We start from the raw sequence: 144,179 nt of genomic DNA on the forward strand, positions 1-144,179 counted from the left end.
GAAATATGCTATATTGTTGAAGAATATTTAAGCATTCATACTCCTAATACAATACAACTCACCTAGAGAAACTAACATGTCATTTCTGCCAATCTCTTTTAACAATATGAGAGAAATCCCTGAGAAACGAACCCATGCCTAATGATAAAATAACCTTTCAGAACTATTAAATATTTTATCCCTGGAGGGATTATTGACAGTGAACAAAGGAACTACTCTTTCAAATGTTACAGTAGAATATACATTTCATTTATTCAGCAAATATTTATTCCAGATATTCTATCCTCCATTCAGTGGAGACTCAGCTATAAATGAGACATCCTGGTCCTTCTCTACTATGGCTGTTCAGTTTTAACAGGCAGATATTAAATGAATAAGGCAGATATTAAATGACTAATTATACAATTAATTACTTAATTACAGCTTTATTAGTGCTGTGATGAAAGGCCTAGGGTTCCTGACAGTATATATTGCCAGGTACAGACTGATGTGTGGGGTCAAAATTATCTTCATTAAGAGACAGCCTCTCAGCAACATGGGGGAATAGAGAAGTTTGGATCATTCTCTTGCCTAAACTCACTAAACAGAAAACAATACTTACATAAAATAAAATAAACTCAAAGGAAGATTTATGGGTGCATCACAGAGACATAGGGTTTCTTGGTGTTTATTTATTTATTTATTTATTTGTTTGTTTGTTTGTTTTGTTTATACATGCACTGGGTACAGTCAGAAGTGCGGGAGGGTGAGAGAATTCACCAGAGCCAGAGTGGGGAGCAGAGCAGGCAGAAGGACCGAAGTACACTGCTGAGGGGAGCAGCGGGCGGCAGGAGAGGTCTGTGCGCCATGTGGGACCCTCCTCCGCTGGCCGGGGAGCAGCCGGGGATCGAACCGGCGCCGCAGAGGCTGCGGGCAGCTTCGCAACCCAGCGCTCAACCGCTGCGCCACCGGGGAGGCCCGGGTTTCTTGGTTTTGCATGCAGGTCTGTGACTTGCTATGGGAAGGTGACTAAGAGGTTAAGGAGCTTATGGTCAGGCTGGCCTAATGCTGACTTTTTTGAAATTTTTGAAAAGGGAGCAGTGTAGACAGATTTACACAGGCACAGGGCTGGGGGTGCAGTGATTGGGAGTCCAGTGGCTATGGGTTTGGTTACCACCTGACAAGGAAAAGGCCCTTGCACTGAAGGCTTCAGGAATAAGGGACACTAACTCCTCTTAGTTTAGAAAGACCAGACAAAGAGAAACTTGGTGGTGGTGGCATGTGTGTGTGAAGCTAAGCTTGGTTTGGTCACAGAGAGTTGGGGAGCAGGCAGAGGGGGTGGAAGAGCCCTTTTTCCACTCTATGAGAAAAGATCCAGGTGAACAATTAACAGCATCTGGCAGTCTGTGCCCCATGTTCAGTTGTGGCAACAGCATTGCCATTGCCAGGCAACTAGGACACATAGTCTGTGCCAGTTGCCCCTTGCCAAGCAGAGCAAGGTGGCCAGAATATGGCTACTTGTTCTCTGCACATCACTCCTGGCACCCATTGCCAGGTGACTCAGTGTTGGTAGAACATACCCCCTGACACGAAGAGTAACAGTGAGGAGATGGGACAGAAATTTAGGATCTCTGAAGCACCAGATAGTTCTGGAGAGAGAAAAGAGGAGACAGAGGTTATATATCAACCTGGAGCTATCTTCTCTCCTCACCAGGATGAAGACTGAGTCTCTGAGTTCCAACTTCCCCTCACTCCTCTACCTGTTACCAATGTAAACAATGAAGAGAAGCAAGGAAACAAAATTAAACCTATAGACCCAAAACCTAAAAAACCAAAAGAGACAACACAAATGCTTAGGGAGCAAGGAACATCTGAACACAACATGGAAAAGCAGAAGGAGAAGAATTGAAGTCCGGATACATATATAAAGGACACAGAAATAGAGGACCCAGCAGACAAAGAATTCTGAATAACTCTTAGAAATGCTAAATGAGGTAGTAGAAGGACAGTCAAATGCTGAAAGTCAATTAAAGGATCTTAGAAAGTAGACACAGGAACAAAAAATGTTCTTCCCTGATGATTGAAGCTATTAAAAGAACACAGAAAGAAACACAGGATAAAATGAGGACAAATGAGGAAAGCATTTTAAATAAAAGTAAGTTGATAGAAGAGAGAACCTTAGAAATAGAAGATGCAAATATACAAATCACCAATTAGACGAAGGAGAAAGAAGATATGAAAAATGGGTATTCCAGAAGAAGAAGAAGAGTGAGATGGGAACAGAGATCCAATTCAAAGAAATAAGAGTAGAGATTGCCCCAAAATCTAAGAAAAGAAATAAACATGTTGCAATAGTGTATATAATAATAACAGTTTGGAGAGAAGCTAAATATCCATCAATGGGTCAAGTTAAGTAATTGATGGGATATTCATAATCAGTGTTATAAAGCTAAGAAAGAATGACCCAATACTTCATGAATAAATATCATTTTCAAGATACACTTTTAAATGAAAAAAGAAAGACATGTAACTGTTGTTGTTTTTTTTTTTTTTACTTAAGGAATATTTTCACATTTATTTACTCATGTATGCATTGACTCTCTCTGACAGGACTTGTCCCAAGAAGATTGGTGACTAGCATTAGGAATGAAAACAGACTTTCATCATATTTTTCTTCTGTAACTTTTGACCTTTTAATTATTTGTATATATTGTCTATTCAAAAACAATTAAAACTTGAGAACAAATAGCCTATGAATTTCCAGGAATTATAGAAAGGAATGCAATTCACAAAATATGTAGAGAGATTGACCTTGAATATTAATAGGAAATATTTCCTTGATTTTTGTAGACCAGAAAGAAGAGTGATACAGGGGGCTAGAGAGAAGAATTGAATACATTTTCCAATCGTAGCTTTTTAAAAAACTATGTTTTTGAAAGGAGAATGCAATAGCCCTGAGGGTATAAGGAGTACAAGTAAGAATCTGACAAGAGCAGAAGTTGGAAATAATTTTTACAGAGTGCAGGAGAGTGCGCTGCCCATTAAGAATGTATTAAAATTACCAGGCAGTGTTACTGAGGGCCAAGAAGAGGTTCATAATTAGCACCCCACCTGCTCAGTTGTCTGATTTGTCTCCAGGTGCTAGCTGGATAAATGTGAAAATTTTAACTTTCACTTTTGTTTTCTTGCTACTGGGAAGACTAAGGAAGAGATGGTTTCTGTGAGGTTGAAGGATGCCCTAAGAAGGATGATTAAGCTACTTGAAATATCATCCTGGCAGGGAAAAACACCATTTTTCTTTTTGCCATCATCTGCCACACAGAGACAAGAACACATTCGCATGGATTTTCTAACTCAGAAAGACACAAATTCTATCTGATTTTCTCAATTTCTCATAAAATTTGTGAGATTTTGATTACTCTAAATTCCATCCATAAAAAACTATCAACAAGATGCCAACTTGTATAAACTCTTTTTTCACTTACTTATTACTCAAAGTAATTATCGTGTATTATTAATCTGTCTTGAGAGATTTTAAATTGGAAGTTAAAAGAACATGGTATACTAAACTGAACATTTATTTTACCATTTAAGTCAAATTTAGAACTATATCCTGAATCATGCTAATTTGTAATTATTAAAATATTAAGAGCAGATAGACGTGTGTGTGATTGCTGTTTTTTAAATATTAACCTAAATCTTACAAATTGAAGCACACTAAATAGCACATTTTTTTAAGATTTATTTATTTATGCATACAAGAACTGGGGTACAGGCCAGAGGTGTAGGGGGTGATTCACCAGAGACAGAGTGGGGAACAGAACAGGCAGATTGACTGGAATATACTATTGAGGGTAGCAGCGGACAAGTCAGGAGAGGTCTGCTGTATCATGAGAGTAGCTCCCTGGCTAGGAATTGAACTCGTGATGCAGTGGCTGAAGATAGTTTCATAGGTTGTATCCTAAACCCTTGCACCACCAGGGAGGCCCTAAATAGCACATTATTATTTTTAATCTTTTCAGCCATATATTATACTCAGATTCTACTCACTAGAATTGCTTTTCAAAAATCTTAATTTCCAAGATTGACAATAAATGTATTTTCTCAGCAATGTAATCTTCAAATGTACTAAGGCCCTTTTATCATTTAAAACTCAAAATAATCACATGTGAGAAGGCACAATAGCTTTGTTTTAATAACACGGACTCCTATTGTAAATGAATATAATATTCATTCCCTGAAAGTAAGTCTACTTAGGAAGTGCTATAAAAAATCTTTTAATTCCATTCTTTTGCCCATGGAGATAGTTCCTTGTCAGTGCAAAGCATTATGATTTTAATGATTTTCAACAAGAAAAATAAAAAGATGTTTTCTTCAGAGTTATCTTTGGAAAAATTATTTTCCTTGTGCTAGACTCAGAGTAAGGAATGGATTGACAAAACTTTTGAAATTATGTCTTAGTTCCCTTAAGATAGATACTCTTCAGTGACAGATCAACAATTCTGTAAATATTTGAATGAAAGAATATAAATTGTGCCTTTTAATTTTTCATTAAAATCCAGTGAAATATTCCCATTGTATTAACTAGGACCCACATTTGTGAAGAATTATGAAAACACAAAGTGCTTTGCATTAAAATGATAAAACCATTTAATCAGTAAACAAATAATAGCAAAGTTTAAAATGTGTTGTTTCATATCCCCCTGGCATTAGAATGATCATTTTATTTATGAAGTTGAAAACAAAAGCTTAAAATATGTACAACATTATTTTAAAAAACTCTTTGTTTTTGAATATAGTAGGGTCAGTGTACTTTTTCAATCAGAATTCTTGGGTAGTATTGTGTATATATTAAATACAGGAAACTTAGGTTCAAATCTTTTAAGTAACTAGCTAAAAGCTACACAGTATTATCAGTTGAAAATTCTCAACTGCACATTAAAGTTAATCTCAGGAACAGTAGTTTAAACAAATAAGGATTTGCTTTCTCACATAACAAAAATGCTGGGAGTAGCCAAGTGCTGGTGTGTTAGTTTAAGTGATTAACAATGTCACATAAGGTCCAGGTTTTTTCAGTCTTTCTGTTACGGGGAAAGGATGTCCTTAGCAAACTCCATACAGGCTTTGTGTACTCCATCCCCACTCCATCAGGACACTGGGAACTACAAATCCCATGATCACCAAAGGGAGGGTTTCGAGGACCTGAGGGTGGAGTTAAGGAGCCAAGTGTTTTTGTTTGGGTATATAAACAGCCATATGAGCTGGGTGGCTCATACAATGAGTGGCTTATACAATATAAATTGGCCCCACGGTGCACTTAGCTTTTCCCCAGTTCTCAGCAGCTCATTGGAATTCCAGGTCAGGGGAACATGTAGGACACATTTATGAATTTATCTCCCTCTTTTTCTCACTAAGTTATTCATTCCCTTATTTCCCCTTCCCTTGCAAATAAACCTTTTATTGAGCTTTTGTGTGTGCCTGCAGTTTAGCATTAATAAGTCCCCTTTAAGCATGTGGGTGAGGATCCACGGTCAGGCAACCCGTTTCATATTGGGGTTGCTCTGTAACATTACTGCCATGATCCTCATAGATTTCTGCTCTTCATCCTCACAACCTCAGTGCTCCTGGTCACAAAGGAACTGTGACAATCTTAGGTATCCTGGCCAAGTTAAAGGTAAGAAAAGGGAAACTAGATGTCAGCAATCATCTCTATTGAAACGTCCCCCAGAAAATTTCTGAGCGATATCCCTCCCTTGCAATTACTTTGGCTAGAACAGGGTCATGGAGCTGGTCCTGATGTGGTCATTTTCCAAGTATCACTTTAGGAATGATTGCAGGGACGTGCAAGAAACAATGTCAAACAAAATGTAATATTTTTAATGATTAGAAATTAGCTTTATTTTACACAAATACTCTGACATGAAAAATAACTCAAGAATGTTTAAGTTGCCCAAAGTAGCATTATTTCAAAATAATGAAGATAAAATTAGTAAAAGTGTTCATTCACCACCCACTGCTATTCTTATAATTATCATCTTACTGGAGGGTAGGAACTTGATTTTCTGTAATTGCTAAAATTATTGGGACACACACGCACCTTTTTCCAGTGGGAGTTTAGGTCTCCTTTAAAGAACAAATAGGCTTACGAAGAATCTTCTCCACTAAATATTTTTCTGGGAGTAGATATTCTTAGCACACTTTCAAGTTCTCACCTAATTCATCAACTCCTATCCATTTTCTTTTACATCTTTCTTTATGAAGAAACTCATGGCAGAAATATGTCTATGAGACTATGGGTCTCACCTGAGTTAGATTTGCTTCCACAGGTGCTAGTCACACTCTGTCTCAAAGCCATATTAAAAGTTAAGAAGTCTCTGCCCTTCTGCTTTTGAATGAGGAATCCTATAATGGATCGCTGAAGAAAACTAGGATGAGATAAGGTTATAACCCCTTGCTCTCCATAAAGTGAAATGGCAAAAAGTATGATTGTCTAAATGATATTTTATGGTGTGAATTTTCTGTTACTCCTCTTGGGACAGCTTTAGGGACTCGATAAATTATAATAAGTCATAGCAGTATGATACAGCAGCAAGACCTAAGGCTTTGGTGTCAGAATCTCACTAATTCATTATGAGTATTATCACCTAAACTAAATTCTTCTTTCAAGTGGAATAATTATGATGATGATGATAATAATAATAATAATAATAATAAACAATAATGCTTATTTTAAATATCTGTTTTGGGATTCAGATTAGATGGTAAGCATTTTATAATGAGAAAGCAAGTTATAAATGTATTATCTTGCTAATTTAGTAATTTCATTGGGGATATGTCCAATGTGGAAAGTCCTTCTTCCTGTTTGTATAATCTTTATTCCTTTACATTGCTGAAATAACCACAAAGGTGTAATCAGAACAGGGTCTGTCTGTTTATAAAATAGAGTCCTGCTCTCATTCATTTTGGTATTTTTAAATTCTTTCTTTAGAAATATAAAGAAAAGTATATCTTTTTTATAGCTTTTGTCTTTAGCACTTTATTTAGTAAACCCCACTTATAATAAATAATGAAGTATTTTTATCTGGGGTCTTTTTCATAGTATCAGAAAATGCAACTTTACTGGGTGAAATCATTTTCAATCCTGGAAAAATCAATAGACCTCTATTTACAAATAAGTGTTCACACCTTTCCATTACATTTATTTTGTGGATATATAGATATGCTCAGAGATACTTTTCATATTAGAAGACTTAGGACAAAAATTCCTCTGGATATCTGGAATCATCATCAACTATTTTTCAGATGTTCACATGCATTATTACTACCTCAGAGAAGCCCTCTCTGACTGTCTAGTCTAAATAAGTTACCTCTGTTCATTTCTTCACATAGCATTTATTTGATTTAATGTCTAACTCACAAGGTTATAAGCTTCATTAAGACCTTGTCTATTTTGTTGACTACCCTCTCTATACCCAGCATTTAGCTACTACATAGATGCATTCAAAGAATATTTGTTAAATGAATAAATGATAAAAGCAAAGAACATATAATGCTTTTAATGTATATATTCCATATTTACTCACTTATTTCTCATTTCCGTAAAATGAGTAGCAGAAGAAAGGCTGGGAGAGGAGATTAAAAAGAAAGGATGAGTGAGTGTGAGATCAGTTTAAAAGGCATTTTACTTTGAGATTTATCCTTATTTTCAAGTTTTAGAAGTTAGGGAAGGTAGGGCCACCAGCCAGGAATTGCCTGATGGACACAGGACAGGTCCCAAATATAAAAATCTAGTCTAGAGGAAATAAAGTTGGGCAGTTCTTGAAAATTCAGTTTAATTGTCCATTGTTGTGACAAGGTTAGAGGCACATTTTTGCCTATCTATGGCAACAGTTCAAGTTTAGAAAGAGAAGACAAATAAGGCAAAGACTGAAGACATCTGGGTAGCAGGTGGTACAGTAGTACTGACTAATGTTCTCCTTCCCTGTCTGTCTAAAGAGCACAGGTAGGCTTGCTCTCATTCATTGTATTCAGCTCCCTTTGTTTGCCCTGGTGAGAACAGGGGCACATTCTACCTCAAACAAAGTGCTCCCCAAAGAAAGGCCATGCTGCTAACTATGAAAGTGATTCATGTTTTTGAGGTTCCCAAGTAGCCTGTCCTAATAGTTGTAGTTATTATCTTGAAAAATTAAAAAATAAGTGTACTTGAAGTTATGTTTTCTTGACTTCTTTCCTCTTAAAGTATGTGTGCATGTTTTGTGTATATTAAACAATGTAGACTACATAGAATTAGTAATATTTTTTGCAAATCAGAGTTCTAATTGTATACACCTTAACGCAGAGTTACTCTCCTTGGTTTAAACAATGATCTCAGGTGTGTTAATCATTAACAGGCTCCTGTTTGAAGAACGGCTTCTAGCTATTCAAAGGTTGTACCTCTAATTTTATTTTTTCACTAGGATTCTGGATTTCCTGTTTCATGATGCAAAGATTATAATACATGGTATTTGAGGCATACCTATGTTCTCAAGGATTCCTGTTATACTTAATCTTTGGCTCAGAGAATAAACAGGAAGGTATGTGTACCCAAAGGTCCTCCCACAAGGTAAGATAGCCCACAGGGACCACTAATCTCCACAATTCAAAGAGAAACACAAAGACATTAGAGCCACCAGCCAGGAATTGCCTGTTGGCCATAGGACAGCAATTCAACTCCTGGCAGTTTGTTTTTCTCACAATTGAAGACTATATTGAAAGCAGTCCCTCTTGTATGATGAGGGATATATGTGATAAAGTAGAGGGAATAAAAAAGAAAGATTAACTTACCAGCCTTCCTTAAAGTTCTGTGAGATCTTTCTTCCAGACAGAAATGAGGATGAGATCTTATCATTCTACTCCAATGGTAAGCTAGCTGTAAAAAGAAGGCAATTATGCAATTACCTAAATCTACACTCATAGGAAATAGTAATGGTGGCACAACAGCTACTTACAGTCTGAATGGTCTAGAAACAAGTAGAACTTTAAGACTGAGCATTTATGCCAGTGTGTGTATTTTGTTAACTATAATCCCTACTCCTAGAGGAGTTGTGGTTGGGTGGTAAAAACTGGAAGGTTAATCCACCCACAAAACATAAAACCTCATGAGAGCCTTTGGTGCCCGCAGTGGCATACAGGATGACCCTAGAAGTCAATTTTTGGAACAGTCTAATTTCCATGGACATGCTAGATCAAATATATTCCATTTCCTTGTTTACTTTATAGCTAAGGGAACAAGGAGGAAAAGAATCAAAGGTAAACACTGCCACCTCATTATCTACATACACACAGTTCACTGATAGAATCTGAGAGCTAGATGTGACTAAAGAGCAACCCAATTTAAAAAGTTTGCTTTTTTTGTTGACATAGGTCAAGTGTACACAGAATTGAATCAATTAACCTTAGGTAGCATGATCTTTAAAAAAAAGGGGTGCTGTATCGGAGAGGAGAAATGTATTCAAGTGCAGAAACTAACACCAAATAGTTTGGAAAACTCTTTATCAGCCACATTTTTGGACCTCCGTTTCTTGCTCTTAAAGAATTTGGATTACAGTAATGGATCTTGAGGTTTGGGTGGGTGCAAGCTTCCCAACTGAGACCCTTTGGGATAGAATAATTAAGTCAGTTCCTTGATGCTCTAACACTCTAGGGTCTAAACCTGTAGAACAAAAGTCAGTGTCTAATATAATCTCATTTATTTTCTGGTCATTATTGTAACTTATTTCAAAACCACAATAACAAAGAAGGAGAAAAATAACTGTTAGAATGTCCTTGGAGAGCAAACATGAATGCCAAGTCAATCCTTTTCTGTTTTTATATCATGGAGGTGTGATTATTATTATATAACCAACTCTGGATTGATTTTATTACTCTGAAGCTAATGATCCAATTGGAACACCACATAATCAGTATAGTTTTTGAAATAAATATTTATTTCCTAGGGGATCGAAACATAGGTTGGGGATGATGTGATTCATTTTGACAGTCTTGTTCCAGCCATTTGCCATAAAGTTGGTGATTGATTATCACAATCCACATTATGGTGCAAGACCTCTGTCAGGTACAAAACACCACTCTTCCTGATATGGCCAATAACAAACAGATCAAATTTTAGCAGGAAAAAAATGCTGTAAAATACATGCATAAGTTCAAGCAATTCCCTTTTTTCCTTTTTCTGAAGCCAAAAACTTTTAAGCAGTTCCCTTTTTAAACTACTATTTTCCCATAATTTAAAAAATTGATTTTAAAACTTTTTCATTTTTTTTCAGATGTGAATATATTACTCTAAATCTGAGTTGGTGTTTACTCATTTCTGCCTTTTCTGAAATTATATTTTCCAATGGTGCACATTGGACCATGGTGGAGGACTATGCATGTATTGATGGTGGATGTAGTGTAGTAACTACACCTAAAAAGGTATGATCTTATATTTCTGAATCATTTACAGATGTTGTAAACATTATATGTTGTAATCTGTATATGCTATCTCAATAAAAATATTTTAAAAGTTAGCGAATAAATAAAATGATATTTTCCAGTGAACATCCATTCAAGGAACAAATTGACAATTTTGATTTTGCAGCCTCACAAGAAGTTACTGGTGGCTCTCTCCACCAATATAATTTTTTATAATAGTAAAATTTATTGTTTTGTGCAGCTTTATATTTATAGAACAATTGAACAGAAATTGCAGAGTTCCCATGTGTTCTTTACTCTCACTTCTCCCTATATTAACATATTACATTAGTGTTATATTTGTTAGAATCGATGAATCAATATTGCTCCATTATTATTAACTGAAGTCCTTGGTTTACCTTAGCATTCGCTTTTTGTTTTGTATAATCTTTTTTTTTAATTTATTTTTTAATTTTTAATTTTTTTTTTGAGATTTATTTTTATTTATTTATACAAGCACTGGGTACAGTCAGAAGCGTGGGAGGGTGAGAGAATTCACCAGAGCCAGAGAGGGGAGCAGAACAGGCAGAAGGACCGAAGTACGCTGCTGAGGGGAGCAGCGGGCGGCAGGAGAGGTCTGCGCGCCATGTGGGACCCTCCTCCGCTGGCCGGGGAGCAGCCGGGGATCGAACTGGCTCTGCACAGGCTGCGGGCAGTTTCGCAACCCAGCACTCAACTGCTGCGCCACCGGGGAGGCCCTGTTTTGTATAATCTAAGGGGTCTGACAAATGTATAATGACAATGTTCTTTTTTAACAGATCCAGTAGCCTGAATAAATTGACATTAATTTATAGTAGCAATAAACAAAAATATAAAAACTGCCTACTTGCGAAGATTTTCAACTGCCTACTAAAATCACCATTTCATGCTTCATTTTACCTACCATGCTTAAAAATCAAATTTATTATCTTCTCCCCCAAGAAAAATTCTCTCTCCAAGTCTCTAGTGGCACAAATTTGCAACCATGCAGAATGGCACCTGCTTTATATGCTGGGGGCACCATGGTGCAATTAGTGCTTATGTGGCTGGTTATGAGAGTTATAAAGTTCTTTAACTGGTTTTGTCTTTGCCTCTCTAGTGCCTCAAAATAATAAAATTTAGTAGAATACATAATAATACTTGGAAAGTGAAGCTGGTGATTCTGATATTAACCAGATATAATATTTCAAATACAGTTCTTTACCACTCTAGACTTCAGTTTCCTATGAAATAGGGACATGAGATTAGATGATCTCTCAGATCCTTTCTGGTTCTAATGTAACTCTGCATTCTTTTTCATTTCATATCCTGGTGACTTGTATTCTTTTTTTCACTTTCTTTCCATCCTAGAGTTACCACCCTTCCAGGCCAATATGTCTCCTATCTGTGTTAGCATAATCAAATCTGGAATTAATCTCTTTGGTATCAGGCTCTTCCCCACTCCAAATCATTACATATAATACTGATAGGTTAGTGTATTCAAAATACTACTTTTATCATTGTATTCCTGTGCTCAAAATACTGATGCTTTTTCTGTTACTGCTATACTAAGCATCACATTTTAATGCATTTGCTTCTCCTAGGACAGAAATTACAAACTTAAATGCCTCTGCAAGCCGAGTAGGCAAGGTAAGGTGAAGCCAAGTAGATGAATTTTGCAGCAAATCAAAGAATATATGTCTTACTGTAAAAGATGTTGTTAAAATTTGGCTTCGCCATATGGTTACTAGGTGGGAATATAGACTCAGTGATGCCAACCAGGTCTTTCGATATTTCAAAAGATGGGAATTTGTATTCTTCATAAAATATTCCCTTTTCATGTGTTGACAACCAAATCAGTTTTTCACTTTGTGATTTTCCTTTGTTTAATTATGTCAAAATTATATCCCAAAGTCAAAACAGTTTTACAAGTTCACAGAAATACTGCTTCCACCATCCCACCCTTTTACATTCCTTCTCTTATAGGCAACTACTTTCATTAGTTATTGTTTTATCTTTCATCATTTTTTTAAAAGTATAAACATTAGGAGCCTCCCTGGTGGCCTAGGGGTTAAGTCTCAGTGCTATCATCCTGATGGTCTGAGTTCTATTCCCTACCAGGGAGCTGACCTACATATGGCACAGCAGACCTCTCTTGTCTCACCCAAGGCTCCCCTCAGCAGTGTATTTCAGTAAATCCACCTGTTCTGCTCCCCACTCTGTCTCTGGTGAATCCTCTCACCACCTGTACCACTGGTCTACACCCTAGTCTTCCATGCAAAATAAATAAAATCTAAAAAAAAAAAAATTAACATTATACTCAGATGTATATGTATACTCATACTTCAATTTCTTATAGAAACAATAACATGCAAGACTGTTTGCCCCTTGTTTTTTTTCACTTATTACATTGTGGATCCATATCAGTATATAATATCTTCTTTATTTCTTGATGTAACTATATCAGACTTTATTGTGAGGATATACCATAGTTTATTCTAGGGACTGAAAAGCTACAGTCTGATGGTCAGATCTAGTCTGCCATCTGTATTTGACTTAAAGCTAAGAATAGGCTTTTTTTTTTTTAAAGGGCTGAAAAAAAATCAAAAGAAGACTATTATGTGACTGAAAGTTCTATAAAACTCACATTTTAGTTTCCACAAGTAAAATTTTACTGAAACGCAGCCTGCTCATTTGCCTTTTTGTCCATGGCTGCTTTTGTGCTATGATGGTAGAAATGAGTGTTTGTGGTAGAGACCATATGCCCTCAAAGCATAAAATATTTACTATTTGGGGTTTTCTTGAAGAAGTTTGCCAACCCTGGCTTATTTAACCACTATTAATAGATGTTTTGGTTGTTTTCAATTTACCGTTATGCTAAATGATGCCTTCAAGTATAGCCTTGGATATCATTTTGTAATTTTGCCAGTAAATCTTTACAACAGATGCCTATAATTTGAATTGTTGTGTCAAAAGGTAAATGCATCTGTAATTGCATTAGAATTTGGCAAATTCTCCCATGAGGATTATATGATTTTTTGCTTTTCCTCCAACAATGCAGGGGAGCATTTAGCCACATTCTCATCAACAGACTACAATGATTTATTTTTAATTCTTTGAAAGATTTCAAGAAAATTATTTCTAAACATAAAATGCAGAGCAGGGTCTACCCATTTATGATCTACAATGTAGTATTTTTCAGGTTGGGTATGTGTGAGCATGTTTTAGTCCCAGGGGTGAATATGGGGCAGAAAGTCACCCCTGATCACCTAAATTTGTACCCTAGCAGAGACCTGCAGTACCAGTGGAGATGGTGCCTTTTTCTACTGTGTCCAGCCAGAGTTGTATTTTCTAATCATCTCAGTGAGATGACCTTTCATAGTTTGCTATGAGGAGTTTGTGGCAGGACAGGGATGATGAAAATTGAGAGACTGGAGGAGGGAGATAGCTCCACAATTTGTGACCCCTGATATAGGGCATTTAGATGAAGACCTCATTTCATCCACCTGTATTTTCTTCTCTCCCTAATATATACTCTACAAATCCAGCCATTAAAGTCTGGCTAACTCAGTTCCTATCTTCTTGGTGAAGTCTTTCTTATTTTTAAAAATTAATTCATTCACTCATTAATTCACTCTATGTTTCAAGCTTGATCATTAAACCAGTTCATTTTTATTGATTGTTTTATCTATCACCTCCTTTTGTCCCTCTCTTATTTCCTAAATCAGCTTTCTATCTTCAGGCCTCCTTCTGCTTATGAGTACTAAGTATACAGCAAATATTTAATGTCCATAGGGTATAAGAATAAAAAAAACTCTGAGGAAAGGCAACAAATTTTCCAAAATTGTATTCAAGCACACTCTTGAAGATTCTTTTTTTTTTTTTTTAAAGATTTATTTATGTATACAAGAACTGGGGTATAGGCCAGAGGTGTGGGGCATGAGAGGATTCACCAGAGACAGAGTAGGGAACAGAACAGGCACATTGACTGAAACACACTGTTGAGGGGAGCAGCAGACGAGTCAGGGAGGTCAGCTGTGCCATGTGGGTATCTCCCTGCCCGGGGATTGAACTCATGCTGCAGTGGCTGCAGATAGCTTCATAGGTTGTATCTCAACCCGTTGTGCCACCAGGGAGGCCCTGACACTTGAAGACTCTTACTGAATTAACTACTGGGGAAGGATTTTGGATCTAACAGGGATATGCTGGTCTCACCTCTCTGATTAGCAGGAGCAAATACCATGTCAGAGGTGAGTGTAAATTGTGGTTAAGGCAATAAGCTGAGGTCAGAGCCACAAAAGCATCAGCAGAGATTAGGAGATATCGAGGCATCAGGAGCTGAGGAGTAAGGCTGGTTTGGTGTGTGGAATGCTAGATGTTGCAGGGCGATCTATTTCCAGATAGAGGGGTAACAGTGTGTGGGCACTGGTATGGTGCCATTGTGGCTGTGTAATGAGAAGTCAGGACTGATGGTCTACAGAGGGTCTGGCAAACTTTTAAGATTCACATAATAAATATTTAGACTTAATTTCTGTGTTACAATGACTCAATGACCATTGAACAGCCAAGGACAATATGTAAATGAATACATATGGCTGTGTTAACGGTAAACTGTTTAGGGAAACTGAAATTTAAATTTTATACATTTTTCAGATGTCACAAAATTTTATTTTTCTACATTCTAAAAGCGTAAAAATATTTTCAGCTCATGAGCTATACAAAAAGAGCAGTGGGCTGGAGTTTGTGAATCTCTGGTCTAAATGTTCAGTTTCAATCTAACGCGAAGACAAATATTTATTTCTGTTCATGAAACTATACATTAAATGTGCTTGATTTAGACTGATTTTGAAATAATGTTCTTGTACAAAAATTAGTGCACCTGGTCAATTGAAAAATACAATTAGTATTCTTATTCCTCTCAAAGGATAATAATAGTGATAATCATTTGCTGAGCACCTATTATGTGTCTGAAGTCTCGCACACCTAACTAATTGCCACAACAACCCCATGAGACTTTAAAAGTTTCAGAATTTATTGATGTCATATAGTTGCTTAGAAACTAACTCAGGATTCAAATATTAAAACAGAGCATCTGCACACACCTACTGGTGGATATAACTTGAAACCAGGTAAAGGTCTGTCTCTTTAATAGGATCACCAGATAAAACACAGGTGGAATAATAGTAACCCACGTTCTTAGCTGCCACCTATGTTTCACAACTTAGGAAGGATTTAAGTGATGACTCTAAAGTGCTATTTTTAAGGTGAAGTTAGAAGAACACTTCAATAAAAAGTTCAATTTTTAGAGTTTCCGATTAAGATGTGATGATCAGCATGTTATTGCTACTCTTGTTTGAATTTTTATTATTGGAGTGACTCTAAGACATATTTGAAGCTATGAAGTATCTGCACATTAGCTATCCATCCATAAAAGAAGATACAAGGAAGCAACACCAATCTAACACATTTTCTCTGTGATGCAGAAGAAATGGTCTAGAAATATTTATTCTTCTTTACATTCCTATGACTTACATAGTGCTTGCACATATATTATTTTTACCATGTCATAGATAACTCAATCCTGATGGTTATAAGGACAGATATTGTATGTCTGTCTGTTTTACATATGGGACTATGATGCTCAGTGATGTTGAATGAGGGATTAAAGGAGATGGGCCAGCTTAAAGCAGGGCCAGCTTCATAAGTGTGCTACCCGTGCAGTTTTACAGACTGTTAAACTTAAAAGGCTCTTGTGTTTGGTTTCATGCACTACTGTCATTTTGAAATTTTAAATAATTTATTAACAAAGGTCCCATATTTTCATTTTGCACTGGGCCCTTCAAATTATGTGACCAGTCCTACCTTAAGCAAAAATCTTATTAGCATGCATTCTGTACTCTTTTTTCAGTCTCTAAGAATCCTTAAAATATTTATATATGGAGACACCACACCAGACCATGACATGTTGAATCCATTACCTTTCGTTTATTCTTAGTCAGTTATTTGTTGTGTTTAGAAGACAACAAAGAAATCTCTTCAAAAATTCTGATGGAAATTTTTTTTCTACCTGAAATTCTATACTTATATAAAGTATGAGGTGTGGGCTAGAAAACAGAAGAGCATTTTTAGTCTTCAAAGACTAAGAAAATCTGCCACCAGAAATTCAGGGTGTTGGCTAGGAAGCAGAAAGGCGTAGCACCAGTAAGTAGAGGCTGCAACCCAGGGGCATAGTGAAAGGTCGTTCCAGAAGAGCAAGGCAGCTGGTCTGGGGAGAAGTGGCCCCAAATGAAGCAGAGAATTGAGATGGGAACTTTCTGTGGCAGGGATGGAAGAGAGAGGGGTGATTCATTTGATAAATATCATTACATTAAGACTTCAGGAAAAAAGTATGATTATAGGTGGAAACAAAGAACAAAATAAAATACCTAAGAATGTCAAGAAAAAAACTAAAACACTCTAAGAAAGGAAATGTAGCCACAGTACAACTATTTGATTGATAGTACAACAACTTGAATCTGAAAATATGTACTCAAAATATGCTAAGGGCTTTCAGATTATTTAATTAAAGGTGATATAACTATAGTTAGAATGGGGGAGGGTAGCAGTTGTATTGTAATAGCTAAATCCTCATTAATCATAGTAGGGCATAAATAGTATCTAACATAGGTAAAACTAGAGTAGCATACTATTCTTGACTGTATAAGCAAACTATTTCTATATACAGAAGATAGAAGTAGTTAAAGAGAGGTTGTCCAGGGCATCCCTGTGGCCTAGGTGTTAAGTCTCAGCACTATCACTGCTGCTGCCTGAGTTCTACCTCCAGTGAGGGAGCTAGCCCACATATGATACAGCAGACCTCCCCTGTCTCATTTGCTGCTCCCCTTTGCAGTGTATCTCTGTAGATCTGGCTATTCTGCTCCTACTCTGTCTCTGGTGAATCCTCTCACCCCCTGTACCTCTCACCTACACCCCAGTTCTTGTATGCATAAATCAATCTGTTGTTTTTTTTTTTTTTTGAACAAAAAGAGGTTGTCTATAGGAAATAGGACTTGGGGTTGGGAGCTGTGGTAAAAGGAAATTGTTTTTGTTCATTATAAATCTTTCAGTCCAAGTTGATTTTTGTAAGCATGTGCATGCATTATTTTTTTTTGTAAATATGATTTTTTTTAAAAGCCCTTATTTCAAAGTCATGAAAATGATAGACAAGTCTGACCATGCTACATTTTTTTTTTTTTAGTTTACTCTGATAGATGTAGTCTGAGACCCTATTTTTTAAACTAGGTTTTAGCCCATGTTCTAATTCTTTCTTGATGGAAGTGTTTTAAAACTTATTTAACTGATGCCTAAAAAGGGATTTCAGGCACTTGGATGAAAGGCTTGGTCAGTGGTGAAGCTACTTTTTCTAGTAAGAATTTTAGGGTACTTTTAGCTCTGACTTTTTTTTTGAAAGATTTTTATTTATTTTAGCATAGAAGAACTGGGGTATAGGCCAGAGGTGTGGGGGATGAGAGGATTCACCAGAAACAGAATGGGGAGCAGAACAGGAAAATCCCCTGAAATACACTGCTAAGGGGAGAAGTGGGTGAGAGGAGAGGTCTGCGGCGCCATGTGGGTTAGCTCCCTATTAGGGGATTGAACTCAGGCCACTTCCACCATTGCGGTAGTAGTGTTGAGACTTTAACTATTAGGCCACCAGGGAGGCCCTAGCTCCGACTTTTATTTGGCATCAAATGACAAGAAAATACAGGAAACCCAATATTAAAACTACCACTATGACATTCTATTATCGTTTACTTTACTTATTAAAACTCTAGATATTTTTAAAAATTAAAGAAAAATTAACACTTTATATTCCCTTGAGGTCACCAAAATGAAGGAGAAATAAAATGTAGACAATAAAGTTAAATCAATTTTTAAATGAAACTAAATATATTCTGAAGACATAAACAAGATTAAAAAGAGTAATAATTTGAACATATGTCATTACTTGGTATTATGTGGTACAAAAGAAAGAGTACTGTGATATAAAAATTTAAACAACATGTACTGAGAATCTACTAAATGCCAGACCTTTGCAGATCTTTTGCTAGCTTCTTTCCAAGACAAAATCTCTTCCAATCTATTTTCTGTGCATTGTGCAAATAAGGAGTTAAATTTTAGAAATGGTGAGTGATTTGCTCAAAATAAGACAGATAATATGGTAAATTCATTGTTTAAATCTATGGAATCAAATTCAGTCTATACCCCGTTCAACATGCAATGAGATTTTTCAGATTAAGTTCATGAAACCAAAATGAAGATAATGAGAGCTACTGTACTAACAGGGTACAGTGACAGCTGTCTCAAATTGCTACCCAATTTAAAAAGCTATAAGTTGGCAAATTGACCTTGAAACATTCCCAGCAAAACTGGGTATAGTTAGGCCAAGAAAGGTTGAAGCTGAAAAATAATTTGGGGAGATCTGCACTCAGGCTTTTGTTAGGTTGCAGGAATAGTAACTTGAACCTCTAGGTCAATGGTTCTCAAAGTGTGGTCCCTGAAGTAGCAGCACTAACATTACTTTGGAAACTTATAGAAATGCAAATTATTTGGCCCTAGTCCAGACCAAGACCGGTGTTTCTCAAACTGTAGGTGCATAGGAACAACCTGACCAGCAGATTACTACATAGATTCCTTGGTCCCATAGAGATTCTGATTTAGTTGATCTGTGTTGGGAACCAGAAATTTGCATTCCTAACAAACTTGAATGTTGAATAAATCCCATAGTAACTTACCAATTAATTTTTCAGGAATGAACAATTAAATGAATGAACTTTTCTACAGGACAAGGGTTTGGATAGGGCAATGGATAGGTATAGCAGATGGTTAGAACTGAAGAATCACAGGAGACAGATCAAATATTCTGAGTCAGAAGATTTGGTAGTCAGGTTTGATCTAGAGAGGATAGGGTTTGCATAATGTACTCATGTTGGGAAATGGTGTGGAATTTCCCTTAGCAGTCTCAGTATGGTTTTTATCCATTCTATATCAAGTAGGTGTCAGATATGATAAGGGAGTTGACCATTTAAGATCTGCAATTGCAATTAGTTTTATCACAAGATGAAAGAGGGAGCTGGGAGAAATTAATTTTTAATATTCAAATTCATATAATTTTTTTCACTAAGTCATTCCCAAAATAGGTTTGACCAAAATCCTAAATTCTAAATTCTCTTGCTTTCCTGTCAGCAGAAAATAGCACTGCCAGCACACAAAATCATCATCATGGTTTCATGGTATTAAAAAATAAAATTCCAAAAATAAATATTTAAAACTTAGAAAAAGTTGAATGCAAAATATATTATGGTCTTTAAAAAAAATTCCATGCCCCATGACAACTTTCTACTAGTTTCTATTTTCTTCCCAAATTTAGAAAGAAATGCTGATGTCACATTTTCAAATTCAATTGAACATATTTGTCTCCCAGAACAAAGGATCAGAAATATATTGTGTATGTTCTTTGTAGTTTGAAGGTCATGTTTAACAAAAACAAATACTTCTATTGCAGAATTCAGAAATTCACAGGAAATTATTGTATCTTGTGGTAATAGGTTTAGAGCAACTTTTCATTTTCTTTCAACCAGAGACCAGGAGATTCATAGAATTATAGAGTGAGGAGGGACCCATGGGAAGAAGAAGCCTTTGCATTCAAATTGGGGAAGGAAGAAATAAACAAAGAGAGAAATGATTCAGCACAGACAGTAAAAGGTAAACAAAGCTGCAACCCTCCAAACCTCTAAATTATAGAGAACCTTGGGGAGTATCTCCACTTTACTGGCGTTATTTATTTTTCAATTAGTCAAGGATATTAGAAATGTTGCTTAAATGTTGACTTAAGAATCTCTTCCTTTGGATTTTTCCAGAAACAGATCCAAAATAAGGATTCAGATCTAAGTAGTTTATTTGGAAGGTGATGTCAAGAAACACCAGTGGGGAAGTAAGGAAGACAGAGAATGGAAGGCAATCAATAAAAAGCACTTTATCAAGTGTTGAATCTTGCTAGAGAACACTGCAACCTGTAGAATAGGTTGCCGAAAATTCTCCCACCAACTCTTACAAAAGTCATTGATGAAAGCAGGTGGGGCAGAAATTATTCTCTAGCACTGAATTTTTTTTTTTTTTTTAAATAGTAGCATGGCATTTTTTTTTTTTGTTTTTTAAAGATTTATTTATTTATTTATACATATAAGCACTGGGTACAGTCAGAAGCGTGGGAGGGTGAGAGAATTCACCAGAGCCAGAGCAGGGAGCAGAACAGGCAGAAGGACCAAAGTACACTGCTGAGGGGAGAGGTGGGCGACAGGAGAGGTCTGCGCGCCATGTGGGACCCTCCTCAGGTGGCCGGGGAGCAGCCGGGGATCGAACTGGCGCTGCAGAGGCTGCGGGCAGCTTCGCAACCCAGCGCTCAACCGCTGCGCCACCGGGGAGGCCCCTGTGGCACTGATTTTATCTGCCATGCCTGGTTCAACTCAGAGACAATTATGGAGCTCAGAAAGTGTTTCTCTCTCTCTCTCTCTCTCTCTCTCTGTCTCTCTCCAGATAGACGTGTTATCACCTGTGCCTGCCCCTGACTCTATTCAACTTGTGCCCACATCCCTGTAATGAGCAGAGCATGGCAGAAGTCACTGGGTCAGGGTAGGAGAGAAATCAGGATGAGGGACCGTATATAAATGGAGGTTTCAAGACCCTTATACATGCTCTGTTGCCCCACTGAACTTCACTTAAAGGACAGAAAGTTAAAGATAAACTTACTAAACATTTCAATATAGAAAATGCAAAACTGCACAGAATTAACCCCCAAGCTTGGGGCCCTTTTCTGAGTACAAGGCCCTGAAGAACTGCACTGGCCATACCCCCTCGCAGCCAGCCCTGATTCAAAAAGCCAGATGAGCCCTCTGGCAGAGAAGAGGATGCAGGTAGCTGGAGAATGGGAGAGACTGTGGTGCTAAAAATTCATGGAGTTTTGGGTGGAACACCAGTAATGCATGCTACAGGTTCAAAGATTGGAAATGCAGACCCCTTTTCTAGCAATTAATTTTGCTTTTCAAATGAGAAAACAGGAGATTTTTTAATTGACCCTGAAGAGAGTTACTCCAATTCTTAGAGAGAATCTTTCCTTTCAGCTCACTCCCCTATATTAAGGCCTCACACTACCATGTCTTGTGTTAGCAGCCACACTAAAATATACGGTTTCCCCAAATAGACTCAATCATATATTGAATATATTTGTTAAGCACATTTTATGTCCTGGACACTACGGTAGGTGCTAAAGATAAGTGATAAACAAGAACAACAGGATTCCTACTATAATAGAGATTATATTGCAAGTTTCACTGGAGACATTTTTCTTACATCTCACTGAAATTCTCCTCACATCTTGAAAGCAGTGCTAGTATTTGGAAAAGAGAAGTGATAACCTTATTTCATGTCAATTGCAACCCTTGAGAGTTATTCATGAAAATGCAGCAGCTACATTCGCCTACCTTTTAAATCCATTTAGAATCCTTGCTAAGCTATAAATTCAGTGGAAAGTCCCTTGGGTTAATTATAGATTTTGTAAAAATAGTTCTTTCTATTCCTTTTCACAATGACAAGCTCACCAGCATATCATTCTGGATAAACATATAAGCAGTTGTTTCTTATATAATGTGGTTCTTAATTGTCATAAGGTTGCTCTAAAGAGCAAAGCCTTGAAATAAGTCATTGTATCACCCATCTAACTCATAGTGTTCACTTTCTTTTTAAATCAAAGTGAATTATTATTATTATTATTAATTTTTAAGATTTATTTTATTTATACAAGAACTGGGGTAAAGTGGATTGTTATTTTTTAAAAAAAATCCAATAAGTATTTATTAGTGGTCTTTGAATCTATTTTTTTTGTTATTTATTTATTTTAAACATCATTTTTTATTTTTTCACAATACAGGATTTCTCCCTTCAAGTGTGGTCACCATAGTTTTACCACCACCAAAGTGCCCCTACATGGATAGCTATAAAACACTGTTAAAAGCAACAGAAGAAAACGTTAAGAATTGGAAAGATATTCCCTGCTCATAGATTGAAAGAATCAACATTGTCAAAATGACCATCCTTCCTAAAGTAATATACAGATTCAGTGCAATCCCAACAAAAATCCCATGACATCCTTCAAAGAAACAGAACAAAGATCAACTGAATTTCATATGAAATCACAAAAAACCCCAAATAGCTAAAACTCTCCTGGCTAAAAAGGCAGGAAATGGAGTTCTCACCCTGCGGGACTACAGACTAAATCAAAGTGAATTGAACCCAAAACTCAGTCTTTCATTTGGGACCCCATCAGTTAGGATCTTAAAACTGATCCCCATATTTGGATCTTAATTTCTTTTCAGTGCTCCTGTAAAATATGAAGATAATACCCTAGTAATGGTTTCTTTCTCTTATTCCATTGCTAGTATGAAGATTTTAAGAAAAAACGCCTCCATACCAGCAAGGCTTTCAGAACAGTGAAAGAAACATCACTTCATGAGACATAATAATTCTTACTTTGTTCCTAAAAGAAAATGGTCATTGTTTCTTATCTCTGAGGTAATTCTTGGTATGATGGGTGAAATGGCAAGAATAATTGAGAAAAATGGATGTATCACAAAAGCCAAAATACCTCTTTCCTATTACATAAACAATCATCAGCTCTTACTGACAGTTGATATTATATATTCAGAGAAGAGGTGTTTATATTTCTAGTTATAATATGAAAAGCCTCTTATCTCTACTTTACCATATTTGTAGTGATTTAAAATACCATTTGCATCTTGCATTGTGTTACTGTTCACACAAAGATGTAATACATCTTAGAACATACCTATTTAAAATGAGGCTGTTGATTGACCATATTTGTACATGTAATTTTAGAAAATCACAAATAGATTGCATAAGTGAAATCACACAGAGATCTGATTTCTTACTAATATTGAAAAGTACATTGGTAGTTGTATATTATATTTTATTGATAAAATCATATGGTAAGATTTTTTGTGCCATTTTGGAGCTTTTGTTTTCTATATAATAGCAGAAAAATAATTGCAAAAACATTTCACTAGCAAAAAATGACAGTGATGAAAACAACTCCCACTTCTCATTTCTATCTCATTTATAAAATCTCTGAAACCAGGGAAATATGTAAGAAAACCTGGATTAGCTGTACTCTACTTGAATGAAATAAACAATAAAGTAATGTTCACTTGTGTTTTGATGGCTCTTTTTCACATCTGCTATTGCAGAGGCTCCTCTCCCTGCAAAATTTCTCACCGTTATTTCTGAAGATTCCTTAGGGATGTTCTATGAGATTTGATGAGATTTGATCATATGGCACCTTCCATTTTGTATAGCTCCATTTCCTCTGTCTCCTGCATCTCTGGTCTGTGTCTGAGATCCACATGAAGGTGTCTCTGGCTCCCACAGGAATTCTATTGGTCTCCTGTTGGTGATGGGAATGGACATTGTTATTTCTTGCCAGTTATTTCCTTCTCCTATTATGTTCTCCTTCAATGATGTGACAGAGTCCTCTAAAAAATCATAATTTCCACTAATTTTAAAATACCTTCTCTTTCTCCATCCATAAATATACTCTGCAGAGCTTTCACTCTTCATGTACTGAAGAGTCAAACCCTGAATCATCATTGATTCCTTCCTTTCACACCCCATATCTAATCCATAAGTAAACTCTCTTGACTCTACCTTTAAATATATCCAAAATCTGACTAGTTTTCATATCATCTATCTCTATCATCTGAATCCAATTCTCCATTACCTTTTGTGAGGACTATAATAAGTTTCCTAATTGAAGTCCTTGCTTCCAATTTAGCCACTAATACAATCAGATTTTTTTTTTTTTGAATTCAGATCATGGCTCTGCTCTAAATAGTTCAAAGTTCTGTCTCATTCAGGATGAAACTCAAAGGCTTTACCTCATTTTATACAGCTTTCCATAACCTGGTTCCTGGCTACTTAATACTTCATCCTCTTCAACTCCACCTCACTCATTCCCCTGCCCCAGTCCTGTTCCCTATGTCCACACCCCATATGTGCCTTCCTCACTTAATTTTCCGTTCTCTTGCAACTGTCACCTCCTAAGAGAGACTTTTCTTAACCAAGAGACAAAGGAGACCTTTCCCTGTTGACTTACATCACACTCATTTTCTAGTTTCTTAGTTAACTTCATCTCAGCACTTTTTGTCATCTAGTCTATTAAATATTTATTTGATGTATTTATGACATGTTACTTCAAGTAGAAGGTCAGTTCTATGAAGATAGCAACATAACTTGCTTTGTTCACCAATGAATACCCAGTACCTGGCAAATAGTAGGTGTTCAATAAATATGTATTGACTAAATACTGAACAGATAGGTCACCCTTGCTATAGTGAAGGGAACTACTGGAACAAACTTACAATATTTTTGCTTCTTTGACTAAATATTATAACATTGCACATATTACCTCGAACTATTACATCTAACAATAATACTGCCACCAGTGATTGAAAAATATATATTTGGTATCAAATGGATAATTTCAAATATTTGGCTACCTTTAGGGCAAGTTCTGCTATAAATAGCTATAATGAGATTATCTTATGATCTGTGATATTTAAGTCTTCTTATAAAACTCATAAAGAGGTTTTTAGTTATTAATTTTTAATTCAATGCTATCTAGCATTTTCTTTCAAAACTTTATCTTATATACATTTTCTTTCAAAGGTAAAAAATTATATGGAAGAATAACAGAGATCTAAAAAAATTTTTCATTATATTTGTAAATCTAAAAAGCAAAAATGTTTGTAAATCAACAGGACTTTTCTTTTTTAACACAGATCACATAAATTTATGTAAGTGCAGTGTGTTTTTCACCCTTTGCAGTGAATATGTTCCTCCTTTCCAATCAAAGTAATAGTTTATTTTTTTGTATAAATGAAAATGTATTTTAAACCCTCTTTCAGAATAACATAATTTAAGGGAATCTATTTTGAAATGGATTATTTGTCTGAAGAAAAGTTTGATTAGGTTTAAAATTCTATCCAAACACAGATTTTAAAAAAAGTCTTACAAAAGTTTTGTTAATATCAGTAACTCAAATTGGTTTTCTAACCCATAATTAGTTTCATTAACCCCTGGATAATACTGTTAGCCTCTGAAGTCTCTTGTGGCTCAACAAGGGGGATCTGAGAAGCATAGAGAGAAAAACAACAAAAAAACAACAAAGCGATTAGCCCATAAAATAGGCAGTAATCAATTCCCTATGATAACAGCACTTATAATACCATTTGTAGTCCCCAGAAGTTTCAGGCCTAGGAAAAATATGGTGAGAGAAATGAGATGTGAATAAAGGATTATCTTTTGGAACATGGATTAATAGTATAAAGATCTTTAGGACAGTGGAAAACTTTACTTTGATAATTTCAATTCAAGGTCTTGAATGAGACAACTTCATTAAATAAGCATTCTCAGTCATTACCAGAGTATCATTTCTACACTGCCAAGATTACAGAGAATGCCATAATTAGAATCTTCAATAGCAAAAGAAAAATTATTGTAATACTATTGTAATACTTTTCACCTGAAAAATAGAAACTTGCTTTCTTTTATCTAAAATAATGTAATGCCTAAAAGGCTGCTGAATTGCAATTATTTGGCTTAATCTTTATATTGCTAGCTAAATGATTAATCCATCAAACTTAAAAGTGCTTTTGCAGTACTTTTGATGGGGAATTTATTTCTATCAATGGCCTAGATTTCCTCTATTTTTGTATAGAGGCCATTGGACTAGAACGGTTTACAGCTGTGGTTCTCAGACTTTGGTGTGCATGTCAACCACATGGAAAGTTTATTAAAATTTCTGGGTCCTACCACCAGAGTTTCTGATTCAATAGGTCTAGAGTAAGGCCTAAATTTTTGTATTTTGAAGAAATTTCTTGGTAGTATTTATGCTGTTGGTCTGGAGGTACTTTAACAACAGTGAACCACGGGTTTAAATAAGGCAAGTGGTTAACCCACAAATTATTTTGTTTGAATTTATGTTCTATTTTTTAATTGGAAAGATGTTATTTATTGTCCAAGGGAAAATGTTTAAAATATATTGCTCAGACATAATTTTTAAAAATGCACTGAGCTCTCTGTTGTGTCTTAGGGATTCTCATTCAGGACTAATAGAAATTTCCTTGAGACAGAGACCTTTATAATTTGAAGTCCTAGTCATGGAGGAGCAATCTATATATTTAAAAAATTATTGGCCCATGACCTCCATCTCCTATGCCCAGTCAAATCAATTAATTTAAGAGGACAGATAAAATCAGTTGAACATCTCCTTGCTTGCATTATATTTACTAATAATTGACTTATATGGAACCAATTTCTGGAACTGTTAATGCATTGAACCTTGCTGACTTTGAAAGAATCTTGATCTAGCCTATACTTTTCTTATCTCCTTTGCTTGAAAAAATTTGTGATCAGATTTGTGATGCCAAATTATTAACATATGATTCATAATGGGTATATTCTCATTGTAAACAAACTCTTCATAGCTCAACTACCTTTTGTTCAATGAAATATCCACTATGAAGAAAGGTACTGCTGAAGTAAGAAAAAAAGGAGAAGAAAGTCCATTTCCAGGATTATGGCAATAAAAAAGAGCTTAAGTTCTAAAAAGGGTTTTTCCTTCATTTGACCTAATAGAATTACACAATTTTAAGATAGAAATGGTTTCTATTGCTCATTTCCCACACATTATCTTCATGAATATACCTAATGTTATGACTTTTACTTTTAGCCTTTCTCTCATCGCCTCAGACATTCAGCAAAACACCAGAGACTGTCTGTCTTGTCTAGAGGAGACTGGCAGTCTCTCCATGGACATTCTACTTTTAAGGTTACCTGGAATTGATGACCTGCCATCTTCCTCAATTGTCCCAGGGTGACTTTTGTTATTTTCACTTTTCCTCATGGCACTGATGTTTTTTGTTCATTAGGCTTCTCTCACATTTTGGAGTTTGCAGAGATGCTTCTGATGTAAAATGCAATGCATATTCTGTTATGTGTAGTTTTTTGGAATAACATGGATAAAAATTTCCACAAGTAAAATAGTTTGATGAAAATTCAGATGTAATAATATTAAAAATTACATATAAATATTACAAATATATATGATACTGAACCTAGCAACATCTGGAATGCATAGCATTTCTACATGTGAAGCCTTAGCAGGCCATTACATACAATAATTTAGGAAAGACACCGTTCTTCATACCACGTACCTTCTTAGAGATGCTACCTACTTCCCATTGTCAGAGCTCTTCCTCAATCCTTGTGGATTGGAAAAATGAACATGTAAATCTAATATTGGTATCTAATCATCTCTCCACCCACCACCCATTTTTGGAGACAGGACATTATTAACACATTAGAGGTTGGAAGCACTTTGCAAATGTGTTTCTTTTATTTTCTCCTAGAGGTAATGTCCATCCTTGCTTTTTTTTTTTTGTTTTTTGAGTATTATCATCTAGAATTTTCACCTAAACATTGTTATATTGTTTAGTTTTCCCAAATCTTAAACTTTAAAACAATTGAATCATACTGCATGAATTTGTAATTTGGCAAGGTGATTTCGAGATTCATTCACATTGATGAGTATAGATTGAGTTCATTCACTTCATTGATAATATTTCATTGTATGAAGATGCTATAATTTATTTATCCACTATACTACTGATGAAGTTTTGGGTTGCTTCCAGTTTTTTCCTCTTATTGACAATACTAATGGATGTTCTTAGATATTTGTCTAGAGAAAGATTACTTGATTTCCTCAAAAAAGATCTTTTTAAACATAAAATTACGGTTCTTGCCCACAGCAGACCTTTAAAAAACCTTGACTAGTTAATTTCAATAATTTGATAGTTGATTTCAGGTCTTTTAATATTTCCTAGCAAATATGTACAGGTAACACAAATAAAATATAAGGTAAAGATTTAGTAATTGTTTAATTTACTTGTTCCAGAGGGAATTATACATTGCTCAAGAAAACACAGCACAACTCTGAAGGGATAACTCATTTCCATTATGTGTGTTCTTTGCTAGGCCACCAAGCAAGAACACATTTGTCCAGTTAAGTCCTTTTAAAACCTTCCCGGATGAGAACAGATAGAAACAAGTTCAGTAAGCCAAATATTTGCCCAGCTGACTTTTTCTGTCAAGTTGGTTTCTATAAGGGTGGCAGTCAATTTTCCCTTTAAGTCTCCTTCTGGCCCTTCTGTTACTATTCAAAACAATTCCATTTCCATCAAAAAGCGTTTATTAAATACATAGTTGTTCACTGTATTGTAAATGAAATCATGATTGGAAAATGGATTAGTACAAAGGGCTATAGCTCACTCACTTTGTTTAGACCATATCTTATGTCAGGATTCTCATTATAATACCAATTATTTCCATACAATTTGAATGATTTATATACCAACAAAGGCCTACATATTAGGAAATAAGTGTAACTATGATAATATCCCTGCAAATACCTGCAACCCCAGGGAGGCCTGAGCTGGCTCATCATTATTCCCCTCTGGCAGGATATTTAAGAGGTCAAGCACTTCCTGCCTTGGAATTAGGCTTATCTGTGTTTTCTTGGCAGAGGTGTTGATTATGATGATTTTTTAGATATTCCTGCACTGACCTTTCTGATCTTTTTTGGGGGGGGTCTTTTCTTACTTGAATATCTGACTTCTAAACACTTGGTTCATTTCTTTTGTTTCTTCTTATTTGTTTTATTATTTTTTATTACGTTAACAACACTGTCACATTTACAACACTATATATGACTTAGAAGAATAGGCTCACATCTCCTTAGGTGTATGTCACCACACCACACCCACCACCACAGCACCCAAAGTCCTTTACTACAGACCACTGGGCAAGCCCCCTTGGTTTCCACTCTACCCTTTTGTGTCTTAATAGCCGTTACTCTTTATTATCCAAGTAACAAATGATCATTGCAGATACTGTTGAAGGTGTCCATATTTACAGTTGAGATGTGAGTATTACTCCCAGCAGTGAGCCACATTTTTAGGTATTATGCTTGACTTTACCCACTTAAACAAGCAGGTTAGCAAGGAATCCAATCACTCTTCCCTGACACTCAATTCCTCCCTAACCTCACTTTCCTATGAGAAGCCAGTTCTGCTTGCTCCTGTCTTATTATCAGCTCTATTGCTTTTATATTTATTACAATTAAACAATGACGAAACAATTCCTATGACTAAAATTTCTTTAAATTCAATTTGTAAATACTTCTAACTTGAAAGTTATAGAAACCCTCTTACTACAAGAGTGCCTGAGATTGGCTACCTTCTCTCATCTTTTCTCTATGATATCTTCCTGCTAAGACATTAGAACTGCAGTGAGGTGTAACTCAAGTGTTTCCCATTATAATATTTTATTTACTGTAATTTATGCTTATTGTAGTATAATGGGTATTTGAACTCATCATCTTGATAAAATTTCCATTTAAACATGAATTTCAGATACACAATGACTTATTTTTTAGTATAAATTGCCATGCAGAATTTGGGACAAATTTATACTTAAAAAATTTTGTTGTTTATTTGAAAATCAAATGTAACTGTGCATCACATATTTTTATTTTATATATATTTTACATCATTTTTTATTTTATATATATTTTACATCATTCTTTCTTTTTGTGCAATGTATGCTTTCTCCTCTCAGGCACAGTCCCTATCAAATTCCCACCACCAATTCAACCATGCACCATCACCATAGTCCCTTGTGCTCTTCCCTTCTTTGTTTTCCTGGAGAATGTCTTCCTTCCCTGGAGACTGTCTCTGATTTATAGTCAAATCTTAATTTTGTTTTTTAATTTATTATAATTATTTTTTTCCTGATCCTTTTGTTGTTTCATATTCCTGCTATAAGTGAAACCATCTTTTTCTTTCTGGCTTATTTTTCTTTTTCTTTCTGGCTTATTTCACTGAGCATAATCCCTTCAAGCTCCATCCATGTTGCTGTAAAAGGCATGAATTTCTCTTTTTTTGAATGTTGAGTAATATTCCATTGTGTATATGTACCACATCTCCTTGATCCAGTCATCTATTTGCGCATCTGGGTTGTTTCCTATCTTACCTATTTTAAATAGTGCTGCAATAAACATAGGGTTGCAGGTGTCCTTTTGAATTAATGGTTTTGTGTTCTTTGGGTAGGTACCAAGGAGTGGAATTGCTGGATCATATGGAAGCTCCATTTTTAGCAGATTGAGGAATCTCCAGACAGCTTTCCATAGTGTTTGGACAAGTTTGCACTCCTGCCAGCAGTGCAGGAGAGTTCCTTTTTCTCCACATCCTCACCAACATTTGTTGTTTTCTGTTTTTTTTTAATATGTGCCATTCTCACTGGTGTAAGATGGTTTCTCATTGTAGATTTGATTTGCATTTCCCTGATTACAAGTGACAAACATTTTTTCATATACCTGTTGGCCATCATATATTTTGGTTTGCTAAATCTACCCTTTGAGCTGGCAGACTTCACAGCTGTCAGTAGATGTTGGTTAGTTCTTAAACACTGCCCCATCCATCACCTTGCTGCTGCTTTGTGGCTGGTGTTGCAGTCAAAGCTGGAGGCAAACCCCAAATCCAGGAATCATTCAGGGTGGCTGGTATCTAAGAGGGTATACTTAGGATGAACTTTTTGCTCCAGAAACTTTTGCACCAGCCAGTGCAAATTGTTGTCCAGTTATTCTTCAAGGTTTCAGAGAAGGATCAACTTTCCCCTATTACCTTTGAAGTGCCCATTAGAATAATGATGCTCCATGGCAAATTATCCTGATTCTATCTTTTAAGATCCATACAAATAATTACTTCAGGATAACATAGCCTACCTGATTTGGGATAAGTTTACCTATGAAGAACCTCACTTCTCTCAACTAACCCACTTAATGTTGGTGGGTTTTTTTTTTTCCCTGCCCTCATGGTTACTTTATTCCTGTGGCTTTTTGCTTTCCTTGTCACTGGGTCTCTCTTGGGATTATCCTAATCTATCCTAACAGATTTTATGATCTTGAACCTTAGGGAAAAGTAATTTGAGTTCCTGTACTCTTATATCCCAGGAAGTTAGTAATCTTATGCAAATAAGATTTCCTCAAGCAATTCCAAATGCACTGATGATAGCAAGAGCAGTTTCTTTTGAACAAGGTGGAAGGAAGGAAGGAAGGAAGGAAGGAAGGAAGGAAGGAAGGAAGGAAGGAAGGAAGAAAGGAAGGAAGGAAGGAAAGAGTTAGGGAGGTAGGAAGAATGAAGAAAACAGTTTAAAGTTTTGTCTTTTGAGAATTAAAAAAGGAAGGAAAAATATGTGAAGTGTATTAGATACAGTTAAATCATAAAATGTAATATTCTTTAAAATTAGAGGAAAATAATAACCCATGAATATAACATCTCTGGCCTTCCAAAGAGTTTTCTGTGCATTTGTGTGTGTTTGTGTGTGTGTCTATTTCTGTGGGAGTGTATAAAAATCATGCACACAAATGTGTTCACTGTCTACAGATTTTTTTCACTTAATGCTATATTATGAATATCTTTCCATATCATTAATATACTTCTAACATTATTTTATTTTATTTTATTTTTTAAAATATTTATTTATTTATTAAAGAACTGGGGTACAGGCCAGATGTGTGGGGGGTGAGAGGATTCTTAAATTCTGTTAGGATAGATTAGGATAACCCCAAGAGAGACCCAGTGACAAGGAAGGCAAAAAGCCACAGGAATAACGTAACCATGAGGCCAGGGAAAAAACAACAACAAACCACCAACATTAAGTGGGCTAGTTGAGAGAAATGAGGTTCTCCATAGGACTTCGGTCAGTCATGATCAAAGTACACTGCTGAGGGGAGCAGCAGGCGAGTCGGGGGAGGTCTGCCACACCATGTGGGTATTTCCGTGGCTGGCGGGGATTGAACCTGTGCTGCAGAGGTGGCGGACAGCTTCACAGCGCTGCGCTCAATCTGCTGTGCCACCAGGGAGGCCCTAACATAATTTTAATAGCTATGAAATAGGCCACTGATTATAATACTTAATTTACATATTCATTTTAAAATTTATTTCCAATTAATATCTTGCATATAAATCTTTGTCTATATATTTCTTTAGCATAAATTATCACCAATAGACTTTCTGGAACTTTTTCCCATCCAGTTCTTGAAAAAATTTTATTTTGAGTAACTTCAGACTTTTAGAAGACTTGCAAAGGTAGTTCCTGCATACCTTTCAGCTAGTTGTCTTTTATGTTAACATTTTACATATTCATGGTACACTTACCAGTACTAAAAAAATAATATCAGTAAATATTACAACTGTAATTTCTTTTGTTTTCCTGTTCCAGAATCCAATACATAAAGGATGTTTCATTTAAGCATCGAATCTCCTTAATTTTTTCCAAATTGTTTTTCATGACTTTAACATTTCTAAAAAGGACCAGTTAGCTGTCTTTCCCTCAGCTAGTATTTATCTTATGTTTTCTCAATAAGGCTGGTATTGTGACCATGCGATTTTAAGGTTGTTGACGTAAACATGAAAAGTCACTTGTCCAAAATAAGTGACAGCTAATTAAAAGAAATTGTTTGATATGGATGGAACTGGAAGGGATTATGCTAGTGAAATAAAGCAGGAGAAAGAAATACTGGATGGTGACACTCACATGTGGGAACACAGAGAAACCAAACAAAGAGTCCAATGAGACAAAATCAACACTAAACCCTAGAAATCTGTCTGCAGTTTTGATGTTAGAAAGGGAGGGGGGTGCCTCGCTGGTGGCACAGGCAGTTGAGCGCCGCACTGTGAAGCTGTCCGTAGCCTCTGCAGCGCCGGTTCGATCCCAGCCGGCCGACTAGAATCCTGCATGGCAAAGCAGACCTCTCCTGTCTCGCCCACTGCTCCCCTCAGCAGTGTATTTCATCTGTCTACCTCTTCTGTTCCCCGCTCTGTCTCTGGTGAATCCTCTCACCCTCCCGCACATCTGGCCTGTATCCTGGTTTCTTGTATAAAAATAAATCTTAAAAAACAAAGGGGGGTGGGGAGCAAAGTAGGGGGGAGGCATCATGGACTATTGTCTTGGTGGTGGGTATGGTGTGGTAACATATACCCTTTAGGTGAAGGGTGTGATTCCTATACTTCTAATTCATATACAGTGTTGTAAATCCATGTTACAATAATAGAAAATTTAAAAAGGAGTTGTTTGCAGTAGGAAATCTTAAAATGACACATACCTTACATATTTTTATTTGCCTGTTTTATGTACTTTCACTTGCCAATATTTTAATATTGGGCCAAAGTTTCATTTGTTCGTTTTCTGTTTTTAGTACATTTTACTAATTGTAATTCTGAATCATCGTTCATAAATCATAGTTATAATGAATAAATCATTTATGATTCTAGTCTCACTTTGCTTAAAATGGAGAGAACTTAAAGCACTTGAAAAAGCAGCTTTTCAAGATTTTTACAATTTTCTTTTGCATTTGACTCACTCCCATCTAATTTGACAGCAATTTTCTTTTTGTAAAATTTATATTCCTTGAGTCTTATCAAAGTACTTGGTTTCCATTGGAAAAAGAAATCTCTATTTTATTTCATCATGTCATATAATATTAACTAAATAACAATTATAATAATGAATAGAACTGAAATGAATATGTTTAGAAAATACATAACTGACTCTTGGGTAGATAAATTCCTTTGGTTACTAAACACTGGCTTAGTAACTTTGGTTACTACAGCAGCAGTGTTTAGGTGAGTTTAAGCTTCAACCACTGTGTTTAGAAGGTATCAGTCAGTGTGCTTTGTAGAGAGAATGGTTGAGTACTAATCCAGAAAACTGCCTGAGTTGATGATGTATTGCCAAATTGTGCTCCAATAAAGTTGTAGTCAATTTATATTTTTAGTTATCTGGTAGGGAAATTCCTGTTTCTCACTTTTGACACTACTAGGTAACAGTATGTCAAACTTGTTTATCAAACTAGATTACATAGAAATAATCTATGTGGATAGTAGAAAATTATATCTTGGTGATAACTAATAAGATTAAGATTTTAAAAAATAATTTTTTTATTGATCATTTGTATGTTTATGATCTTGATATATTTTTACACTGTTAGCAACTCAGTTCACTCACCTGCATTTATTTCAAGGTTTCTAGGCTGTGACTTGCTTCAATTATCTAGTAACAATTGTTCTGTTAGGGCCTTTCTTGTGGTGTAAGGGGTTAAGCCTATCAAGCTATTGTGAGTCACTGCACTATCAAGATACTGTCAGTCACTGCAACATGAATTCTATGCCAGGCCAGGGAGCTAATCCACATATGGTGTGGTAGCAGACCTCTCCTGTCTTGCTTGCTGCTCCCCTTAGCAGTGTATTTCAGTAGATCTGCCTGTTCTGCGCCCCACTCTGTCTCTGGTGAATCCTCTCAACCCCTGCATCTCTGGCCTACACCCCAGTTCTTGTATGCATAACTATTAAAAAAACCAATTGTTTAATTAATTGCTGTATTACTAATCTGGGATTGAACTATATTACCTGCCTCTTTTTAATCAATTCCTGTTTGGCAATTCCACAATGAACATTATTTAAGAAACTTCTTTATTTGAAAAGCTAGAAACAAAAAGGGAGGACACAGTCACCAATAGAAGGTGGGTAAAATTTGGGGATTAGAAACAACACACCCAGATAAGCCTTGTTACCTGTATGTATATGAGCTGTCATATATGTCCTTTGTCTACTATCTTACTGCTTTCCTCTTTGCTGGCTTTGTACTGTGTTTGGAACACACTAAGTACATTATCAGTCAGGGTCTTTCTGCTGGCTGTTCCCATTGCTAGGAACATTCTTTCTTTAGTTATCTGCATGGCTAACTCCTTTACCTCCTCCAAGTCTTTGCTCAAATATCACCTTTGCACTGGAGTCTACTTAAACTGTAACTTACCACTCACACCACTTCTGACTCCCCTGACTTTTCTTCTGTAGTACCCACAAATTGCCTTATTCTATAACATTTACCTGCTTATCACATGCATTATAAATTTTGTCTCCAATTATGAGAATGAAAATGTCATACTAGATGCTGGGATATTTGTGTTGTACTCTGATATATTCCCAGCCTAACATGTAGTAAGCACTCATTATTAAATGTATGAATCAATTTTTTAAAAAGGTCTTCAGATATGCAAAGGAGAGACATAGAAAAGAGAAGTCTTTACTTACTGTCTCTCTCTCTCTCTCTCTCTCTCTCTCTACCTACCTATCAATCCATCTATCAATCAACCAATCTATCTAAACATAGTATGTTTTGATGACAACCTTTCAATTGACCATCTCTGTTGACTATCCCATAAGAGTGACTTTCAGTCTTTAAGTCACAAAGCCATTCTTTGCAGTTCTTCAGATGGTCTGCTTCAATCATGCAATTCTATGCTGGGGTTATTACAAAAATCACTTTATAACTAAAAACCTCCTTAAGTTAGAGATTCCCATATTCCATTCCCAAATCATATCAGCTTTTACTGGTCTAAGGAATTGATCTCAAATAACTAATTCTTAACCACTCTATATAGGGTAGCTTAATTAACTCAGGCTATTATAATAAAACACTACAGACTATACAATTTAAACAACAGACATTTACTTCTCACAGTTCTAGAAGCTGACAAAGTCTAAGATGAGGTGCTAGCAAAGGCCCTTGAAATTCTCAGGATACAAGGAACATACCTCAACATCATAAAGGCCATATATGACAAGCCCATAGCCAATATCATTCTCAATGGTGAAAAGCTAAAAGCATTTCCATTAAGATCTGGAACAAGACAAGGATGTCCACTCTCACCACTGCTTTTCAATGTAATACTGCAAGTCCTAGCCAGAGCAATAAGACAAGAGAAAGACATACAAGGAAACCAAATAGGAAAGGAAGAAGTCAACTATCACTATTTGCAGATGATAGGATAATATACATAGAGAACCCCAAAAACTCCACAGAAAAACTAATTAAACTAATCAATCAGTTTAGTAAAGTGGCAGGATACAAAATCAACACACAAAAATCAGTAGCCTTCCTATACACAAACAATAAATCTGAAGAAGAAATCAAGAAAACCATCCCTTTTATTATTGAAAAAAAAGTCAAATACTTGGTAATAAAACTAACAAAAGAGGTGAGAGACCAATACAAAGAAAACTATAAAACACTGTTAAAAGAAATAGAAGAAGACACAAAGAAATGGAAAGACATCCCCCACTCCTGGATAGGAAGAATTAACACTATCAAAATGGCCACCCTACCAAAAGCAATTTACAGATTCAATGCTATTCCAATAAAAATTTCAATGACATTCTTCAAAGAAATAGAACAAATATTGATGAAATTCATATGGAGCCACCAAAACCCCCAAATAGCCAAAGCTCTCCTGAAAAAAAAAGAAGGGAATAGAGGCATCACACTCCCAGATTTCAAATTATACTACAAAGCCATAATAATCAAAACTGCATGGTATGGAATAAGAACAGACACATGGACCTATGGAACCAAATAGAAAATCCAGAAATAAACCCACAGATTTACAGTCAACCAACCTTTGACAAAGAAGCAAAGAATATGCAATGGAGCGAAGAAAGTTTGTTCAATAAATGGTGCTGGGAAACTGGGTCGCTACATGCAAAAGAATGCAGCTTGATTACTACCTCACAACATGCACAAAAACCAACTCAAAATGGATTAAAAAACTAGACATAAGATCTGAGACCATAAAATATATAGAAGGACATACAGGCAAAACACTGCAGGACATGCACCTCAAAGACATCTTTACCGACACATCACCCGATGTAGTGATAGTGAAGGCAAAGATAAACACAAGGACTACATCAAATTAAAGAGTTTCTGCACAGCAAAAGAGACAATAACCAAAACAAAGAGAAACCCCACAGACTGGGAGAAAATTTTTGCACACAACACTCATGATAAAGGACTGATCACAAAAATCTACAAAGAGCTGACTAGATTCAATAAAAACAAAGAAAATAATCCAGTCAAAAAATGGGCAGAAGAGCTAAAAAGAAACTTTTCCAAAGAGGAAATACAAATGGCCAACAGGCATATGAAAAAATGTTCAACATCACTTGCAATCAGGGAACAGCAAATCAAAACTACAATGAGATACCATTTCACATCAGTAAGAATGGCACATATTAAAAAAAAACTAGCAACAACAAATGTTGGTGAGGATGTGGAGAAAAAGGAACTCTCCTGCACTGCTGGTGGGAGTGCAAACTGGTCCAACCACTATGGAAAACTGTATGGAGATTCCTCAACCTACTAAAGATAGAGCTTCCAAATGATCCAGGAATTCCACTCCTAGGTATTTACCCAAAGGACACAGAAACATTAATTCAAAAGGGCACCCGCACCCCTATGTTTATAGCAGCACTATTTATAATAGCTAAGGTATGGAAACAACCCAAATGCCCAAAAATAGATGACTGGATCAAGAAGATGTGGTACATATGTGCAATTGAATATTACTCAGCAATCAAAAAAGACAAACTCATGCAATTTTCAGAAACATGGATGAAGCTGGAAGGGATCATGCTCAGCAAAATAAGCCAGAAAGAAAAAGAAAAATACCGGATGGTCTCACTCATAGCAGGAATTTAGAAAACCTAAATAAGGGACGAGAAAAAAGACTAATTATAATAAAGAAAAAATGAAAATCAACAAGCAACTATAAACCAGAGACACACGGGATGGGGAGAAGGAGGGGAAGAGAGCCAGGATTAGGGTCAAAATAAGCAGGGTGGGAATTGTATGGGGAATATAACCCAAATGAAAATGCATACATTGTGCAAAAATGAAAAATGATGCAAGAATTATATAAAATAAAATAAATTATAAAAACATAAATTTCATTCTGAAGCCACTTCTCTTAGCTGATAGATGGCTACCATCTTGCTGTACGCTGACATTCTTCTTTGTGTGCTTGAGGTGTGTGCGTGACCAAGCTCTCAGGTGTCTCTCTTTTTTTTTTTTAAGATTTATTTATTCATTTTACACAAGAACAGGGGTAGAGGCCAGATGCATGGGAGGGTGAGAGGATTCACCAGAGACAGAGTGGGGAACAGAACAGGCAGACTGACAGAATATACTGCTTAGGGGAGCAGTGGGTGCGACAGGAGAGGTCTGCAGTGTCATGTGGAACCCTAGTTGGCCAGCTGGCTAGGATCAAACTGGCGCTGCAGAGGCTACGGACAGCTTCACAGCATGGCGCTCAACTGCCTGAGCCACCGGGGAGGCCCAGGACACTATATTCTTAATGAGAAGCTTTAGGGATACTTCCCATACTCCTCTTTCATAATTCACCAAGCATATCTGTCTTAAACCAATAATCTTTTTTCTTGACCCTTGGAGTAGAAAACCAGACAATGATGTAAATATGTTACAGGGAACCCCAATGTGAAATGGGTTGGCATGTGTGTGAGTCTTCATCTGTGAGCTTAAAATGGATTTATAATAAGACTCAACTGCAGGTACACACAAAAACGGTTAATAAAGGGTTTATTTACAAAAAGGGGAAATGAAGAAAGGAATAACTCATAGAGAAAGAGAGAGAGATAAATTGGTGAATGTATCCTACCAGTTCCGATGAGCTGGGACCCAAAAGCTTGCTGAGGGCTGGCAAAAAATCCAACAACCCCACAAAGCCCATCTGTCTGGTTATACCAAACCTGGCTGCTTAATTCCACCCTTAGTTCCCAGCAGTCCTCCCTTCGAATATGATGACATTATGGGATTTGTAGTCCTTCGTGTCTTGGATCTCTTTGGTCTAGGGTGGGGGTGGAGTCCATAAAAACCTGTATTTGTGGAGTTCGTTCAGGACATCTTTTCTCCCAACAGGTTAAGATAAAATTGGTCCTGGTTTTTCTTTCATCTCACTGAGATCATTATGATATAAAGAATTAAGGCAGTTTTAGGAATGTTTTGTTTTAGACAATCATGAAAAACTGGAGTTTCCACTTTTGTTTAGGATACAGAAAACCATAATAAATGTTGCCCCCCCCAAACAACAGAGATAATCCAGATAATCTTTAAACATATATCTTTTCTAAAATTCACCAGAGAATTAATGGCAGCTAGTTAGTGGTAAGGCAGCAAAAGGAATTGAATCTCAAAGAGTGACAAGCCTCAAGGAGAGACAGGACACACAAACACTTTCATTTTTAGCAGAACATGGGAGGAAGCAGTGACCTTCATGGAAATAAGTAAGACAAAATCAGCTAAAATGTCAACAAATTCATACAGTGTTGGCTAGCATATCAGTTTATAAAAAGTGGGAACCCTATTCACAAGGAGAGTTCAGAGTCACTGGCAAACTCTGCTCATTAGGCCTAATGAGAGAGGGTGGGATCAAGGCAAGACTAAGGAAAGCACTCTTGGGGCCTCAGAAACAAGGCAGGTTTGGTTGCCAAAGGGATAGAGCAGGAACATGGAAGAGGCTCCATCCCCCATGTCCAAGCACATAGATAGCCTACCATTGGGGCTGGACAAGGAGAATTAAGAGTCATTCCCAGTCTCCAGCAGGAGCCTGGCATCAAATAGTAAGGAACAGCTGTCTACTGCTGAGGCCAAGATCAGGAGCTTGCAGAGAAATGCCCACTGATGCAAGTTATAAGGACTAATGAAAGGTAAGGGCGCAACAGGCACCCTGGGAAAAGCCATTCAGTAACTCCAGGCCTCACAGTAAGCACACACTCACCACTGAGTGTGATGAAGACAGTCATGTGCTGAGATAGCAGCGGCAACAATAAATCTCTATGAGAACTTTTAGATGGATTGTAGAAGGGTTGAGAAAATGTATTCTGATTTTACCTGTCTTACATCTAGATCAGGGCGTTTGATCTTCATAAATGAGTGTTTGAGGTTTTTGGTAATCCTTCTGCTGGTAACCATAAAACAGAGAGGGTCCTCCCACATAGTGGCCCAAGTGGCAAGGTGGTGACTAGGAGAAGAGAGGGTCCAGTAGAGGAACAGCTTAGTAATTATGCTGCTACATTCATCATGTTGATCCTGTTTTTCTAAAAGATGTTAGCAGTCTATGGTTCTTAACCAAATTTTGTGAGTAGTTATTTGTTCTCCCCAGATAAAGGTAAAAAATATTTTTGTGAGTCCTGTGCCTAGTTTGATTTTGTATCCACCCCCTGGTTCTTGCACCAATGTGCAGTTATACCAAATAGCTATGGCCAGGGTGAATTATAGGAAAATTCATTTATCATCATTTCCAGTGGGATGATTTTTTTCAAATATTACATGCTGGAAAACATGTACAGGCAATTTGGCTTTATGAAACTTCTGCTAAGAAAATCAATAGAACATAGACAATGTTAAATGTTAAGGTTATTTTTTAAAAACAATATTTCCCTAGATTCTCTAGCACATTTCTCTAGCAATTCATCTATGAATTCTGTAAACATTCACAAGAGGTTATAGAATAGTTGAAAAGACAATTCATTTGCCAAGGTTAAATTTATATGTCTTCTAGAAGGCTCTCTACTTTAAATTCTGCATGTAAACATGATTGCATAGTTAGGAAACACAAACTCAAATGTGTTGATTACAATATAATTTCCATCACTTCATATATGAATTGCCCAAGATTTCAATTTCAAACTTAAATAGAACACATATTCAAAAAGAGGAAAAAAAATTAACATTTGCTCATACTGCTCCTCAGAATTTCAACAGAAAATATGTAGATTGTTGAATTGAACTTGGAATCTGAGATTATCTTAAGAGTACAGATGCAATTTTTCTTAAAAAAAAAAAAAACACACCTCAAACAACTGCTTTCTACCTAAACAATGAGTTAAAAGCAACTGGCAATTTGGTTTGTTTATAAATTATAATGTAGGATTGTTATGAGAGGTGTAAGAAATACCTCAAATCTCAACTCGATTTCCTTCATGTTTTGGAGGAGCTACAAAAAGAGATCATAAAAATAAGTAAACATTTATTTTATATGTAGGTGGTGACAGTCCTGGAAACAAAGGAAATTGTTACCTAGAGCTTCTGAGCAAGAATCTAATGATTTTTCAGAATTCCAGGGAACATGGATAATGAAAAGTCTACCATACACATTCTCTTTGTACTCCTATTTTCAGATAAAGTTTTTGACAAACAAACAGAAAATAAGAGGAATTATCATCGCTTTCTCATATCCTCTTCAAGGCAAGGATGGTTTCTTTCATGTCAATTCACTTTTTTTTTTTTTTTTGTGGGACCCACGCAGCCAGGGAACAAACTGGTGCTGCAGAGGCTGTGGGCAGCCTTGCAGGTCAGCACTCAACCACTGTGCCACCAGGGGAGGCCTCATGTCAATTTACTTTTCTTCTCAGTTGTGAATCTTTCTTTTTTTAAAAGATTTATTTATTTTTACAAGCACTGGGGTACAGGCCAGAGGTGCAGGAGGATGAGTGGATTCACTGGAGACAGAACAGGCAGACAGCCCTAAACACTACTGAGGGGAGCAGCAGGCGAGACAGGAGAGGTCTGCCACGCCTTGTGGGGATATCTTCCTGGCCGGCTGGGAATTGAACCCATGCTGCAGAGGCTGTGGACAGCTTCACAGCACTGCACTCAACCCGCTGCACCAACAGGGAGGTCAGTTGTGAATCTTCTTACTAAGGCTAAGGCTTTTTATTATGTGAAAAATATAGCAGGCTCTTCGATAGACTTGCTAAGGCAAATAGCAGTTTAGCGGTAGCCCTGTGATGAAGACCACTTGTTTTAGGAATTGGTTGCCACAACTTTCTGAACTAGTAAAACTTCAATTTTTATCTAGTGTAATTTGAACATCTAGCAAGTACTATACAAAAAGTTTCTAGTTACTTTTTCCACTTTTATCATGCTTTTTTCTCATATATAAATGCATATATGTATTTATAAATGTGAATAAAATCATATATTTATATATAAAATCCAAATACTATAGAAATATGCCCCCTATAAGCTTTCCCAAAGACATGAACAGTTGAGAGCATTGAACTTTTCATTATAGAACAGTCTATGTTACAGAGAAACAACACTTTTAAAAAACTAGGATGTAGTTAGGTTTATCAGAAAGTACCAAAAGATAAATTAATCTCTTCTGATCCTTCTTAGGCCTTATTCTGAATCTATTTTCTCCATATAAATTATGATACCCCATTTACAACCCAACATAAATAAAAGCTCTAGGTGCAACTCAAAGATTCAACAACTCTTTTAGCAGTGGCCTGAAAGAAATTCAGTTTGTTTACAGTTAGATATTGGCTCATTAAAAATACTTTTCAAATGATGATCAAATGTATAGTTTGAAATAACTGATACTAAAACTGAAAAAGTTTTAGTTTCACATTTAAAATTTACTAATGGTAATGTAAAAATACTTAAGTAAATAATATTTAATAATCTACACTGCTTATTTATATACAGTAATACTTACCTGGAACATATTTAACCAACAACCTCACCCAACTACACCAGAGCTTGAAAACAAAGTAAAACCAAATAGATCAGTGAACAAAAAATCTTGCTCCTCATTTGTAAAAGGCCTCCCAGTACCTCCCTCAAAGGCTTATAGCCCACTTCAAGGTCTTAGAAACAAGCAGGAGAGGGGATAAGTACTTTCACATTCAAACACATTAGCCAGCTGTGAGGAGAACTGTGACTTGAACACAAAAGGAAATGAGCAAAAACAAACAAACAAACAAACAAACAAACAAACAAACAAAAATACTATAAATAATAGACAGTCCAGGTTAGGAGTGACATATCATTGAGTGACCCATTAGAGAGCCTAAAAATAAACTTTCCTTATACAGCCAAATACTTTATAGAATAATTCATCAATCTGATTAAATGAACTGATACCTTGTTCTTTGAGGGTACAAGCTCTCTTCCAAGCCTCTTCTCCTCAGTGGCAGCTCCCTATTGTACTACTCTTCTCTCCTGGGGGTTCGACTGGACAGTCCGCATTTCTGACCCTTTAATCTCTTCCTGACCACCATCTCTCCTCTTTCACAGTACTCAGTCACAGCCCCTCTTTTATGCTATGAAAGAAAGGACACTTACTTTTGATTCAAGCAGACAGAATTTTGAATCCAATCCTGTCATTCACAAGCTCTTAACCTGAGGTGAATTACTTAACTTCTTAGAACGCCAGTTTACTCATCTGTGAAATGAGGATAAGGTGAAAATATCACAGGATACTGTAAAAATTGAATATGAAAATGCCTAACCATGCGTGGTTTATAATGTGTCCACATGCCATTATAAACTAGTTACCCTCACTCTCCAGGCAGTGTCAATTGCTGAATTTCTGATTATTCCATAGTCATAGAAAGCTTTGGCATCTGGCTCAATGGTTTCTTCTCTTCCTCAGTGCCTGACATCATCCATTCAATATCCCCATGCCATTATTACTTCACTGCTTTATCTCAGTATTTCCCATGTCTGCTCTAATATGAAACCTTAAATTCCAAGTAATGCACTTTCTGATTACTATCTCCTTTTCCTCCACTATCATTCATTGGTTGGGCCTATATTTGTTTTCAGAAAGTGTAATAACTGCTTAATTTTTTCCCAATGTATCCAATGTATATTTCACATATATTGGAGTCTAGTTTTTACATTTAGGCCAGAAATCTGTCTCCAATTAATCATTATGTATTGTGTGATATGGGAAAAGGTCCCTTTTCTCCCCATATAGACACACAAGTACCATTTGCTCAAAAGACTTTTCTACCCCCATTGAATAAATTTGGCACCTTCATGAAAAATCAATTGATCAAATGTGTGCAAGTCTTTACAGATGCTCTATTCTATTACAATGGAATATTTTTCTTTCCTTATGCCAACACCACTGTAGGTAACACATCACTGTAGATTCCTTACATTTCTGCATGCCTTATGGGCAGAAGTACTGATGGCCTTTGTTCTAGTGAATGTCTCTTCCAGGATATTTACATAGCAAACAGTCTTGGGAAACAGAAATAGTGTCTCCCTCCAGAGTAAAAGGTATACTTGTTTATTGCCTAATATAATAAATATAATGAAGATGATTCTCTTTCCTAGACAAAGGTCAGGTAGGCTTACTGCCTTTTATAAAAAGATTTGGGTTGTCTGAACTCTAAGGCTCCTTTCTAGTAGTGCATCCCATGCCGTGTGTAGCTGTCATCTGACCCTCTTGTGGGAGTAGGTGCTCAGTGAACTGGCACATGTTAATATTCTGCTATAACTTGCCTTGAGTAATGAAGTTCTTTATTTCTGAACCTGGAGTGTTATAGCTTTTGTCAGCATCCTTGAAACTATGGCTATAGGTTCATTATACAATTCTTATGTTCTGTGTTGGTGAATATTTCATGGTGTTAGTAAAGAATGTGTATTCTCCCATTGTTGGATATAGTGTCCTATAATATCAATTAGTTTAAGTTAGAAGCTACTATTCAGATCTTCCATATACTCCCTCCCCCATATACTTATTCCATCAATGACTTAAGTTTTAGTATTGAGATTCTAATTTGTATATTTTTACCTTATTCTTTCAGTTTTTGCTTCAGATGTTTTGAAGCAAATTCTAAAATTGTGTCTCCTCTTGTTTTTCATTAGAAATCTTTTTGTGGTATGTGGTTTCTTTAGGGTTTACTATATGAACCCACATCTTATCACAGTCAACTTGAAATTAATATAATATCAGAGAGTACATAATTTAAGAACCTTAGAATGTTACACTTGATTTACCACTCCCAGATAATTGTGCCAATGCTGTTAACCCACTTTACTTGTACATTGATGAGATTCCCCACAATTCATTTTTATTACTTTAAAAATATTATCTTTTAGAAATATTAAGAAACAAAAAAAATTTAATATATTTGCCCAAATACTTATTTTCCTGTGCTCTTTATTCTTTGTGTAAGTATGAGTTTTTACCTGGTCTTATTTTATTTCAATTTAAGAAATTTCCTTTTATTATTTATTATAGTATTGGTTTACCATTTTTTTAAAAGGCATTGAGGTATTGTTTACTCAAAAAATGTATTTATTTTCTTTAATTTTGAAGAACTTTTTGGGAGGAAATACTAGACTGATAGTTTTTCTTTTGGTGCTTTATAGATTCCATCCCATCATTTCTTGGTTTTTATTGGTTCTAGAGAGAGATCAATGATAATTCAACTTATTGCTATTCTTGTGTATGTACCTTTTTTTCCCCTCGACAGTCTCCAACATTTTTCCTGTATCTTTGGTTTTCAGCATTTTTGGCTATCAGTAGTTTGTTGAATTTGGCTTTGTGGGTTGATGTTTAAATTAAAGAAAATTTTGGTCCTTATTTATTCAAAAATATTTCTGCTCAATCTTGTTCTCTTCTTCTGAACTCTGATTATTTCTGTGCTAGATTTCTTGGTAATCAGCTACAAGTCACTCCTTTTTTTCCTTTCAGTCTTTTTTCTCTTTGTGCTTAAGTTCGGTGATTTTTTTTATTGACCTGTTTTCATGTTTAACGGTCTTTTTGCCCCTACAGAATCCAAACTGCTATGAAGATCATCTAGTAATTTCCCCCTACATTACATATTTATTAGTTTTGAGATATAAAATACATACATTTAGAGTTTTCATTTACCTGTTGAGATTTTCCATTGCTTCACTCATTTCATATTTTCCTTATAATCTTTGAACATATTATACTACTTTTTTATAACCCTTGTTTGATCATCTAACATCTTTGTAATCTTTTATTTTGTTCTTACTGCCCTTTTAGTGGCTATAGGGGTGATCTGTTGCATTTTTATGCTGCCTTATATGTATTTTAATTTGGATTGCTTGCTTGATGTCCTGAACATTGTAGAGAAATCTGGATTATGTCTTCTCTTAATGAATGTTGACCCTTTCAGAGGTGAGTTAATTTAGTGGCAACTCTGCTTCTTAAACATTTAGTTTCCATTTTAGGCTTTAATAAGATGAATCTAAAACAATCCTAACTTTAGGACTATAAAACCCTATTCTTAAGCATGATTTTGCTGAGATTTCAAAATGTCTAGTGTCCAGTAAGGTCTCACTATTTCTGTGGCCTTGACTGCATGATGTTCCAGGTTTGTGCAAATATTGACATCTACATTCAGAGACACACCCCCACCTCCACCCTGCTGTATTTATTTTTTGCTAGGTTTAATTTATTCTCTCCCTGTACTCGTAGAGCTCAGAATACACAAAATGCTGAAGGGGTGCACTATGCAAATTTCCGCAGTTATAACTCTGTACAGTCTCTACTCTTTGCTACTTTGACAAAGTCCAGTCACCTCAGGATCCCTGAACCTTAATCTTTCTTTTCCCTTCTCTCTGTGTGGGCTCTACTAATCTGTGTTACAGCTTGGAAAGTGTCCTCAGCCAGAAACCTGACATTTACATCACATATTTCTTTTCTCTCCAGGATCAATCAGCTCTTTTCATCCAAAGTCAGAAAAAAAAAATTTGTTTCATATCTTTTTCTTGTCTAATAGGTAATTACAGTGGAAGAATACATCTAATACCCCATACTGTGCAATTGCTGGAATCAGAAGTCAATGATGTTCTTAACTCCTGATTTCTTAACCCTTCTCTTTATGCACACATCCAGAATCATCAGACACTGCATCACCGAGAATCCCGAGGTAGCTTCCTAATTTGTCTTTTTAACACTAGTCTCATTTTCCTGCTATCTATTATTTACATTTCTGAGGCATAATCTTTCCAAAATACGAGTCTAATCACCCAAGTCTCCTCCTTAAAATCTCCAATGATTTCTAATAGCTTTCATGATAAATGTCAACCACTTAATCTTGGCATTCAATATTCCTCATTATCTGGCCTGTGCTTTCCTCTCCATCATTTCCTCTTGCAATTTTGCCACCTGCACCACATTATAATGCTAAACCAAACTCTGAGTTCCTAGAATTCTTTATGCCTTTTTTTTCCTTTAGCTGGCTAACTTTTCTTTATTCTTTGGAAATATCCTCTCTTTGGGAAACTTCTCCCATTCTTTATCGCAAAACATGCATCCATACTTTGAAATAGGTGTTCCATTTTTGAGTTCCTATAGTACCTGTAGTTATCAGTAGCATAATTATTAAAGTTGCTCTGTAATTTTTAATTGCATTCTCTATCTCTCATACTATTATATAAACTCATCAAGAAAAGGAATTTTCCTTTTATTTAGGTGTGCAATAATTGTTCATTGAAAGAATGAATAGAGCATGATCTAACAGCTGTTCACAATGAAAATCAAGGATCACTGAATATGCCTTAAATTATATTTCATATATTCTACTAAAGAACGCATAAAAGAATGTAATATGGCTTAAAAATGCTTCTGTCCAAAATATTTAACATTTGAAACATGATTCAGATCCTCAAAAATGCAGAAAACTGTATCCCAAATAATACAAGTAACAAAGGTTTGCTTTGGTTTTTGTTAGTTGTGTACTTTTAGCAACACTGAATATAACTTTATATATATATTTATAAAGAATATATAAAGAATATATACAAAGAATGTATACATAAAGAATATATATAAAGAATATATATTTAAATATATATAAGAATATATATATATATTACATATATATAAAGAACAAAAGAAAAACAGGTTTTAAGCGAAATTACAAACTACTAAAATATAGTATAGAAGGAAATAGAGCAGCTTTCTTTCAGAGAAGTCTATCAAAATTTGTATTCACCTAAAATTATCACCTTCAAGACAGGCCGGTTTCTACCTTTTTGACCAGGGACCAACAAACCTTGGCCCATTAACTGCTACCTGTATTGTACAAGTTAATAATAGCTTCCATTTGTTACTTGCCATGATCTGGTGCCTTATATCAACAAACTAAGAAGTGAAGCAATTTGTTTCTGGTTAAACAGCTTAGAGGTAGTAGACCAGTATTTAACCTCAGTCCTGTGTGAGTGAAGCCTGCAAGTATCCTACCCAACACCCTGGAGAACCAGAGGCCTTTTGATTTTCATGCTGTAGACTGTTAACCTATATAGTATGCCACTTTTGGTGATAACTGTGGATCAGAATTATAGAAACTACAGTAAATATTGTTGCTACCTGTTTTAGAACAAAGCTCTATTACTGGTTAATAAAACCTCCATCATTATTCCAGTTTCACTTTATCTTATTTTGAAATTGCATTATTTATTATTGAGGTAAGATTAGTTTACAACACTATATATGATTTAGCAATGTAAATTCATTCCTCTTTTGATGGTTTTTTTTTTTTTTTGATAATCATTTCTTCTGGGAAGAATGAAAGTTATTTATCATAAAAGTAAATGCCTGGTATTTGTAAGTTATTATAAGACATTTATAGTCAAAACAAATGTCTTCCAAACTTGTTCGAGCTGCTTGAAGAGATATGCATATCAAGGCAAGTTATTAGTGGTTGAAATGTGTTTTTCACAAATCCCACCAGTTGTATTAAATGCAATATCACGGTAACAGTTTGTTCAGCCAAGATTAACATAAGCCAATATACACATTTGTAGAAAATGCAACCCAATTACTTCAAGAAACACTGACATATTTTAGATCAAAATGCCAAAAACTCTAATTTTCTTAATAATTAGTTTCAAAAATGACATCTTTTAGGGAAAAACTGTCCTTAAAAACACCTCTGTGCCCTTATGTTACATCTATTATATCAGATATTGAGTTACATACATGGGAAAAAATAAGAATAGCAACTAATCTCAATAGTTATAGCTCATGTTTTCTTCTAGTTGACATATGAAACAAGTTGCTTTAAAGGTCATTAGCCACGTGTTTTGCAGATAAATCTCTCAACTATTGTGGTTTAACTTGGCTCTGAAATCCTGAAAGTTTCTATAAAGTCCTAAAACTTGAAAACTTGAAGCTATGATAGGATTTTTTTCATGCTTTAATTTTGAAAAGTGAATTAAGAGTATCTCCTGACTCTCTTACCTTCTCAAATACAGATACAAGAATCCCTTTTTTGATCTAAGAAACACATCTATTCATGTAGATCTGGTAAAAAACTGTCTATTTGATTTTTAATGAGACTTTGTGAGTATGAGGAGAGAGGCATCAGAAATAAACCCATTATCTTACTTTATTTTCAGTTACAAGATTAATGAAAAAAGTAAGGGACTATAATGCTGGGTGACTAAGTTTTAATGAAACATTTTAGAGATTAATATGAGGCAGGACTTACTAAAAATTATTATAATTTCAGATGATGTCTGCATGAAAATTTAAAGTACAATATTACAAAAAAATTATTATTATAATTTAGGAGTTATGGATGCCAACAGAGAGAAAGAACTTTAGGAATAGATCAATAGATCAAATAGATTTCAAGCATCATTGTAAAATACATACTGTACTTAGAGTTCTTTATTCCATCACAAATTGGTGCAATCTTTCAGACACAGTTCTTTAGTTCCCTGGACCTGAGACAGTTTCCTTTCTTTCTAAATACCCTAGTGAGTGTTAAATGAGATAAATCAAGGACAAATCCAGTAGTTTGAATGTTCATATAATAGATGATCCAGACAGATAATGTAGAGAAAAATAGGAAGAAAAATTCTTAACTAAATAATACAAGGAAATTTCCATTAATGAGGAACGTGAAAGCACCTTCTGAGGACAAGGCCAGTTATTTAAAAAAAAAAGAAGGTAAGATAGATCCACAACTAGTTACTTTCTTGTGAATTTCAGAATTCCAGGATAATGAGAAAAGTGCTAAAATTCTCCACAGAAGAAAATGAAGCAGGTTACATTCAAAAGATTAGGACTAAGAATAATAGATTATTTTTGTAATCTGAAGGAGGAATGCCTTAAAATCTATGATAGAAATAATTTTTTTTTAATAGAGGCATGTTTTATTTATTTGTTTGTTTGTTTTGTTTATACATGCACTGGGTACCGTCAGAAGCGCGGGAGGGTGAGAGAATTCACCAGAGCCAGAGCGGGGAGCAGAGCAGGCAGAAGGACTGAAGTACACTGCTGAGGGGAGCAGCGGGCGGCAGGAGAGGTCTGCGCGCCATGTGGGACCCTCCTCCAGTGGCCGGGGAGCAGCCGGGGATCAAACCGGCACCGCAAAGGCCGCGGGCAGCTTCGCAACCCAGCGCTCAACCGCTGCGCCACCGAGAGGTCCAGATAGAAATAATTTTTTACCCTCACACATTATCCACAAATTGTAAAGATAGTGGGAGAATCATATAAACTCACTTTCAAGCATATACGTTCTAAATTCTTACATCTTTCATTCCCTACTTTTCATATAGTTACTCTAAAATGAATTACTCTAAAAGAAAAAGAAAACATGGAATCTCGAAATAGGAGAGCTAACACTAAAGGGATGTGATAGCAGTTCCCAAGAAATGGCAAGGGCAAGTGCCAGGATGAGAGTTGCAGCAAATCTATTAAGGAACAAATTAAGAGGGGTCAGGTCAGGAAAAGCTGAGAAATTGACCTATAATTAAAAAAAATAGATTTTTAAGTAGAAAGTGAAATGAGCGCCTGTTTGGAAGCTTCAAGAAAAATTAGCAATGGATAACCAAATAATTTAAAATTGTAAAGAAAAAAGTGAAGAAATTGTCCATTCTAGGGAGAAATGTAATTTGATTAAGAAAATGTAACCTTTTCGTGGTGATTTATCAGAAACATTAATGTAGATGCCAACCAGATAAGGTACCATATTTTTAATTTCATGGGATGGGGATGGAAGGAGAAGTTTAAGAGCTAAAGTCTTCATATATAAAGAAGTTAAGAACTTAAGTTTAAGTTGATAACATCAAGACATAATAGATTAGGTATATTTTTCAAAATGAGGAAATGCCAGAAAAAAGTCACAACATCGCAAATGACTATTTGTGGTTACACGATAGGTTGGGGGGACTGTTGTTTCCTTGACAGGACTTTAAACCCTATACACATTGCTTTGACAAATAAAAACATTTCATCAATAATTTTCTGAATATTGAGATAAATGAGAAAGCCAATTGTTTTTACCTTGGTGTCTAAAGATGTCTGCACTCTAAAAGAGGGGCACTCCTTTGTCATCTCATCCTGAAATACTGTGTGGAGTGGAAACGCCCATAGTACCTGCATCCCATGATCTCAAAGATCAGCCCAGACTGCCCTGTCTCCAGATAGTCTTTGTGAAGGGAACATTGATGACATTGCAGGCAACACCGGTGATCCCTTTACAGAAACCCTTACTTCCTGCTTCTCTAGTTCCCGGAAGGCAGGTTTTTCTCTTAACGCTTCAGTTACTCTCTAACCCCCTCAACGGGTACTCTCTAACCGGCCTCAGCAAGGAGGAAACACTCTACTGGTGGTTTTGAGGAAGAGGAGGAGCTGGGCATGACTATTTCTGATCCTTCTGCTCATCGTGGCAAGAGGTCACCGCTTAGGGTGTGCCAATCAGAGTTGGCTCTTCAGTGTTGTACCAGGTAGAATCTTCCTCTTACCCGGAGGGCACCTGAATGGGAAGTCTGGCCGTTTGTCCAGAGTTGCCAGTAACTATGGAGTTAGTCCGCGCAACTCTGCAGTTTAAAATTAGGACGTCCACTGTTACCCCTTAATGCTACACAAGATTTCAGTAAGTAGTAAAGGTGATTTGAATGTATTAGTCATCTCTCCTCTTGTCCTTAGTTGTAGTTGTTGACTAGACTGAATCTAATCCATCGTTCATGCTGTCAGATATCTGGCGGTGGTGCCTTCAGCTTTCTCATTTATCCTGTGGGATCTTCTGTGGTCAAATTGGTGGCGGTGTACAAATACCATTTCTGTAAAACCTAATTTGATGGCCTTCTATAAAATTCTTCTTTGCAGTATTGAAGTAAAAAGTTCAACTACTTAATGAGAAGAAAGGAAGAGATAGTTAAATTTCTTTTATTTGCAAGTTACCTACATTGAAAATGTAAATAAAACTTGTCAATTGAGATAGAACAATTTAGATGTCCTCTCCTAAGGAAACCTGGAAATTAGGAATGTAGAAAAGTTGTTGAAAATGACATGTACTTTCTCATTGTATCCCAAGAAAATTAGGTTAATTCACATTAGGAAGTTGAGTACTAAAATAAGTGTGTTATTGAATATTTTCCACTTTATTGCAGGGATAAAATAGTGAACAAAACAGACAAAACCCGCTACCCTGTAGATTGCTTATTTACTTTTTTCAGCTTTCTTGAAGTGTAATTAACAAATGAGATTACTTTCTAATTAGTAAGATGAATAACAAACCATGAATTAGTAAAATATATTGTATTACAAGGCAGTGAATATGAGGAGAAAAATAAAATTGGAAAGGTGAATGAGGGGTGTTGAAACATGAGAACTGTAATTTTAAAGTGGTGCATCATTTGACTAAGGACCTTAAGGAAGTAGAGACAAGTAACATTTTCATCACCAGCCAACGTGCTATTTATGTCATTCACTAAGGGAGTGAGTAAGATAGAGAAAAGAATGAATAACTGAACCTCGAGATTCCCCAACAATCAGTATTGCAGGTGACGTGAAGGGAGATGAAGAAGAAACGGCAAAGCAGTATGTTGGAATTCACAGCAGTGTGTTGGAAAGCAGTATGTTGAGGAATCAATCACAAGAGGTCCATTATCATCTGGGTATTGGATAATAGAGGGAGGTTGGAGAAGACTTATAGAGGTGTTAACTGAACTTGGCATGAAGAATAAGCAGCACATTGATGGGGAGAGTGGATAATGTGGATAAAAGTGATCACAAAGGCAATGACAAAGACGTGAAAAATATCAGATTTGGAGGATGACGAGCATTTGAGTATTGCTGGAAGGAAGATTGTTTGGTGTGGAGGTTAGGAGAAAGGGTAGCTGGGGTGAGTTGGGAGAAGAAAGATGAAAAGTGAAAGTTGAAAAGATGACCATATTTCAAAGAGCCAAGTATGCCATGATTTCTAGTCAGTATGAACATTTTAATGGAAGCAACAAAGAACCACCAAAGCCAGTGTACTGATATTTTAGTACAATTACTGTGGTGTCCTCATAGTTTTGAACTGAGGTAGTGTAACAGGGTGGTCCCCAGGAAAGGGGGAAGTTCCAGGTTCCCTGCCCCACCCAAGGGAGGGTGGAGCTGAGCAGGAAGAGAAGAAGCTGCAGGAAGAGACGGAGGAAGGAAGCAGGATGGAGCAAGGAGACCTGGAGGAGGCGCATGGAGCCTAGAGACACGTGAAGAAACTGCGCTTGTCTTTGGGTTGTGGACTGGGTGACACAGACGTGGGTGAGACCCATGGGGAGGTGACAATGGCAGCTTTTATCTTGATGTTGATTTTGCTCTTTTCCTTCCGGGCTTGTCTGGTTGTTTGTGACCCTTTTCTGTGGGTCCCCACAGGAAGATGCTTTAGACTTGTGGCAGGCTTTGGGGCCTTGCTCTGGGCCAATCCCATATGGATGGACTTTTACCCACAAGGGGACAGGTCACTTTGGGTGCTTCATTTAGAAACTAGACTCTTTGCCTTACCTGTATTGTTTCCTAGTTTTATTAAAGTTCCTTCCCATTAAAGTCTCATATGTTTTGTGTTGATGCGGCGGATGGCAGAACCCATTTAGAATAGGCAGGTTTGCGGGGCTTGGGCTACCCCTCTCCCTGTCCTATAACAGTAGGATTAATGGTTTAGAACATAAGAGACAGTTCCCAGACTCATAGGCAGAGATGGTGAAAAAATGAAGCACATCATGGATTCCAAGAAATTGATTTTATGTATGATTATCCAGACCTGTCATGTCATGACAAAGGTAAACTTAACTTTGTAATTCCTTGACCTTTTAAAATTTCTTTTCCTCAGTTTATCTAAATGCTACTTATGCTGTAAGGCCTAGTTTGAATTCCATGTTTCCTGTGTGGCTATTTATTTATTTATTGTAATTCCTACTGATTTCTCCTCTTTATGCTTTATAACAAAAAGCTCTATTTTTTTTTTCCAGTTTTCACTATGGTCGCAAACTTCTTTGTTTTTATGAAGATTTTAAGTCAGAGAATATGTTATTTATTTCTTTATGTTTCTGTCCATCATACTATAGAGTGCTTAGCATTCAGTTTTATTATTGATTGATTTATCCTTGTGAACATTGATTATGTTTATTAGGTTACCTGCTAACTAGGATGCTTTCATGGACAGTGCCCTTAGCCAACATTTATAGTTTAATCTCCTATCATTTCCCACCATTTCCATGGCTCAAATAGTTAGGGTCTGAAAATATGGAAATACATTTAGCTAGATGTGGTAAGGACTTAGTTTTAGGCAGGAACTCTGTCCTGAGTCATGGAAATGGGGACCTTTTATGCTGTTGTCCTTCACTCCCTAGGAAAGGACCTTTAAAGAGCAAACCTTTAAAGATCTGGTTCCAGCACTTATTTCTGCCCCTCCTTTCATCTATACCAGTCCCTTGGCTACAGTGGGTTTTGGCAATGCCCTAAGGGAAACAGAATGTATTATCAGTTACTCAGCAGGATTTTGTTGCATTCCAGCAGGCTGTTCCCTTTTCAGGACTGCATCTCAATGGAGACTTCCTTAATACTTTCATCAGTGTTTTTGTGAATATTTCTCAATGGACATACAGTGTGGGCCTGCAAATGTGTGCAAGTTTCCTTTATGTTTGCAGGGGTTCTATATTCTCTGGCCAGCCCACACTGCTCTTTAGCAATTCTTAAAGTGCTTTAGATAAATTCTTTTTATGTGTGTCCAGCAGTATCTACTAAATGTCAAACAAGTTCCTGCTTCCCATCTATCTTTGGAGGGACTTCCGCTTAGTTAACTGCTCTGCAACCAAACTAAATGATGGGTTCAAGTATTGCAGATTTTCCAGCATGTCATTGTTATCTATTCAGTTTGAAGTTACATAGGACTTAAATACTGTACCAGTCTACAGAATTTGTTGACTTCAAAAAGGCAATCAGATATTAAAGCCATAGGTACATCTGGCTTCTTGGCTTAGACCCCTCACCTATATGATTTGACTGTACCTCAGGTGCCAGGTAAAGAAAATAGGAGGAGATTGCAAAGTATTGTGTGTTCTGTAGTTTTCTGATCCGCTTGTGAGTGGAACTCTCTAGCCTTCCAACCTCATTTAAATAAGGTTCTGGATATTAATGTTGACAAATTGAAGCCATAAGGATTCAGGAATGATAGCCAGTCTATCCAGCTGTTCCATTCATAGTATTTGGCTATTGGGGGTGCTCTGAAACTGAAGTCTTAAGCCTTTTCTAGTAGGAAGACATCTCTTTAAGGCCCTACAAGTGAAAAGTAGGAAGAGCAATTCCTGACCCCTTTAGAGTAGAGGCAATGCTGTAAAGAGTTGGATATTACAATAATCCTTGTTTTCAAATATCTTTGATAGGCCATTTTTTAAGAAAAAAAGAAGAAAGGAAAATGAATAAAAAGACAATAGAGCTTAGAATAGCGCTGACCTGTACTGAAAAATCTGCTGGCCATTCCAACTGTCTCATATCACTGCAACCATTTACTTGTAATTTGAAAAGATATTTAATCAATTCAACATTGTAACTGCTGACTTCTTGGCATGTTCATTTTTACCTCCTGGTCACACAAGCACAGAGCCTGTTGATCAGAGAATGCGATGACTAACTACTTATTGTGAAATTTAGTCATAGCATTATAGGTGAGTGAAACTCAAATTGTCACTGTATCAAGTACAATAAACACTTTATCTGCTTTCCTGTCCTTCCTGACAAACACACATTTCACTTTTCAGAAAGACTTTAAAGTACTCTGAAGTGAAAATTATTCAAAGGTCTCTAGTTTCTGCAGTAAGAACACACAACAGCAAGGCAATTGCAGATCAAACTGATCTCCTAGGTAATAGGATACTCTTTAAATCCCTTGAACTGTGTCTCTTTTGTATACAACTACAGAATTGTTGGAGATGAGAAAGGATAACACCACAGTATCTTTGAACCTTACATTGTAAAAATCTAATTCATTTCATTTTCAGTCATTAAAAAGTCTGAAATCCTGATTTGTGATGTTTTCTTGATAGGATTGAATTGCTACTGAAATCTGACAGTGAACTACTTAAATAGTAGTCTTTTTTGTCCTACCTACCCTCTCCCCCTTTTCTCACACCAGGGCCTGCCCTTTGTTCCTAAAAATTTCCTACAAACTCATCATTTTTATGCTGCTTTCACAGATAGATGGTCCAGGGCTGGGTTTCTCAGCAATGGTATTGTTCTCATGTCTGATTCTTTGGATAAGTGAAACTACCGATGTATTTTAGTATGTGTATTTATATACTTATATGTTTATCCTCTTTGACAGTTAAGTAATATACTTTTTAAATACAGAAAACATACCTACTCCCTTCACATCACTTTGTATATATTATTCTAAAGTACTTCTTTGATCTGAAATAAGGATTTGGAACCACCTAAGAAACATAAAAAATACCAATGTTTTGGTTAGGAGCCAGGCTTCAGTAGCTTTCAGACCTCCTCAAGTGATTTCAGCGTACAGCCAGTTTGGACACCGCTGATCTTCACTTTTACGAAATGTGTGACCCTGGGTACTTCTTAGAAAGGCAGAATCTTGGTTCCACCTCAGGTCTACTGAATCAGAATCTGCATTTTCACAAGGTCCCCAGATGGTTTCTATGTTCATTAAAGGTCAAGAAGCACTGGGCTAGACAAGTTTTAAAGACACTGGACATTAGCATCACCTTCAGAACAAATATATACGGACAGTTATTCCTTTGTTCTCCCTTTGCCAACCAGCTGCTTTTTCAGGTATTTCTAGCCTCAGTAGAGATCACTATACCATCCCTGCTTTTTAAAAACCTAGTCTCTCAGAAGGAACTCTCCTGCACTGCTGGTGGGAGTGCAAATTGGTCCAACCACTATGGAAAGCTGTATGGAGATTCCTCAACCTTCTAAAGATAGAGCTTCCATATGATCCAGCAATTCCACTCCTAGGTATTTACCCAAAGGACACAGAAACATTAATTCCAAAGAGCACCTGTTTATAGCAGCACTATTTACAATAGCTAAGCTTTGGAAACAACCCAAATGCCCAAAAATAGATGACTGGATCAAGAAGATGTGGTACATATACACAATGGAATATTACTCAGCAATCAAAAAAGATAAACACATGCAATTTTCAGCAACATGGATGGAGCTGGAAGGGATTATGCTCAGCAAAATAAGCCAGAAAGAAAAAGACAAATACCAGATGGTCTCACTCATAGCAGGAATCTAGAAAACCTAAATAAGGGACCAGGAAAAAGAATAACTATAAGAAAAAATTCAAAATCAACAAACATCTATGAACCAGAGACACACTATGGGGGGGTGGGGAAAGGAGGGATTGGTGTCAAAATAAGGGGGTTGCAATTGTATGGGGAATATAAAAATAAAAGAAAAAAAAAGAAAAAAATCTAGTCTCTCTTTACTCATTCATATTGCCTTCTTCTTGTTCCATGTTGTCCTTTTAGTTATAGGGAATTTCAGATTATCTAGTCCAGTTATTAAAGGCATTAGGACTCTTCATTCTAACTCTTGGCCCTTTCTTTGACATTACACCTAGACAATCCTAAGCAATGAGTAATCCTTTCTGACTGCTTAGATCAGGGTACTTCCCTTTTAAATAAGGCAACAGAAACAAAACAAAGCTAAACTATAAACCTAGAACTCTCTTTGTCTCTGAAATAGTCATTTGTCTATACCTACTCATTTCAGAGCAATTATTAAAAATTCTTCCTGAGGCATCCAGATAATTTTTTATTAAGCTTGGGTATCTAGTCCTATTCATTGTGGCTGTATCTTGTTCCTAAGATATTTAAACAAAAGGAATATTAGAATATTAGCTGTGGTAGCAAGAACTTAGATTATTGAGGAAGATTCTCTAGGGAGGAAATGCTTTCCTGATTTCATCTAACCTCTCCTGCCTTCTTTCTGAAAGAAGGAAAGATGCAGAAGAAATAGAAGTTATGGAAGAGATGCTAAAAGTTAGCATCTGGAATATAATAGTAGGCAGTTCAGTCTGAAATCTGAAGTCCTCAATGACCTTGAGACATTCATAACATTTGCATGATGCTCATGATAAGGACTGTGTCACAAAAAAAATAGTGGGGGTACATTCTATTTTGTATGTATATTTTAGCAGAGAGGAATATTTTATGCATCTCAATGAGATTTTCATCATAATGATTACATTCTTTTGTAATGCTAATTAAAGTCTTAAACTTTCATTATTTTGCTCAATTACTTACAAGATCTACCCTCTATCTTCCTGGGACACCACTTTGGATAAGTGCAAGGACATGAGCATTTGATCCTCTCACTTGTCAAATACATGCTACTTCCTCAACTACTCTGCTGCTTGCATCTGTACTCTTAACTGCATATCAATATCAGCAGTTCAAATTAACCTGAAATTATATTTATTTGGTTGCTTATTAAAGTATGTTTGTATAAGCTGCTCTCTGTTCCCTTCCCATAGTCATATCTTTTTCTCACTTTTCTTTCCGCACACCCTTCTTGAACCCTGACTAAACATAATTTGATTAGATTGCTTCCTTACCTTCTCTCTTGCCTCTCTGCTCTGTTACTTATCTCCTGCATTTTTAAAAAAAGATTTATTTATTTATACAAGAGCTGGGGTACAGGCCAGAGGCACGGGAGGGTGAGAGAATTCACCAGAGACAGAGCAGAGAGCAGAACAGGCAGATGGACCGAAGACACTGCTGAGGGGAGCAGCAGGCAAGACAGGAGAGGTCTGCTGTGCCATGAGGTAATCTCCATGGCCGGCTGGGATTGAATCTGTGCTGCAGAGGCTGTGGACAGCTTCACAGCGCTGAGCTCAACCTCTGTGCCACTGGAGACCCCTATCTCCTGTATTGAAAGTAACACCTAGAGAATGTCTTTCTTGGTCATTGTCATTGTTCACCTCCAATTTTAGCTCTTCAAATTATATCACACTTCTCACTCAACACATATGCAACTAATTCAGCCTTTTGACATGTTTACTCCTCACATTTATACAAAACATATTTAAACTTTCACTTTTCATTTAGATCTGCATTTCATCCTCTTTAGGAAAAAAAGTCACACAAGAGAAGTATCTGCCAGAGTTCCAGTTCTTGTTTCGATTTAAAATGTGCTTTTTTTTTCCCTTGTTTGACTCATTTAGTAGAGAGAGAAACTGTATCATGATTATGCAATTCTTGGCTCTTACCATCGCAAATAAGATACCAATCTCATTAATATATTTATACCTATGTCTTATTTCTATGTGTGTGTGTATACATATGATTGGATGTGTGTAATTGCACATACAACATATTTATGAAGAGATTAGAAGATTGGCAACTTGACTGTCAATTCCTGCCAGGCAGGAAATACATCAGCCTCTTTCATAGAGCAAAAATACCAGAGACAGTGCTTTCTGGCAGTTGCTTGCAGGTGAGTGATCAATTGTTCTTTCATTTCCAGTTCTACCAGTCAAATTTCTACCTTGGACCAGAAATACTCTAAAGCCACAATTTACCTTTCCAGTATTTTCATGTTGTAGTGCAGGCTATAGATTTTATCATAAGCACTCAAGAGTTTTTTTAAATTTTGTTGTATAATTTCTTGGTCTCTACTTCAGAATTTGCTCAGATGTATTTAAATAACTAAAAATGATGCTGCAGGCAGTAGAAGGGTAAGACAAGCTGTTGGTAGCTAAGCAACAGGCCTAGAAGTGATAATTTATAATCTGCATTGCTTTGTGACCCTTCATCACTTTTGCCTAGGTTTGCGTCTCTTAAGATGGGGCTGGTGGACTGTTAAAGAAGATTGAAGTGATTATATTAGATAACAGACAAAAAGTAATATGTGCTTCTTATATCACAAAATCTCATTTTGCTCCAATCTTCAGTGAAACTCTCTCAGATTATCTGGATGTTATGTCCAAGACCCCCTTTGTGCATGAGGATATCTAAAAATTGTCTGCGTGTCATTGTTTTATCCCCTGCAGAGTTAGGGTTATCCATTGATTCTATCTGCTGTTAACCTCGCTGTGCTATTTGACCTCAGGAATTTCATTAACCTGTCCACTTGTTTGGGCTACTGTGTCTTCTACACAATAAAATACCCAAATCAATCTTTTCTTCCTGTGACTTCTATTCATTTGTCTTTGAAAGACCCAGCTCTGCAATTATGTAGAGCCTGGGTAACCTGTTGGCTGAGAGTTTCAACTCTTGCCCTCCTTCATAAGATTTGAAAAGCTGCTCTTGTTTTATCAACATATTCTATTAGGAAGGATCTGTATTATATCAAGTATCCTATCTTGGTTTAGAAAATCTTGTGGAAACGTATGCACTTGATGAGCAAGAATTTTAGTGAGGGATTTTTTACTGTTTCATACCAGTGACGTTAATAGAGCTAGGAAACACCAACTGAGTGAGCAGGGAGTAAACGCCTGTGATAGTGCATGTTACACTTTCCTCCTCTGGAAAATCTTGTACTGTAGCTCACAGTGCCTGTCAAACATGGTAATGTGTCTGTAAATTTCAGTTGACAGAAAACACATCAGCTAATCAGCAACCTCAGAAAGTAAACAAAGCTGAGCCACAGAGAATGATTGCTGAGCAGTAAGAGTGGTGCTTGGAGATGGCGTTAGGAAAAGCATACCAAGACTAGAAGAAATAGCAAGCTATTCTTGTTATGCTGCATGTGAGACTGCCATTAAGTGCCCCCCCCCCCACAAATGGTGTGACACCAAATACTTGCCTCCTCCTTTAGTTGGTAATTAGCTGCTAGAATATATGCCTTGATGCTTTAAACTTTGTCACAAAACCCTTTTGTATTTCTTCTTTTTCTATTCTATTTTGAAAAGCTAAGCACACCCACACACACCCTCACACACACCATAAAACTACAGAGAATAGCATAACAAATACCTATGTACCCACCTGCAATTTAAATATGGGGCCATTTTCATATTCTGTTTTGGGCTTAAAGTACAGATAAACTTGACTTTCTTTTCTTCATCTAGCCGGTTCCATTCTTCTCCCTAGCTGCCTCACAGAGGGAACCATTTTATAATTTGATGTGATCTTGCCAGTCAGTTTTCTTCAAACTACTTATAAATGTACCCCTAAAACAACAAATAATTGTGCTTGGATATGTAAAAATGTACATAAATGATAGTCTTCTATATTTCATGTAACCGATTATTTCCTCACATTCCACCTTTATTATGCTTTTGTTGCCTTTTTTTTCTTTTGCATGTACTTATCCCGATTTACACCTATATCTGGCTCATTCTATGTCCTTCACTTTCTTTCCTTCCTCATTTTTGTTGTTTTCTGACTTCCAAGACACACGCGCTCGCATTCACACACACACACACACACACACACACAGAGACACTAGCACACATGCATGCTATCGTCTACACCTTGCAGTTATAGAAACTGCATAGCAATCCCTACCCATCCTCTTGCTGTTGAAAATTCTCGAGATACATTACAGTGATGTGATTCTCATTACTGCAGAAAGAGCACTACAACCATACAACTAAAGGAGAAGAAGAGCATGACTCTCCAATCTCTTGGCTAACTCAAGCATCTAATGATTCTCTTAAGGAAAATGAGCCATCTGTGGATGTGCCATACACCTTGTAAGGAATGATCACTGCAGTGATCAATTTAATAATGAATTAAAATGAATGTGCCTCAGTCTTATTTTGCCACTTTCCTGGTGATGGAAGCAGCTGGAGTTTCTGACTACAATTTGTACAGGGTTATGAGGAATTAGACATTTGAAAGGAACTCAAGACCCACTTTTCCCCAAATAGTTTTATGACTAGGTTTTAGAATTTCCCTAGAGAACAACAAAATCATTCTCTTTATTATATCTACCTCCTGTTGCAAATTTCTAGTTCATTTACTGGACTCCCACTCAGATCAAAGGACCATATTTATTGACTCACTAAATTCTTGACCAACTCCTGCCCTCTCCTAGGTTACCTGATGCTTTTGCCATGTGGCTTCTTTCCCAGATGCTTCTACCCTCAGTCAAATACTGACACTCACTCGTGTTTCCTTATGTGCTTTTGATTTATCTCTTTCTCTTGCAAGAGTACCATACTTATACTGAGAAAAATGTTAAACCTCTTCCAAGGAGCTTAAATCATTGTGGGAATCCTGTTCTTCATTTTCACGAAACTTACATACTCCTTATATGCTGAGGAGAGGGACAAAGATGTAAGCTACCCTTCCCCCCACTGATTTGGTTGATTTTGTCTAATTCTCTTTTGTATAGTTAATTCTTGATTTACAGTTTAGTATTGTCTGCCCCCAAAGACTTAACCTCTTTGAGGATAATGCTCATGGCTATGTCATTCAGTGTTTTCAGTTGGAGTAGGCCCTATTGAAGCAGCTCCTATGCCATAGGCATACTAAACTATTTTTAGTTTCTTGAATATAGTATGAATATAGATTGTCCCTTTGCCTAGGATAGCTCCCATAAATCCTTGCTGTACTCCGACTCTCTTCCCATTTCATCCCAAACTCCATCTAGTTAATTCATCTACAGTATTATGTCTCAGTTTTGATGTTGCTTTCTCCAAGAAATCTTTGACATTCCAAGTCTGAGAGCAATCGCCTCATCTTTTAAAACACTTTGGTTTTATTGCCAACTTACTTGAGTGCCTCCCCTAGTACATGGCAAGCTCTGTGTCTGTCATATTCAGATTTGCACCTTGAATCTTCAAGTGAGATAGTGTTCTAGATTAAGGGAGTTTTTAATTTTACTCTGTCCAACAACCTTGTAAAAGCATTTAACTTTTTCTATCTCTCTCTCTTTTTTTAAAGTAGTTTTTTCAACCTATTACAGAGGGAAGAAAATTGTTTTCTTCTCAACCTGTTTTATGAATTAATAGGTTCCATAACTGCACTTTAAACAAAGGAAGAAAACATCTTCACAGATTTTTTTAGCTACTTGGGTTTGCCTGGCTAAAATCTTTGAGTTTAGTGAGAGTGTAATTTATCTTACTAAATGCTCATCTTAATGAATATGGAATTCCTTAAGTAGAATCCTTGGTTTGAGAAAATTCTTCTGATGACACTTTTACCAGTATTTCATATGTATAATGTATATAACCTTTTTACCTTAGGATTTTACATCACTTTGCTAATACGAATTAACCAGTGAAAACAAATTCCTGGCAGAGAGGTAAAGAGATGGCACTGATAACACCTCATATTATGAACCAGGAAACCCACTGACTCTTATTCACTGATGAGAAAGTATCCGTTAATGGCATATTAGTCCAAGTCTTTTTTTTTTTTTTCATTCAGGAGACTTTCTTGCCTTTTGCCTAGTTATCCTACATAGATTTTCTATGTGCTAATTATTTGAAAAATTTTGAAATTGAGCTCTAAGAGGATAACCAACCTCCACAATTTCTATTTCAAGTTAAATAATGATTTTTCATATCTCTTCCTTTGTATGTGAGAAGAAAAAAAAATCTGGTAACTCATGTCAAACAAGTAAAGAAAAATGGGCCTGAAATATCCAAAATGGCAGTATACTGAATCATCACATTTACACTTACATTATAACTTATTTTAATATAAATTCAAGCTGCTAAAAATTACTTCCACTGGCAGCTTTGTAAAGTCACTTTTTTTCTCACACACTTCCTTGCAATAACTGAAGTCTTAGAGTAATTCCTTTAAATAGTTATAGAAGAGAAAATGAAGAGTGTGTGTCAATTTCCAAATTAGGAAATTTCACCTGAGGGTGGTGACTGTTTCCTAAAGAGGTGCTCTAGGGAGAGGAGGTTCCTCTTTCCCAGGAGAGCATGTCTTTCCTGCATTGAGGGCTTGGCTGCTGCCAGGCTCACCTCCTTGGTATGTGGAATAGGTGTCAAGGGGGAGCAGGATGCCACAGTAAGTTCAGGATTCCCGAAAACTTTTCCTCAGATATTCTCTCTGCTGTCTTCTGTGTCACTTTAACAATTTATTTGTCATTTATTCTTACCCCCAGGCTTGCTGAGAGGGCCTCCTTAGAATGTAAGTAAGGCATCCAGCACTCTCACTGGCACAGAGTAGTTACTGCCTGCTAGTTCCTTCCTCTTGCCTCTCTTTGTGCCATTGTACCTTCTCTCCCCTTCTTGGTAAATTCTCTTCTATCTTCTCACTTGCAAGAATCGGCACTTACAACACTCTGACAATGTATGATTCCAGTCCATGCTGCTGGCATCCTGTTTTAAGATGCTCTTTGAGTTAAATTTTTCTAGTTTATTCATAAGTTTTTCCTGAATACTCAACAATGACTGTAGGTGTTTTTTTCTTTTCTTTATGCAGTTGCCCTCACATCGTGAGTAGGCAGTCTAGGCGCTCCAAACTATGTGATTGATTATTATTATCTAAGAGTCAGGGAGATGTATAAGATGTTGAAAAGACTAATCTCTAAAAAGATAAGCACAGTGGTTTATCTGCTTTGAGGTTTCAAACTTTTAGTTAATTAAGCAGCCATCCTTTCATTCTGTGAGCTGACCTACTTTTTAAGTTACACTATCAGCTGGTTGAGATTTTTTATTTTCACATTTTGTCCTGCAAAAATCAAAACAAAATCAAAACTTCCCACTCTGTAATTTCATTTGAATTTCAGTGACTGTCGATAACTAAACATCTTCTTGCTCTATCCTTAACTACATAGCTCATGGTTTAAATTTTGGTGGCATGAGAAACAATGTTCAGGGATGATAACCAGTAATAATCCTGTGAAATACATAGAGAGAAGACATCATAGAGACAGTTCTTTGGGGTCTCCTAATCACATAAGTTAAAGAAAGAGGAGGCTCAGATTTAAAGTTAAGTCTTTCTGTGTACAAGTGCACTAAAAGTTCATAGCAAGAAGAGTTGAAGATGATGAGATCGACTAAAATGCACTTATACTTTTAAATAATTTATTTCAATAAACCAGTGTTGCACTAAAGTAATTATTACCCATCATTAAATATATAAATTCCTGCTGTGCCTCACTCTAGTGCATTGTCATGGAGTTTGCCATTTGAGAAGTAAAATGCAAAATAATACATGCAGTTTGAGTCAAATATTGTGATGTTTGCCTTTAGTATTAAGTTCGTTCAGGGTAGTGCTAGGTTATGCCTGTTGTCCGGGCATAATATTCACCACACCCAGTGTTAGCATTAGAGTATCTTAGTTTAGACAATGTGATTTTTCTTTATCCTTTTTAGAGGTCTAGTTGCAGTCCTATTTGTGCTCTGTCTTTATAGTGTGTTATAGGATTTTCCACCCTTGTTGATTAAATGGTTCCTGTTGTTTGTCAAAAATCTGTTAAAGTTCTAACTTTATGTACCATATTTGGAAATATGACCTGATTTGGGTACTTGCAGATATGTTAAATGAGGTCTTACTGGATTAGGGTGGTTCCTAAATCTAATGGCCAGTGTCTTTGTAAGTAGAGAGATTTGAAGTACAGAGGAGACACAAGAAAGGTGGCTATGCATAGACTGAAGCAGAGACTGGAGTTTTGTGGCCACAACCTAATGAATGTGAAGGATTTCCATAAACCATTGAAAACTAAAAGAGGCAGGAAAGTATTCCTCCCTGAAGCTTGCTAAAAGAGTATGGCCCTGCCAACACCCCAATTTCAGACTTCTAGACTCTGAGAGAATATTTGGCAATTTATTAGAGGAATCCTAGGAAATGAATACATGTCCTCAGTTCATCTGGATGGTGATCGAATGGTTCTTTGGTGTTCACAAAGCAGAATTTGTATATTTATATAACTCAAGTTTTAAGTTATATAGAATACCAAATGTATACTTCAAATGAGGTGAAAATCTAATCTATTCTCAGTTTTAACTACCTTAGAAAGTCCCAGATTGAATTTTGCATTCGATACTGAGTCTATATTTTAAGTCAGATCATCCCAAATATATTCAAGTTTATTGAAAATCTTATATAGTTTTGCAACCACAGGTAAACTGATAAATTGTTAGAAACTCTAAAAATGTTTGTATAAATATGGATATAGGTTTATTTATACATTTTTAAACAGGGTGTCTATACAGTTGTTAATTAAAAAATTATACCATCTCTATGTTTATGTAGCTGTACATAAAGATATTTATCTATATCAATCTTTACCTCTATATGGCATTTTCGTATGGTTTTCTTATGGTTTCTGTTCATTTGTCAATCTGTCATGACTACCTGACAATTGATAGATGGACAATTGATAGCTATAGATGTATAGATACAAAGGTCATTTACAAATCCAGGAAAAGCTGTCAACAAAAAGCAACTTTCAGAATATGCCACAAGTAGATTATTTACATTATATAAAGATATTGTGCCCTTTCAGAAGTCTTCCTTCTACTACTGACTCCATTCTATGGGAATAAAATCCACATGCTTTATTAAGCTGCTGTTAGGATTTAGGGAAAACATTCAAGGCCTGATGGCACTAATGGCAGAGAAACCAGGAAGGGGTGGATGCTGCTGCAGCCCTGCTGGGGAATAAGGAATGAGCCATCTGGACCTCCAGCTGAGGCCAATTGGATCCAGACAAGAGCTGCCAGCGGGAGTGGTCTGGATCTGGATGAAGGCCATCCCTGCCTAAGGAAGTGGGCTGGCCCTGGAGCAGAGGGAAAGGGATGCTCTTCTCAGGAGAAAGGAATTGGAAGACAAGTTCCCTCAGAGGTCACAGCAGAGACAGACATCTTATAATTATTAACATCGACTGAAGGCCAGCGAGATGACGAATACTGTTGAGAACATGGAAGCATTCTTGATTTCTGTCCAGGGAGTCATTTATTCTGGTAAAGAGGTCAACATGTTGGTGATCTTGTCCCTTACATTTTAACTCTGCAGAGGAGTCCTTTCACCTGTAACAAAGAGCTCCTAACCATTCTCACGCCAGGCATTAGGTTGCCATAGAAAATTCATTTCTTTTGGTGCTGCTGTTCTCAGACCTTCCTGTTCCATTACTTTGGCATCAACTCCAGAGGAAAAGAAACACCCCCTGGTTCATCCACATCTCTTCCCATAGTGGCGACAATATTCTTAAATGATGTGACTTAGTAGAATTATAGCTATTCTTTCATGCATTGTCCAGTTATTAGAGTTGTATAAGCACCTCTTTAATTCTAGAGCAGGCAAAGGGGAAAATGAAATGAACTCTCACTATCCACTGTAGTTTGTTCATTGGGCTTAAAAATGAGCTCTCAATGAAACTTTGTTTAAATATATGATTTCTCTTAGTCTCATTTATATGAAAGGTGATTGCTTTATTTATTGATCCTGCAGAGTAAATCTGTGGTGTTGGACCCTTCTCTGTACATCAACATCATGAAGGGCATAGTAAGCATTTGCCATGTGCACCATGACAGAGAAATTGAAGGAAAAATCCTGCCAAGGAATTATTGTTAACTACCTAAAATCATTTTATTCATCAAGTTAGTTGGTTTTGGCATTATATAGGCAGTAAGTGATGGTTAATTATTATCAGAAATGTACATCTAACCTACTTGGGAGTTTTTTTGATTGATTTAAAAATACTTATGTCTGGCCCCTCAACAGCTTCTGACACTTCTGTTTTAGGGTAGATAAACAATGGGTAATTTTGCAAACCCATCTCAGATGAATCTGACGTATAATCCTGAATAAGAAGCATTAAAGAATGTTTTTCTGTATATCACACACTAAGCAATTCAGGGCTTCTCTCTCATTCCTTCCACCCTCCCTTCCTGAGAATGCTAGCCTGAACACTGTGCATAGTGACAGGCTGCTCAGTTGTATCTGTTTGCCTAACCTGCAAACTCAAGTGCATTGAATTCTATATTCCTATTAGTCAAACCTCTCCATAACTGTGAATAACAAAGACTTTTATTAACTAGGTGATTTAACCTTCTCCATAATTTGAACTACAGACAATAATTATTCAAGATGAACCAATCTAGATATCTTTTTTGTTTGTCCTTTCCTTTACCTGATACTGAATAGAAGTGCTAAGAGGAGGGTTGGAGAAATAAACTGAGGCAGGGGTCTCATCACTCAGATAAATGAGTCATTGGACAGCTGTCTCCTGGATATTAGAGAATAGTAGAGACAGAGACAGAAGCAGCAAAGTAAAAAGAGGTGGCTACGTAGTCTGCTGCCACTGAACACAACACCAAATAAAACAGCAACAAAGGATTAACAAAATAAGAGAGGGTTAAATACTATTGTAATGGACTATATTTCATTTGAGACTGTTTCTACTGGAACACATCACATGACTAAATTGGAAATAAAGGCTATTAAGTTTCAGTCAACCCATGAAATTATTACAGCAAACATTCATTATTTTTCCAAGCTGCCTATTGACAGCCCTTTGCCTGAAGAAAGAATTATAAACCCAAGTCACAGTGAAACACAATCACTGAAATCCAGATTATAAATTCATCACTAAGCTCATAAACCCGTGCCATTGTTTCAAGTAATATTTAGGTGAAAAATATATATACATATTTCACTATTTTACTTTTTGGGTGAGATATGTTGCCTCATGGAAATCATAATGCTGAAAGTCAAAAGGTACCAAATTATGAACAGAAGTCAGAATTAAAATATCTTTGTATATTAAAATATAGAACAGCAAATAATACAAAGGTCTGAAGATGTAATTTTTGACATATGTACAGAATGATATTACTATTATTTGAATAAATACTATTCATTTGTCATTTATTCATTCAAAGAAACTTATTGGGCAGATACTGTTCCAAATACTGAGTGAGGCAAAGGGAAAACAAACTTGAGTAAATCATGCTTTTTATTCTTAATGACAAGTAGACAAGTGAACCAAAAAATACAGGATAGCGCAAACAATTGTTGTTTTAGAGTCCTGCATAAAGGGTTACGGAACACAGAACAGATGTTTCAGTGGAGTGTGCTAGTCAAAGGAAGACTTGCCATAGGTGCTTGAGCAGAGTTTTAGAGAACTTAAATATCTTATTTTGTAATTTGCTTGGGTGGAGACAAAGGGCAAGAAAAAGTGAGACTTATTTTGAATGTTAAATAAAAATTCAGATTCCTACCACCTTCTTAAGTCTCATATAATGTCACAAAGTGACACAGAGCTATTCATCTTAGAGTTTAAATACCTACCATGACTTTGAATTCTGATCTTCCAGGCTGCAAGATCGTAAACAATCATTTGAAAGTTGTTTGTTATTTTTATTTCTGAGGAATGCATTTTTGAGGATGACAGACTTCAAGAATTATCTTTTTGTTATGATCTACAGAGAGACATCAATTTTGTAGATTAAAAATTCCACTTTCTCTCTTCATTCTGAGTTTGGTGGAGTACTGTATGCTGCATTGCAAACAAGCTAAGTAATGGATAGTTCTGTGTAACGAGGACATCATTAAGTGATCTGATACAGCAATTCTGATTGGAACAAAGTAAACTTCAAGCTGAGATATCCATTTACACAGGGCTCCTATTTATCAGAGCAAGACAAATACTTTTTATAGGTCAGCGTATTTTAAGAGTAGAATTTGATATATTTTCAGCATAAATAATGTTAAGAGCTTTTAGATTTCTGTGTTACATTTAAAAACTTCCATTTTAAAAACTTTTAAAAGGAAAAACTTTTTTTTTTTAAAGACAACATAAGATTTTTTTTTTTTTTTGGATTTATTTATTTACTTATACAAGCACTGGGTACAGTCAGAAGCGCGGGAGGGTGAGAGAATTCACCAGAGCCAGAGTGGGGAGCAGAGCAGGCAGAAGGACCGAAGTACACTGCTGAGGGGAGCAGCGAACGTCAGGAGAGGTCTGCGCGCCATGTGGGACCCTCCTCAGGTGGCCGGGGAGCAGCCGGGGATCGAACTGGCAGCTTCGCAACCCAGTGCTCAACCGTTGCGCCACCGGGGAGGCCCTTAAAAGGAAAAACTTGATGAACATGTATAGAAGGATTTTTTCTTATAGTATGGATATGTTTGACTACAGTGATCACATTATACTAAGCATACACATTGTAAACCAGATATTTGAGGTAAACATAACCTGAGAATAAATTGAAATATGAAATAAGTTTTTTTTAAATTTAAATTTTATTTTTTATATTCCCTATACAATTACAACCCCCTTATTTTGACCCCAAGCCCTCCTTTCCCCGCCCCCCCACCTGCCATAGAGTGTCTCTGGTTCATAGTTGTTTGTTGATTTTGATATTTTCTTTCTTATAGTTATTCTTTTTCCCGGTCTCTTATTTATAAGTTTTCTAGATTCCTGCTATGAGTGAGACGATCCGGTATTTTTCTTTTTCTTTCTGGCTTATGAAATAAGTTTTTTAAATACTCTAGGAGTTAGGTTGAATTTGAAACCTCAGTATCTGACATTAGCCAAAGAGAGCTTCATTTTTCTGATTTTTTTTTTAATATTAAAAACTATATGCCAAGTGCTTTTATTCCTCCTACCCTATTTTCTGAAGTTTTGTGATAGGTTTACATGTGCTAGTGATAGAATTTCAGGTGTCTTGAAGACTGTATAATCACATGATGGATTTATAATAATCTGTGAATTTGAATTTTCTAGGCTATATTTTCCCCAGTCTCATGTTCCTCCTTTCCTTTCTCTTTCAAGTCATATAACTTAAGTTTTAAAATATTCTTGTCATCTCTTATCTGATTACAAAAAGAAAGCAGATATAATTTTAATTATCTATGTAGATGCAGTATCTAACATATATGCTCTAATTTAGAGGAGTCTCTTAATGATTGATCCAAGGGAGCAGGAGACATAGATAAGCAACTGGGGGAGACACGCAGGATTTCAAAGATTTGAACTTTTTTATATCTCCATTTGTCATTTAGAACTGTTTTTAATCTCATTTTCTACACCCACCCATGTGTTGATACTTTAGAGTCCTGCAGAAGGGGGTTATTGGAGCAGAGATGTTTCAGTGGAATTTGCTAGTCAAATTGATACAGGAACAAAATCAAGATTAAAATCTGTTATTGTTAACCTCCTCCTGGGTCTCTCACCCACATCTCTTTCAACCAGTTCAAGGCCAAGAAGCAACTGCAGCTTCTTTGCATGTCTCCCTGCTCCATGTGCCTCCTCCAGGTTTCCTTCTAACTCTCCATCTTTCTTCCTTCCAGTTCCCTCTCAAGCTTCTCCTCTAGCTTCCTCAGCTCCACCATTTGTTTATTTATTTATTTTTTGGGTGGGCCAGGGAATCTGGAACTTCCCCTTTTCCTGGGGACCACCCGTTATGAAAGGAAGACTTACCATGGGCACTTGAGCCGAGTTCTAAATGACTTAAATATTTATCCCATAATTTGCTTTGGGGTAGACATGTGTTTGATACTCCAGTCACCAAATTTGCAGCGCACTTCTACTCCCCTGTGTCTGCTTATGTTGATTGCTCAGTTTCCATGCAGGAAAACCCTTCCCATCCTAACAGTCCAGTTCAGGGGTGACTGTCTAGATCTGGTGGGAGGACATGGCAGACACAAAGAGGCACAAGTTCTGTCTCTTACAGTTTAGATGTCTTGGGAAAGTTATTTAATTCCTTTCAGCTTTACTTTCCTTATCTGCAAATTTGGGATAAATTGAGTAAGAAAAAAATGTTTCCCTCTTTCTCCTCCTTGACCAACTCTTGTGAAGCTTTCTCTGATGATGCTAACAGTACTTCCACATCAAAACCCTTCCTTCTTGAGAGTTACCATTCTTAATAATAAAAATGCCTTAATTTTATTTTATTTTATTTTTTTTTTTTTATAGAGGCATTTTTTATTTATTTATTATATTTGTTTGTTTTGTTTATACATGCACTGGGTACAGTCAGAAGTGCGGGAGGGTGAGAGAATTCACCAGAGCCAGAGCGGGGAGCAGAACAGGCAGAAGGACCGAAGCACACTGCTGAGGGGAGCAGCGGGTGGCAGGAGAGGTCTGCGCACCATGTGGGATCCTCCTCCGGGGCCGGGGAGCAGCCGGGGATCGAACCGGCGCCACGGAGGCTGTGGGCAGCTTCGCAACCCAGCGCTCAACCGCTGCGCCACCGGGGAGGCCCAAAAATGCCTTAATTTTAAAAATACACTCTTTTTTCTTTTCTAACAGGTGTTTACATGTCCATTTTCTCTAATGAGTGGAAAGCCCCTTGAAGGCAGGGACAGTATTTTGCCTAGTGCATATTAAATATACAGTAAAAATATGGTAACACTTGATAAAATGGGAGTTACCTGATTCCTATTCTCCCACCCAATTTTTTATACCCAGAATTGTCTTTAGGCATTTGCTAAGATCTGATATTGTAACATATATAACACTAAAGTGGTAACAGACAGTAGCTAAATCTCAGCTCAGTTTTGTCTACTTGGTAGTGTGTTTTGTTTGTGTTGAGGATCAGAGGATTACATACTCCTGGATGAATTTATTCTTATATTGTTACATTTCAGGATGCCTGAGTTTCTTGTTTGTGTTTCTGTCTGCCACTGCCTGCAGGTAGATTAAACTGAGCACACAGTTAGGGCAGTGATGAGATAAAAAGCATGACTGACCTCTTCCCTGTGCCCTGTTTTATGCAGAGATTTAACACTGTATTAAAGTAAACCTTTCTTCCTCATTTTGACTCTGTAGGCCCCTTCCAGAAGTGCAGGCAGGAGAAAAGGTGTGGGTGATGAGTATGTGTGTGCTGTGTGTGACTCAGGGAGAGGGAAAGCAAAAGAGCGAACACTGGGTGACGGTGAGGGAACATTTGGCGTGCTTCTTCTACATCTGTTGGAAAGAAGCAGCCAAGCCACCTGTTGTATTTCAATGCTTCATTCCTCAGGGATCTGGCTGCTTGCAGCAAAAGGTTTAAGATAGCAGTAATTCACAAGAATTGAGAAGTTATAGGTCACCCAGTTCTTTGCCCTGGGGATCCCTGTCAGACCATTCTCTACCGTGTGCTCTTTAATACAATACAGAACATTTCTAAAACAGTGCACTCCTTGTCTAGCTTAGTTTAAAACATTTTAAGGGACAAAGGTTTTACTCTTTTCTAAAGGAGATAGATCCAAAAATCCCATTGTTTACAAGGTCGAGAAATGTGTCCCTGATTGTCAGCCAGCAGAGTCACTTTCAGAACTTCCTGGTTTTCTCCACTTCATTTCTTTTGTACATTGGGTCTTGAATGGAGAGGCTCTGACTTATCTTTGCCATAAATACCCTGCAGGATGTTTTAATACACTGAAGAAAGGTTTAATCTATTTCTGTTAAAACCTGTGGAAAACCTTTTCACCCCTCTCCGGGAGCTGCTAACCCTTAGATACATTCTTTCTCTCTGACTTGTTTTCTGTTACCTATTCTTCCTTTCTTAGAGTCACTGAGCCCTGCCTCTGTTGGCTTATTTGAAATGTTAACTTTCTTTTGCTTCTTCATTTCTTTTTATAACATGGTAAAGGTTAATAGTAAAATGTAAAAGTTGCTTTCCCAGTTTTCTAATCCAGAGAGTCTTAATCAAAGAGATTCAGAGGTGGGCTATTCCAACTCTTTCATTATCAATACAGGAAACAAAGAGAGGATGTGCTTTTCCAGGAAAAAAAAGGTAGAATTCCAGTCTCCCAGTCTGGCTCAGGAAAGTGCCCATAATAAGTCTTCCCAGCATGCGGAGTAGGACACCTCTTATCCACATTTAGGGGGTAAGAACTCCACGAATGTGCTAACCTCTGTGAGCACTTGCCCTGAGGTCTCACAGGGGTGTGGTAGCAGCTGCAGGAGCTGTCAAGCATTCTGCACCTGCCTCAGCTACTCTGGCTGGAGATCAGGTGCCTGTTCTATGCTGTCCACTTACTAGGTGATGGCAATGCCCTGGCTCACTTGAGAGTGGGGTGTTGATCCCCATCTTTTTGTAGTAGATGCTCAGCTAATATTAAACACCTGCACCAATTCTGGCCTTTGCTGGGATGTGGAACTTACATGCAGCTTTTACAACAAGCACTCCTGGCTCCTCACTAGCACAAGCAGGTATTAGGTATAACTCACCGGTGACCCATCAGACTCTGGTACCACACAGCCTGGCTTTGAATCCCCAGGTTATCTCATTGACCAGCTCCTAGCCTTGGGTCCATTACTTATTATCTTTAAGATCAGGTTTCTCATCTTAAAATGAAGAAAATGTAGTGACAAGCAACACAAGGGGCAGGTTCTCCATGGATCTGGGCAGATGTGTAAAGGAGAGTCCTGGAGTCCTCAGTGGCTTTTTCAGGCTTTTAGAGATACTTCTACACCATTTGTAGTGAGGCAACCAGGTTCAGGGAAGGCAGGAGGGTTGGGGGGCCAGGAGGTTGGCAGGCCTGCTAGTCCCCAGTGAATCTTTACTTTTTGGCCTCTGTCTGGGCTTGCCACATGGTTTCTTCCTCTTGTAGCTGTTCCACCACTGTCCGCTGCTCTCTGTCCACCATCCTCTGCGACGCTGCACTTTTAGCGCTGCACTCAGTCTTTCAGCGCAGGTGTGCCCACTTACACATGCCCACACCATGCTCCAGGAGTACATCTTAAGGCATGTGTACCCTGAGCCCACACTCCCAAGTGCTTCCTGCATTCAAGGCCGCAGGTGATAGCCACAGAAGCCTCTCCCAGAATTAACTTGATGATCTAAAAACACTGGCATGTTCAAAGCACTCAGTAAAAAGCTATTTTTTTTTAATCAAGTCATGGTTCCTCTGCAAGCACCACCACATTTCACCGACGATTGCTGTATAGTGGCCTTTAATCAGCTTCACTGCTTTTATGCTGATATGTTTGAGAAAGTAAGGGTGTTTCTGGTGCTCATGAATGAGACCGGTTACCAGACGGATCTTGCAGGCACCTCTGATGCCTTGCACAATACTACTGCCTCTTCTGCTGGGGTTGCTGCTGCCTCTGGGGTTATTCTGTAGTGATTTGGGGTGGGAGAAATGCCTCTCTACTATTTTTGGATGATCATTTATTAAGAATTCTTCCATAGTAGTAGTAATTTGCTCTCCGAATTATTTTAGTTTTTAGTCATGGCTTCTGACTTAGAACCCAGGTAGGAATCCCTGGATGCCTAGTATGGCAGTCAGCAAACTGGTTTTATCAGCTGAGGCTTTGGACCTGACTCCCTCTCTTCTTAGGAAAAATTATCTTCCAAAATTTCAGAGACTCTTGGGCAAACAGATTTTAGTAACTAGGGCTCTTTGTCCGCATGGCCTCCCAAGCATGTTTGAATCTCAGCTGTGGGGCCCCTGATAATATTCATTTAACCCAAAATGGCAGAAGTCACTATTCATCCGAGTGAAGTTAAAGAAAATGTTAACTCATTTAAGAGGAAGGTATAAGGCACAGTGCATGTAAACAGCCACTTTCTGAGTCACAGGCATGAAAACCTGCCACACAGGACAGCTTTGGGCTTAACTTTTTAAATCTTAACAGAGAAAAATCCTATATCTGTCGCAGAATGGCTAATTTAAAAATCTAGTATGTCCAAGTCTCATCAGTATTTAAATAAATGGTATTAGTTCTCTCTCTTTTTTCCCCCTTCAAACTCAGCATCTCTTAGAGCTGCCACTTATTAATGGGCTAGGTGTGGGAGATGCCAGGGATAACAAGGAAGTGATTTGTCAGCTTAAGGGATGTCACTGGTCATCAGAGAGTCTTTTTTCTTTGGTATGAGTTATAAAATCCATCTGAGTCACAAAGTCAGGCAGGTGACACTTGGCACATCTACAGAACTGAACATTTATGCCAATTACAGACTCTGTACATGAGGGAGGACAGAACTTATTTAGCCGCTAGACATGTAGCTCACCTTAGGACCCTGAAAAAAAGAACAAATGTTAAGTAACAAATGAAATAGAAGGGTTTGACCTGACTAGTTCCCAATCTCATGCCACCACTCTATTTTATTTCTTTTAGGGCCATGGAGAGAAATCCTCACAAAGAGGTGGATTTTCCAAAATAAGTTCAATTGGAATTTTGTGAAACAGATCTTTGAATATTTATATCCAATATAAAATATATAATGAGTGTAAATGTATATGTAATAAGTATCACAAAGGATTAACAACATATATGATGTGGTTCTTATTTGCAAGATTCTTTAGTCTAGTTTGAATGAATATGTGTACATGGGAAAGAACTGGTAGCACCATGAAGTAATTCTGTGCCAAATAAGTGGACTAGACACCTGACACTGAGGATGCATTATTCTTTTATTTGGGATGGTCAGGGGAGTTTCCTGAGGGAATGGATCTAAACTGAACTTTGAAAGACAGGAAAAGTGAATTTTAAGTTGGTAGTAAGGGAGAAGGAGTTATTTTGTTAGAGAAGTGGACTACAAAAAAAAAACAAAACAAGGAAAATACAAGATTTTGAGGGGACTGCTAATAGACCATCAGATTGGAGCAGAGGGATGAACTTAGGACAAGAGCAGTGGAAGAAAGCTGGAAATGTTGGGTGAAACGCTGGTGTGAATTTTCTTGAATGAAAGACTAAGGATTTAATAGGTCCTTGATTAGTCAAAAGAACACCACTAAACTGATATTTATAAAGTAATATTTGGGGGAATCAACTCTGGAATTGCATGGAATGAACCATGGAGGTGAGGCTAAACAGGCCAATTAAGAAAGTTGGAATATTACATGGGATGATCGTTGGAAGAATTTTTAGTGACTGGTGAAAAGAAGAAAAACCTCCTCAAAGGCTGAGGTAAATAATAAGGGGAATAAACCTATAAATATAGAGTTGCACAGGTTGGGAATTTATTGATTCTCAACATGAAAATATAGGGAGAATGAGAAGTATTTTCAGTTGGATGACTAGGACATGGTGGGACTGAGAGCAGAAGTGGGCAGAAAAGGGGAAAATAGTTGTTGCTTAGATCATTGCTAATACTTCCTAAGTGTCCTTTATTCAAAATAAACCCCTTCAGCTCAACAAATTAAGCTTTAATTCTATTCAAATCTCAAGGCCTGTAAAGGTCATTTATTGAGAACTGCGATTTGGTATGTACAACGTAAAGCACGGAGATCGATGATGTATTAAGTGTATTGGCAGCATCATTGACTACTCCACCCTCAGAATTTGTTAGGAATTATTCTCTGAAAATGAAACTTTTATATGGAACTTCATTAATTTCTCTCTAATAAATTAATACATTTCTAGGGTATTAAAAACAAAGATTAAGTAGCTAACCCTTTCAATGAACAGGTTTCAGCTATTTATTATTTTCTTTACAAGAAATCTTCATAATACCATTTGAATTTGAGATTGGTGAATTCTTCTATATTACTAAACTGTTGTTGCCAGATGGGACTGAATTTGAATCCTTGCTCTTCACTTAATAATTATATGTTCTTTTGTCAAAGGAGGTCCTTTTGTAGATAAGACATGGTGAAGATTAAATGAGTTAATACAGGTAGATTAAGTGAGTTAATACAATGTCGGGCATATGGTAAGCTTTGAATACATGTTAGATGATGTAGTTTTATATAGACTCACCAGCAACTATGAACACCTGAGCAAGACAGAGTCTTGTTTCTTTAAATAGTCTATTCAACATAACTTGGAGCAGCTATGTTGGCAGTATAAGAAAATCTCTGTCCTGGCAGAACCCAGAAACCCAGAGGCTAGCTTAGATCCTGTGGATAGCTGGGATTATAATCAATTTGTAACAAGAGGAAATCAGCTTGTTGGTTGTCTTCAGCTTCTGTTTTTAGTGGGTAGTTGTTACAAATGGTTTTGCTTCCCTGCTGTACCTTGCTGAGAGTCCTCCATTTCAGGTCCACATGGAAAGAGAAAACCTTCCTTTCCATTGAGTCAGAGTCACTGTGTCCATTGCCAAGTGCCGTCAGAGAGCTGGATCCCCAGTGCTGAGCAGCTTGATCCCCAGTGTCGAACAACTTTAGGTTTCCATATACACACACTCAAACCTACACATGCTCCACATCTTTATATTTTTCCTGCATCAAATCCACCTGCCAGGGTGGCTGGTGCAGGTAGGTTTTCCACAGAAGCAGCATGTGTACAATACAACCAGGCCCAGTCTGGAGCCTTGCTCTCTAATCCAGAAACTGTTATGATGAATTTTCTCTGAGTAGCTCATGAGATCCAAAATTTCTAGCTCACCTCAGCCATACAAATCTTAGTCACCTTGAGGGGTTCAAATAAACTCAACCTCTGTGGGAACAGAGGCTCCATTCCTTTCTTTCCAGAAAAACATCTTAGAGATGTTCCCATTTCCATCCCAGCATCCATAGCACTCTCTACTCCAAGCAATATATGGTGGAATAGCTTTAATCATTGTGAAAAATAAAAAGGAAACATGTTTACCTTTATCCCATAGCAATGGAAGTGTATTTATATTATACATTTTAACTAAATATGGTTCTTCCCACAGCAAATTGATGTTTGGAAGCTAAAGGGATTGGAATTTTTATTTATTTATTTAGTTATTTGTTTGTTTGTTTGTTTGTTTGTTTATATAAGCACTGGGTACAGTCAGAAGCGCGGGACGGTGAGAGAATTCATCAGAGCCAGAGCAGGGAGCAGAGCAGGCAGAAGGACCGAAGCACACTGCTGAGGGGAGCCGTGGGCGGCAGGAGAGATCTGCGTGCCATGTGGGACCCTTCTCAGGGTGGCCGGGGAGCAGCCAGGGATAGAACCGGTGCTGCAGAGGCTGCAGGCAGCTTTGCAACCCAGCGCTCAACCGCTGGGCCACAGGGGAGGCCCCAGGGATTGGAATTTTTAAAATGCATTCTCTTTCATAAAAAACTTGAATTTTTGCCTCATCATTCATCCTTCTACACTATTATTTGTATTGTTTTATTTCAGAATGGAGGAGCTAAAAAAAGTCCCTTGCTAAGACAACTTGAGAGATAGAGGCAAATCTGACTCTTTCAGAATCCTATATTCAAGTGAATTACCATTATAACTGTGGTCTGTCATATAAAAGAAGGTGCTACAGCTTTCTAATGAGGTTTTCTCATATGATACACTGAATTTTTAGTTCATTTTAGATGACCACATTTATCATTTTTTTCAATTAAAAATTTTTTAGTCATTTGTCCCTTCAATTAAGCCTTAGGAAATTCTGATTTTCCAGATCATGTGAAAACCAGATAACCACCTTCTACCTGTGGCTTTAGTAAAGGGAGAAAAAAAGTCTCGTTTTCACAATGTGATCACTTTTAGCTTAACATCCCCATCAAAAGAAATAGGTCTCCAAGCAAGACTGTCCTTAAAGCCAAAGAGAAACTTGTTAGTAACTCTGAGCCAGAATAACTTGATTTCCAGAACTGTGACAGATTGTCAGGACAATGCTGCTTCCTTAGGATTCAAGACAAACCTACCTGTTTGATTTTTACCCCCAACATAACTAAGAACGCAAAAGATGAGCCAACCAGCTGAGTGAAAGACATCAAACAATTGCATCACTATTTCCCTTGAGGGATTTCATTCTAAAGACCAAGAAAACTCACTTAAATTAGATCTAATTAAATGCTGTGAATCTACTGTTCAACCATTCAGAAAATGGATTGCCTCATTGTGTTTTTTTATGTTACTAACAGAATAAAATTGAGAGTCTTAAAAAAAAAAAGATTAAAAGTAAGGACAGCTCAAAAGGAAATATGAAGAATATATATAGAAAACAACAACAATGAACAAGACTCCTCAGGATGACCTGTATATAAATGGATGATGGCCCCAGATAATCATTCAGTAGGTGTTGACAGAATTGGTTTACGTGATCACTCAGGTGGTACGCTTGCTAGCCATATTGATTATGGAGTGATAAATATAGATTACTAAGAGGACTAATAGTGCCTTTCACACAACACTGATTGACAAGATCAAGTTATTTTGTATAGACTATTCCTCAGGGTGGAGGGTCGGGAAGGTGGCAGTAGGGGATTCACCATACGCTCTGCTCTAAGTTATTCTTATGAAATAGGGTTGTTTTAAGATTTACTGTGAAGTGTTTCAGCACAAAGGAAATAAGGATATGTTTTGTGAAAGGAATTCAGGGCACCATGCAAGCATCTTTCTTTAATTGGAAACTGGATACACTTTACTAAACATTTTATTGGAATATTTATTTCACACATTAGGAAGGGTCCTGAGAGAAATGCTTTGTGATTAACTGTGATCATCCATATATGAAAAATGAGTAAAGGGACAAGAATAAATATGCAATTAGTAGGTCAGGTTTCCAATCCTTTATTCATTTCCTAATGTTTTCAGCAGTGGCAATTCTCTCAAAGATGATAATTTTAAGCAGGGCATCTAACACTAAATCTAGTCAGTTTTGTGCCCTGTTATCTCTTATTGTTATTCTTTAATACAATGTGACCATAAATAGAAAGCTTAAGATGCTATTGTAATCAAGCAAGGAGTTTCTTTTGAACAGAGAGGAAAATGAGACCCAAGACCCTTGCAGTTTTTATCTTCTTGTATGACACTCCCAGACTCACTTGCAGACTAGTGACTTTTTAATTCAATTTTAGTTTTAATTGTTTCAAAGGGATAGAGCCTGTACACTATGCACAGTGTGATCCCTGGATAAGCAGCTTCCACATCACCTACAAACTTGCAGAGAATCACAAATTCTCAGATCAGTCCCAGACTTAACTCAATCAGAAAATCTGTGTATGTGTGGGTGTGTGGGTGTCCCACAATCTATTTAGCAAGCCCTGCGAGGTGATTCTGAAGCCCACTAAAGTTGAAAACTAATGAACTGAGTGATTTGCTCCCTCCTCTACTTGCTTTTCATCCCAAAGCACATTTCACGTAGGGCGCAGCTGTGACTTCTAAGTACAGCTCACTGCCTCTAAGAAAACTTTGTGTTTCTATATAGCACAGTGCTTTAGATAATTGAGCCAAGCAGACATAGATAAAAGGAAATAGGTGAGTTCTCCCCCACTTCCCCCTTTTTGGAAAAAAAGCATATTTAAAGGTCTCATTTTAAGTTCTGATGTGTCTTAGCAGTTGTGGTGTTTGAAACAAGTTATTTAATTCCTCTAACTTTTATGTTCTTATGTTCTTCGTCTGTGAGTGAATGTTCTTCATGGAGTTGTTTTAAAATATAATGAGGTCCCACTAACTCTAGCATACCCAGTGACTTTATGTGAGTTAGAAAAAAGGGTGTCTCTCTGGGGGGCCAATTAGTAAAAAGCATTCATTTGGTAGGGTTAACATTGTCCATGTATCTTCTCAGATTTGGCAGTGAGAACCTGGATTCTCACTGGGCTGGATTTCAGATCTGACTTCTGGATGCTTTTGCACAGGGCATATCTGTATTCAGAGTTCTTATGGGATACTGTATGTACAAAAAAAAAATGGCATATAGCAGTTGTTTTTTGTATAGTCTAATAAGTGCATATGTTACACACAAACATAGTTTTCTTAGATGTATCTTTCACAATTCAAGCAGTGTACTTGGTATTTATCTGGTTATCAGTAAAGATGGTTCAACGTCCTAGAAGAGTTTAAAAAGAATAATCTTGTTTCTCATTGTGGTGACACATGGACTGAATTAATAGGCTGATTGAAAGCATTTAATTTTATCCTCTCTGGACCATTAAAACATGAGATCTGGAAAGAAAACTGGTTTCACATTTGCTACTCAAATGCCACCCATGATTTATCTACTAACTGATGAAATAATTTAAATAAAGGATTGGCATTCCAAAACAATAAATCAAATTTATATGCATATAAATTGTGAAGAGGACATCCCCTGACATGATGTCATCTAGGAGATAGACTTTTTCAAATTTTTTCAAAAGACAGAAGTCAATAGGGATAAATTTCTGGGATTCTGCAAAAAGAGCAGGAGGGGGAAGATACAAGAAGAAGAAGAGTGAACTCTTCACAAGAGTCCTAAGGTTAACCCCTCCTGGAATTCTGTATTTAAGAACTTGAGCTGTTCTCATCCTAAGAAAAATACATAAATTACTGTCACATTTGATTTGTCTTAGATTTTGGTGTTTAGTTTTAGTAAAACTCATTATTACTTATTTTTGGTTCCTTGGTACAAGGAGCTAACACTCATCATTACATATTAAATTGGCACAATGAAAATGATGGAACAAAGCACCAATTTCAAAAGCTACATGTTTTTTAAAGACTACATTAAATCATTGTCTATACATTGCTGGGTTACAGTACTGCTACCATAATTAAATGCTATACAAGGAAATATAACAAGATATTATGTGGCCAAAGTAAATGCTAACCTAAATAGCATCATAAAAACGTAGTACAGGAAATAAAATTGGAAATCACTATTAGAACACTACTCATGTTACAAGATATCAGAATCATGCATAATGCAAGAGCGGAACTGCTTACAGGGACTTTACTTAAGAGAATTTAAACTTGATTCTATGGACATGAGGAACTGTTCTTTGAAGTATGGGCTCTGATGAGATTCTGCCTGGCTCTAACAACATTCCAAGGGAATGGTCTGTTTCCATCTGATGCATATTTATTTATAAGGTGCTGAATGAAGGCGCACTCATACTACATGCCAGATTGTACCTCCACCATATTCTTCATTAATCACTTTGGCATCTTCACCATTGCTTTCTTATTGATCTGTTTTTAAACCCTCTATGTGAATAAACCTACAATCACAAAATTATCCATTGATCAATGTCAGCAAACACATTCCTGCAAACACAACCTTTAGTCCTTTTCTCCCTGAACCCTCATTCCATTTCACCTCTAGGGCAAAGGCCAGAAAAAACAGATGATCCTTGTATTAATCCCTGACGGCCAACAAATCCAGACCTCACTAGATTTACAAGGCTTAGTATGAAGCCAATCTGAAGACACACTCCTCTACTGCTCAGAGTTTAATCGAAGGTCTTTCTTTTGTACTCTAATGGTATTCTTTGCTATTCTGTGTTATAGACTGTTGATCACATTTTGGTCTTCGATGCCACCTAAAGAGAAATCACCATCTCTGAATACATGTACCAAATACAAACATATTTATCCACATACCAACCTCTCTAATTTGGACATAATTAGAGAAAGGGCTATTTAATTAGTGAAAAGTCTTAAATTATAGATGGCTGATTACTTTTGAGTACATAAAGGAATAGCAGGAAATGACTAACAAAGTGTTGCCAAGTACAGGACCTGCCAGGCCTGTTTTAATGAATAGCTAAAGATCACTGAAATTAGCACATTAATTGTATGCATGTAAATTGCTTCTGCTAAGTGCATTAAAATGTTCTCTTTGTGATCATGCTGAAATTATTTATTTGGTTAGTACACCCTTTTCACAATTATTTACAAAAGGCAAAAAAGTGAGCTTCAATATGGCCCCTGCCTCAGTTGGAACACTACGAATTACATGCCTCCACATTATACCATATATACCAAGGTCGTATGAATTATTTTTAAAAGCTCCAAAATATACATGTAGTAAGATTTTTCTTTGATTTACCTATTTCTTTGGTTCATGTATTTCTCTCACTGTCTCGTGGAAAGTATGATTTCAGGCTCCAGATCAGACTCCCTGATGGGAATCCTGCTCTGCCCTTTCACAGCTATGTGATGTTGGACTCATTCCTAAATAACTTTGAACCTCAGTTTCTCATTTGCTCTTCAAGATTGTTGTGAGAATTAAATGGATACAATTTATGTTTTGAAAAGTGTTATTCAAATCTCTATGATAAAAATCACCTGGGCACCTGATAAAACCAACAGGTCCCCAGGTTCCTCCTCTGAGTGCTCTGTGACTGTGATTTCTGATTCAGGAGGGGCCACCAAACAACCTGGGAGATTCTTAGCATCTGGGAAACACAGTTTGGAATCACCTGTCTCATAATAGTTTCTCTTCTGCCACTTCCTGTACTCTCTCTGATATGTTAATGAACCAAGAAAAACAAAGGAAAAGGAGACTGAAGATACATGATTCAAAAAATTCATCCTAGCACCCCTGACAATTTTTCCTGTGGAGCCCCAGAGTAGAGAAGTTCATCATTTTATAGAGACAACAATTTTCTCTTTTGAAAAGGTTCATTGGTCCAAAAGGCAAATATGTTATGGGAACCTATTTCTTTTGAAATTCTATTCATTGTCTTTGCCTGATATTTGGAACAACCTGGAACAAATCTCCTCACTTGTCCATTTGACAGCCTTTTTGAACAATAAAAGCACTCTCCTATCTTCAGTGGGTCTTCTCTTTCCAAGCTAACTATACCAAGTTCCTTTATTCATTATTGGATATAGAACTTTGTTTCTGTAGACAATATTGGTCACCCTCCTCTGGAGCTCTCTTGAGACTATCAGTTTTTCTCTTCAAATGTGCTTTATGGGAGAATTAGAATGCTATACATTTCTGAACTAGACCAAAGATAGACAAAACCTATTTCTATAAAATATGCTAAAATAGATTATTTGAAAAAAGTGGTACACTTAAGTTAAAAGAAAAGTTTCTAACTCCATTTCTTTGACTCGCTTATGTGACCTTGGGTTTTGACATTTAACATTTCCAAACGGAATGACCTGGTGTCTGAAGTTGGCATAGCAATGTAGCTCTGTCTATTTACTCACTTCACTTTAGGGTAGTGCAGAGGATGAAGTAGAAAAGAAAGCAGTTTGATTATGTGGCATGTTTTGATCAAGCCAACATACGCAGTTATCTTCAAAGTAATGGCAACTCAAGAATTAAGATGTATTTTAAAATCAAAATAAACAAAAAACTACATGAAATTGAGGGAGGCAGGAAGATGGCAGATAGACTGGATAGTTGAGTTGTTGCTCCTCTCAGAAATACTAAGGGTAAGTGTCCAGAGGGAGCTGTCACCTCTGGAACAGAGTTTAGAAAGTAGAGGACCAGTGTCTAGCAAGGAGCAGAGCCAAAAGCCTTCAGAGAGTGAAGGAAAGACTGAGAAACAGGATCATTGCCAACTGGTAGGTATACCTCCTCCCAACAGCCCCCTAGGCTCTCACTGAGGCACTCACTCTCCCGAGGCACTCACTGGCTTGGGAAGAAGAGTGCATACTTCACAGTAGGAACACAGCCTGTTGTTCTACAGTTCAGCGAAGAACACCCAGGGACTGCATTTGGTAGTGGGGAGACCTATGCTGCCATCCCCAGCATAGTCTCTGGGCTCTCAGGATTGTTTGTACCTACTCTGGAGAATACCTGTCCCCATTCTGTGCAACCTCCTGTCTGCACCTACAAAGATGTTAAGCCACAGAGAACACTGCCTGTCCAGTTGTTTTTTTTTTTTTTTTTTTTTTTTAAATATTAAATTTTATTTTTATATTCCCCCATACAATTGCAAACGACCCATTCTGACCCCAATCCTTCCCCTCCCGCCCCCCACCCCCAAAAAGTGTCTCTGGTTCATAGTTTTTTGTTGATTTTGATTTTCACTTTCTTATATTCATTTTCCTGGTCCCTTATTTAAGTTTTCTAGATTCCTGCTATGAGTGAGACCATCCGGTATTTTTCTTTTTCTTTTTGGCTTATTTCGCTGAGCATGATCCCTTCCAGCTCCATCCATGTTGCTGCAAATTGCATGTGTTTATCTTTTTTGAATGCTGAGTAATATTCCATGGTATATATGTACCACATCTTCTTGATCCAGTCATCTATTTTTGGGCATTTGGGTTGTTTCCAAAGCTTAGCTATTGTAAACAGTGCTGCTATAAACATAGGAGTGCAGGTGCTCTTTGGAATTGATGTTTCTGTGTCCTTTGGGTAAATACCTAGGAGTGGAATTGCTGGATCATATGGAAGCTCTATGTTTAGTAGGTCCAGAAATCTCCACACAGCTCTCCATAGTGGTTGGACCAGTTTGCACTCCCACCAACAGTGCACAAGAGTTCCTTTTTCTCCACATCCTCGCCAACATTTGTTGTTGCTAGTTTTTTTAATATGTGCCATTCTCACTGGTGTGAGATGGTATCTCATGGTAGTTTTGATTTGCATTTCCCTGATTACAAGTGATGTTGAACATTTTTTCATATGTCTGTTGGCCATTTGCATTTCCTCTTCAGAGAAGTTTCTTTTTAGCTCTTCTGCCCATTTTTTGACTGGATTATATTCTTTGTTGTTGCTGAGTCTCATCAGCTCTTTGCAGATTTTTGTGATCAGTCCTTTATCATTAGTGTTGGGTGCAAAAATGTTCTCCCAGTTGGTGGGGTTTCTCTTTGTTTTTGTTATTGTCTCTTTTGCTGTGCAGAAGCTCTTTAATTTGATGTAGTCCCAGCTGTTTATCTTTCTCTTCACTATCACTGCTTTGGGTGATGTGTCTGTAAAGATGTCTTTGATGTGCAAATCCCGTAGTGTTTCGCCTATATTTCCTTCTATGTATTTTATGGTTTCAGGTCTTATGTCTAGTTCTTTAATCCATTTTGAGTTGATTTTTGTGTATGGTGTGAGGTAGTGGTCAAGCTTCATTCTTTTGCATGTAGCGACCCAGTTTTCCCAGCACCATTTATTGAACAAACTTTCTTTGCTCCAATGCATAGTCTTTGCTCCTTTGTCAAAGATTAGTTGACCATAAATCTGTGGGTTTATTTCTGGATTTTCTATTCGATTCCATTGGTCTGTATGTCTGTTCTTGTTCCAATACCATGCAGTTTTGATGATTATGGCTTTGTAGTATAGTTTGAAGTCTGGGAGTGTAATGCCTCCATTTCCTTCTTTTTTTTTCAGTAGAGCTTTGGCTATTCGGGGTTTTTGGTGATTCCATATGAATTTCATCAATAATTGTTCTATTTCTTTGAAGAATGCCATTGAGATTTTGATTGGAATAGCATTGAATCTGTATATTGCTTTTGGTAGGATGGCCATTTTAATAATGTTTATTCTTCCAATCCATGAGCAGGGGATGTCTTTCCATTTCTTTGTGTCTTCTTCTATTTCTTTTAACAGTGTTTTATAGTTTTCTTTGTATAGGTCCTTTACCTCTTTTGTTAGATTTATTCCCAAATATTTGATTTTTTTTGTTTCGATAATAAAAGGGGTGGTTTTTTTGATTTCTTCTTCTTCAGATTTATTGTTTGTGTATAGGAAGGCTACTGACTTTTGCGTGTTGATTTTGTATCCTGCCACTTTACTGAATTGATTGATGAGTTGAATTAGTTTTTCTGTGGAGATTTTGGGGTTCTCTATGTATATTATCATATCATCTGCAAATAGTGATAGTTTGACTTCTTCTTTTCCTATTTGGATTCCTTGGATGTCTTTCTCTTGTCTTATTGCTCTGGCTAGGACTTCCAGTATTATATTGAAAAGCAGTGGTGAGAGTGGACATCCTTGTCTTGTTCCAGATCTTAATGGAATTGCTTTCAGCTTTTCACCATTGAGAATGATACTGGCTGTTGGCTTGTCATAGATGGCCTTTATGATGTTGAGGTATGTTCCTTGTATCCCAAGAATTTCAAGGGCTTTTATCATGAATGGGTGTTGCACTTTGTCGAAAGCTTTCTCAGCATCTATTGATATTATCATATGGTTTTTATATTTCTTTTTGTTGATGTGTTGGATAACGTTGATTGATTTTCGGATGTTAAACCATCCTTGTGCCCCTGGAATGAATCCAACTTGGTCGTGGTGAATTATCTTATGGATACATTGTTGGATTCTGATGGCTAAAATTTTATTGAGGATTTTTGCATCAGTGTTCATTAGGGAGATTGGCCTATAGTTTTCCTTTTTTGTGTTGTCCTTATTCGGTTTTGGTATTAGTGTAATATTGGCTTCATAGAACGTGTTTGGTATTGTCCCTTCCTTCTCAATTTTTTGGAAGAGTTTGTGAAGGATAGGCACTAATTCGTCTCTGAATGTTTGGTAGAATTCATTTGTAAATCCATCAGGTCCTGGGCTTTTGTTTTTGGGGAGGTTTTTAATTACCATTTCAATTTCGCTCCTTGTAATTGGTCTGTTTAGGTGTTCTATTTCTTCTTTATCTAGCTTTGGGTGATTGTAGAGTTGTAGGAATTTGTCCATCTCCTCTAGATTGTTGAACTTGTTTCCATATAACTGTTCATAGTAGTTACTGATTATTCTTTTGATTTCTGCTGTGTCCGTTGTGATTTCTCCTCTTTCATTTATGATTCTGTGTATTTGTGCTTTCTCCCTTTTTTCCTTTGTGAGCCTGGCTAGGGGTTTGTCTATTTTATTTATTTTTTCAAAGAACCAGCTCTTGGTTTCATTGATCTTTTGGATTGTTTTTTTAGTTTCAATTTCATTTATTTCTGCTTTGGTTTTTATTATTTCTTTTCTTCTACTGGTTCTGGGGTTTTTTTGTTGTTCTTTTTCTAGATCTTTGAGCTTCGAGATTAGGTTGTTTCTTTGAGTTCTTTCTTGTTTTTTGATGTGAGCTTCTATTGCTATATATTTTCCTCTTATTACTGCTTTTGCTGCATCCCATACATTTAGGATATTGGTGTCCTCCTTGTCATTCAATTCAAAGAATTTTTTAATTTCTTCTTTGATCTCCTCGTTAGTCCAGTGGTCTTCCAGTAGTGTGGCTTTTAATCTCCATGAGGTAGGATAGTTCCTTGCCTTCTTTTTATGATTTATTTCTAGTTTGATGCCTTCGTGGTCAGAAAAGATGGTTGGTATGATTTCAATCTTGGTGTATCTGTTGATGTTTGTCTTGTGCCCCAGTATGTGATCGATCCTGGAGAATGATCCATGTGCGCTTGAGAAAAATGTGTACTCCGTTTTTTTTGGGTTTAGTGTTCTATAGATGTCTGTTAAGCCCAAATGCTCTAGGTCCTTATTTAGAGCTTTAGTTTCTTTACTTATTTTTTGTCTTGTTGATCTATCCATTGTTGATAGTGGTGTGTTGAAGTCTCCCACTACATATGTGTTTTCTCTGATGTCTGTTTTCAGAGAGGACAACAGTTGTCTGATATATTTTGGTGCTCTTTCGTTTGGTGAGTATATGTTAATGAGTGTTATTTCTTCTTGAAGTATTGTCCCCTTAATCATAATGTAGTGACCATTGGGGTCTCTTTTTATTTTTTTGAGTTTGAAGTCTGTTTTATCTGATATAAGTATAGCTGTTCCTGCTTTCTTTTTTGGCCCATTTGCTTGCAGGATTGTTTTCCATCCTTTGACTTTGAGCCTATTTTTATCTTTTGTAGCTAAATGTGTTTCCTGGAGACAGCAAAAGGTTGGGTTTTGTTTCTTAATCCAGGCTGCAACTCTGTGTCTTTTTATTGAAGAGTTTAGTCCATTTACATTTAGAGTTAATATTGATATGTTAGCATCTGTATTTGCCATTATGTTTGTCTTTCCTTTGATTTTATTTATTTATTCTTTTAATAACTTTTTTTTTTTTTTTGGTCTTCTTTCATTGTTATTCGTCCCTCTGAGGTTCTGGCTTTAGGATTCCTTGTAGTATTTTTTGGAGTGGGGGTTTAGTCGCAATGAAATTCCGGAGTTTCTCTTTGTCTGGGAAGGTCCATATTCTTTCTTCATGGAGGAAAGAGAGCTTTGCGGGATAGAGTATTCTTGGTTGGCATCTGTTTTCTTGGAGTCTGTTGACTATGTCCCTCCACTCTCTCCTTGCCCGTAGTGTTTCTTCAGAGAAGTCTGATGTCAGCCTGATTGGTTTTCCTTTGAATGTTATCTGTTTCTTCCCTCTTGTCAGCTTCATTATTTTTTCCTTGTCCTGGATTCTTGAGAGCTTTACTATTATGTGTCTTGCTGTGTTTTTCCTTTCGTCGTGGAAGTTTGGTGTTCTTCTTTCTTCTTGTATATCAATTTTCAGCTCCTTCTTCTCATTTGGGAAGTTCTCTTCAATTATATCCATGAATATTTTCTCTGTTCCTACATCTCTCTCCTCTCCTTCTGGAATTCCTATAACTCTTATATTTCCTTTCCTCATGGAGTCAGATAGTTCCCGAAGTCTTTCTTCATTCTTTTTCCTTCGTACTTCTCTTTCCTTTTCTGTTTTGGTTCTTTTTATTTCTGTGTCTTCAAGATTACTTATTCGTTCTTCCATTTCATCTATTCTGCTTTCATTGCTTTTCCCAGAGTTCTTTAGTTCCTCCATTAATTCTTTGATCTCCTGCATTTCTCTTACTTCCCTCTTTAGGGACTCAATTTCCTTCTTCTGATCTATCACTTTTTTAATCATGGCAATTTTAAATTCTCTTTCTGGAAGGCTCAGAAGTTCTTCCAAGTTGCTGTCGTTGCAATCTGGGGAGTGGTTTTCTTTTTGTGGTGTGCTTCTTTCCTGAGGAGTTTTTAGGTTGCGTGTGGTTCTTCTACTCCCTACTGTCTGTTTTCTAATTTGTCGTATGCGTTGGGACACTGTGTTGCTCGGACTGACTGACATCTTGGGTGAACTTCTCCGCTCCCCTCTGGCTCTTCCAGGAGCCATCTCTGTCTTCTGGGGGAGCTTTCTGCTGGATTTAGGCAGTTTTTACTGAAGAAATGTCCCTGTTCTCAAATGGCGAAGCGGGATGCAGTCCCTGCGCCTCCGGTTTCAGGCACACTCTTCTGCGCACCCGGTCTGCCCCGGACGTGGGTGCCTGCTCCCTCTGTGGGCTCAGACTGCTGGTCGGAAGGGGCCTGGCGTGGAATAACTTCCCGGCTGGCCAATGGGTCCTCCAGAAACCTGCCCTTTTCAAGCAGTCTTAAGAAATGTCCTGTTTTATAGGGTGTTAGTGACTTTTTTTTTTTCCTGGTCGCTAGGTGGCGCCAGAGATCTCTCCTATTGTCCTTGGGGGGCTGTTTTTCGCCTCCCCCCACCCCGTGGGACAGAGAACAGAGCAGGAATGGTAGGGTACACCTCAACAGCTTTGGGGTGCTGTGTCTGCCTTGTGCCCCACCGTCGTGGAGAACCCACGCCCCGAATTTTCGTGCCCTGGGTCTCAGTTCAAAGCCCTCAGTTCCAGGACGCGGGCTGTAGCCCAGTTCAGTGGCGCGGGAATGGCGCCTTTTGCACCGCTCCCGTGCCTGGGCGCCTGGTTCCTGCTCACTCAGGGAGGGACCTTCACCTCAGTGAGGACCTCCGCTCGTCTCCCCGCAAGCCTAGGTCGTCTCCCCGCAAGCCTAGGTCGCAGGCGCGGGGACCTGGGCAGCCGCGATCCAGGTCTGCACTTGCTTTTCAAGCGCGCCGAGCGCGCCGCTCTCCGCGCCAGCTTACCGGCAGCCCGGGCTGTGTGCGCGTCTCCCGGGGTCTTTGTTCTTCTCTAATGGCGCCCGGAGCCGTTCGCTCACCGCCACGGTGGATCCTGCAGGGTTCGCCTCAGCTCCCGTTCACGGGGTGTGGTGGCTGCAATAGTTCCTTTCCACTCACAGTCCCGCTTGCTGCGTCGTTTGTTCTTGTTGGTCGTTTTGGTTTGTTGTTTTTCCCTGTCCAGTTGTTTTTTGAGGACAGCCTTGGGGAGGAGACCTAAGGGTCTGGAAGTGGCACTACTCCTGGCACTTTTCTCACTTTGTGGGGGTAAAGTGCAGCACCTCTGAGCATACTGCCTATATAGCCTTTTTGGCAGGGGGTGTCAAGGCCACTGGCTTAGGAAAGACTGAATTGTCACCCCTCCTTCCCCACCGTAGGACCTCTGGACCTGTTCCAGAGTGGATAGTAAAACACTACAAATAACCACAGTGAACAGCACCTGTGAAAAAAGGATATTTTTCCCCCTTTATCCCTATACCCTAATTGCTGGGGCCGCTGTGGAGATTCAGGACTGGTAACTGCCTTCTCTTGTGTTCTCTTGGGCTTCCCCAGAAGCTTCCAATTTGCTACTGCTGAAAAGTATAGAACTCCAGGGTAAAAGATCTAATACAGCAAAATGGTCAGACAAGAAAAAAAAATACAACACATGGCAACTTGTGACCTCAAGGGAGTGTATCACCATGAGGAGGGAGCAGCTCTGCAGAATCCAACTACAAAGATACGAAAGAGCTTAACTTCCTATCAGAGAGTTCAAAATTGCCATGCTAAAGAAATTCAAAGAAATGGAAGAAAATGCAGCAATGCAGAAAAAAAAGAATGACTTGAGAAATACAGGCAAAACATCCCATGACACTGGCTGATTTCAAAGATGTCTTTGGGAATTTGTCTCCAATGGCAAGAGAAGCAAAAGCAGACAAAAACAAATGGGATTATATCAAGCTAAAAATCTTCTGCTCAGCAAAAGAAACTATCAGTAAAGGAAAAAGACACCTACCAAATGGGAGAAAATATTTGCACATAGTACTCTGGCAAACGACTGTTATTAAAACATATAAAAAACTCATGCAACTCGACAAAAAGAAAACAATTAACTCGATCATAAAAAGGCAGATGAGCTAAATGGACACTTTTCAAAAGAAGACCTACAGATTGCCAATACTCATCATCACTTACCATCAGGGAAATGCAAATCAAAATCACAATGAGAGGCCATTTTACACCTCTGAGAATGGCCCATATCAAAAATACCAGAAGCGAGTGTTGGTGAGGATATGGGGGGAAACGAACCCTCATTAACTGTTGGTTGGATTTTATAGACTTGTCCAGCCCCTATGGAAAACAATATGGAGGTTTCTCAGAATATTAAAAATAGACCTACCATATGATCCACTTTTAGGTGTCTGCCCGAAGAATGCAATAATATTAATTAGAAGGGATTAATTATTAGGGATTCTCCTAATTTTCATTGCAGCCCTATTTATGACAACCAAATTATGGAAACAGCCTAAGTGCCCAAAGACAGAGGAATGGATCTGAAATATGTGGTACACACACACACACACACACACACACACACACACACACACACTGGAGTAGTGCTCAACTAGGAAAAAAAAAGATGAACTCTTGCCATTTGGTGAGGACAGAGGATAATACTAAGGGAAATAAGTCCAAAAGAGAAATACAAATACTGGATGGTTTCATTTACATGTGGATTGTGAAGAAACAAAAGAAAGGTAAAGGCAAAACCAAACCAATAACATCCCTTGACATTTAAATGCATAACTGAGCAAACTGAAGGGGAGGGTAGGGAGTGGGAATGGGGATGGAGCAAGGTGGAGTATCATCAAGGAATTGGTTGTGGGCATGGTATGAAAACATACATTTGTAGAAGCTGGAAACTATAACTCCAAAACAAGTATAATGATGTAAACCAATTTTACCTCAATAAACATAATTGGAAAAAGAAATCAAAATTAAAAATAAAATGGTTTATCACCTGTAAACACCATACGAAAGTTATTAGATTTTTTAATGCTTTATTTTTCTATTATTTTTATAGAAAATCACATGTTTTTTCAATACAAGCTTGTGTCAATTTAATGAAAATTCCTCACTTTTTTTAAACAGATTGTTGCCAAGTCATGTTTCCTTGAGTTTTCTAATGGCAGTTCTGATTTTTAAAAAATGCCTTTTAAAAAATACCTCCAGGATGAGGGCTGATAGTCTACTGTAAAATCTTAAAGTACTTGTCTAGTGGGTCTGACAAGAGATAAACTACCCTGCAGGAATTTTTTCAGAGAGGAAAGTGCATTTTGCAAGAATGTCCTATTTTTCAATTAATTTACAGATTTTATTATTAATTCTTTCCTTTTTCCCTTTTTGATTTGCTGTGATTGCAAGGTCAAGCTTAGAGTAAGTGAGAAATAGGTCTTTCTCTCGCAAAATATTGGAGCTTAGATTAATAGCTAAAATGACTTTAAGTATGGAGACTTAGCTTTTCTGATGTTTTCAAATAATATTTAATTATACAAGAACATAATTTTCATCTAATGATAAAAAAAAGTAGGGTGCAAAATTATATGCACATGGCATGATCAGAGCTATGCAAAATGATTATATGTAGATATATATACATACATGCATGGAAAAATAAAGAACACTGGAAGGAATTAAGCCAAAATAGTAAAAATGATTATTGCTAGTCACTTAGATTACAGATGTTTTCTTCTCTTTGTGATTTCCTATATTGGCTAAATTTTATACAATAAATATTCCTTATAATCACAAATACCTTAGCAGGAAAGTAGAAGAATTTTGCTGCCAGGTGAAAAGTTGATGTTTGTATTAGAAACAAAATTTCATGATTTTATTTTTTTACTAGTACCAACTTTAGGAGGTGGGAAAAGAATCTCCTTTTATTCTTGTGCCCATTTCATTTTATCTCACACGTAGACACTCTTAATGATATATTTCAATGAGGGGCAGGCACCTGGGGCAACAATTGAGGAAGATTGCATTACAGTGTGACAAAATCTTTAGAAACGCTTTTTTGTCTGGGCCATCAAACAGACTGCAACAGGTGTAAATACTTTCTCTCTAAGTAATTTCAAGTCAACTTCTTACACATTGAGATGCATGTTGAGTATAAAAATAAGTTTCTGGCCTACCTCCCAAGAGCATTAGGATTCTCACTTGTACTTTAATTTTTTGTTATTTCATCTAAATTTAGGAATTCATGGCAATGGTACATGAGCACTAAACTGAAAGCTCCATGAAAATAGCAGCAGTGTTTTTAATTCATCTTTGTATCCTCAGCATCTGACTAAATTCTTAAACTTTGTGTCTGCAGAACCCAGTAGCAGCAAGTCCTAAGGTCAGCTGACAGGAGACAGATTGGAGTGTCATCCCTTCTCCTGGGGTATCAGTGCCTGGATAAGGACAGAGGAACCCTAAGAGACTTGGACCAAAAGGGACTGAGTACACTTTGCCATAATATGAGCCAACTGGGGAAGAGCCAGCAGACGGAAGACTAGGGAATCTGGTTTGAATTTCCTCAACTTTACTTACTGTGGAAGCTTGATCCTTTGGACAATGAATAGCAAAGAACATTATTAACGTTCTTTGGCTTGTTTTGTCCCTTGTTTTGGAAAAGGAAAGGGGTAGATTACAGATAGCTGTACATTGATTCTGAAATACTTGAGAAAGGGTTAGGACAAGATCTGGCCTGACAAAGTGATGAATATCAGGATCTGGGCTGACAAAGTGACTGGGACTTTGGCACACATGGTAAATTATTGGAACAGGTGAGCAAAGCAAAGAGGGGCCAAGAAGTACAAGACACTTATGTGACTTCAGATGGATATCCTTCTTAGTGCATTTGAACTTTGTGACCTTTTGACAGAAGTGAGGAAAGAGCTCTGGATTTGGGCATGGTGAAGGGCAGATGGGGAGTCAAGTAGTTAAAGCAGTTGAAACATTTGGCATGGGGAAGCTGAGGAAAGGTGGTTGGGGCATGGCAGCTGAGAGACCTTGGCTGGCTGACTTGACACAGCAAAGCAGGGCAGATCCTATGAAGGGGAGCTAGAAAAGACCACTCAGTAACCATTATGTACTTGCAATTTGCTGACATGCTGTTGTGCCAGCAAGGACTGGAGCAGGTTCTCTGTGAATCTGGGCAGACAGGTGAAGGAGAGTCCTGGAACCCTCGGTGACTTTTTCAGGCTTTTAATGATCTTTCTATGCCACTTGTAGTGAGGCAACCAGGTACAGGGCAGGCAGAGGTGCTGGGGGGGCCAGGAGGCTGGCAGGCCTCCCAGCCCCTGGTGAATCTTTACTCTTTCTGGGGTCTCTGGTATTCTCTCATGGTCTCTTACTCTCATAGCTGTGGCTCCTCCATCTTTCTGCCACCCTCTGCTGCACACCATCTTCTATGATGCCACCCTTATAGGCTCAGCCTCCAGGCTCAGGTGTACCCATTTACGCATGCCCACACCATACTCCAGGTGTCCACCATTAGGCATGCGTGCCCCAGGTCAATGTGCAGTCAAGGCCACAGGTGATAGCCACAGAGGCCAATAGCACAAAAGCCTCAGCAATCTTCATTTACCCTACACGTGCTTATAACTCATGTTCCAAAGTTCCTCTCCATGTAGCAAAGCTGCAGAGATTCTTATGTCTTAAATTACAGGCTGGCGTAGGGGACCCAAATGATTCCCTACGAAGTAACAGTAGGAGAGCTGAGATCCTAATGCTGAAGTTCATGATAAAAACCATTTTTGTCCCCTCATGGTGACAAAGGGACAAGAGTTTCTAATTGAAGGACAGAATATTATACACCAACTTTTACAAACTTTAGGGAGTTCAGCATATTAACACAAAGTAATAATGGTGTAAATTTCAAGAACTGCAAGAAACTGAAAAGAAATACATATGCAAGAATTTGGAACCTATCATATTTGGACAATATGGAGAGCTCCATATAAGTCTAGATGTGGCTTCGAGGGGATTCTTTGCCATTCCTGGAGAGATCTGGATACAGTATTACCAATTCATCCTGACTGAAGGCACCATTCTGTGCATCAGGAATTTTTTTGAGCTGTCACCAAATAGTCAATTTGATAATCAAGCCAATTTTTGAAATCCAAGTTCTGGTTCTGGACCGTTGCCTCCCCCGGGTCTGCTGTAAATCTGTAAACCTCCTTCTGGTTGATTTTTTCCACTCTCTCTAGATTAACTTTCCAAAAGCATTTCTTCCATCATGATTTTCTTTTGCACACTAAACATTCATGGCTTCTCAAAGAGCACTGGATCTCAAGATGTGATTCATAAACCAGTATGATCAGCATTACCTGAAAAATTGTGTGAGACATAGATTTGGGGGTCCAACCCCAGATCTACTGAATTAGAAATTCTGAATTAGAAGATCTGGAGGGGACACTGAATGATCTGTTTCAGCAAATCCTCATACATGGCTTGAGTTTGAGAACCACTGCCATAGAGCTCTTCAAAATAGCTCTGAAAGCACTCTCTCCTCTCTTACACTTGCCTCTCGTATTTGGCACTTATTGATCCTTGTATTGTGATTATTTTATTTGTGTAATCTGATTTTACTTTCAGAACTCCTTGAGATCCTGCTCTGTGTGTTTTCTAGATTTACTAACTTGTAAAATCATAAAACTGGAAAAGATCTGGAAAAACACCACACTATCTCTTCATTTGGAAATTTCTGAACAATATTGTATGCATACTGGACATTCAATTAACCATTGCTCAATGAAATAACATGCCCACAGGGGCCAAGTAGGTGAATTAAGACTGCTGAGACCTCAGTGTCATTACCTTAATTTAGATTGTCCCTTCTGGCTCTCTCTAAGGGGTTATGAATGCCCAGGGAAAACCTTGGATGCTTTTGCCAGCTTTTCCCATTGGCTTTTGCTTGGGTTTTGGAATTTGCTTGCAAAATACAAGGTAGCCTGGCCTCCCCTGGTGGTGCAGGCAGTTGAGTGCCACGCTGTGAGGCTGTCCTCAGCCTCTGCAGCGCCGGTTCGATCCCGGTCAGCCGGTGAGGGTCCCACATGGCGAAGCAGACCTCTCCTGTCATGCCCGCTGCTCCCCTCAGCAGTGTATTTTGTCAGTCTGCCTGTTCTGTTCCCCACTCTGTCTCTGGTGAATCCTCTCACCCTCCCGCGAATCTGTCCTGTACACTGGTTCTTGTATAAATAAATAAATAAATATTTAAAAAAAAATACAAGGTTGCCTGGTGTTTAGCGATACAAATGGCAGAGCGGTTGAATTAAGAAGAAGCTAAAGACAAAACTGATCTTATTTTCTTATTACTGTTTTGAAACTGGGCATGTATTATGAATGTGTCATATACAAGAAATAATATCTTGCATGAATATCTAAGGCACAAATAAAAATTAATTGCAGCACACAGCTGTTAATTATCAGGCTGTGGAGCATTCCAGGAGCAGTTGCTCATGAATACCTATCCAACTGAAGATCCCTCACCCATTAGGACATGCTGACATCAATTAGGAAGGCGCTTGCCAGTTGTTGATCGGCTGCATTTGCATAGTCTAGAGGTCCAGACTGCCCATGGCCAGTGCCCTTGTAAAGGGTAGGCTGCCACAGCTGCAAAGGGGCATGTTTGGCTTATGAAATGACCCTTTCTCCATCTCATGAACATTCACATCTAAAAGAGAAGATGCTTGACTACCAAGGATGGTTCTGTGGTTATTCTTCTAAAAGAATTGGACCCTTAATATGACAGACATGAGTGTGTGTGTATCTCTTCATGTTAGGTAGTAGGTTCACATTGGTGTACTAAATATTTTTTGTATTGCTTTTTTTATATAGTTTTATATAGTTTGGTATAATTTTTGAATTGCTTTTTTGTTATTAGAGTTCAGTGCCTTAGGGCCTGATTTTTGTGCCAAATTTTTTCCTGATTTCATGGCAGGAACTCTGAGCCTAATTAGTGTACCCTTAATCTAGATATAAAAAACTAAATAATGGGCAAAAACAAAGAAAATATATGTATGCAAAAGTGTGTGTTTGTGTGTGTGTATTGAAAAGGTGAAGGCTGGGCTGGGTAAGGACAGGGGAAAGCAGCTCTGTTGTATTTGACAAATGTAAAAGGAGTCCCTATTAATAGTTATCAATGCTCCCCATACTTATGGTATATCAGGCAGTGTGCTAAATACTTAGATTTCATCAATGGAGCCTTCTTAAGTCAGTGTAATTTAGTTTCCACTTTACATGAGTGAGAAATGAAGTTTACAGAGGTTAATTAACTTACCTGAGTCCACACAGAAAATAAATGTTGGATTAGAGATTTGAACCCTGCGGTGTGACTCCCCCTATGTCTCCTCTAGATTACATTGTTTTTCTTTTCTTTTCTATGACATTTCCATATTCTTCTTCTTTTTTTTTAAAGATTTATTTATTTATTTATACAAGAACTGGGGTACAGGCCAGATTCGTGGGAGGGTGAGAGGATTCTCCAGAGACAGAGTGGGAGCAGAACAGGCAGACTGATGAAATACACTGCTGAGGGGAGCAGCAGGCATGACAGGAGAGGTCTGCCTCACCATGTGGGACCCTCACCCGCCGGCCAGGATCGAACTGGCACTGCAGAGGCTGTGGACAGCCTCACAGCACAGTGTTCAACTGCCTGCGCCACCAGGGGAGGCCCTCCATATTATTCTTAAATAACCAGAGAAGTAATAGAGGATGTAGGAGAAAATAACTAACAGCTACTAGTTGTAATTTTCAAAGGATTTTTATATATAATCTCTGCTTAATCCTCAGAAAAGGATAGGGTAGATGGTATCATTGCTAAGCAGGCAAAACAGAAACTCAAAGACATTAAATGACTCGGTGGCGGTGCAGGTACTGGAGTACTCACTTGATTGTTGTTTACTGTTCGATCATGAGCGTCTGTCACCCTATCCTGTCAAAGGACATTTGGATTTTTTCCAAAATTTTTATGTTATAAATAGTGCCTCTATGAATATTTATATGTATATTTCTAGGGTACATTTTGCATAACTTTTTTTCCAATATACCCTAAGAGTAGATACATGAAAAAAGAACTTGTAAGGCAATACATAAAAAAGCAGACCATGCATGGAACAATGGTAAGAATGTGTCATGGTCCTGTGAGTCTGATTTAACTAATTCTGTGGAACTGAGGTAAGAAATAGTCTATAAACCTGACAGCTCACTTTTCCCTCCCCAACAAACAGTCACCTGACTTGATGTCTTGTCTAGGCCAACAGAGTGGTGGGGCTGGAACTCAACCTAAGTTCTATAATTACAGATAGTCCTCAGGCCTGTCGCACTTAAGCACCTGATATTATTCACACCACCCTACTTGGGTGGCCTGAAAACTACAAACTTCACAGGTTCAGAGGAGAGATTATACACCATTGAGTTGCAAGTCTGTTTTTGCAGAAGAGATTTGGTTTTGAGTAATTACTCTAAAGTGTTTATATTGCTTCACCCATGGGCCTGTGTGCTAAGCTTGAAATGAAAAGAATGGCTTCGTGGTTCAGTTTTATGAGGGAACCAACGCCATAGAGTTATGATCCAGTGTATACAACACTGAAAGATAACAATTTAAAGTTCAATAATTCTTGTCATTTATCTTCACCAGAAGATCTCCAAGAGTTTTATGAGAAATTATAGACTAAGAATTTGGAAGAGTTATGTGCCATTTATGGTTAAAGAAAGGAAATACTAATGTTTTCTGGAATGCTCCAAGGCTGTCATTAGCAAAGGCATGAGGAGAGCCCAGCATCATTGACTCTTTGGCTAGAAACTCTGGCAGGATTAGATGTGACCAAATGATGCAGTAATTTTGAATGGCCCCAGCTTGCATAAAATGGCAATATTCCTTTGCCAGGGATCCTGCTGATTGAAGGAAGACTTAGAGGAGCCATGGATTCTCCAGAACTTTTAAGTGATGTTCTGATGGTCACATCAATACAACTCTAATATGCTTTCTGATTAGTGTTTCTCTCTCTTTAATTGGAATTTTAAGCACCATAATGATGTCAGCCAGCTGAGGTTTTTAAAAAGCATAAATATAAATGGTTACAATAAATTATATTTGGAAGAAGCTCTACTTAAGTGTATAGGTTAATAAATAAAGACACCAAATTAATATAGGCTATTTTAAAACCAAATATGTAATACTATAACACTTTGGTGATCTGTATGCATTCTGGTGAATGACCATAGGATTTTTAATTGAATTAATACAAAAAATTCAGCACAAAATATTATCAGATTTAACCACCCAGTGAGTGTATTATTTGTTCCTGTTTTACTAGGCTAAATCAAAGTTTATAGCATTTCTTTTTTCTGCATTGATTTTCGGCCTAGAGGGGTAAAGTTTTAAAATGAGATGTAATTTTAGACAAGAGCAAGAACTTAAAGGGATAGTACTCAAATAATTTCTTGGAAAAAAAAAATAAAACTATTTCATGGCTACTTTATATGTGCAATTCTAGCTGTTTAATAGAGAGCTTCTTTGACATTCACATTTTGAAGCTCATAACTAGTCTGAGGTTGAGGCTGCAAGGAGTGTTGTGGAAGGACAGAGGCACTTGTGGAGTAAAGCTCTATTGGCAAGGCAGTGTCAATAATATCTACATTTCCAACATACTGCCTTAGAGCCATAGCCTAAAAACTCAAAACGCAGGTGGTAGGGCAGGATGGCTGAATGGTTCAACCTAGCAGATAATCATTTCAGAATCATTACCTCTTCATTTGGTTATAAGTGGTTAGGAATCCCCAATAAGTTCAAAACCTGTAGTTGAAAACCTGTTCTTAGTCAGTGGATCTCAACTTTTGAAATCATTTACTTCAGTGGTTCTCAAAGTGCAGACCAGAAGTGTCATCTTCTCATTTGTTCATCTAGACTTATGAAAGGAGAAGTAAGTATGAGGTGTAACAATCAGTTTTAAAAGCCCTCCATGTGTTATACACGATGGAATATTACTCAACAATCAAAAAGGATAAACACATGCAATTTGCAGCAACCTGGATGGAGCTGGAAGGGATCATGCTCAGCAAAATAAGCCAGAAAGAAAAAGAAAAACACAGGATGGTATCACTCATAGCAGGAATCTAGAGAACCTAAATAAGGGACCAGGAAAAAGAATAACTATAAGAAAGAAAAAATCAAAATCAACAAACAACTATGACCCAGAGACACACTATGGGGGGGGGGTGGGCAGGGAAAGGAGTGATTGGGGTCAAAATAAGGGGGTTGCAATTTTTTTTTAAAGATTTATTTATTTAGACAAGCACTGGGTACAGTCAGAAGCATGGGAGGCTGAGAGAATTCACTAGAGCCAGACCGGGGAGCAGAAGAGGGAGAATGACAAAGAAGTACACTGCTGAGGGGAGCAGCAGGCATGGCAGGAGAGGTCTGTGCACCATGTGGGACCCTCGCCCGGTGGCTGGGGATCAAACCGGTGCTGCAGAGGCTGTGGGCAGCTTCGCAGCCCAGCGTTCAACTGCTGCGCCACCAGGGGAGGCCCAAGGGGGTTGCAGTTGTATGGGGAATATAAAAATAAAATTAAAAAAATTAAATAAAATCCCTCCATGTAATTCTCATGCATGATAACATTAGAAAACAACCAGTTTAAGTTATATTGATTATTGTAGCATTTTTGGTAGCCATGCAAGAGCAACTTTTCCAGTGATTGATTCCTAGTAGGTTCTCAATAAATGTTGCCCTGAATATAATCATATGCTGAATTTATAATACAGCAGGCTATGATATTTACTCTCATATCTTACTTTCTTTTTCCCTGATACTTGGGAATGAGTAGTTGCCCTCACTGATTATTCATTTTCTTTCCCTTTGAGACTAGCTCTTCAGCTTTTCATTTAATATGAAAGGTCATTTTCAAAGAAAATTGTTGTCTGATGCTTCAGTTATTTAATTCTCCAGAGTCACTGAGAAGCTAAGTTGGTTCATGCCAATCATTTATTTCCCCTTTCTAAAGAAGGATAGTCATTTCACTGTCAATAATAATTAATGAAATTTCTCTCTAGTCTCTTCTGTAGGACTAGCCAGAAGTCCAGTGACCAGGAGTTTGTTGTTTCAGGCTTTTAAGTTGGCTTAGAGTGTGTATAGGCAGCAAATTCATCCAAGGGATTTAATAGTCTCAGCTTTGCTTCAAGTAATATATGACAGTGGGGGAAAATCACTCACAAAATAGGTGAAGTTACAATAGATTTGTGGAGAAAAATGAGCTCAGATTTTTAAACGTGAATTCACAAGTATTTTACACCCAATTTCTGATGTGAAAAAAAAATAATTTCTGATGTGTGAAATCCAGGGGAATCATGGATGCTAGATCCAGAGAGATTCATGTGGTATAACTCAGGCATCTTGTCTGGCAACTGACCTCTGTGGATTGAACAACATCCCTGCCTATGAGTCTATGTAGCCTTTGGGGAGAGGTTCCTCAGGTAAGGATACCAAAAGGGAGAGGCAGAGCTTGGAGTTGGGTGTGTGTCCTATGGGAATGTGGTAACTGATTGTGGCTAACCACTCCCGGCAATCCAGGGTTGTGGGAAGATCTGCATGATACAGGAGGTAGAGATGGGAGGTGGGTGCTAAGACTCTGCCAAGAGGCAGACTGTGGTAGCGGTGGGAGGGAAATGGGCCTGTAAAGAGCCAGAGGTCTGAAGAATTGTAGCTGTTGGACCTCCTGCAGCTAGTCTTCCTTATGATTCGGGAGGGGCAAAAGGAGGGAGTAACCTAGTATAGAATTGTGCTGAGTACTGACTACTGCCTCAATAGCTCTTTATTTTCTCTGTGAAGCCAGCTACTGACATCACAAGCTCTTGATTGGTAGTTGGATTTATAGTGTTGAGTCCTGGCCAGTACTGCTTATCTTTATCCCCTAAGCTCTAAGGTGTTCGAGCATTCCAAAAGAGGGGCAATTCAGCCTCTGGAACCCAGGCCCTGGGAGACAGCCTGTAAAGACCTGTATTTTGAAGTCCACAAACACGCTGACTGAGCACACTGCAGATGCCAGGCACCAGGGAGACACTAGGGACCTAGAAAGTCACAAGAGTTCCTACCCTCAAGGAGTACCAGAAATAGTGAAGAAGACAGATAACTAAAGAGATTATTGTAATTCAGTGGGAAGACTTTTGAAGGTATACAATTTTACTTGAACCAAATCATTTTTTTTCTCCCTGATGCAATAGGCTGTTTGCTTGGAAGAGGTGATGCTATAGGTAGGCCAGATAGTGAAGAGGAGAAGGAAGAAGCATTGCAGGCAAAGCAGAATATTCAAAGAAATATGATGCTCTCAGGAAATGGAAAGTGACTTGTTTTCATAGAATCTAAGATATCTGAGGGTGAATGATAGACTTGAAATTTGGACAGATAGTGTGAATCAGATCACAAAGCCCCTGTGTCTTGCTGGGGGAATAGGGAAAAGAGCTTTAAATAGGGGAGTGTTTCATAAAGATCATTCTAACAATGATCACTCCTCAATGGCGAATGGGTTAGAGGGAGTAGAGCCTTGTCAAAGGGCAGTTGAGGCATGAAGAAGACCTGGCCCAGGGCCATTGCCAGGTGGTGCAGAAGCCAGACTGACTTTCAGATTTGCCCCATTAACTTCTTTTTTCTGAAAGATTTTACCAGATTTTCCTAACAGGGTAGAATTGATGCTGTGATAATAAAGAATTCCATGTTAGTATATCAGTAAATATAGTTGGTCCTTTACCATCTTTGTGGCAAGGAATGTCCTTTGGAGTTGACCTGTAATTTAAGTGGTTTACATCAAATACATTAATTCACTCATGAAACTTGTATTGACCTTTACTGTGTGAAGGCACTGTTAACCTCACTGGAGGGTAACTTAAAAGTATTGGATATCCTCTTACAGAATTTACCAATGCTGCTTCATTCTTAACAGCCATAAATCAAGGAACTTACTTAGAGCAGAAGTTTCATTCATTCACTTACCCATCAGTCAACAAATGTTTGCGAAGTACCTACTTTGTGAAGGCAAAGTAATTACAAGAGGAACATGTGGACATTAAAGTAGAACAGAGAGTTCTGGATAGACCTGAGCTTTTAGAAAACCCAGAATATAAGAATAGCCTCAAGACTCTGGGCAAGATAATTCTTAATATTGGGGACATTTTCATTATTAAAGAGCATCTTGGGTTAGGCTTCTTAGATAACATATCCCTACATCCATGTTCCTTGAAACATGTGATCACTACACTGTGGAACTATATTCAGCAGGCCACAATAACTACAAGAAATGAATAATGACAGTATTTCCATTACCTAGCCGTAGGATTTTCTCTTTAGTCAAAAAGAGACCACAAAGCATGCTTTCCTAGGCAAATGAGATTAGAAAGTATTCACTAAATTCCCCCTACTTATCAAGTGATAGATCTGTTTGAAACTTGTTTCAGAATTCAGTTAGCTAGTTGTTTGTGTGAATGACTAAGGGTCACAGACGCTAGCTCAGAAGTATTGGTACTACTTAGGAGTACATGCTCAGGCATATGTTGACTTCTGCTTTAAAGCTCCTCTTTGAACCAAAAAAGCCCTTTCTCATTCTATAGTCTTCCCTCTTTGGAAAGAACATTTGCTGGGAGTTAGATGACTTGATTTAACCCCTGATATGCTGTTAACTAGTTGTAGGTTTCAAATTTTAGGATGCATGCAGATCACCTAAGTTACTTGTGAAAGATTCATGGTATCCTGCTTTAGAGATTCCGATTATAGGTCTGGGCTACTTCCCTGAAATCTGTTTTTTCAAAGAGCACCCAGGTGATTCTGATGTACATAATTTTCTTACTTCCAGAAATACTGCTCTGAAATTTTAGTAAGTTGTTAAACATGGTAGGTTTGTTAGAATCTTATTAAGCCATAGTTTTTGTGTGACTAAGAGAAACACCATGGTCCATAGACCAATTACATCAATGACTTTTTCTCTCCTTTTAGGAAATCTGTGTTCTCCCAGGCCAAGAAGAATAACCGAAGACTTTACTTTTCAAAGCTGTTGACCTCCTTAAGATAAATCTAGAAGGGAAATCTGAGATCGTTACAGCTCTTGTGGCTATGATGGCTGAGGATAAATCACTGGGAAAAAACAGGGTATAACTATTTCCTTTAGGATTTGATTATTGGTCCTTCTGTTGCAAACTCCTTGTTCCTGAAAAGCTGGCCGGGGTCAGCATAGTGGGTCAAAAAGAAAAGCCAGCCCTTAAGGAGAGAGGTTGGGATGCTCCAATCTCTATCCCAAAACATGTCACTGGTGATTTGAATGTATCTCCAGATGAACAAGACACAGAGCATGAATTCTACTTATTGGAGAATGACCCTCTGAAGAGAAGTTTGAATTCATCATCAGAGTCACTGGAGGGGACATCTGAGAGTCATGTAGGTGACATTTCACATGGTCCTGTCATGCCTCCAGTCCACAGGAAAAAGCCAGAGCCACTCCCCCAAAACAGAGATATCTTAGGAAGGTTGTTAGAACAAAGAGAATGAGAGAACAAGAGAAAGAAGAAAGTGGAGACCCACTGGCCCCTATCGTTCCAATACCTTTGGTGCAGCCACAGAGCGAAGATGATAAGGTGGTAGATCCAAAGCCAACCCTATTTGCTGCCCAGCAAGATGATCCTGACCACTGAGGTTGGGATGAGGCATGGGCTAGTGGAAATTCTGGGCTTATCACATTTCCAAAAGAGAAATAATGACAACTCTTCACCTGGAGGGGGAGAAATTGGAAATGGGAACTTGAGAAACAAAATAAAGTCCTTGAATCCTGATAGAGTGTGGCTCAGAGAGTCATCTTCTCTCTACATATGTGCCTTAAACACTGAGGACTTTTAATTTCTTCTACTTGCAGGTCAGAATGCAGAGTCAGGAGGATGAGGGTGCCTGTGTGAAGCATCTGGAATGTCAGATCCAGTCCTGTGAGCTCTTGGTGCCCCAGGAGCCTAGAACCTCTTCTCCTACAGTAACATCTTTGGCATCACCACCACGTTGCTTTGTTCGTTTCCTAAGCTGTGTTTGCCAGACCCTCTCAAGGTCTAGGAAACGGAAGCCTCCTAAGAAAGAGGACACCAAGCAGATTGAGGGAGGAGGTGATGCTAAGACTCTGAGACCGGGCCTGCTGAGGGGCATAGGTAAAAACAGGGTGCAGCCTCACCACAGCCTGTAGCAACCTGAAGTAGATACAGGTTCCCCCTGTGTTTGGTTTTCTGGTTTTCTCTATGTTGTTAGTGTTAGTTGAGCTCTTATCTGTCAAAGAAAGAACTGCTTTTATGCTGAAAAACTCAAGCCTAATGTGGTAGGAAAAGCAAAGTAACCCAGAGAATTTTAACACAGTACCAAGTAGCGAATTGTTCCTATTTCCTCCCATTAGGCTGAAGTGAGATCTGCTCTGGAGCCGTGACTCCCAAATTCATGTATATTTCACTCAGGTATTCAGTGGTCTTAATTTTTCTTAACTCCTCTGAGGATGGAAACTATACAACATCATTTTGAGTAATGTCTCCTGGTATCGACCATCAAGTGGAGACTCCATCCATGCAGCTCCTTTCCTTTTCTTTTACCTTTGGCTAGAGATACGTTTTGCATTCTTCATCTTCTGTCTTTTGCTGAAAATCTGCCACATTCTACTTGATTTCGATGTGCTGGAGGGGATGATGTTTGCTACTGTTCTTGGACAGAATGCCACTGTCCTCTCCACCTCTCACCATTCTTTGCTTTTCCTTTTGCCACTTGTTAGTAAGATACCTGGCTCTTCCTTCTGAAGTGTTCTCTAAGATTGTTTTGAAAGCACAGTCACACAAAGTAATGCTCCTTTCTTGTCATACATAATAGCCAGAGTCCTAAGTTCTTCTGAGAGTCCTAAGGAAAACAAGTACTTTAAAAAACTTTGAGATCATTTCATGTCCACTTTGTCCTGACATGCTAGTTTCATTCTCTACCCAGGATAGAAAGTGATAATTTAAATTACTCTTCTGGTCTTCTTTGAGGGAGAGTTACCCCATAGCTTGAATTACCTTTTATTTTTTACTTGTCCCACTTTCTGAATTCATGTAAAAATAATAAATGAAGTACAAATATGAATTAGTGTGTGAAGACTCTTCATAAGAAGGAAGTTGTATGCTTTCTTCCATCCTCAGGACTACCTTAAAATTGGGAAAGTAACCAATATTTTTGTTTTTTCTCTTTTCTTTTAGAACATAGGGCTTTCGAAGTTGTAGTTGGGAAGGGAATTGAATACATTGCAAGAGCAATGGCAAACATGCTTGTGATTCTTCTGGAGATAATTAGTACAAACTGGTCTTGAAGAAGTCTTGTGATGTGGTGAGGATCTCAAATTAGAATTAGAAGTTGCAAAACACCATATTCAGTGATTGGTCTAAAATGGAGCACCTTTAAAAGTCAGTCATGACTTGATACCTTTACTTGTTTAAAAATGGTTGATTTCTTGTTTTAGAGAATATGGAGTTTTAATAATGCTAATTGACCACTATAAATGGGTTCAAGCTAATATATGAAATTTCAAATTATCTAGACTATCTTATGTATCTCAATTTAATACAAATGGCATATTCTCTAAAGTATGCAAAGTCCTGTGTCATAGAGCCTATTATTAAAAGTGCAAAGGAAAATGGGTCATAATTTTGGTGCTATTAGTACTTTATTATTGTTATTTATTATAAAATGTTTCAAGATAAGTTGTTAGATCATAGAAAAACTGTTAGTGGAGTTTAGTTAGCCACTTCTTCAATCCCATCTACAATACTGATTTTCACATCAAGTCTATTTACCCAAAATTTAGAGTACAGATTTCAGATAAGAAAGGTCTATACAAGCACTTTGCTTTGTATTCAAACAAGAGAAACAAGCAGGAGAAAGGGTGTCCCCTCTGATACCTTTGTAAATGAGAAAATGTATCCTCTCAAATTTCAAATTGTGTGTTGCTGTTTTTATGGTTTGAATTATTAAACATGGTTTATGGCTTAATCAAATTGTTTTTGCAAAACATATTTTAAAAGATTATACAGCACTTTTGCAAAATATATTTAAAAAGATTGTACTTCTATTTTTAGGCATTTGGGTTGTTTCCATAGCTTAGCTATTGTAAATAGCGCTGCTATAAACATAGGGGTGCAGGTGCTCTTTTGAATTAATGTTTCTGTGTCCTTAGGGTAAATACCTAGGAGTGGAATTGCTGAATCATATGGAAGCTCTATGTTTAGTAGGTCAAGAAATCTCCACACAGCTCTCCATAGTGGTTGGACCAGTTTGCACTCCCACCAGCAGTGCAGGAGAGTTCCTTTTTCTCCACAACCTTGCCAACATTTGTTGTTGCTAGTTTCTTTAATATGACTAGATTAAGAAGATGTGGTACATATACACAATGGAATATTACTCAGCAATCAAAAAAGATAAACACATGCAGTTTGCAGCAACATGGATGGAGCTAGAAGGGATCATGCTCAGCGAAATAAGTCAGAAAGAAAAAGAAAAATACTGGATGGTCTCACTCATAGCAGGAATTTAGAAAATTTAAATAAGAGACCAGGAAAAAGACTAATTAATACAAAGTGAAAATCAAAATCAATAAGCAATTATAAACCAGAGACACACTATGGGGTGGGGGGGAGAGGGGCAGAGAGAGGAAGGACTAGAGTCAAAATAAGGGGGGGGGTGCAATTGTATGGGGAATGTAACCAAAATGAAAATGCATACATTGTGCAAAGATGAAAAATGATGTAAGAATTATATAAAATATTAAAAAAGTCACAATCAAAAAAAAAAAATTCCCCCCCCAAAAAGATTGTACAGCAAAATCAAAGTAAAAACATTAAAAAATAAAGCCTACTACTATAGATGAGAGATAAATCTTAAAGACCATTTAAAAAAATTGTTACCTCTGCCAGGCAGATAAACAGGATACTATAAACATGTTGGAAACAGGAATAATTGATAAGTATAAAGATGATCTTATTTAATGTATTTAGTTCCTTTTTTCCCATGGGAATTCAAAGAAGTGGGTAGGTGGCATGTATACTATTGCTACAACATAGATTTAACTAGATTAAGCAGGTTGACTAAACTTTTTCACTGATTTTTTTTTTTTAAGTTTCACTCATTAAATCTGATAGGGAATCATAACACAAGTTCTTTAAGCAGATGATTTAACCACTAATCTATCTTTTATCTTCCAAATGTGATTGCTCTTGCCCTGGTTCTTGTGCCAGCATTCCATCCTGAAAATACTTCTGCTGACCATGTTGGTTTTGTCACCTTGTGTTCATATTGTCCAAATTCCAACCAATGTCATCTTTACACACCTAGGAAATTCTAACATTGAAAGACCCTGATTAATATAAAATTATACAAATAATCAACAGAGAGGGCTTACTTATTAACTGAGTTTTCACTGAAAAGATAGAAATTATCTAGTGATGCCCTCTTATCTATGAGATAAACCTGAAACTCAACACAAAGAAACGAAGAGCTCTCAGGATAACACAGCAGTTCAGTGGCAAAACTAAAACCAGTCTTTATACACATCGTCTATAATCATTAAGCAATCTGCATGTGGTCGGTGCTAATATTTGTACTTTACAGATGAGATAATTTACATTCAGAAAGGTCCTGGATTGATGAATCATGATGTGGAATCCAGACTCAGACCTTGTAGTCTCTGAAGGCTCTACTAATTGCATTCTACTTTTCAGTGTTATAGTAACTCTTTTGTTTGCAGTCTAACTCTGTAATGTCATGAGCAGGCAATATTTGCCAAATTTAGATGTTTAGACTTCATGCACATACAACAAAAGTAGTCTGGTAAAAAGGTCCAATTTAAAAGTACTCTTTCTTCCAGCTAAAATTTCTACATTGGGAAGTAAACGATAAAATAGTTAATTGTCAGAAGAAAATTGCAGTGTAATTCTAATTACTGCAATCAATTAAACCAATAGTTACTTACCTGAAAAGTGATCAACTCAAAAGCAGAACAGGGGCGTTAACTTGACAGTGTCACAAGGCCCCTCACAGCAAAGATGAATTATGTCCACGGAAAGCTTATAGTGTTTCTAAACCATTTTTAGGTGAATGATTTGGGACATGTGTGACAAGAGAAGAGATACTCTTCTTCATAACCCAGTGATCCTTGAAATAAGTGAATATACTCCTGCTAATGAACTGCAGACTCTAAATAGGAAATCTGAATTTTCTCATGCTTCAAAACATGTGTCCTTCTGATTTAACAAGCTCTCCCTCAAGACAAAAGAGAACAACAGGACTGGAAGATCCAAACCACTGCATTATATGCTAAAGGAATGTCATTCTTCATTTTTTCAAATTCAGGATATGAAGATAGCTTTAAAACATGGCAGCAAAAATGGTACAGGTTCCTTGAGCTTTATTCTGTCAACTATACAAATTGCAGCAAGTTCTCATCATATAAGCTTTGTGATGGGCTGTCTCGGTCATGTGATTATTACCTCTCCAGTGCTGGAGGATGATGCTGGAGGATGACTTTGACTAGGATCCATGTGCCCTCCCTACATCCACCACTACTTGTACCTTAGAATTAGTCCTGCAGTTGGTGAGAAACCTAAAAAAAGCTGTTTTAATAGAGATTTAAATATTCTACATAAAGATGAAGCCTCAAAATAGATTACAAAGATCTTAAACAAGCTAATTTTCAATAAATTCAGAATTCTGAGTTTATTACAAATTATTTCCTGTGTGAACTGGACTCCTTTCCTAGTTGTAAAACTGTTCTGATTCTTTAACACTTGTGAAAATACAAAATGTTGGCCATTCCAGTGGTAACCCTTCTGGTGAGTGGAGAATAGAGCCATTCATAGAGAGGAAAGACACAGTAACTGGAGTTTTTAATAACTACTGTGAAAAATATCTTTTTTACATCTGTATCTTGGAAGAATTCTACATGTTATAGAACTATATACATTTTGGAAAATATCTGAGCAGATAAAAGCTAAAAAAATTAAGCACTAGATCCTGGTTTTGCATTTTGTTACTGCACAACTTGGCTATTTATTTAAACCCATTAATCTGTGATCTCATCTAAGAAAGGAGGATATTAACACCTCATAGGTAGTTTTGAGGTTTTCATGAGATAATGTCCTTGAGAGAGCCTACTGACTGTTTTGTAGTAGAAAGTTTTTGCCATTTTAGTATCTAATGAATGCTTAGAAAATGAAATAAAGCATTATACTAAGTGCTATATAATGGTAAGCTACGTTGATCTTTATTTCAAATTGAACAAAATTCATTTTTTGGAGGGATCAAATAGATTTAATATTTGTTTATTCTCAATTCAATTATCTCTAGAGAAAAATTTTAACCGAGAATTTGACAGACCAAAATCCCTTATTTTTACAGCCTGTGAAATCAATAGTAGTTGGGCTTTCATTCCTGATCTGCAGGGCTGAACAGATAATCATCTGGCCCTAAACTGCCATAGTTTAATGCAACATATTTATAAGTCATTAGCATTTTCTGAGAAAACTTCATTGTAAAGAGAGTTTTCTTGATGGCTGCAAAAGAGTAGTGATTTTGAACTTCTGCTCCAACTTGCTGAACGATAGGAGAGGAACTATCAATACCATTACTTCACAATGGCAATGATTATTAATGAAATGATAATAAAGGCACCTCCCAGATGTATTAGAATTTTTGAGAAATTATCATTTGGAAAAACCTCTAAGTATACAATCCCCCCCCTCCTTTACTGTTTCTCTTATCTACTGATTGACTATTATGCCCAGACTGACTATAGAAAGGGCCATTAACTTCCAGTGTTTTGTGATCAGGAATTTTATTATGTTCTACTCACTGAGCACATATGGACCATCTGTGCCTAAAATGAAGTTATTTTATCCCAAAGTAATACAAAGGAAACATACGTAAAAAGTAGAAGAAACTGCTGTGAATTAATTTGCAGTCACACAATGACTGCTTAACAATATCAAAAAAATCCAAATAGTCTCCAAGTGTAGACAATGTATGTAATGTATGTAGGTTCTGATGGAATGCAAAGTAAAGGAAAGAGTATAGGAGATGCCTTCTCCCATATGTCAGCTAAATTTTGAACTGGACCTTTGAGGAAGAATATGGTGTAGATTTATACAAATGCCACATCCAAATAGGTTAAAATTATTCATTGGATGGATTTCTACAGATTGGATGGAGCCAGAGCACAAGTGTAACCAGATCTAATAGAGAACTTGTAGAAATGGTGAGGATAAGTCATTATGTCTAAGGGTAGTCAATCTAACTGAAGAAAGAGCTGGAAAATTGGGTGCTGAGTAAAGGAAGAAATGGTGCAGAGGCATTCATGAAGAAGAGAATAAAGAGAGGGCCAGAAACTTTTATCTGAACAATAGAAAGACCCGTGGGGTGTTTCTCATGAAGTATTTTTTTTAAGGGAGGTCCCCTCCAAAGGAAAACAAGATGGATTACATTAAAGGTATAAAAGCAAAATTTCAAGCTTTGGAAACAACCCAAATGCCCAAAAACAGATGGATCAAGAAGATGTGGTACATATACACAATGGAATATTACTCAGCAATCAAAAAAGATAAACACATGCAATTTGCAGCAACATGGATGGAGCTGGAAGGGATCATGCTCAGCGAAATAAGCCAGAAAGAAAAATACCGGATGGTCTCACTCATAGCAGGAATTTAGAAAACCTAAATAAGGGACCAGGAAAAAGAATAACTGTAAGAAAAAAATCAAAATCAACAAACAACTATGAACCGGAGACACACTATGGGGTGGGGGTGAGGAAAGGAGGGATTGGGGTCAAAATAAGGGGGTTGCAATTGTAAGGGGACTATAAAAATAAAATTTAAAAAAGCCAATTTTCAGATGGAAAAATCATGAAGAAAGGTACAGATGTTACAATATTAGGTCCCATGTGGGGGTCATGGGGTAGTTTAGAAATGTGTAAAGGAGAGTAGGGAGAATAAAATGTGACCACTTGAACCCCGTATTTATTTATTTATTTATTTATTTATACAAGCACTGGGTACAGTCAGAAGCACGGGAGGGTGAGAGAATTCACCAGAGCCAGAGCAGGGAACAGAGCAGGCAGACTGACAAAATACACTGCTGCGGGGAGCAGCAGACGCGGCAGGAGAGGTCTACGCACCACGTGGGACCCTCGCCCGGTGGCCAGGGATCAAACCGGTGCTGTAGAGGCTGTGGGCAGCTTCTCAGCCCAGTGCTCAACTGCTGTGCCACCGGGGAGGCCCCCGTATTTATATTTTGTGTGCTTTTTTAGATTGATAGTTGAGAGGGAGTCGTGGTAAATTCCTGATCATTTCTAAGGAAGAAACACTGCCCACGTTAGCAAGTCCAGAAAGGAATAGGGTGGGAATAGAGATGTGCAAGGGCATCGATCAAGATTTAGTAATGGCCTCTAAGAATATTTTGTCTGGTTAGCTGCCTTCCATTATAGGTCTGTTCCAGATGATTGTCTCATTTTTACCCCTTATAAATAACCTATTTTTGTAAGAGCCCGTGGGTAAAGTTAAAGGAACAATTACAAAGTTACTCTTATGTGTAAACACATTATATGGTATCATGAATAAAATAGAAAAATCATGATCAGGCTTGGAAGTTCTTATTCTGCAATAGTAGAAAATTAAACAAAAGTGAAACATAAATTTGATGAAAACTTTGAAATGCTTATTGTTCATAAGATAACAGTTAGTATAATCTAGTATTTGCAAATGCCTCTGCAAGCAGTGCTGTGTTCAGTTTCTGGCATTACCATTTAATAACTATGTACCTCAAACTAATTACTTTTTTTGTAAACCTATTTGCTCAACTGAAAAATAGGAATAACTATACCTCATACAACTTTGGTGAGAACTAAATGAGTTAATAACCCTTTTAAAGAATGTTAGGCAGATTGTGAGCTCAACAAATAAGCATCTGTTGCCTTCAATGGGCAGGGTGCTGAAATACCATTTAGTATGGGGAGAAGATATGAGGTCTCAAAGAGGAGGATGGTAGGAAGGACCTGGGAGTTTGACCCTGAGTGGGACCCTGTGGTCCCAGCCTAAAATTTTTGAGCATGACTCAGGAATAGAATGACTACATCTAATGACTGTGCGTGGTGAGGAAAAGGTTATCATAGACAGAAATCCAGTTATTACATGACTAAGGGCATGTTTCTTAATATCTAATTGTGAAGAAGTCTAATTTATCTCTTATCCCCAGTACTTAGCATAGTACCAAGCACAATAAGTGCATAATTACTTCTGGGTAAATGTCTATCAAGTAATGAGTAACTAATTCAGTGAAGGAAAGTGTTTCAGTAAATGTAAAATTAAATGTACCAGTCATGGAAATAACATTTTGTTTCACAGTCAGATAGCTTTTGTAGTGCTCGGGCACCGAAGATAACTGTCACATCATGCCACACAGAGGGAGAGCACCAAAGTGACTGAGTATGAAGTTTTCATCAGTTAAGTGGGATGGGTCATGGGATCAGCATCAGGTGGCTGTAATAGATTCAGAACTGCTATATTCAGTGATTGAGAAGTAATGCATTTCCCTTCTCAGCAGTCCTAGTACTTTGCTTTGCAATGCACACGTGTGTGCATTCACATGCACACACACCTGCTTTGGCATAAATACACAAATGTATCACAGACACAGATGTAGCATTCTTTTATTAAGTGCTACATAACGACCCACTTCAAAAATTGCTCACTTAAAACAATGACATTTAGCTCATGATGCTCACATTTTAGCTCAAATTTCAGCTCATAACCTGCAGTTTGGTCAGAGTTCCTAACAGGGAAGGTTCATTTTGGCTCATGCAGCATAGCTGGGGAAGTCCCATTTTTGACTAAGATTTCATTTCTAAGATGGCACACTCCAAAATTGGAAAACACTGGCTATCATCAGTTGCTCAGCAAAGCTGTGTTCTAGGAGCTCATCATAGACTGTCTCCCACTCAGTCTGGTTGGCTGTGTTCTAACAGTGAGCTATTCAAGACAACCAGGTAGAAACTAGGCTTTATGATCTAGTTTCAGAAGACACATAGCATCAATTCTTACACAATCACCAGCCACCCATGTTAAAGGGGAAAGGATATAGGAGCCCCTCCCCTGGAATGAGCATCAGTGTCACTTTGCTAGAAGTGTCTGTGGAATGGAAAGCCTAGTGTTGACAATCTTGGAAAATATAATTAGTATTTACAGAAATGCTAATTCGTGCCCCTCTGAAGTTCTCCTAATGTGACAAAATTATTTTGGTTTGTAAATATGTTCTGGAAGAGGCATGCTCAAAGGGAAGAGATATCTGTGGAGATTTGGAAAACATAGTTCCAATTACATATGAGGGCACCATGACATTCATCTTCAAAGGAAGATAACAAGCAATATGAATAGGACAAAGAGATAGGAGTATTGAATAGTTGCAGTAATGAAGAAGTGAAGAACATTGTGTCAACGATCTGAAAAATAAGGTTTGGAATCTTCATTTTGTTGATGCCAGTGGACAGAGCTTCTGGGAATAATCAAGGAGCTTTAGCTATGGCTAAATGTGCATAATTAAATCTAAATTTTACCTCTCTGTGACTGTACAAAATCTTCTATCATGACTAGAGGCTCAGAAAACCTTACCAAATTCATCATTCATTTAGGGAAATCATTGAAAAATCTGTATCTGAAGTATGTATCAATATCCTTGATACATATTCTTTGATAGTAAATATTTATTTAGCTCTTCACAGGTGAAATATAAATAACGACAGCACTTTTCCTTCAAGCAGATAAGAACAGTAGTATTCAGCAAATCAAACACCAGCAGCCTTGACTTCTCTGACAGAGGAAAGGCTTTAAATCATTTTTGATATTATCTATTTTAGAACTTTGCATAGAAACCCAGCAAAATCAATACCCATTGGCTCAGGTAACTTTCCATAGTCTTTATGGCATCTATTTAAATTTCAACACTTTCTGATGCTACCATGGTGTAGAAATCATGTGCTTGCTTTTGCTTCCCCTATACCAGGCATAGATTGAAGTCAAACTTGTTTTTATTTCATTTCCTGTAGTGATGATGATCCATGGAGTTGAAAATTGTATAGATTTTGTGAGTTCCACAAGTTATTTACCTATGACCTGGAACTAATTGAATACAATTAATACTGTGTTTGGAAGCATGTTCCAAAAGGGGTTACTTTGATCCTTGGTACTTTGTCTTTTTTCTTCAAGGTTAATTTTCTTTATATTCCAAGTTAAAATTCTGTTTTTGAAAACTCACCATGTTTTTCAGAAAATTCATTCTAAGATGTCTTGAGATACTAATATGACACAGACCATATAAGCAGTTTAGTTTTGCATTGTACATACTCTTCTTTCTGAAGAAATGTTAAATGAACCAGTTACATTTTACTTTGAGGAGTTGAGCTTAGAAAAACCCTTCAAGCAGTGTGACTTCTTTAGACAGGTGGTAATTTATTGTTAGGCATTCTGAAATGGTTTGCCAGGCAGAAATAAACATACAATACAATTATCCAAAAAGCATTCATGTAAGTGTTTTGATTCAACAAATGACAGTAAAGTTTGGATTTGAATATTTTGTGAATCATAGTAGCAACTTTAGCAGTTGAAGAGATATGAAGACAGATCAAATGGAAAGGAATTTTGATTTTAATATAGAAAATGTGCAGTTATGTAGAAGATGCTAAAGTATTAGAAAATGACTTCAACAAGTAGAAATTATGTTTAACCAAGAAAACAAAAAGCTTATAGTGATTGACAAGTATTACACTTATTAATAGAATTATTAAAGATTCTTTTAAACAAATGCACATGACATATTTCACTATCTCTCCAATGATTTCAACATAATTTTTTTTTGTTTATTGGTTGAGGTTTAGCAGATGATATGTAAAAAGTAAAAAGGTTATATGGTAAGAAAAGCTTTTTAATTGTCTTGCTGTCAATCCTTTAAAATTATATATATATGTGTATATATATATACACATATGTACATATGTGTCCACATATCCATGAGTGGATTAAATAAGTACTGTAATAAATAATATGGAGTAGTATGTTTATCAGTTTTAACTAGACTCTTCTTTAACGCATAATTATGCTTTTTTATATGCTATTTTGTTCCTGGAAGGAACGTGAGAAAACACACCTGTTTATTGAGGTAACATTGGTTTATAATATTACATAAATTTCAGGTACACAGTTTTATAATTCAATATCTATTTATACTATATCATCACAATCACCACCAAAAGTCTAATTTGCATCTATCACCATATAAAGCACTTTCTTTATCCATTTTCACCCACATCCTAATCCCCTACCCTTCTGGTAACCACCAAACTGTTCTCTGTAAGAGTATTTATTTGCTTTGCTTACTTGTATTCCATATGAGCAAAATCATATGGTATTTACCTTTGACTTACTCCACTTAACATAATGCCATCTAGGTATCAAAAGTGAACCTTTTGTTCTACCCAGGACAGTCTATTAAGAAAATAAACTGCCCGCAGGCTGGAAGAACATATTTGTGAATCACCTATCACACAAAGCATTTGTTTCAGAATATACAAAGAACTTTCAAAATTCAAAAATTAGAAAATTAACAATCTGATTTTAAGAAAAGGAAAAAGATTTAAAAAGGCACTTCATGAAAAAAAATTAGAGCTGGCACATGAAAACATGTTCGGCATCAGTAGTCATTATTAGGGAAGTAAAAACAAAAACTACCACGAGATAGCATTACATACCTATTAGGTGGGGTAAAGTGAAAAATCCTGATGATAAACAATACTGATGAGGATGTAGAGCAAAAGGCATTATCACACATTCCTGATAGGAAAGCAACATGGTATACCCACTCTGGAAAACAGTTTGGCAGTTTCTCAAAGACTTAAGAATGTACTTAATAAATATGGCCTAGCAGGGTCTCCCTGGTGGTGCAGTAGGTTGAATGCAGTGCTATGAAGCTGTCTGTGGCCTCTGCAGGGCGGGTTTGATTCCCGGATGGCCAGGGAGATATCCACATGACAAGGCAGACCTCTCCTGTCTCGCCCGCTGTTCCTCTCAGCAGTGCTTTCAGTCTGTCTGCCTTTCTGCTCCCTGCTCTGTCTCTGGTGAATCCTCTCATCCTCCTGCACCTCTGGCCTGTACCCCAGCTCTTGTATAAATAAATAAATCTTTATATATATATATATTTATATATATATACACATATGACCTAGCAATTCCACCCTTAAGTATGTGTATTAGAGAAAGAATGCTAATGTTCACACAAAAACCTTTACATAAAGGTTTATAACAGCATTATTGTTCATCTAAAACCAGAAGCATCATGGAGTCCTTTAATGGGTGAATACATAAATAGATTATGGTTATTACCATATAGGAATTCATATAGGAAATATTATTCACTAACAAAAAGGAATTGAATTATTGATAGATACCAGAACTTGGAATGAACCTTTTGAGAATGATTCTAAGTTAAATAACTCAAGCACAAAAAGTTACATATTGTATGATTACATTAAAATGACATTCTGGAGAGGCTATGCCCCTCCAAAAAAAAAAAAAAAAAAAAGGAGCGAGAGAATACAGAATAAATCATGTTTTCCAGTGTTTAAGAATGAGAATTTCTGGGCCTCCCCTGGTGGTGCAGGTGGTTGAGTGCAGCGCTGTGGAGCTGTCCACAGCCTCTGCAGCACCGGTTCGTTCCCTGTTGGCGGGCGAGGGTCCCACATGGCGCAGCAGACCTCTCCTGTTGCGTCTGCTGCTCCCCTCAGCAGTGTATTTTCAGTCTGCCTGTTCTGTTCCCTGCTCTGTCTCTGGTGAATTCTCTCACCCTCCCGCACATCTGGTTTCTGTACCCTGGTTCTTGTATAAATAAATAAATAAATCTTTAAAAAAAAAAAAAAGAATGAGAATTTCTTCTTATATTGAGCCCTAATTTGCTTCTTGATCATAATTCTGTTTTCCAGAGCAAGAGACAATAAATCTTTTTAATCTGCCATCTGAGAACTTCTTTGTGTATGATTATGTTGCTCTCCTTTGGCCTCCAATGCACAGAAACACATACAAAATCTTATACTCACACACAATCTTATACTATCGGGTTTCTCTTCATGCCAAACATCTTCAGTGTGCTCATAAGACTTCCAGGATTCCAGGCCCTTTGCTGATTGATTTTTCTCCCCTGAATGGCAATGTATCTAGAGTGCCCATGCATCCAGGATTTCCAGGGGGCAGGTCTGTTGTTCATTGTAAATAGTAACAATGCTCTTTTTCACCTTTCTTTCTTTTTTTTTTTTTTTTAAGATTTATACATACAAGAGCTGGGGTACAGGACAGAGGTATGGCGGGTGAGAGGATTCACCAGAGACAGAGGGAGGAACAGAACAGGCAGACTGACCGAAGTACACTGCTGAGCGGAGCAGCAGGGTGAGCCAGGAGAGGTCTGCTGCGCCATGTGGGTTGCTCCCTGGCTGCCTGGGAATCGAACTCATTCTGCAATGGCTGTGGATAGCTTCATAGGCTGTGTCTGAACGCTTGCGCCACCAGGGAGGCCCTCGCCTTTCAACTATCCTGTGTCAGTGATAAATTGTAATGTCTCTGTTGCACAGATAAATTACAAAACAACTTGCACATAAGGCCTATTAGAGCCTTATGTTCTGGAAAATTCATTGGTAGTGGATGTGCATTTGTGCCCCTTCCACACCCATTTTTTTTTAGAGCAATGCACAAAATTCCATCGGGATCATTCATCAGACTCCATGAAAGGGTTGTGGGCTTTTAAGCTACATGATTAGCTAAATGTCCATCTCGCTCTTGTGATCAGGGGCTGAGACTCAAAAGCTATGTGACATGTCAGCATGTTGTCTACAGCTTTACCAGCCATCTCAGTGAGTTTCAGGTTGGTTGTCGTATTAGTTTTTCTTGTGACTTGTTTCGGGACCTGGGACCTAAGTATTGCTAGTGACTGTAATTGATTGCCTCAATCATTCTACCATATACAGTTTCCATAGAACTCTGCAAGAGATCAACTCTTTTCATGTAATATTAGCTTTTAGAGGCTCAGTCAAGCTAAATTTTACCTCTCAATTCTCCCTGCTTTTCCCCTAATCAAGACATGGTCTTTGGAAGGCATGAGCTAACACTTGAACTCGTAAGATTTATGTGCTTAGCCACAGCATCACTCTGATTGATACTGGAGGACAATTAGGAATGACAGCCACTACTGCCAAGAGTAGTTCATGCTTGCCTAAGGCAGTATGGAAAGGCTTCATTGATTTGTGAAGCCTTGGGAGTATCTACTGGGAAATTGTAACAGGGCCATTATCTGTGTTTCATTGTAGTTGAGGGCAGGTTAACAGTACAACAGCATTACTTCTGGTAGCATCTCTCATATCTGGGTATCTCTTGTATTTCTTCCTGCTCATATTTATATGCTGTCCAACATAATCAAATTATTCTGAATTTGAATCTGCCTTTCATCATATAAACTAACATTAACGTCCTGATATCACCTGCAGACTGGCTATGTCTACTTTCTACATATTCATCTTAGTCACTGATACACAGGTTGAACAGGCATTTTCTTTGTATCATAGGCTACAGCTATAGGAAGGAACAAAAATGCAATTGGCTCCACAAAATTATCCGGAGTTTTCATACATATTAAGCATATTTATGAAGAAACATTCAATGTTTTGGATTGACTAAGCTACATAATTACCAAGAAATAAGGAAATAACTGTTAAGACTTGCTATTAATACAGAAATTCATTAAAAATTTATTTGGTTCTTGTAGTTAACTATCTTGGCCAATTCTGGTTCTTAAACATGAGGGATGGTGAGTACACTGTTATACTCTGGTCTGCCAGTAGCTTATTTCTGAAGACTTACAAGGTAATTCTTAAAAGAAGAAAATAAGAAGGAGGAAACACTAATCTTTTTAATGGGTTAATTTGTTTTCAAATATATAAAAAATCTTACATTTGTATAATATACTAAATGATATTAAAATGATATTAAACTGAACTAGAGCATTAAACACTCTACTGGTAAAGTATTTAGATAATTAAAAAAAAAAACTAAACTTGTTAAGTGTGTAAAGAATGAAACTCTTAGACCTGGAAAGTTGCAAGAGACTTGTCAGGGTTTGAGTTCTGAATAGCATGTACTTTTTAAAAGTAACAAAGATCTTTTATTTCCTGAGAATAAGCAAAAGCTGAGAGTGCCATTGAGTGTGCGAGTTACATACACAGTGCAACAAGTAAAGAGAAAGTTTTTGGTACATTTGACTAATGCAGAATCATCAAGCTTCAGGATTGAGAGGGACTTTTACAATCATCAAGTTTAGGCAGGAATAGCATAAAAATTATGATACTTCCAAATTATAGTTATCTTGCATTGTATAGTTATTTTAATTTTTTGTGCCATTAGTCATATGATTATAAAATTGGTTACTGAAACAAATCTTAGAGTAGGAAACCGGTTCAAACTAACTCCTATTTAACTCACTATCTTGGAGACAAACTAAAAGATTGCTCAAAAATTAAAGATAAGGGCCTCCCCTGTTGGCACAGCAGTTGAGCGCTGGGCTGTGAAGCTGCCCACAGCCTCTGCAGTGCCAGTTTGATCCCTGGCCGCCAGCGAGGGTCCCACATGGCGCAACAGACCTCTCCTGCCACGCCCGCTGCTCCCCTCAGCAGTGTATTTCATCAGTCTGCCTGTTCTGTTCCCTGCTCTGGCTCTGGTGAATTCTCTCACCCTCCGGTTTTATCTTCTGACTGTACCCAGTGCTTGTATAAATAAATAAATAAATAAATCTTTAAAAAAAAATTAAAGATAAATTGTGGTTTCAAACAAAGAATTGTTTTTCTTCTTGTTGAAAAGTGCAGCAATGGCAAGGTGACTTTGGAGCACTTAGTTTGGCAACCCTCCTCTTATACTTGAAGTTGTGCCTTCTTGGACACATGGCCTTAGCCTTTGGAATCTAACTTCCTTCAGTGAAGCTAAAATTGGCTTACAGAGACTCAAAGGAGGCCTAGCAACAGAACAATAAGGATACCCTTGGCCATGACAATAATAACTAACATTCATTTAGCCTCTCTATGTGCTAGATAAACTGCTAAGTGTTTTAAAATTTTATTCTGATAGAATCACACAGGTGGGTGCTATTTTCATGTAAGTGAAGAATTTTAAAAATTCAAAGAGCTCTGGTAATGTGAGCCATTACTATTTATATTTCATTTGAATGAAAAGACTGTTTTTATGTTAGGCTACCATATATTTTTGAGAGCACTAAACCAAGATTCATTGGATGAACCAATATTAAATTTATTAACAGTCATAGAAGTAAAAACAGAAGCATGACATTTTATCTTGGAATAGAGTTGGTATGAAATAAAGTATCTTTACGTATATTTTTCCTTCATGAATAAACCACAGTGGTTACAAAATACCTAAATGATTCCCTACATTTTTCAGCAACCAGACAATTTGGATAGGAACATGTAATTAATTCTGGGCAATGAAATTCATGTGTTTCACCACTGGGGCAAGCAGCTCAGAGTTATTATGTCTCCTGTATTTCCTTTTTCCCTGATGCCCTTCTCTCAGATGGTATAGCAATAAGATGGAGAAGTGTATCTTTTCTTGCATTTGTTTGTGTAAGGATAAGCCACTGAGAGTTTGGTCTTCATTTGTTACTACAGCATAGCCTTGACTGTTCTGACTAATACAATGCACCCTACCTTACTCATGACTGTATTATACCATGAATACAGACTACTATGATAAATGAAGGAAATACTTGGTAAGTATTTGTGCAAGTAATGTAGTCCAGACCCATTGCTTTACAGAAGAAGTATCTGAGGAATAAAGGTAGTAAGATTTAATTCCCAAACTACTAAAAATCCAGTTCTTTCCAATGCTTCACCATCACTGCACTAATAGAATATTATTGTATCTGATACGCTGGGGTAGTTTTGCTTGCCTGGTGATTGACCCAAGATCTCTCAGGCTCTGCCCAGGCATGCTAGAACTTATAGTATAAAAATCTTCAGCATATATGCTGGCTCTACCATATGATTCAATGATTCCACTCCTGGGAATCTACCCGAAGGACACAAAAACATAATCCAAAGGGAAACCTGCACTCTATGCTTATTGCAGGACTATTTACAACAGCTAAGATATGGAAACAAACTTAATGCCCCAAACAGACAATGGATCAAGAAGATGTGGTATATATACACAATGGAACACAATTCAGCAATAAAAAAAAAATGAACTTATGCCATTTGCAGCAACATTGATGGAGCTGGAAGGGATTATGCTAAAATAAGGCAGAAGGAAAAAGAAAAAGATCAAATGGTCTCAGGTATAGGGGGAATATAGGGAAATTGAACGAGGGGGTCAGGAAAAAAAGAAAACTTCAGGCAAACCATAGATCTGAGACATATATGAGGGGAGTGGGAGTTGGAGGGGTCAAAATGGGGGAAGGAAGAGCACAAAGGACTATGGGGATGGCTACAGGTGCCATGGTGGTGGGAGAATTATGGGGACTACACATGAGGGGAGAAATCCCGAAAATGTAAAAAAAAAACTTTACCATACATGCATTACTGTTTGGGAAAATCTAGCCTAAAATCATGGCCGACTGTTAGTAATAGTCTCAAAGTTGGAACCCAAGTGGCCTGATATGCTATTTTATAACACTGTTTCTAGAACACTAACAAAATGAGTCAGAGTTTTGATTTGGCTACACTGAATTAATTGGGCAAATTTTGAGTCTTCAATTTCTTAAGACTTTTTTTTTTTTTTTTTTTTTTTTTTTTTTTTATAGAGGCATGCTTTATTTATTTGTTTGCTGGTTTGTTTGTTTGTTTTGTTTATACATGCACTGGGTACAGTCAGAAGCTCGGGAGGGCGAGAGAATTCACCAGAGCCAGAGAGGGGAGCAGAGCAGGCAGAAGGACCGAAGCACACTGCTCAGGGGAGCAGCGGGCGGCAGGAGAGGTCTGCGCGCCATGTGGGACCCTCCTCTGGTGGCCGGGGAGCAGCCGGGGATCGAACCGGCGCCGCAGAGGCCGCGCGCAGCTTCGCAACCCAGCGCTCAACCGCTGCGCCACCGGGGAGGCCCAAGTCTTCAATTTCTTTATAAAATAAAGGATTAATCTCTAAGTTCCCCCTAACTCAAAAATTCTATAATTATGAACAAGAGACTATACAACATGCTATATAGAGTTAGCACAAATTGAAATTACTGTTTTATAATATAGTAAATTTGATCAAAGTAGACAGTCAAACTAGATAATTCAGTCCCTGAAGTTTTACTCAGTTTAACTGTCTATGTTCATCACAAAATAGAGTGATTAGGTAGCCCATGGCTCCTATGTGAGAAGTCAGCAATCTGCAGTTAAGGTGTAGATTCTGAATGGCCTGATGCATATTTTATGTGGATCTCACACAATGATTGCAACATGTGAAAATTATGTATATATATATATTTAAAAGTATTTACCTTTTTTAAAAGATTTATTTATTTATACAAGCACTGGGTACAGTCAGAAGCGTGGGAGGGTGAGAGATTCACCAGAGCCAGAGCGGGGAACAGAACAGGCAGACTGATGAAATACACTGCTGAGGGGAGCAGTGGGCATGGCAGGAAAGGTCTGCGTGCCATGTGGGACCCTCGCCAGTGGCCAGGGATTGAACTGCGCTGTAGAGGCTGCGGGCAGCTTCGCAGCCCAAAGCTCAACCACTGCACCACCAGGGGAGGCCCAATTGTGTATATTTTTAAAAGTAAAGTATAGTTAAGGCACCAACTGCTGGGAAAACTTGAGTCATATTCTGACAAAGGAAAATTATTTAACATATATATTTTTTTAATATTAATTTAAAATATTAATGTAACTTTTGGGGGCTTTGGAAACATTCTTTTCATGAATATTTTTAGTTTATAACTGAAAGAATAAATATGTTCCTATTGACCACTTTTGAACTAACATAATATTTTAATAATTAAATTCATTACTATCTTAAGTGTCTGTGCAGGATTTTTAATGTATATGAGGTTTTATACCAATGTTAGGATCATTGCTAGGACCCTGAAATTAGACTGAAAAAAATTAACGCAAGACAAAAAATTAGAAGTTTAATGACAAACGCACTGCACTTCCATATGGGAGCTCTAGTGATGATGAGTAAGTCAAATGGATGATTAGAACTCGAGTTCACAGAGCATCTCAGTGTGAAGAATAGTTAATTTGTAGAGAAGTGACAAGAAAAAGGAAAAGGACTCTGAGGCTCTAAGGGCAGCAAATTTGGGGAAGGCAAATATATAGGGAAACTAGTGGTAAATAAAGAGTAGGTTAGCAAGATTTGTTATGTAGCTTCCTAGTGATTAACTTCTATCCTTCATCTTTATAAATTTATGCCCTGTTTTTAAACAAATAACAAGAGGACAAAGAGCTTTTTAAAGTGTCTGCTTCTTTTCAATTGTCTTCAGCTCAAAATAATCGGTATGTCAAAGTAGCATATTTTGGGGTGGCATATCAATTCCACATGTTAACTTATAGATGGGCAAGTTATTTCACCGAGGTTTAACCTGAGTGTTTCATTTTGTGCTCTTTTCTCAAATGCTGTCAATAACTCTATTATAGTTGTTACATATTGCAAATAGACTAGGAGACTATCCCGTTTGTAGGATTTAATTAAAATGCTTATTTTGTTTTGAATGATATTGAAAATGGATAATGTTGCTCTTAATGAAATAAAAGGCATATCACCAGCTGATTTTATGATCTTTAATTGAAAAATATGAATTCAGCATGCTTATTTTCCATCCTGACAAGCATGTGCCACATGTCACTCTGAGCCATCACCCCCTTCCTCTCCCAGCTTTCTTTGTCTGCATTAAGTGACGTAAGTGTCTTTCACAGATGGAACCACACTGATGCACCGAGAGTTAACCCAATTAAAACAGAATAACTAGATAATAGAAAAATGTTTGCTGCATATGGAGGAAAATGACATTTGAGAACTCATTTATTAGATTGATGAACTGAGACATCTAATGCAGTATTTTCCTGACATGCCTGGCTGGTGGGGTGGGCCGCAATTTCAGAATCAGTTGACAGGCTACGCCCTGCCTCATTAAGGCAGACTTAACGCTGACTACATCTGGAGAATCTCATGTCTTTTAAGTTCAGTGGGAAGAAGGTAACGTGTTGGTGAGATTTCTTCTGGATATTGAAATATGAGGGCATGAAGTGAAAGTCTCTTACCTAGTTCTCAGGTAGCTGAGGCAAACTTTGTTAAAGTTAAAGCATTGTGCTTACTTACATCTTTTCTTGCTTTATACAAGCTTTATCTGTGCTATTTCCCTTCACTTACCTACTGTAATTAGATTGTTGTCCCCCCTCTGCCTGATAAGCACTGGTTCATTTGTGACTAAGCCCAAGCATCTCCTCTTCAGTATGGGTGACTCCTGTGGACAGCAGTGGGCTGCTTTAGTGCCATGGACTGTGATGTGTTGTCTACACTGCTTTTAGCTTTTCATCTGTTTTTGTTGTTTCTACATTTGGCTTCCTTTAACCTTATCTTTTTCCTCTGCCTTTATCATTTCAGCTCTTAGGCTCAGTCTATCCATCTTTCTCCCCTGCAAATTCAGCTGAAGATTATCCTACCCAAGACACTAATCACAACCTGGCCCAACCTAGGGCCCCTCCGATAACCTCCACTGTGTCCTCCTGCTTCCCAGGACCAGGCTTCTGCTTTGGTCCCCAACAGGCAATACCTGTTCCCTTCATTTTCTTGGTTGAGGAGGTCACCCAGGCATACTATTTTCTCCAAAGACCTCCTGCTACTTAAATTTATGGTTCTTCCTGGTGGCTCAAACTGTGTCATCTGGTATTGAACGCTGGTGAAGACAATGTAAGCCTCAAAAATTTGTTTCATTTAAAATTACCCTTGAAAATGACAGTGGTTAGAAACTATTCTTTCTTGCAGACTATGATAAGGCTCTGCCACATGGTTTTTAGTGAAAGTAGTTCTAGTGCACTAGCCGGACATGACTGAGTCAGAGATGGAGCATGAGGTAATGTACAGGGAACATACAAGGGAACTCAGTGGCCTCCAAGGTGACTTGAGGTGAGATTGACCCAATGGGGTGCACTGTGGAGAATGGCAAATAATCCCAATCACTTTTTTTCTTATTTTGTTTTGAGGTTTGTAACTTCTGAGTGGGTTTCTATGGGCTTCCTAACTGGCTTATACATCTGAATCTTAGTATGACTATTATGTTGGTTGAATGACTTCCTTGTGACTTTGTGTTCTCATATTCTGGATAAACCTCATCTGCTGAAGGCAATCCATGAAAGTTCCGATCTCGAATATCAAGCAGAAAATTATACTTGTTGGAATGTTAAAAAATTCCCTTGGCGATAGTGTTCACCATTGCTTACGTCCACTTAGACTTGGCAAACCCATGATCATGGGGCTGCACAGTAATCTGTGCAGGTGGCAGGTCCAGGAGCCATCCTTTGTCCTCCTGCCCTTGCTGCTGTAAGGTAGGGAGATTATAGTTCTCTGAGGCTCTGAGGTGGTATTTATAGCTTCTTACCTCATGTAGCATAGATGATACACAGATTCTTCAATAGATACTAGCTGACTGATTCAGTCAATGAGGAAGCTATTATCCAAGCTGAGTTCACAAACAAGAGTGTTTGCCTCTGTATGTGTATGAACGTATTCTCATGTACATGTGTGTGTGTGCATGTGTATCTATTTCTAGATACTGAATTTATAAGTACAAAGCACACATACATATCTGATACTTCAGTCCTGCTATACTTGCTGCCATGGCAGAAAGTCAAACTCAACCTCTTTGTCAGAATGTTTAGCAAAGGCGAATCAAATTCCTTGTTATTCAAACTTTGCCCAGGAGATTTTTTCCATTTATGACATTTATAGACAGTGTTGCTAAGTATAGAGGCCACTCCTTATCCCTCCAAAGGATTTGTTTTCTGGTGCCATGGTACCTCGACTAAGCACTATTCAAGCATTACAAGTGTAGCTACAGTTGTTGAACAGTTTCATTAGGACAATAGTCTTAATACCTTCCAATAATATCTCTCAAGGGAAAAAAATTCTTCTAGGGATAACATTAAAATATATATGCTCTCTATATATTCTCAGTTGTAAGGTAATACTGGATGGAGTTTTGTTTCTGAAGCATAAAATACACTTTTTTTGAGGTAGGGACTTTTAGCCTGAAGGAAGTTATATTAAATGATTCCTCTACAGCTGTCTTCAGTTGTTACTCTATAATGACTCCATGTCTCATCTCCCTGACATGCAGTTTCTACTCCAGCAAAATAAATGTGCTTTTAAAAATACATCTCAGATAACTAGCCCTTAGTTCACACTATTTTATTACACTGGCTGGAATGCTTCAACTCCTTCCTGACTTCCAATCTTCCTTAAAAATTTCACTCAGAATGTAACTCCTCTTTAATATCTTTCTGGATTAAAGTCATGCATGTATGATTAGGCTAGTCATTCCAGCATACTCCTGAAACTTGTCGGAATTAATACCAACTCTGTGTCTTGTGATTAAGTTTCTGTCATTTGGCCATGACTTTGAGACATACACAGTGGCATTCAGTAATTTCAGATTTATGAGTAGGGCAGGGACAGCAGAGGGCTAAAGGCTTAAGTTCAACAAGGTTTTGGAATATTGAGGGTTGAGTACTTTGAGTATTTTGGAGGTCATTAAGAGAAAGTAGCCTTGGAATTACCTTTGCTGGTTTTTGGTAGAGTGGCAGTGATGAGCTGATTGCCTCAAGGGCTTAGCAGGACATGACCATCAGTAGGGGGGCCAGAGAGAAAGGACAGGAGTGAATGATCTATGACTACTTGAGAGATCATCACAGAGAATTTCATTGACGAGTTGACTCAGATAATGGCAAGTGTCAGCAAAGCATGGACAATTATCTTGAGTGTGAGGGTCACAGATGTCCTCATAAGAGATCTATCTACTCTCACTTCATCAATGGATAGAAATTAGAAGACAGTAAGTGGGACTGTGAATGTGGTGAGAAAGAAAGATACCATTGAGAAAGTGATATTTGAGCAAAGACTTTGAGGCGGTGAGACAGATGGTCAAATGTATATTTACAGGAAGAGTTTTCTAAGTTATGAAGTCAGCCAGTGCAAAGACAATGCTATTAAAGTATGCCTGAAGTGCTGTGGTAACAAGAAACAGGCAGTGTACCTGGAGGGTGGGGGCAAGGAGGAGAGTAATAGAGATTCTTTAAAAATGATTTTCAAGTTCAGAAATAAAGTGCTTAAATATTAAAAAAAAAAACCTGTAAGATGATAAAGTAAGTGTATTAATGAAAGCATATTTTAGCACATTAAAAAGGATCTTACTGACCTGTTTTTAATTTCACAGTAACTGTGCTTTTAAAAGTAGTTCACATCGGGCCTCCCCGGTGGCGCAGCGGTTGAGCGCTGGGTTGCGAAGCTGCCCGCAGCCACTGTGGCGCCGGTTCGATCCCCGGCTGCTCCCCAGCCACCGGAGGAGGGTCCCATATGGCGCGCAGACCTCTCCTGCCGCCCGCTGCTCCCCTCAGCAGCGTACTTCGGTCCTTCTGCCTGCTCTGCTCCCCGCTCTGGCTCTGGTGAATTCTCTCACCCTCCCGCGCTTCTGACTGTACCCAGTGCATGTATAAACAAAACAAACAAACAAAATAAATAAAAAAAAAAAAAAAAAAAAAAAAAAAGTAGTTCACATCTTAAAAGGACTGAATCAAGTTTTCTTAACCATGTTTTCTCTGTGTACGTTCTAACATGTACATGCTAGTCACATATGTATAAACATGTGGATATTCTTGCATATGTGCATGTCCTTTTGATCCATGTGAAATGTGGTTCAAAGCAATAAGAACACATAGCTTGTTTAAAGATACTAGTTTCTTACATAGTGGGTGAAATTATCTAATTACCTAATTTGCTTGAATGTAGACAGCTGAGCTGAATATAATTCACTTCAGGCATTAAATTACCTAGCGGGCTGCCTGTAGTGATCAGATCAACCCTCTAATGATCAAATATTCACTTCATTTTGGACTCCAACAAAATGTCAACATCACACATAGCCAAGTGAATTCTCTAGTTAATAAAAATTTATAAGTATTAGAGTTGGGGGGATCTTTACAGATTGTTTAAACCTCTTTGCTTTACAGGTGAAGAAACCAAGGCTCACAGAAATGACAATTCAATCAGTGCAATTAATTCTCTCTCAAAACACTTCTAGAATCTGAAACATTATAATTAGTTTTCAGTCCATGTGGTAGAGGAGAATCTTTCAGAGCAGAAAAGTCTGGAATTCAGACCACTATTGCAGGCCTTGAGAAAAGAATCACTACTATGTAATATATCATATCATATCATGTCATATCACATCATGTTATATCATATCATATTTTGTTACATAAAGCTAATTATGGCTGCTGTGCTGAATAGACTGAGGGGTTTAAGGGTAAAAGCAATCAGACTAATTAGAGAGCTATTGCAAGAATCCAGGAGAGAAAGAAGAAATCATAGATCAGGATGACTGCAGTGGAAGTAGTGAGCAGAAGATGAATTTTGGATAGATTTTGAAGGTGAAGCCAACAGGACTTTTAGGAAGATTATAAATATAGAGTATGAGGGAGAGGAGCTGAGAGTTAGTGGAAGATGTTTTAACAAACTACCATAGACCGACTGGCTTAAATAACAGAAATTAATTTTCTCATAGTTCTTGAGGATGGAAATTCAAGATCAGGTGTCACCTGGGTGAGGTTCTGGTGAGAGCTCTCTTCCTGGCTTGCAGAAGGCAGCCTACTTGCTGTGTTTTCATGTGGTGGAAAGAGAGTAAGCAAGCTCTCAGTGTCTCTTCTTACACGGCACTAGTCCCACCAGGACAGGTCCACCCTTGCAACTTTCTCACCCTAATAAGCTCCCAAAGGCCCCTTTCTCCAACTACTGTCACATAGATAATCTATCCATATGATTTAAAGTTTGCCCTAAGCTTGTGTAGTTGCTCCAGGGTTTTAATTTCCATCTTCCCATAAGAGTATAAGTTCTTTGACCCTAAAGACTATAAAGCCTTCTGCTCTTTTTTATTCCTCACATCATTTAGCACATACAAGGCATGTTGTAGACAGGCAATTGATATTATTTTATTTTTATTATGTAAATTTATGTTCATTAATATATTGTAAGTCACAATTTTTTTTTTTTTTTTTTTTTATTTTTATTTATTTGTTTGTTTGTTTTGTTTTTGTTTATACATGCACTGGGTACAGTCAGAAGCGCAGGAGGGTGAGAGAATTCACCAGAGCCAGAGCGGGGAGCAGAGCAGGCAGAAGGACCAAAGTACACTGCTGAGGGGAGCAGCGGGCGGCAGGAGAGGTCTGCGCACCATGTGGGACCCTCCTCCGGTGGCCGGGGAGCAGCCGGGGATCGAACCGGCGCCGCAGAGGCCGCGGGCAGTTTCGCAACCCAGCGCTCAACCGCTGCGCCACTGGGGAGGCCCCACAATTTTTTAAATGTTGTTTCTAAATATATTATTTCTTTCCTAAAAGGCATTACTTGTAATTTGGAAGAGAGGCTGTTATAACACTACAATATGAACTCTCCAACTCTGAATATATTTTTTTCCAGTTCATTTTTTTCTTGATTTTGCACATAGCTTTCTTTGCCTCTTTATTTGTATGTGTTTTTGCATGTGTCTTGTCTCCTTTAACAGACTATGAACGCCAATAATTATGTCTTTTATGCCTTTTTAAAATTCCCTTAGTTGGTGCACAAGTGAAATGGTGGTGGGAATTTCACGGGGAAATCATACAATGTACAAATATGAAGAATGATGTAATAAATATATATATATATAAATAAATGTTATATATATTTTAAAATTCCCTTAGTTCATATAATTTAGTAGCTTACTCCTACTTTTTCCACCATTGCCAACTCACATACTTTGGATTTGCAATAATCCAAATGTTTCAACAATGAATCAGGAGCCTTGATCTCACATGTAAGTAAGAAAAGATTTCTGTTCTCTTTTATAACTTCCTAGATATTCCCATCTCTATGATCCTCTCTTGTGATTTTAGCAAAAAATCAACCCTTTGCTTAAATCAGGTAAAATCCAAGATGACATCTTCATTGCCCTATAGATAAATAATGTTCAGAGAAGCACTCTCTCTAGTGATCAGCCATTATTCTGTAATGTATCAGAAACACTGGGGCTTTGGTCTTGCTTTTAAGCACTGTTTCAAGGCATTGTGATTCAGAGTCAAGTGAAAAATAGTAGAGAGAATTAAGCAGCAAGCTCAGATCACTACAACAACAACTAGTAACAAAAACTCCTTTCGTAATAAGCAATTTGGAGTGAAATTGAGTGGTGAGGGTGGCAAGTAAATATTTTTCTTTATAATGGATGTTAGTGGTTTTATTTATCAGAATATTCCCACTGAAAATATTTTGAGGTGTTTGTAACTCTAATAATAGACAACAAATTAATGACTATTAACTTTCAATCCTGGCAAAATAAGTGACATATCGTTGCATGCAGTTGTATAGCTAATTGAGCCACATTTTGGACAGTATACCCAATATAGAAATGTCTTTCAATTTGCTATGTGAAGCATGCTCCAAATCCATGGCAACAAGGTCTCACACATTTGCCAAAATTCTCATGCTAGACTTTAATTTAGTTCACTGTTGGCAAAGAGAGATAATTACCTTCTTCCAAAAGCAGCTATAAAAATTTCTAGATGCTTTTCTTAGAAATCTTTCTTCCATACCAACATGGAAACTAGGAAATGTCTGATTATGGGATAGATTTTTACAAGTGATGTATGTGTAGAAAAATGTTTAATGAGGACTTATAAAACATCATAATATAAAATGATGCAGTCTTCACTGCAAGTGGCAAAAAGGGTCATTGGCAACGGAAATAAAATAAACCCTCAGTGACCTATTAGGACATACAACAGACATGAAATGGGAGTCCAGAATGAGAGAAGATACAAAGAATGTAAAGAAAAAATGGTTAAATATTCTCTAAATTTGATTAAAAAATTTAACTTACAAATGCAAGAAATTCTGAAACCCCCAAGAAGCATGTATAAAAAAGCCACACAATGCATATCACATTCAAACTGCTGAAAACCAAAGGTTTTCAAAAACCTTCAAATCATAAAATATCCAAAGTAAAATCTCTATATACAGGCAATAATAGTAACAATACCTTTAAAGTGCTTAGGGGAAAAACTTTCTATAAACTCAAATTCTACAGTCACTGAAAATATCCATCACAAATGAGGAAGAAATAGATATTTTCTGTTAAAAAAAAAACTGGCAAGATCTTTTGCCAACAGACCTGTACTACAAGAAGTGCTAAGGGAAGTTATTCTGGCACAAGGGAAATAATACTTGATAGAAATTCATGAGTCTACAAGAAGGAATAAAGAATTTGGGAAATGGTAAAGATGGTAAGTATAAAAGGCCATCTTATATTTTTTTCTCATAATATTTTTAATGGACAACTATGGTTTCAAGCAAAAATAAAAATATTTTCTCATAGCATTTATAGATACAAATAAAATATATAATATCAGTAATCCAAGAATGGGAATAAATGGCATTATACTGTTATTAAGAATCTTATATTTCGGGGGGCGGAGCAACGTGGCGGAGAGGAGACGCTGCGAGTAAGATCTCCCATTAAAAAAAGTTAATAGGGAGGAAAAGCGGCAGGTCCCAGTAAGAACTGGGACACGGAAGATAAACGGGTGACGCCAGCAAACTGCCCGAAGAAGAAAGTGGCCATAAAAGAGGACTAGAGGGGAGGGAAGCGCAGAACCCTGCTCCCCTCCCCCGCCCACAGAGGCGGCACTCTCCGACCCGCAGAGAGGAGGAAAACAACAAACTAAAACGACCAACAAGAACAAACGACGCAGCAAGCGGGACTGTGAGTGGAAAGGAACTATTGCAGCCACCACACCCCGTGAACGGGAGCTGTGGAGAACCCCGCAGGATCCGCCACGGAGGTGAGCGAACAGCTCCGGGCGCCATTGAAGAGAGACCCCGCCCCCGGGGAGGAGACCAGCACCAGCACACAGCCCTGGCCGCCCTGTAAGCCTGCTCAGAAGGGCGGCCCGCTGGAAAAACAGGCGCGGATCGCGGTCAGGATTGCGCGGAACAGCGGCGCGCTGGAAAACCAAGGGCGGATCGGAATCCGGATCGCGCGCGGAAAAGCAGTGCAGTTGAAAAGCAAACGCGGATCCAGATCGCAGCTGCCCAGGTCCCTGCGCCTGCGACCTAGGCTTGCAGGGAGACGCGCGGAGGCCCTCACTGAGTGAGCAGGAACCAGGCGCCCAGTCACGGGAGCGGGATTCAAAAGGCGCCATTCCCGCGCCACTGAACTGGGCTACAGCCTGAGTCCTGGAACTGAGGGCTTTGGAACTGACACCCGGGGCACGAAACTAGGGGCGTGGGTTCCCCACGATGGTGGGGCACAAGGCAGACACAGCACCCCAAAGCCGTTGAGGTTTACCCTACCATTCCCACTCTATTCCCTGTCCCACGGGGTGGAAAATCAGCTCCCCAAGGGCTCCAGGAGAGATCTCTGGCGCCACCTAGCGACTTGAAGCCAGCACAGGCGCCTAGAGGAGCCAGTGGCCAGCTGGGGAGTTAGCCCACGCCGCGCCCCTTCCGACAAGTAGTCTGAGCCCACAGAGGGAGCGAGCACCCACAGCCGGGGCAGACCAGGCGCGCAGAAGAGTGTGCCTGAGACCGGATGCACAGGGAGTGTGTCCCACATCACCATCTTAGAACAGGGACATTTCTTCAGTAAAGACTACCTGCAGAAGGCTTCCTCAGGAGCCAGAGGTGAGCGGGGGAAGTTCGCCCACGCCAGACCCCCTCTGGCCTGCAGTCCAAGCCCAGAGGGGGAGCAGGAACCCACCGCCGGGAGACCAGGCACACAGGGGAGTGTGTCCCCACATCGGCATTTTAGAACAGGGACCTTTCTCCAGTAAAGACTGCTTGAAACTGACAGATGACTCCTGGAGGAACCAGAGGAGGGCAGAGAAGCTCACCCAAGATTCCGGCCAGTCCCAACTACACAGTGTCCCAACGCATACGGCAAATTAGAAAACAGACAGTAGGGAGGAGAAGAACCACACGCAACCTAGCAACTCCCCAGGGAAAAAGCACACCACCAAAAAGAAAAGCAGCCCCCAGATTGCAACGACAGTAACTTGGAAGAACTTCTGAGCCTTCCAGAAAGAGAATTTAAAATTGCCGTGATTAAAAAACTGACAGAAGTCATAAAGGAAAACAATGATAAGGGAAAAATAATCAACGATCAGAAGAATGCAATTGAGTCCCTAGAGAGGGAAAACAATGGTCAGAAGAATGAAATTGAGTCCCTAAAGAGGGAAGTAAAAGAAATGCAGGAGATCAAAGAATTAATGGAAGAACTAAAGAATTCTGGGAAAAGCAATGAAAGCAGAATAGATGAAATGGAAGAACAAATAAGTAATCTTGAAGACACAGAAATAAAAAGAACCAAAACAGAAAAGGAAAGAGAAGTACGAAGGAAAAAGAACGAAGAAAGACTTCGGGAACTATCTGACTCCATGAGGAAAAAATATAAGAGTTATAGGTACCAGAGAGGAGAGAGAGAGAGTAGGAACAGAGAAAATATTCAAAGAGATAATTGAAGAGAACTTCCCCAATGTGAAGAGGAGCTGAAAATTGATATACAAGAAGCAAAGAACACCAAAATTCCACGACGAAAGGAAAAATACAGCAAGACACATAATAGTAAAGCTCCCAAGAATCCAGGACAAAAAAAAAATAATGAAGCTGGGGAGAGGAAGAAACAGATAACATTCAAAGGAAAGCCAATCAGGCTGACATCAGACTTCTCCGAAGAAACACTACGGGCAAGGAGAGAATGGAGGGACATAGTCAACAGACTCCAAGAAACAGATGCCAACCAAGAATTCTCTATCCGCAAAGCTCTCCTTTCTCTTTGAAGAAAGAATATGGACCTTCCCAGACAAACAGAAACTCCGGAATTTCATTGCAACTAAACCCCCACTCCAAAAAATACTACAAGGAGTCCTAAAGCCAGAACCTCAGAGGGACGAATAACAATGAAAGAAGGCCAAAAAAAAAAAAAAAGTTATTAAAAGAATAAATAAAATCAAAGGAAAGACAAACACAATGGCAAATACAGATGCTAACATATCAATATTAACTCTAAATGTAAATGGACTAAACTCTTCAATAAAAAGACAAAGAGTTGCAGCCTGGATTAAGAAACAAAACCCAACCTTTTGCTGTCTCCAGGAAACACATTTAGCTACAAAAGATAAAAATAGGCTCAAAGTTAAAGGATGGAAAACAATCCTACAAGCAAATGGACCAAAAAAGAAAGCAGGAACAGCTATACTTATATCAGATAAAACAGATTTCAATCTCAAAAAGATAAAAAGAGACCCCAATGGTCACTACATTATGATCAAGGGGACAATACTTCAAGAAGAAATAACACTCATTAACATATACTCACCAAACGAAGGAGCACCAAAATATATCAGACAACTGTTATCCTCTCTGAAAACAGACATCAGAGAAAACACATACGTAGTGGGAGACTTCAACACACCACTATCAACAATGGATAGATCAACAAGACAAAAAATAAGTAAAGAAACCAAGCTCTAAATAAGGACCTAGAGCAATGGGCTTAACAGACATCTATAGAACACTAAACCCCAAAAAACGGAGTACACATTTTTCTCAAGCGCACACGGATCATTCTCTAGGATCGATCACATACTGGGGCACAAGACAAACATCAACAGATACACCAAGATTGAAATCATATCAACCATCTTTTCTGACCATGAAGGCATCAAACTAGAAATAAACCATAAAAAGAAGGCAAGGAACTTTCCTACCTCATGGAGATTAAAAACCACACTACTGGAAGACCACTGGACTAATGAGGAGATCAAAGAAGAAATTAAAAAATTCTTTGAATTGAACGACAAGGAGGACACCAATATCCTAAATGTATGGGATGCAGCAAAAGCAGTAATAAGAGGAAAATATATAGCAATAGAAGCTCACATCAAGAAACAAGAAAGAACTCAAAGAAACAACCTAATCTCAAAGCTCAAAGATCTAGAAAAAGAACAACAAAAAAACCCAAAACCAGTAGAAGAAAAGAAATAATAAAAACCAAAGCAGAAATAAATGAAATTGAAACTAAAAAAACAATCCAAAGATCAATGAAACCAAGAGCTGGTTCTTTGAAAAAATCAATAAATAGACAAACCCCTAGCCAGGCTCACAAAGGAAAAAAGGGAGAAAGCACAAATAAACAGGATCATCAATGAAAGAGGAGAAATCACAACGGACACAGCAGAAATCAAAAGAATAATCAGTAACTACTATGAACAGTTATATGGAAACAAGTTTAACAATCTACAGGAGATGGACAAATTCCTACAACTCTACAATCACCCAAAGCTAGATAAAGAAGAAATAGAACACCTAAACAGACCAATTACAAGCAGCGAAATTGAAATGGTAATCAAAAACCTCCCCAAAAACAAAAGCCCAGGTCCTGATGGATTTACAAATGAATTCTACCAAACATTCAGAGACGAATTAGTGCCTATCCTTAACAAACTCTTCCAAAAAATTGAGAAGGAAGGGACAATACCAAACACGTTCTATGAAGCCAACATTACACTAATACCAAAACCAAACAAGGACAACACAAAAAAGGAAAACTACAGGCCAATCCCCCTAATGAACACTGATGCAAAAATCCTCAATAAAATTTTAGCTATCAGAATCCAACAATGCATCCATAAGATAATTCACCACGACCAAGTAGGATTCATTCCAGGGACACAAGGATGGTTTAACATCCGAAAATCAATCAACGTTATCCAACACATCAACAAAAGAAATATAAAAAACCATATGATAATATCAATAGATGCTGAGAAAGCTTTCGACAAAGTGCAACACCCATTCATGATAAAAGCCCTTGAAATTCTTGGGATACAAGGAACATACCTCAACATCATAAAGGCCATCTATGACAAGCCAACAGCCAGTATCATTCTCAATGGTGAAAAGCTGAAAGCAATTCCATTAAGATCTGGAACAAGACAAGGATGTCCACTTTCACCACTACTTTTCAATATAATACTGGAAGTCCTAGCCAGAGCAATAAGACAAGAGAAAGACATCCAAGGAATCCAAATAGGAAAAGAAGAAGTCAAACTATCACTATTTGCAGATGATATGATAATATACATAGAGAACCCAAAAAAGTCCACAGAAAAACTAATTCAACTCATCAATCAGTTCAGTAAAGTGGCAGGATACAAAATCAACACGCAAAAGTCAGTAGCCTTCCTATACACAAACAATAAATCTGAAGAAGAAGAAATCAAAAAAACCATCCCTTTTTTTATTGAAACAAAAAAAATCAAATATTTGGGAATAAATCTAACAAAAGAGGTAAAGGACCTATACAAAGAAAACTATAAAACACTGTTAAAAGAAATAGAAGAAGACACAAAGAAATGGAAAGACATCCCCTGCTCATGGATTGGAAGAATAAACATTATTAAAATGGCCATCCTTCCAAAAGCAATATACAGATTCAATGCTATTCCAATCAAAATTTCAATGTCATTCTTCAAAGAAATAGAACAATTATTGATGAAATTCATATGGAATCACAAAAAACCCCGAATAGCCAAAGCTCTCCTGAAAAAAAAAGAAGGGAATGGAGGCATCACACTCCCAGACTTCAAACTCTACTACAAAGCCATAATCATCAAAACTGCATGGTATTGGAACAAGAACAGACATACAGACCAATGGAATCGAATAGAAAATCCAGAAATAAACCCACAGATTTATGGTCAACTAATCTTTGACAAAGGAGCAAAGACTATGCATTGGAGCAAAGAAAGTTTGTTCAATAAATGGTGCTGGGAAAACTGGGTCGCTACATGCAAAAGAATGAAGCTTGACCACTACCTCACTCCATACACAAAAATCAACTCAAAATGGATTAAAGAACTAGACATAAGACATGAAACCATAAAATATATAGAAGGAAATATAGGCGAAACACTACGTGATTTGCACATCAAAGACATCTTTACAGACACATCACCCAAAGCAGTGATAGTGAAGGCGAAGATAAACAGCTGGGACTACATCAAATTAAAGAGCTTCTGCACAGCAAAAGAGACAATAACAAAAACAAAGAGAAACCCCACCAACTGGGAGAACATTTTTGCACCCAACACTAATGATAAAGGACTGATCACAAAAATCTGCAAAGAGCTGATGAGACTTAACAACAACAAAGAAAAGAATCCAGTCAAAAAATGGGCAGAAGAGCTAAAAAGAAACTTCTCTGAAGAGGAAATGCAAATGGCCAACAGGCATATGAAAAAATGTTCAACATCACTTGTCATCAGGGAAATGCAAATCAAAACTACCATGAGATACCATCTTACACCAGTGAGAATGGCACATATTAAAAAAACTAGCAACAACAAATGTTGGCGAGGGTGTGGAGAAAAAGGAACTCTTCTGCACTGTTGGTGGGAGTGCAAACTGGTCCAACCACTGTGGAGAGCTGTGTGGAGATTTCTGGACCTACTAAACATAGAGCTTCCATATGATCCAGCAATTCCACTCCTAGGTATTTACCCAAAGGACACAGAAGCATCAATTCCAAAGAGCACCTGCACCCCTATGTTTATAGCAGCAGTGTTTACAATAGCTAAGCTTTGGAAACAACCCAAATGCCCAAAATAGATGACTGGATCAAGAAGATGTGGTACATATATACCATGGAATATTACTCAGCATTCAAAAAAGATAAACACATGCAATTTGCAGCAACATGGATGGCACTGGAAGGGATCATGTTCAGCGAAATAAGCCAAAAGAAAAGGAAAAATACCGGATGGTCTCACTCATAGCAGGAATCTAGAAACTTAAATAAGGGACCAGGAAAACGAATAACTATAAGAAAGTGAAAATCAAAATCTAAAAAACTACGAACCAGAGACACTTTTAGGGGGCGGGGGTGGGAGGGGAGGGATTGGGGTCAGAATGGGGGGGCTGCAATTGTACGGGGAATATAAAAATAAAATTTATTATTAAAAAAAATTTTACTAAAAGAGAAAACAATTGAATAAAATAAAAAAAAAAAAGAATCTTATATTTCATGTGCAATGGTACAACAGTAATTCTAAATACACATAACTAAATGATGTATAACATCATCTCTAAAGAAACAAGTAAAATGGCAATGAGTACAAAAAAGTATAGTGAAAAAGCCAAAAGAAAAAAATAAAACATGAAAAATTTAAAAAAAAAAATCAGTTTTGATTTCACCATGACTTCTGTCTTAGTCTCTAACACCTCATAGCCAATTATTTAAAGAATTTGACTATTTTTTGCAACCTCCACTGCTACTAGACTGGTCTGAGCCACTTATCTCTTTGCAAAAGCCACCTACCTAGATTCTATCCCTGCTTGCAATGAGCAGGGATAGAATTCTTCACATTGCAGCCAGAGTGATTCCATGAAATACCAAGAGCTTACAATGGCTTTTAAGGTGGGACACACTCTAGCCCCAGAACTTGTGTCTACCATCTTCACATACACTGTATCTCTCTCCCCTTTCTTCCCTGAACTGCAACCAGATCCCATAGCACTTTAGATATGCTCTTCTCTGAGGGCCTGTGCACTGACTGTTTTGTCTAAAGAGTTTCCCCAGATGTTTATGAGGCTGACTCCTTAAGCTTTGTCTACTTTTGTCCAATGTTGACTGTTCATTTGACATTAACTTATGTTGATCAACATATTAAAAATCACAATACACTCTCAGTTGTTCTGATCCCCTACTTTAATGTTTCTTTTCTTTTTTTACAGTGCTTAATACCTCTAACATAGCACATAATTTATTTTTCATATTTATTATCTTTCCCTAATAAGATAAAGACCTAATCTTTTTCTGTTTGTTTACTCATTTTAATTGAACACATAAAGTGCATAATAAAACATAAAGTACATGCTTAATAGGGAATTATTGATCAAATCAACAAATGAATGGACAAACAAGGAAGCAAAACTAGCTGTCTTGTTTATCGAGAATATGTGTATTTTCAGCATGTACTGTGTATTGTCTAGACATAGTTCAATAAAAGTTTTCAAGGATGTGAGATGGATATTCTGAAAAAAGAGACCCAATTCTCTGAGAACTACATGTAGGCTCAATATCGTTTTCCACTTTCCTTATTCAATTTCAAATTTGAGTGAGAGATGAGTCTAATGATAAGATAGAGAAGTAAACTGTTTTCATTACTGATAAGACTGATACCACTTTTATTACTGATAAGTCAGATCTTGTTGAACATGGTTTTGACTACAGGCATCCCACCAATAGACTATCAGTCTGCCATAGGCAGAGCCATGCTACTTACGGGTAGACACCATACTGGGAAACTTACAGAAAAGAATAGAATATGGGCTCTTTTTGTCATATTCCCTAAAAGAAAAAGATAGAAAGTGGATCTTAGCATTTCTGGTTTATTCTTCTCAAAATTAACATGTTAAAAATGACCATACCTTCTTTGAGGAAGAGCAAGTTTGGAGAAGCCAGGAGTGTTGTGCTAATGGGCTAAAGTGTTGTGCTAAAGAGTAAAGGAGAGCATTGTCTTCTCAGATCTAAACCAAAATGAATCATCAGTGTGGTCATTGATTCTATGGTCTTGGACAAACGTTCCTGGGAAGAGAACATAGGATAGAGTGTAGCCAGAGGCTTGAGGAACCCCCAGTATTAGGTGGAAGTGTTACGGACTGAACTGTGTCTCATCCTCCAAGCCCCAATCATGTGTCATTGAAGCTCTAATCCCCAATATGACTACCTTTTGGTCTTTAGAAGTACTTAAGTTTAAAAGAGGTCATTGTGGCAAAAGCCTAATGTAATAGGACTGGTGTCATATAAGAAGAAAAAGAGACAAAAGAGCTCACCTCAAAACCAAAGGAAAGTCAAAATGAGGATTCACAAAGCAAGCAGCTCTCTGCAAGTTAGGAAGAGCGTTACTATTAGAAACAGAATTTTCAGGCAACTTAATCTTGGATTTCTAGTCCCCAGAATGATGAGAAAATAAATTTCGCTTTCTGGTGTCTAAGCTACCCAACCTGTGGTTATTTGTTACAGCGGCCTGATCTAGAACATAATGATTACAAGCTTGCTAGTGAAGTTAAGAGGAGCACATTAGGAAAGGGTGTTGTCATAGAATCTATGAGCAAAGAGTATTTTCACAAGAAAGAAGCAGTCAACAGCTTCATGTGTGGCTGAGAGGTCATAGAATATGAAGACAAAAGTTCACTAACTCAATGAGTTAGATGATTTTGCTGTCCCATTTACTGATGAAAGTGGATGTCAAGTAGAACTGAGACAACAAACAGACAACTGCTTCAAGAAGTTGACTGAAGAAATTAGACAGCTGGAGGGAGAGGAAAAGGGGAAGAGAGGATAACACTGGAGCAGACACAGAGGTGGGTGTAAATATGATGTGATGATAGACATTAAGTAGCCAGATGAATCTGGTCAGATCTTCTGAAGAGTTGCGTTGCACATGGTTAGGTGGGAAAGGGTCAGATTATGACTATCTTGAAACACAAAAGGAGAGAATTTTTTTGATAGAAGTGGATACACTGGGAAAATTTTTGACAATGTAATATATATTCATTAACTACTCATTGTCAGGTGGTAATTGCTATGACCAATATATAAATGAATATGTAAAAGTATACAAATATGTATTTTTAAAAATTTAAAGAGCATCTTTTTTGGCAATTTGATTTTGAGTTATTTCTAATGATTTTAAGGAATGTGATCAAATTAGCATAAATAATGAAGTATATATTGCTAGTTACAAAGGGGATGGACTTACCCAGAAATTTGAGAGCAACAACAGAAGTTGTAAGCCAAATACTCTAGCTAGGCCTATCCAACCCACACTTCAACGTATTTCTAGAAGAGAAATTAGAAAGCTAAAAACTTAATTTTCTTAAAGTCCAAAAGCTCAAATTCTGGATGAGAATTAGATTCTACAGTGAAGTTTACAATAAAGATTCAGTTCATGCAGGCTACCTTTTGCAGCTCTGTCAAGCAATGTTCTTGAAATGCATCTCATGCATCAGCT

At 37.6% G+C, this 144,179-nt stretch overlaps 2 long non-coding RNA genes across 5 annotated transcripts; one reads left to right on the forward strand and one right to left on the reverse strand.

Annotated features, from left to right (window-relative positions):
* Positions 1-7,536: 7,536 nt before the first annotated feature.
* On the reverse strand, positions 7,537-51,778 carry LOC119257539 (uncharacterized). 3 transcript variants are annotated; one of them, XR_005128054.2, is made up of 6 exons: positions 51,581-51,778; positions 43,438-43,616; positions 27,370-27,499; positions 23,752-23,920; positions 8,803-8,887; positions 7,537-7,601 (listed from the first exon to the last, which is right to left on the reverse strand). It is a non-coding gene; the product is annotated as an uncharacterized LOC119257539 (long non-coding RNA). The 3 variants fall into 3 exon arrangements; XR_005128053.2 differs by lacking the exon at positions 51,581-51,778 and adding an exon at positions 43,852-43,924; XR_008553876.1 differs by lacking the exons at positions 43,438-43,616; positions 51,581-51,778 and adding exons at positions 43,639-43,738; positions 43,852-43,924.
* A 63-nt stretch (positions 51,779-51,841) lies between these two features.
* LOC119257538 (uncharacterized) lies at positions 51,842-108,779 on the forward strand. Of its 2 annotated transcripts, none has more exons than XR_008553875.1 (3): positions 51,842-52,023; positions 105,749-105,901; positions 106,659-108,779. It is a non-coding gene; the product is annotated as an uncharacterized LOC119257538 (long non-coding RNA). The 2 variants fall into 2 exon arrangements; XR_005128052.2 differs by lacking the exon at positions 51,842-52,023 and adding an exon at positions 52,030-52,172.
* Positions 108,780-144,179: the final 35,400 nt, after the last annotated feature.

Source organism: Talpa occidentalis, unplaced genomic scaffold (assembly GCF_014898055.3).
Source record: "Talpa occidentalis isolate TD23 unplaced genomic scaffold, MPIMG_talOcc4v2.1 talOcc4.4, whole genome shotgun sequence".
Classification (NCBI taxonomy): domain Eukaryota; kingdom Metazoa; phylum Chordata; class Mammalia; order Eulipotyphla; family Talpidae; genus Talpa; species Talpa occidentalis.